Raw genomic sequence first — 144179 nt, 5'->3', positions numbered from 1 at the left:
ATTTGCGATTCCAAATTTAATTTCTAAATAACACAATAGGTTGTTAGGAAAGGTTCAGGACTTGTACAAAATTTTTGTACAGGGGACCGGTATGATATTCCGAGTAGCAACCAACATAGACAGACCCCATCAACAAGATAGGGATTTGAGAGATTAGCCCCATATGCATCTGCCCATCATTGAGGGGAAGGTAAACACCAACACTGGGGGGCTTAACCCTGACTGTGTCCAAGTTAGGGGATGTGTTCAACCCTTGTATGAAGAGGGGCATCTCGTTGAGCTCTAGATCTTGACCCCGACTGTGTCCTAGTCGGGAGAGTTAGGGCCCTGAGAGGGATATTGGCGATACGATATGTGCTCGACTCTTGTGTGAAGGGGAGGTTGATAATATAGCCTGGATCTCGAACCCGACTATGCCCGAGTCTGGAGAGTTTGGGCCCTAAAATGGATATGGACGATACAATATGCACTTACCCTTGCACATATCACAGCCTTGATCTCGACACCAACTATGTCTGAGGGGCATTGGTGATACAATATGTGTTTTACCCTTGTATGAAGTGGAGGTTGATATCGGACCTGGATCTCAACTTTTACTATGACCGAGTTAGGGGATTTTGGGTTATGAAAAGGACACGAATGATATGATATGCGTTCAACCCTTGTGCAAAGGAGAGATTGATATTGTAGCCTGGATCTCGAGTGGGGGGGGGGGGGGGAGGGGGGTTGAGCCCTGAAAAGGACACGGACGATACAATATGCGCTCGACTCTCTTGCAAAGGGAGATTGATATCACAGCCCTGACTATGTCCAAGTCGAGGAAGTTTGATCCTTAAAAGGGACACATATGATACAATATATGCTCGGTCGTCATCTGAAGAGAAGGTTGATATAGCAGACTGAATTTTGACCCCGACTATGTCCAACTTAGGAGAGTTTAGACCCTAAAAAGGACATTGGCGATACAATATGCACTTGACCTTTGTGTGAAGGAGAGGTTGATATTACAGCCTGGATCTCGATCCCGACTATGTTCAAGTTGCAAATATGATGGAAATGTTGTTTCATTACTAAAAAGGAGAATTACAAAGCATAGCTAATGCGTGAAAAATAATCGTAAGATACATAAATCATCTAAAAATGATATGACTTTAAGTGATTGACGCTTCATGGTTGATCAAGTTCTTTGCCGCTAGAGTCCTACAGGTAGACCTTGAACTAAGCTTTTTAATCACCCAAAATGGTTCTCCATATTATGGTTCCATCTTGTCAATGTTCCAGACTAGCTTGACTTTCTTCCAAACCAAGTCCCTGACTTGAAAAGCGCAAGAATGACTCCTTTGTTATAATTCCAGCATATCTTCTATCGATACATGAAGTGTTGAGCTTCTATTGTTTCTTTGGTCTTAGTGATCAAGTTGAGGTTGAGGAGTCACAGAGTTGTCTTGCCCATAGGTGCTCCTCCTAGTGGACTCTTCGCTAATTTTTGCTAGACAACTGTTTCTCCACCATAGATGAGGTGAAATGGAGTCATTCTTGTTCTTTCCTGAGGAGTGGTCTAATAGGCCCAGAGAATGGCAAACATTTCTATTGTGTGTGTGTGTGGGGGTGAATAGCACGCATCACTTTTGTAGGATTGTTGTGGATCGGCTAGAGTGAGTGAATAGCCTCCAATCAAATTTAACACTTCTCTTGCTATCAAACTTAGCAAGGATACATAATTAATTCGAAATAAAAATAACTTGCATAAAATAAAGTAAGAGATAGAGATTTACTTGGTTATCACTTAGATAGTTGTTAATTTAAGGTAAATGTAAGCTCACTAAAATGACTCCTTTGGTGAAGGCGAGGTAGTCTCTTAAAGAAGTTTGAAAGCACAGAAAGAAATTACAGAATATAGAAGTTAAGAACAAGTGTGTTGTTTATGAAACTCAAGCACCAGGGCTTTATTTATAATTTACTGGTAAAATCTACCCATTTGCTAACACGACACTTCTCGAGTGCCTAGACTCGGTCTGGACGCCTGGACTCGGTCGACTCGATCCATGCAGTAACGGCTTTCTCCAACGGTTCTAGACTTCCCGGGCATCTAGATCCAGTCTGGGCACTTGGAGTCTGCTGACGTGGACTCTGTGGTGATCCTCTTTAACAATAGCCATGCTGATGTGGCCTTCCTTCCTGGGCACCTAGAAAAGATCCAGGCACCTAGAGTCTGGGTGTCTGAACTCGGTCCAAGCGCCTAAAAATGGTCAACTCAGAAGTTAACTATTTTCTCATCCGGTCGCTTGGGTGATACTTCGGTCATCTAGAGTTGAGATCACTCGAACCAAACCCCACCCTTCTCCTCGAGCATACTTCCTCCCGGCTTCTTGTCCCTTGGATGTGCCACACACAATCTTCCTATTTACAAGTGTCCTCTTCCGCAGCTCTTCGTCCTTTGGATGCATCGAACTCGTCGACTCCATTCCCATGACATCCTTCACGCTTGCTGCATCTTCCACTAGACTTTTTGTGATCCTAAGTCCTTGCACACTTAGACATAAGGTATCAAATCTGCATAGTCTAATTTAACTCTGTTGATCACATCAAAACTAACCCGGGATATTTATAATCTCTCTCTTTTTTATGTGTATCAACCTAAGTTAAGTTAGGGTTAACAAAAAAAAAAATAGTTAAATTGTAAAAATTATAACATTAAATTTTACAATAAGGTACATGTTTGCAAAAAATAAAGTTACAAACTCCCCCTCAACCTAACCCCTCTAATTTTCTCCCCATTTGATCACATCAAAAAATATAAAGAAAAATATGAAAAAAATAGAAAAATATTTAAAATTTTTTATAGGGTCTGTAAAGAGAATATTCAAGAATATGTATTTTTACCAAAATTATTTTTCAAGGAAAATAATTTTTCACAATTAATCCTCAGTTTTATTAAAAATAATTTAAAAATTAGTTTTATTTGTCAAAAAAAATCCTAAATTTTTTTGTCAATGTTACACAGAAACATATGGATCAAAATAAAAATTTTAAATGAAAATACTATTTTCTTTATTATCCAAATAAATATTTTGAGATAGAAATATAAACTTTTAAAATTCAATGATTAAAAATATATTTTGAGGTCAAAGAATCTTCGGCAATTTACCAAAAGGCGTACTAGGTTTAATGTATTTACCAAAAAGTGCATCACAGTTTTGTATTTACGAAAAGGCACAGGTAAGTGATGTGTATTACCGAATATAACCCTCCCGCCAACTCCTCTGATCAGTCATCATTTCCCAGGCATCCGAACCACATTTTTAAAAAACTTTGATTTTTAAAAAAATAAAATCGATCATTAGGGTACCTCCCTCCTTCGTGACATGCGAGTGCAGCTCCGTCTTGTGAAACCCTAGTTTAGTGTTCGTGAGCCATCAGTTCGAGTTTTTCTCAAGCGGTATCTAGCATTTCAGTTTAATTAAAAACCAGGAGTGTTCGTGAGCCATCAGTGAAGGATTCTAGGGTTTACATTAATCAGCTAGTATCATAATGGCGCAAAGACGTCGATCGGGTGTATCATCATCCTCTCCACATCAATTAGCTGTAAAGGTTATCATTTTACAAACTCTGTGATATTGAGAAGCTGAACTAGTATGATTTAAATTTTTTTATTTTTATAAAGTATAGGGTTCAGTTGATGTTGGACACAAACTGTATTGGAACAGTGTCCTCGGTCACTTTAAAAGTTTTTTTCAACCATCCACGAAGAAAGGAACGCATGAAGGCCCTGTTATTTTACATGACCGACACATAGTGCTGATCAAACAGTCACCCTTTCGTATTTTTTTGGACATAGAAGATATGCAGCACATCCGTGAGATTTTGGTAAATATATTTCAAAATTGGGATTCAAGTAGTCAAACCTTTAGATTCTCAGGTACAATTTATAATTTTGTATTTTAATTACAAAGTAGTTGTATGGTAAAATTTAATCCTTTGCTAAACGTGGGCCTGATACGATGCCGTATCAGTGCTTGATATGACATCGTATCATGTCCACGGTGTTCCTAATACTTTTGTATGTGTTGGTAGAAGTCTAATAATAATTTAACTTGGTCAGGTGTTCCGGTTTGCTTCACAAGAGGAGACGTTTCATTGCTGCTTGGTATTGCAGACCGAGGAGCTTCAATTCCGATGAATTCATCTAAAGCATCCAGTGACCTCTTTCTAACTTACTTCTCAAACAAAAAAGAAGCTACTAGATCAAGAATTGAGGAGTTGCTTAAATTTTATGGCAATCGCGTTGAAGTCGAAGATGATGTTTTATTATTTTGCAAATTCTATATTTTGTATATATTTGTTTGTGTCTTATTTTCTTCTAGTACATATAAGGTCCCGTTAAGTCTTATAGATATAGTAGATGATTTTGAGAATCTTGATATATTCAACTGGGTTAAAGCAATCCATGAATTTATGGCTCCACAATTACCTAAGATTGGGGACATATTTTCATCAACTGAGACAAAACATGTTAACACCAACCTCCCTTACCTAAAGGGATTTGCTGGTCTTTTGGCAGTAAGTGTATAATTTGTGTGAAATTTTTTAATATTTTGCGAACAATTTTAAAATAGTTAACCCTTGTCATGGTGAATCAGGCATGGTTTTTGGAGTATGTTCCAATCCAAAAACCATACAAAATAAAAGGAGCCAGAATAAATAAGTGGAGGAATATTCCTTCATATATTAGTAAGGTGAGAGAATTGATTAACCAAGTTTCATCTGAAGAGGTAAATTTAGAATACTTTGACTATAGTTTGGTTAAAAAGTATGATTTTAACATGTGGTTTAATATTCTTACAGGTTGTGATTGACCTAATCCCTAATCAAGATGAAAGATCATTGGTTGAGAACCTTGCTGGCGTTGATGACAGTCCACATGCAATGGAGGCATCACAAATTGAAGTCACTGTAGGAGGAAGGCAGATTAATAAGGATTGTTGTAATTGCATTATTCAAGCAAACATAATTAAAGAGCTAACAATGGAGAACATGCAATTGAAGGAGAGGGTGAAAGAGTTACTTAAAATAGTTGAAAAAAAAGGCATGGAATCTTAATATAGCGAGCCTGTAGACGATCCTCAAATTGAACCTGTAGGTGTTACAACAAGAAGTAGGAGAGGACGTGACAGAAGTCGCTATGATTACAGGGATACTCCAATTGATAGTCCATTGTGGCTCAAAACTTTACCTAAGAGGCAGCGTAGAAATATACATATAAGTGAGCCTGCGGAGAAAGTTACAAGTATAGGAAAAGGAAAAAAAGTTGTCAAAGAATATGTTGTTGTAGGCAAGGGGAAAGGAAAAATTGGTTTGGATGAAATGGAAGAAGAAATTAATATTGTACAATTGATGGAAGACAAATCTGATGAAGAGGCAAACAAGGATGTAGATATGTTTGCCAAATATGACAAAATGAGGAAACAAGCAATTGCTGTAAGACGATATATGCAAATTTCATTGCAATTTGTTAGATATAATGGATTATCTAATTGCCTTTTTTGTTTGTATGCATAGTATGTGAAGAAGTAATTTAAGTCTTCCAAGAAAAAAAACAAGACGAAGAGGTGACGTACTTGTTAAAAGTCTTGGAGGAAATAAAGTATGTAAATTAAATAGTTGAATAGTAAAGTATATTATATGCTTATCTGATTACATAGTTGGGCTAAGATTATCAAAAATAAATTTGCAAAAATAATCTGTGATTTGTTTACTTTGTAGGTTTACAAATGATATAGTTTGGGAGGAACCACCCTTTTGTTTAAATTTGTATTCCTTTTTATCTGGTGTGAATGGAGAAATGTTGACAAGAGGGGATGTAATCGACACGTATTGTAAAATTTTATTTAGGGGGGCATTCCCGTCTAGAAGCACATACAACAAGTCAATATATTGTTCAACATTCTTCACAGTAAGGAATTGATTTGATTATAGTAAAAAAATAGAATTCTTTTTATTATTTGGTTATGTATGTATGACTTTGCATATTTGTAGTCATTAATGAAATCGTCAAGTAAGTTTGCCTTCCAACACATGATAAAGACGGATAGACGAGATGAAGAGATAAGGTATATATTTATATATTTGTGCAGTGATAATGCACACTTCCACTTGCTGGTGGTGGACACCAAATCAATGATGTTCAATCAGTACAATTCTCTAGCAAGTGGAAGTAAATACAAATATGAATTTGAAGCAGCGGTGAGCATCTAATAATAATGTGTAGGTTTGTATTTTAATATAAATGCTAGTTGATGGAAAATGAAAATTTCCTCTTCAATCTTCAGGTATCAGATTTAAAATTATATAGTCGTGAGCACGTTGCTGCTATTCATCCAAACTTGGAAAGGCATTATCCGTTTGATAGATGGGTCTCTTGCACAATTGAATGTCCACAACAACAAGCAAGGTAAATCGAGCACAACGTATGAATATAAATAATTGATAAAAAATATTGACCATAAAAATGTTGTTGTTCTTTACAACGTTGACTGTGGCTTCTTTGTGATGCAATACATTCGATGTCTCCTATATGATATGAAGATGGACTTCAAATAAGGAGACATGAAAAAGATTAGAATTGATGTAATGGTAGCTGATCCTGTCCGAACCAGAAGTCAACAGACGCTGGGCATGTGGCGCTCTTCGGCTCGCTGATGTAGATCTCCCACTGGTGGCGCGATGCTCCGGCTAACCTGCACAGAAGTCGAGCCGGGAAGGGGTTCCCGGCGGCGACCCTCCGACGCTCAAGTCAGGTAAGCTACGATGAACAAAGTGGCTTCCAAAGTCTCTGAATACGTACCCCCCGGCGAAACCTGAGGTTCTTTATATAGAGCTGGTGAAGGGTTTGGGCACGCGTACCTAGATGCATACGTGTCCTCTGTCCTTTCCTAGGTATGCGGCTGTCAGAAAGCTTACCTGACCCATATCGCTACAGTCAAAGCATGCCCTCGATGGGACAGCAGAATCCCCTGTCACAAGATTTGGAGCATGGCACACACGTGAAACCTACCGGTTGTCAGAGAAGAAATCCTCGGGTCTTTTCCCTTGCTCCAAACTTGTCGTCCGAGCGGACAGCTCCCTCAACATCCGACCGGACATCCGCAGTGGTTTACTTGTGCTTTGTGGAGACTAATAAACAGGGGTGCTTTATGACTGTGGTCGGTCAAAAGGTCAGCTCGGTCCATGACCTTTTTAACTGAGCGTCGGAACCCCGATTTGACAGGGTGCCTTCCAACCATAAGTGTGAGCCGGCCAGACCCATCCGGGTATTCGATTCCATCGGCCCGGCCGGCAATCCGGTCGGACCGGCCGTCTATGGTCGTCCGTCCGGTCGGACCACATTCCTCCCGGATGGGCGGCTACTCCGATGACTTCCACTTGGCGTTGACATTGCAAGAGGGGGGGGCCCGCTCTTACCACCGGATCACTTGCCTCCCCTTCAAGTCTAGTCGAAGGAGGCGAATAGTCCGACTGACTGGACTGTGAGTCTAGCCAAACGGCTCCTCCAGGCTAATACTCTCCGCTCGGTCAGCCGCGGAAATATCCTTGAATGAATCAACGATGGCCTTCACCGGATCTCCTCGCGTTCTGCGCCAATCTTCGACATCAAGGTCGATCATACCTTCATTAAATGCTCCGAATGATTGACTGCCACGTGGAGCAATGCCACCAGAGTACGGAGGCGGTTGCATGATATTTTGATGTGATCGAAGCAATTCGAAATAAACGGCTAGATGTATGCTTTGATTCCCGTGACCTGGATCCGACGGTGGAGGCCGCCCGACCCTCACCCTAAAAATTCTTCGTTTCCTTCTCACCTTCCCACGCCTCCATTACCTCTACTGCTGCTCTCTGCGCTTCGGAGCTCCGGCGATCTTGTTGCTGCCCCCTGACGCTCTCCTGCGCCTTTCCCCGATCCATCTCCCCTCAGTAAGGTTTTAGGTCTTTCCTCCTTCCTTTCCGGTATCTAATTCGCCTTTCTTCCCCTAGCTCCAGTCTTTGAAATTCCCTTTCTTCATCTTTGGAACTTCCTTTTTTGATTTCTCCTATCCGGATCATGGCCAGTTCCTCTCATCCCGAAGAACAATCCCTAGGCCCATGGTATACTACCATGCGATCCCGTTTCGAACAACGGGATTTTGATATTCTGGCTGACAATTTCGAAATCCCCGAGGATATTGAAGTTCGTCTAGCTGGTCCCGCCGCTCGGCCACACAGACCGCCGCGCGGTGGTTTCTGTGTCTTTCGCGACCAATTTACCGCCGGTCTGCGGTTCCCCGTGCATCCCTTTATAGCAGACGTCTGTAATTATTTTGGCGTGCCGCTCGGAAGTTTAGTACCAAATACCTTCCGTCTCCTCTGCGGCGTTGTCGTTTTGTTTAAGATTCACAACATTCCCCTCCGACCGGAGGTCTTCTTTTATTTCTATTATCCTAAGCAAGCCGAGCCTGGCACCTTTATGTTCCAAGCTCGGCCCGGTCTGGTCTTCTTCAATAAACTACCCACTTCCAATAAACATTGGAAGGACTATTATTTCTACATTCGCATGCCCGGTCAACCCAACTTTCCGACCCAGTGGCAGGTCAGTCTACCTCCTACTCCCGAGTTGAAGAAATTCAAGACCCGACCGGATTATCTTCACGCCGCAAATGTACTAGCCGGTCTGCGGCTTGACATCAACAAACTTCTTCACGAGGGAGTGATGTACATTTTTGGGCTGAGTCCTATACGGACCCCACTTCCGACCGACTTCGGTAAGAATTTTGCTTGATTGCTTCTTTTCATGCAGGTGACATCGTCATGGACTCGGTGATGGCCGGCGTTCTGAAGAGGAAGGCCGCGGCGGCAAAGGAAATGGAGGCGCTGGGTATTCAGCCGGTCGGTTCTCACGAAGGAGAGAGCGGCACTCAGGCTGAATCAGCCGCTCCGGCCTCTCAACAGCAGGTAGCCAGCGGAGCTACCCCCTCCAGGGAACCAACGACCCCAGAGGAAGGGTCCGTTCGGGAGGAGGAACATCCACTGCAAAAGAGGCGCCAGGTGGAGACTCCGTTGCGCTCGGCTACCTCCGCGGTCCAACCCTCCGACCGGGCCGCCGTGGCTGCTAAAGGCAAGGCGCCTGTGCCCGAGACCATCTCGTCCGACCGGACGCCTTCTGACTGGGACGAGCTGACTACTCCGGTCGAGGCCACTCCGGTCGACACTCTCCCCCCTGCTCGCCGTTCAGTCCAATGCTCGACCATCCATTCACGATTTTCTGCGCCAGCTTCTGATCCCGGTCGGGCTATCCCTGGTCACGGCCGCACGATACGAGTTACTCTTCATCTTCCAACTGAAGAGTTGCTACCAGAAGCCGACCGGCCCACCGCGCCCGAGCACACCATTACTTTGAAAGGGCCCCTCGCCGAGATGTGGGCCGACGCTCGGGCGCGAGTAGCACTGATCCCTCTCCAGAACCTAGCCAACAGTCACATGCAAGCGGCTACGGGGGTAAGTTTGTTGTTTTTTGAAGTTTTGCCTGAATATTTCCGCTCGGCTTTTAACAACTGCGCCTTGCTTCAGAGATGGGTGGAAGAGATAGCAGTTGCCAGCCGCCTGGCTATGGCGGACAAGGAGATAAGGTAACTGCGGGCGGCGGGCGGTCCGAGCGGCTCCCAAGGCCCTTCCTACTCCGAGCTGCAAAAAGAGCTGAAGAAAGCTCAAACTCTGCTGGCTGCTGAGCAGAAGAAAACAGCTGACCAGCCCGGAGACGAGGAAGTGGGCGTGGGCCTGGAAGAGACAGCGGAAGGACCGGCAGAAGAAGAGCGGGCGGAGGGAAGGGTGGAAAGGGAGAGGCGCCATGGGGAGGAGCAAGGCGGCGGAGGGGAGAAGGGGTAGGGTTGGAAGAGAACGTCTGAATGAGACCCTCACAAGCTCCCAGGCGACCTTCAAAGAATACTAGGATGCCGAGCCGGGCCGAGTCGCCGCTCTTCGACAAAGCCACATCCGATCGCCCGAGTTCTCGGAGAAAATTTGCGAGCGGATGTACTCGGCTTTCGACTTGGCCATTAAGGCCACTATGACCTACCTGAAGTCGAAGGGCCTTCTTCCGGATTCCACCAATATTCCGGCCGGCGATCAGGTGGAGCTCCTTAACAACATTCCGAGGGACCTCTACGACTACATCGAGTAATTCTTGTAATATCGCCGTTCGGACGAACATGAACCTTTTTGTACTTAGGCCACTCGGCCTAAGGTTTTAATTTTAAAGAAATGCTTTCCTTTCGTGTACTCTATCTTTTTGCACTGTCCCCTTGCTAATACTTGTGCTGTCCGCTCATCTGCTATCACACCTTTGGCATCCGAGGTGCATTCTTGCAAGTGTTTTCCCCAGCCCTTCCATTCGGCCGCATATCATTCTGTGTTGTTAGTAAGAATCGCTCGTCATAAGCCGATCAGAACCTATATACCTCGAGCCTGAGCGGAACTTAGCGTCGGTCTCTCGATATTTAACGTCGGAGCTCGACGGCATGGATATTTATAGCCGGACGACGCGGCTCTCGATCTTTAACGACGGAGCTCGTCGGTTCGTCCGCTCGGATTATTTATAGACGCCGGCTCGTCTCTCGATCTTTAACGACGGAGCTCGTCGGCGCGGATATTTATAGCCGGACGGCGCGGCTCTCGATCTTTAACGACGGAGCTCGTCGGTTCGTCCGCTCGGATTATTTATAGACGCCGGCTCGTCTCGATCTTTAACGACGGAGCTCGTCGGCGCGGATATTTATAGCCGGACGGCGCGGCTCTCGATCTTTAACGACGGAGCTCGTCGGTTCGTCCGCTCGGATTATTTATAGACGCCGGCTCGTCTCTCGATCTTTAACGACGGAGCTCGTCGGTTCGTCCGCTCGGATTATTTATAGACGCCGGCTCGTCTCTCGATCTTTAACGACGGAGCTCGTCGGCACGGATATTTATAGCCGGACGGCGCGGCTCTCGATCTTTAACGACGGAGCTCGTCGGTTCGTCCGCTCGGATTATTTATAGACGCCGGCTCGTCTCTCGATCTTTAACGACGGAGCTCGTCGGCGCGGATATTTATAGCCGGACGGCGCGGCTCTCGATCTTTAACGACGGAGCTCGTCGGTTCGTCAGCTCGGATTATTTATAGACGCCGGCTCGTCTCTCGATCTTTAACGACGGAGCTCGTCGGTGCGGATATTTATAGCCGGACGGCGCGGCTCTCGATCTTTAACGACGGAGCTCGTCGGCGCGGATATTTATAGCCGGACGGCGCGACTCTCGATCTTTAACGACGGAGCTCGTCGGCGCGGATATTTATAGCCGGACGGCGCGGCTCTACGATTTAACGTCTGGGCTAGACGGCCTTGAAGGCTAACTCCTTACCAGGTCGAGCGACCTTGGCTTTCCTTTCCGCAGAGAATACTCAAAGTGCTTTCATCTTTCTACTTCCTGCATCGCAAGTACATAGGCGACCAAAAAGTATATAAACTTATATTTAGCGCACCTTTCACCCGACTTGGAGAACTTACGCTTAGCCGAACGGCTCAGGATCTGCTTCGTCGAGTACTTTGGCTCGGATAATTTCCCTCCGTCCAGACGGTACGGGGCCTTCGATACTCGCGCGCTTGGTTCGAAAGTGATTTCCGGGCCCGAAAGTGATTTCCGGTCCACTTGCCCGCTCTTGGCTACAGCCGACTACGTGGATCTGCAGCTGTCGGACGCCCGCCTTTCTGGCTCGGTTGGAGTCTCCTCCGGTCGGCCCGCCAGCAATAACGTTGATCTCGCCCCGGGAAGTATTGCTCCTGTTTTCCTCTTCCCGAGTGGACGGTCGTGACCGTTCTCTGGACGCCCGGCGATTCTCCTGTCTCGGAGATCTGTGCCGATCGGGTGTCTGTTGATGTCGCCTTTCGGTGCGGGCCCGGTCGGCTTCATGGGTCCTTTGTCTCCTGTCGATGGGAGGAGACCGTCGTTCGGCTTTCCTGGGAACGGGATTGGCCACGAAGGGAAGACTTCGACAATCCCTCGTGTTGTGCGTATCCGTCTGGTGGAAGGAGCAGAACATAGGGGTCCACCTCTTCTTTGGCTTGGGCCGAGCGGCAGCCACTTCTTGTACGTGCGATCTGGCGTGGGGGGATCGAATTGCTTCGGTCCTCGGTCCTCTGGGTGGCTGCTGAGCGGCGTGCTGTTTCCGCTCGGCATGAACAGGTGCACGCTCGGTTGGAGTTTCCTTTTTCCGAGCGGCTTGCGCTTCTTCCACGTTTATGTATTCGTTGGCCCGATGCAGCATGTGATCATAATCTCGGGGCGGCTTTCGGATGAGCGACCGGAAGAAGTCCCCATCCACAAGGCCTTGTGTGAAGGCATTCATCATCGTCTCCGATGTGGCCGTTGGGATATCCATCGCCACTTGGTTGAATCGCTGGATGTAAGCTCGAAGCGATTCTCTCGGCTCTTGCTTGATGGCAAACAAGCTGACACTTGTCTTCTGATAACGCCGACTGCTGGCGAAGTGGTGGAGGAAGGCCGTTCGGAAGTCCTTGAAGCTAGTGATGGATCCGTCCGGCAACCTCCGAAACCACCGTTGAGCCGATCCCGAGAGAGTGGTAAGAAAGACTCGGCACTTTACTCCATCTGTATACTGATGGAGCGTAGCTGTGTTATCGAACTTACCCAGATGATCATCCGGGTCCGTTGTTCCGTTGTACTCGCCGATCGTCGGAGGCACGTAGTGCTTGGGTAGAGGGTCTCGTAGAATAGCCTCCGAGAATTGGCGATTGATCCGCTCGGGAGATGAGTCCGCCCGGGAAGCTTTCCCTTTTCTGTCATCCCGCCTTGGCATTTCGTCTGAAGAAGAGCCTCTATCTCTCCGAATAAGGCCCGGTGAAATGCGACGGTGGCCTGAGGTGCTTCCGCTCGACCACCCGACGCAGATGTTGCTTGTTGCTCCGGTCGCTCGGCCGCTGCTTTCTGTTTTTGCTCCACCAGTTTGGCGGCCCTCATCTCGACCAGAGCGTCGAGTTCTTCTGTTGAAAGCGCCACCGTGTGTTGTCGTCCAGCCTCGTCCATTGTTCTTGTTCAAATGCAGGAGCGTTCCCACAGGCGGCGCCAAATTGATCCTGTCCGAACCAGAAGTCAATAGACGCTGGGCATGTGGCACTCTTCGGCTCGCTGATGTAGATCTCCCACTGGTGGCGCGATGCTCCGGCTAACCTGCACAGAAGTCGAGCCGGGAAGGGGTTCCCGGCGGCGACCCTCCGACGCTCAAGTCAGGTAAGCTACGATGAACAAAGTGGCTTCCAAAGTCTCAGAATACATACCCCCCGGCGAAACCTGAGGTTCTTTATATAGAGCTGGTGAAGGGTTTGGGCACGCGTACCTAGGTGCATACGTGTCCTCTGTCCTTTCCTAGGTATGCGGCTGTCAGAAAGCTTACCTGACCCATATCGCTACAGTCAAAGCATGCCCTCGATGGGACAACAGAATCCCCTGTCACAAGATTTGGAGCATGGCACACACGTGAAACCTACCGGTTGTCAGAGAAGAAATCCTCGGGTCTTTTTCCTTGCTCCAAACTTGTCGTCCGAGCGGACAGCTCCCTCAACATCCGACCGGACATCCGCAGTGGTTTACTTGTGCTTTGTGGAGACTAATAAACAGGGGTGCTTTATGACTGTGGTCGGTCAAAAGGTCAGCTCGGTCCATGACCTTTTTAACTGAGCGTCGGAACCCCGATTTGACAGGGTGCCTTCCAACCATAAGTGCGAGCCGGCCAGACCCATCCGGGTATTCGATTCCATCGGCCCGGCCGGCAATCCGGTCGGACCGGCCGTCTATGGTCGTCCGTCCGGTCGGACCACATTCCTCCCGGATGGGCGGCTACTCCGGTGACTTCCACTTGGCGTTGACATTGCAAGAGGGGGGGGCCCGCTCTTACCACCGGATCAGTAGCAATTTTGAGGGATAAGTATTTTAAAACATTGGATTAAATATCCAGTCTTGTAAGGCAAAAACTTGTATAGAATGTAAATGCACTTATTACATAGTGTAGGACTTTTAATATCTTTGTATGTAGTCTTTGTTGTATAATACGGTGGTATGTAGTATATGAGAAGATTATAAACTGTCACTGGAATATTAATAATATTGCATAGTGATTAGTCAAATATAACTCACAATATACAAAATGCAATGCTGGTGCTTATCAGTGGAAAGACACAATGTATATAAGTTATAATGCACACCATTTCTATCTATCTTCTCAAAATTGAAAACATGGTAACGGTTGGGATTGTTTAAAAAATCAAATAGGCTCGGACCAACAGTCGGTTTCAAGAGCACAACGTCACTAGGTTCCGTGCCAACTGCCACGGAGCAATACCTTATTAGAAATGGGGTATAAATACGTTTTGACACCAGATATACCATCTTCCCAGTTAGAACTTCACAGGGAACATGATTTCAGGTAAAACCAAGTAGGGGAGGGCCATCAGTGGGTTTTGGTCAAAACCCACTGATGGACCTTGACACCTCTGATTGGACCCATTTCAGCTATAGTGCTATTCTGGAGTTGCAAGGACTCCAACTCTGCTGGCAAATCATTATTTATATATATATATATATGTGTTGGGAAAACAAAATATAAAATCACCATTCGTTGGGCCTGATATGAGTATCATTTAATAAAGCATTATTCTATCTCCCCTTAATATAAACTCCAAGCATTCTAACAGGGGCCTGATCAAAATAATAAAATAAGATCAATTTTAAAAGTCACCTTCCATAGGGTAGAAAAGAAAAGCTGTGCACTGTTCCGTGCCAACTGGCACGGAGCCATACCTTCTAATCCATGGTGTATAAATTATGTTTTACACCATATATACCATCTCCCCACCAAGACCTTCACAGGAGACTTGATTTCATGTAAATCCAAGTAGGGGAGGGCCATCAGTGGGTTTTGGTCAAAACCCACTGATGGACCTAGACACCTCTGATTGGACCCATTTCAGTTCTAGTGGTATTATGGAGTTACAAGGACTCCAAATCTGGTGGCAAATCATTATTTAAATATCTATAGGTGCTGGGAGAAAATTAAAATACAATCAGCCTCCGTTGGGCCTGATATGCTTGGATATCAGGCCCAACGTGGGCCTGATATGAGTGCATATCAGGCCCAACGTGGGCCCGATATAAGTGCATATCAGGCCCAACGTTGGCTCGATATGAGACCATATCAGGCCCAAAGTGGCTTTGGTATGGTATCCTTTCTTATAAATTTATACTATCTCCCCCTTTCTATAAACTCAAAATGTGCTACCATGCTCCTTATGAAAAAAAAATGGCAACTGGCACGGAGTCATACTTCCTAATCCATGGTGTATAAATTATGTTTGACACCATATATACCATCTCCCCACCAAGACCTTCACAAGGGACTTGATTTCATGTAAATCCAAGTAGGGGAGGGCTATCAGTGGATTTTGGTCAAAACCCACTAATGGACCTAGACACCTCTGATTGGACCCATTTCAGCTCTAGTGGTATTATGGAGTTGCAAGGACTCCAAATCTGGTGGCAAATCATTATTTAAATATCTATAGGTGCTGGGAGAAAATTAAAATACAATCAGCCTCCGTTGGGCCTGATATGCTTGGATATCAGGCCCAACGTGGGCCTGATATGAGTGCATATCAGGCCCAACGTTGGCCCGATATGAGTGCATATCAGGCCCAAAGTGGCCTTGGTATGGTATCCTTTCTTATAAATTTATACTATCTCCCCCTTTCTATAAACTCAAAATGAGCTACCATGCTCCTTATGAAAAAATAAAAAAATAAAATAAAATTAGAAGGTGCTACCATAGGGCTTAAGTCTATAACATGGGCATAAGTGGAATAAGTGGCAACTGGCACGGAGCCATACTTCCTAATCAATGGTGTATAAATTATGTTTGACACCATATATACCATCTCCCCACCAAGACCTTCACAGGGGACTTGATTTCATGTAAATCCAAGTAGGGGAGGGCCATCAGTGGGTTTTGGTCAAAACCCACTGATGGACCTTGACACCTCTGATTGGACCCATTTCAGCTCTAGTGGTATTCTGGAGTTGCAAGGACTCCAAATCTACTGATTGTATTTTAATTTTCTCCCAGCACCTATAGATATTTAAATAATGATTTGCCACCAGATTTGGAGTCCTTGCAACTCCAGAATACCACTAGAACTGAAATGGGTCCAATCGGAGGTGTCTAGGTTCATCAGTGGGTTTTGACCAAAACCCACTGATGCCCCTCCCCTACTTGGATTTACATGAAATCAATTCCCCTGTGAAGGTCTTGGTGGGGAGATAGTATATATGGTGTCAAACATAATTTATACACCATGGATTAGGAAGTATGGCTCCGTACCAGTTGACATTTATTTTTGCATAAGGAGCATGGTAGCACATTTTGAGTTTATAGAAAGGGGGAGATCTTATAAATTTATAAGAAAGGATACCATACCAAGGCCACTTTGGGCCTGATATGGTCTCATATCAGGCCCACGTTGGGCCTGATATCCAAGTATATCAGGCCCAACGGATGCTGATTGTACTTTAATTTTCTCCCAGCACCTATAGATATTTAAATAATGATTTGCCACCAGATTTGGAGTCCTTGAAACTCCAGAATACCACTAGAACTGAAATGGGTCCAATCGGAGGTGTCTTGGTCCATCAGTGGGTTTTGACCAAATCCCACTGATGGCCCTCCCCTACTTGGATTTACATGAAATCAAGTCCCCTGTGAAGGTCTTAGTGGGGAGATGGTATATATGGTGTAAAACATAATTTATATACCATGGATTAGAAGGTATGGCTCCGTGCCAGTTGGCACGGAACAGTGCACAGCTTTTCTTTTCTACCCTATGGAAGATGACTTTTAAAATTGATCTTATTTTATTATTTTGATCAAGCCCCTGTTAGAATGCTTGGAGTTTATATTAGGGGGAGATAGAATAATGCTTTATTAAATGATACTCATATCAGGCCCACGTTAGGCCTGATATCCAAGCATATCAGGCCCAACGGAGGCTGATTGTATTTTAATTTTCTCCCAGCACCTATAGATATTTAAATAATGATTTGCCACCAGATTTGGAGTCCTTGAAACTCCAGAATACCACTAAAATTGAAATGAGTCAAATCGAAGGTGTCTAGGTCCATCAGTGGGTTTTGACCAAAACCCACTGATGGTCGTCCCTTACTTGGATTTACATGAAATCAAGTCCCCTGTGAAGATCTTGGTGGGGAGATGGTATATATGGTGTAAAACATAATTTATACACCATGGATTAGAAGGTATGGCTCTGTGCCAGTTGGCACGGAACAATGCACAGCTTTTCTTTTCTACCCTATGGAAGGTGACTTTTAAAATTGATCTTATTTTATTATTTTGATCAGGCCCCTGTTAGAATGCTTGGAGTTTATATTAGGGGGAGATAGAATAATGCTTTATTAAATGATACTCATATCAGGCCCACGTTGGGCCTGATATGCCCTCATATCAGACCTACGTTGCTGGAGGCTGATTGTATTTTAATTCTCTCCCAGCACCTATAGATATTTAAATAATGATTTGCCACCAGATTTGGAGTCCTTGCAACTCCAGAATACCACTAGAACTGAAATGGGTCCAATCAGAGGTGTCTAGGTCCATCAGTGGGTTTTGACCAAAACCCACTGATGACCCTCCCCTACTTGGATTTACATGAAATCAAGTCCCCTGTGAAGGTCTTGGTGGGGACATGGTATATATGGTGTCAAACATAATTTATACACCATTGATTAGGAAGTATGGCTCCGTGCCAATTGCCACTTATTCCACTTATGGCCATACTATAGACTTAAACCCTATGGTAGCACCTTATAATTTTATTTTATTTTTTTATTTTTTCATAAGGAGCATGGTAGCACATTTTGAGTTTATAGAAAGGAGGATATAGTATAAATATATAAGATGGATACCATACCAAGGACACTTTGGGCCTGATATGGTCTCATATCAGGGCCACGTTGGGCCTGATATGCACTCATATCAGGCCCACGTTGGGTCTGCTATCCAAGCATATCAGGCCCAACGGAGGCTGATTGTATTTTAATTTTCTCCCAGCACCTATAGATATTTAAATAATGATTTGCCACCAGATTTGGAGTCCTTGCAACTCCATAATACCACTAGAACTGAAATGAGTCCAATCGGAGGTGTCTAGGACCATCAGTGGGTTTTGACCAAAACCCACTGATGGCCCTCCCCTACTTGGATTTACATGAAATCAATTCCCCTGAGAAGGTCTTGGTGGGGAGATAGTATATATGGTGTCAAACATAATTTATACACCATGGATTAGGAAGTATGGCTCCGTGCCAGTTGCCATTTATTTTTTCATAAGGAGCATGGTAGCACATTTTGAGTTTATAGAAAGGGGGAGATCTTATAAATTTATAAGAAAGGATACAATACCAAGGCCACTTTGGGCCTGATATGGTCTCATATCAGGCCCACGTTGGGCCTGATATGCACTCATATCAGGCCCACGTTTGGCCTGATATCCAATCATATCAGGCCCAACGGAGGCTGATTGTATTTTAATTTTCTCCCAGCACCTATAGATATTTAAATAATGATTTTTCACCAGATTTGGAGTCCTTGCAACTCCATAATACCACTAGAGCTGAAATGAGTCCAATCAGAGGTGTCTTGGTCCATCAGTGGGTTTTGACCAAAACCCACTAATGGCCCTCCCCTACTTGGATTTACATGAAATCAAGTCCCCTGTGAAGGTCTTGGTGGGGAGATGGTATATATGGTGTCAAACATAATTTATACACCATTTATTAGGAAGTATGGCTCTGTGCCAGTTGGAACGGAACAGTGCACATCTTTTCTTTTCTACCCTATGGAAGGTGACTTTTAAAATTGATCTTATTTTATTTTTTTGATCAGGACCCTGTTAGAATGTTTGGAGTTTATATTAGGGGGAGATAGAATAATGCTTTATTAAATGATAGTCTCATATCAGGCCCACGTTGGGCCGTATATCCAAGCATATCAGGCCTAACAAAGCCTGATTTTATATTATTTTTTCCCTGCACCTATAGATATATAAATAATGATTTGCCAGCAGATTTGGAGTCCTTGCAACTCCTGAATACTACTATAGCTGAAATGGGTCCAATCAGAGGTGTCATGGTCCATCAGTGGGTTTTGACCTAAACCCACTGATGGCCTTCCCCTACTTGGATCTACATGAAATCAAGTCCCCTGTGAAGGTCTACATGGGAAGATGGTATATCTGGTGTCAAAACATATTTATACCCCATTTCAATGATCGAGAACTGCTGTCCTATCTTATTTTGCAAGGATTACTACAACCCCTTTGTGCGAGTTTTAACACATCTATATTTCACTATATATTTGCGTGACTTTGAAATTACGAACCTCTTCCTATTGAATTGAAATGTATTGCATTTTTATTTGACACAATGGAGATATGGTGTGAAGTATTATTTCTGCCTTGCAGGTGATGGTTTACACTTCTCATACCTACCATAAAACTGTAACACAAACTAAATACTCCATAAACGTATATAACAGAAACATCACTTTTAACAACTGTTTGTCTTACAAACCTATTTATGTACTTCATACAAAACATATGCCTCAACTCCTCCAATTTACAATTCAGTCAAGATCCAGGGGTTGGCGGCATTCTACAGGTCCTCCGATTATGGCCCAGTTGTTTGCACCTGCTGCATTTGATTTTTACCTTCCCATTATGTTTTGACTCGATCCTTGCCTTCTTTCGCCTACCAGGCTGCACAAGGCTACGGGGACATAGCACTATAATGTTGTTGACTCCCCTAGGCCAAAATTTCTTGCTTCGACAGGGGTAAATACGATCCATGTATGTCGTTTTCCAATTATGTGAATGAAAATAATGATCACAATATGGGAGTGTATCCATGTTCCGGTGAATTATGACGGCATTTGCATGTGAGCAAGGCAATCCTGAAATTTGAAACTCCCCACAGTTACAATATTTCCTCTCCAAATCAACAATGTATGAAGTACCCCATGTCTCTACTTCCATTTCGGATTGAGAGTAGGGGTGGACTTTATATCGTCTAGCTTTCTCCCTCCTTGATTGCATTTCTTTGGTAGCATGAGGTGTCAACGCTACATACCATTTCGACGCTTCCTCCTTACGGTTAAAGAACCATTGAGCTACTTTTCTTCTGGTATTATCAATTAACCTGTTTATCGGAAGTTCATGCGTCTCCTTGAACAAAGCATGTAAACTCTCTACACAATTGGTGGTTAGCATTGTGTACCTTCTGCCACTAAAGTGTGCATTAGCCAATCTTTTAGGATTAATGTTCTGAAGCCACTTATGAGCATCTGGATGTTTTTCAAGCATGGACTGCATTATGAGATCATATTGTAGTGTTGTGTTTGCTCTTGCAGCTGCCCAAAACAACCCAAAACCTGACCTACTGCCAGTATCTGTTACCATATTGCAAGACATGTGGTGGCAACAAAAAGCATGATGGGCAGTAGGGTAGACTTTCCTAACTGCTGCTATAATGCCACGATGTCTATCTGATACTATACTCATTGACTCTGGATCAACATTAAAGAATCTCTTCGTATGATCCATAAACCACTCCCATGCAGACCCACATTCAACTTCAGTGATTCCAAAGGCTACTGGGAGGACATTGTCCTTAGCATCTATTGATGTAGCCATCAACAACACACCCGGATATTTGCCTCTTAGGTGTGTGGCATCAATTCCAATTAATTTACGCAGATAAGACCTGAATACTCTCCTACAAGCTCCAAAACCCCAAAAACATCGTTGGAACTGATTATCCCCATTCCTGTGTAGTGCAACATAGGTTTCAGGATCCCTGACTCTTAACTCACGCAGATATAGTAGAAGATCTCTATATGCTTGATCATAATCTCCAACAACTTTCTTCATCGCTTTCTCTCGAGCTATGTAAGCTTTTCTGTAGGATATGGTCACTCCGAACCTGGCTTTTATATCTGCTATAATCATACTTTGCTTGTATTGTTCATTAGCAAGAAATTGCTCTTCAACAAAAGAATCTACAAAGGATGAAGAGCATGCTTGATGATCAGCACTTTCCCTAATGGTCCCACATTGGTGTTCCTTTATATATTTCGTAACAATGAACTCGACATCCCCCCTGGCAACTACTCTCCACTTACACGGTTGATTGAAGCAGACAGCTTTTACTTTATTTTTTCGAGTGTCAACTGGGTTATATCTCATATGTTTAACTATGGCATGCTTCACAAGTTCATTCTTGAACTCTTGTCGAGACTGAAATATCTGTCCTACAAAAAATTCATGCTGATCTGTTTCCTCTTCAATTGGCCTTTGGAGCAATCGAGAATTTAGAATATATGGATCATCAGCTATTGGGAACTCCTCCTCTAAGTCACTGTACTGCTCTTGAGATATTTCATATTGTTCAATCTGCATATCATCAGCAAAGAATTCTTGTACATCTGTATTGCATTGCATTTCCTCTCCATTTCGGTTATAATACCCTTCCTCCTCACTCCAACTAGGCTCATAGTAATCAACAAGTGTTGCACACGGGTTCAGAACCTCATCTTCTTGAATACTAGCTTCTTCATTTAGATCAAATGTGAAATTACTGCTTGTATTTCTATTTGTGTTATGCACACAACTATACTGTGAAGATGATGGAATATTTGTTCTGGATACTTCTCCTACATTATCTGCATGTCCAATGCTAGAATTTGCATCAAGAGTATTCCATATCTTAGATAGAATTTCGTCAGTTATATGATCATCCCTGATAAATAAATTACAAACTATTTTAGTAAATTTGCAACTACATAATCTTTTTCTGTAGTTAAATTGTAATTTTGCTCAAACTAGGAAGGGTCTGATGTAAAAGCAAAGTTTTAACCACATAACATGTTATCGATATCAGGCCCAAGGTGGGCCTGATATCATAGATATCAGGCCCCTTTTGAAGCAGATACTTCTTGTAAACTAGGACCACCACTGACTAAACCCTAAACCATAAATAAACAATTTTTAGCCAAACTTAACTATGAACGTCAAAAACTAACATGACTTAAATCGATTAAGTCTTCTATTACATCATAATTCAGGTGTTGTTGAATATTATTCCCCACACAACCAAAATTAACCATAAAAATACTTTTTCCTGCCACCCTTCACACCAATAGTGTAATTTTTATTTACCTTCACTACCCTAATTTACAGTAAAAAAATCCATACATACATGTCTAAATCTTTAAATGTGTGCTTCTACTAATTTCCCTCTTGCAAGAAGTTTGTCCTTCTCGACTGACCTTCTTAACTTAATTTGTCCTTGGTCTCCTCTAGCAACTCTTACGCAATTATGCCATAAACCTAACTGGTCTATTGCAATCCCGCCAACCACCATGAGCAGTAATGGCAAGCACAGGGTTCATATTTCTTTTTTCTTTCAAGTTTATAACACCACACAGAGGGATGGAGGGAGAGAGATGGTGAGAAGACGTGCATCCGAACCATAAATTATTTTTCTATTCTAATTTCGGCTTGGATGCTTGGAAAAATGTGTTTGAAAAAGGCGGTTGCCAGGTTAGCCAGAGGGGTAATCTGGGAATTGATTTTGGAAAACTCTGCCTTTTGGTAAATACAAAACCGTGATGCGCTTTTTGGTAAATACATTAAACCTAGTACGCCTTTTGGTAAATTGCCAAAGAATCTTGCTAATTTTTTTGAATATATAAAATAAAAGTTGTATCCACATAAAAATTAATCTCTTCAAAAATAGATCTTCAAGAATTTTTTATTTTAAAAATATGAGTTTTGTTAATAAATTCATTAAAATTAATATAATGGTCAAAAAAAAATTTGAAAATTTTTTTTAGTAGACAATATTTTTGTATATCACAAAAAAATTAAATCATAATTAAATTCAAAGAGAAAGTACATGAAGCAATTAATTTATCCAATGAAAAAAATTAAAATATAAAAAAATTAATTCAGGCATGCATATAAAAATTAATTCAATAGATTAAAATTACTTTTGGGATCCAAAATAAATTATTACCTATTGGATTAATTAAATATTATTTAGGAATATAATTTCTAGATATTTTTATAATTTGACCCCTATGATTTTTTTAATACCAATTAAGTCTATTATAATTTTTAAAATTTGAACTATAAACAAAGTTTGAATTTCCACACCTAGAATTCTTTTTGATAATTTCTTCTTGATCTTTCAATTTTGCATTTATAACCTTAAGTTTATCAAACTCTTTTTATAGGTATGCATATTTCTTCTTTCCATTTATATATTTAGTTCTATTTTTACAAAGGCTTCTAGACAACATCTTAATTGCATCATAAAGTTGATCGAGAGGTAAAAGTCGTACCTCATTTATCGTGTCAAACTCGTAGTTCGACGCTCCCCCTTCATTGTTACTTTCGATACTCATTTTCTATAAGCTTCTATTATCTTCTTCTTGGTGAATAGCCAGTAGTGCTAGTTCGCCATATTGCTCTGTCTCAGATTCAAATGATGATGATTCATCTCACATTACTTTTAGGTTCTTGTGCTTCGACCGTCTTAGTCCTTTGGCTTTGTCCTTTACTTTTCAATTTTGGACAGTTGTCCTTAATATACCCTTCTTCTTGATAGTTGTAGCCCTTCTTTTTTATAGTTGTAGCATCGAACCTTCCTCTTTCCCCGGAGAATCTTGTTGGCCTATTTCTTATCAAAGTTGTTAGATTTAAAGAACTTTGAAAATTTCCTTACCATATATGTTTCTTCATTTTCATCAAGCGATGATTCTGAATTTGGGTCGTTCTTCTTTGCTTTTAGGATGATATTGTCATTTGACTTTTCTATGCCTTTAAGACATGCACATCGAGACTCGTGAAGTTCAAAAGTCAAAAATAAATTTTCTACGTACTTACCTTGAGGTTGGAGATATAGTAAGAGTCTACTATAAATGTCCATGTCGGCTTTCTTGGAAATGCATTTAAGACATGCCTCAATGAATCGAGATTCATTGCCATTTCTCCGAGGTTTATGAGTCCGGTGATTAGCTCATTAATCCTTGCATATAGATGAGCTATTGTTTCTTCCTTTTCCATTCAGAGGTTGCTAAGTTGGATTGGAGTATGTCCCGTGTTGGGTGTTTAGCCTCCGAGGTTCCTTTATGTTGTTTAGGAACTTCTCCCAGAGCTCTTTAGTGGAGTCATAGGTACCGATCTGATTGACTTCTTGAGGTGGAAGTACGTTGAGCAGATGTAACTCTTCTTTGCCATTGGCTACGGAGTCATTCTACTCCTTTTTAGTCTAGAGGTGCTCTTCTTTTTCTTCTCTATGTTAATCCCTGGGTACTTCAAAACTATATTTTATTGTTAGTAAAATATTAAAATCGATTTTAAAGTATACATCCATTTTATGCATCCAAAGAGCTAACTCCCTCTCAAACTTTGGCAGATGAATGCTCGATCCAGTCATCATCTTCTTGCTTTAGCTTGCAGTTAGTTCTTCTAGAGCAATCTAGCTCTGATACTACTTGTAGGATCATTGTGGACTGGTTAGGGGGGAGGGGAGGGGGTTGAATTGTCTACAATCAAATCTAACACTCTTCTTGTTATTGAACTTAGTAAGGACACACAATTAATTTAAAATAAAATAACTTGCACAAAATAAAGTAAGAGGCATAGAATTACTTGGTTACAACCTGGACGATTGTTAATCCAAGGAAAATGTAAACTTACTAAAATGACTCATTCGGTGAAGGCGGAGTAGCCTCTTACAAACGTTTGAAAGCATAGAAAGCAATTACAGAATATAGAAGTTAAGAACGAATGTGTTGTTTTGAAACTTGAGTATCAGAGCTCCATTTATAGCCTATTGGCCGAATCTAGCCATTTGTGTAGAATCATAAAGTGTTAGAGGGGGAGGGGGGGTGGGGGGTGAATAGTGTAAGTCACTTTTTCGGAACACAAAGAATACGCAGTAGAAAAGAAACTTTGGTTCGGAACCTTTGACGACTTCTAATCTAAGGCCCGCACTCACTGGTGCTTTCGTCGAGCACTCCACTACAAGCTCAAATATTACAAAATGATATAGAATTTAAAGTACAAACAAACGAAAACAATTATACCGACGACTTTAGAGTAGGAACTTAGGTATTGTCATCGGACTAGCGTTTTAGCATTGTAGCGAAGTTTCAGAGTAGTACATGTGTATCAAAGTTGTAGTCGATTGATAATCTGATGTTGCTGGTCAAAGCTCTTTTTATAGTCTTTTCTGCTAGATTTTGAGAGATGTCCTAAGACAATCACCTTATGATTTTACTATTTAATTGATAAATATAAGATTCACTATTTGAACGCATATTATATGTTTGAATAGTCATAAACTCATTTACTGAATGTTTGTAATATAATTCATAGCATGATAAAATTTGTTATTAGATCACAACTTGTAATTATCTCTACATGTGCAATTATGAACATATTGAAATTTTCCTAATCGTCAAATTGATGTATTTGGACATCATCAATTCTATAAGACTAGCACAGGTTATACTCCTCGATTCGGCCAAGCAGGTGTTCTCTCACTAGCTAGAGGCATTGAGATGTCGAGAGTTAAATGTAGATGCTAGTTATGGTAACTAGTTCATTGGAGTGATTTTCTGTAAGACTTCATATGTTTTTCTACATATATGGATATGTTTGTGAAGTTTTTACTGCAACCCAAGTATAAATTTCCTTCGACCTGAGATATACAAGTCATCTTGGTCATAAAAAGTTATACTTTGACATCCTAAGTAAACATCTCTTGGAGGTGTGGTCCCGAGATGATTGGGTATAAGTCGAAGTGTCTGAAGGCGTTTGGATAGCCCACAGATGATTCATTGCTTCTTGCGAGAAGACGTATACCCTATGGTCATTCGTTAGGATTATTACTCAAAGTCTTTGGCCAATATATCATATGTTAAGAGTATGAGACTCTTATACATATATATGAGTAATTTGAATTTGTAGGACAAGAAAGTATTAATTGGCTAGGTGTGACATAGTCAGCTTAGTGGAGACATACACATAGACCATGTCCTGAACCAAGTGGGTATAAGACGAGTAAAAGAAATGAGGCACGACTCACTATAGCTGCTGAAGAGTTCAGAATTAGTTCTAAGATTAACTATGATTTTCTAATTAATTGGGGGTCATGATGTACTATTAAGTATCACTCATGATCGTTCCATAATTAAGTGGATAATTATGGATGACCAAGATAAATTGGAAACCTATTGGGTTACATGCACTATGAGTCTCTAAAAGACATAAAACAAGTTAAAGAATAAGATTCTCTGATTAAGAGATAAATATTTGGTTTAACCATACATAAGACAAATATAAAAATATTTATCAGAACGGAAGCACGGATGAGTCATATCTCCTATGAAAGAGTTGGACCTTATTTGGTTTAGCCATAAACAAACTTGATTTAGTTGTGAATCACCATGGGAGTTAATGGGCTAATTTTTTATTAAGTCATAATTGTTAGGACCAAAAGTAGCTAGAGGGGGGTGTGAATAGCTCGTCGCGTTCGCTCGGTGCTCGGCGTTGCTTGTTTCTTCAAAGATATGACAGCGGAAAATACACAAACAATCACACAACGCTAACACGGTTGGTTTACTTGGTATCCACCTCACAAGAGGTGACTAATCCAAGGATCCACACCAACACACACACCCTCCACTAATAAAACTCTCCTTTATGGTAACTACCAAGGGCGGAGAAGCCCTACAAGACTCAATACAAGAAGAGAGGGAAAGGATACAAGAAATACAAGCTTACAAGCTTACAATGAGTATAAACCCTAACCCTAGCTTCTCTTCTTGGCTTTGATCCGCCTCTTGACTTGGAGAACTTCCAAGATCCTTCAAGAACTGGCGATCTGAGCTTTGTGAGTGCTGTGGAGGAGCTGGCGAGAGATCTGGAGTGAATCGGTGAAGAGATGCCGAAGGAATCGTGCGCCTGCGGCCTTTATCGACGCCAACGGTCGGATCCCGATCGATTCGAATGTTCCCAATCGATCGGGGAGGCTTTGGATCGATCCACGGATCGATCCAGAGCGCCTCTGTGCTCTGGGAAAAACGCCTGGATCGATCCATGGATCGATCCAGCGCTTATCGCGCGAAGCAGCCGCGTCCCAATCGATCCACTGATCGATTGGGACATCTGGATCGATCCACGGATCGATCCAGAGGCTCTCTGTTCGCTAGAAAAGGCCTGGATCGATCCAGCTCCTGGATCGATCCACTGATCGATCCAACACTTGGTTTTTGCCCAAAACCAAGTTCCAAGCCTCTCAAACCAACATCCGGTCAACCTTGACCTGTTGGTACATCATGCCTAGCATCTGGTCACTCCTTTGACCTGCTAGGACTTCCCACCAAGTGTCTGGTCAATCCCTTTGACCCACTTGGACTTTTCTATTCATGTCAAGTATCTGGTCACTCCCTTGACCTACTTGGACTTCCACCAGATGTCTGGTTAATCTCTTTGACCTATCTGTATTTCCTCGTGCCAAGTATCCAGTCAATCCTTTGACCTACTTGGACTTCCCAACACCAGATGTCCGATCATCCTTGATCCATCTGGATTTTCCCTTGCCTGGCTTCACTCACCAGGACTTTCACCTAGCTTCACTCACTAGGGCTTTCACCTGGCTTCACTCACCAGGACTTTCACCTAGCTTTACTCACTAGGGTTTTCAATCTGCCTAGCTTCACTCACTAGGACTTTCCTTCTGCCTGACTTCACTCACCAGGACTTCCATTCTACCTAACATCCCAGTTAGGACTTCCCAGTCAAGTATCCGGTCAACCTTGACCTACTTGACTCTTCTTCAATCAATTTCTTATTGTCAAACATCTAAACTCAAACCAAGACTCAGCTTGGTCAACCAGGTCAACCTTGACCTGAGGGATGTTGCACCAACAATAATGGGTTGAATTTGGACTTTCTAATCTAACTCATTAAAGATGACTATATATTGATATGGTTAAGAGAGAATTAATATATAATTCATTATTGGCTTGATTAGATTTTAGAAACCTAATTAAACCCAATACTTCTCTCTCCCTCTCCCTCTCCCTCTCCCTCTCTTTTGCCGCCGACTGCAACAAGAGGTTTTCCTCTTGTTGCCGTGAGCCACACAAAGGAATAAGATCATCCTTTTGCTTCTTCTTCCTTTTCTAGATCCTTCTCATTCAGTCGCGGCTAGTACATTCCAAAGGTGAAGCTTGTTCTCTTGGAGTTGTCTTGAAGAGCTCAGCATGGATATGAATAGAGGTGAAGTTCGATAACATCGTAAAAGGTTGATACCCTTCTCGTTACAGGTCATCCGTGAGGTATACCTAGAATAATTATTATTTGATTTTATTTTATTTTATGATCTTATTTGTGCAATTATATCATGCATGCATGTGGTGTGTGTGATGTAATAAATTTATTTATTTATCATTAAGTCTTCCGTTGTGCATTTTTACGAAATGTGTTTTTAGCACACACCGCATCAGGCATATTCCAATATTTTTCGGGCACCTGGACCACCCTTGGGTACCTAGACAGAGGCCTATCAGATCCTGCTTCATTGTTGGATTATCCACCTCTGGGTGTTTGGACCACCTCCAGACGCCTCGATCGTTGACGTGGTTGTACCTAGGTGAATCTCTATCTGTGAAAGTTGATCCATCTCTGAGTGTTTGGACCGGTCTGGGCATTTAGACCCTGATGTTTGATGGCCAATCAAAGCTCGCTAACTCAACTGGACACACAGCTGAGTCGAGACAATCCAAGTGCTTAGACCCACTCGGGGCGCTCGGACCTCTCGGCGCTTGGACCCTGTTCGGGGGCCTGGAACTCCCTTTTTCTAACTTTCGCTTTCTTGCACCATAGAGTTAGTGTAGGACAATTGCGGCCAGCTAGAAGGGGGTTGTTGAGTAGCCCTGTAAAATAGAAACAAACAACCCTTCCTCGAACTTTTTAAGCTAACACTTGCATAAATAAAGCAAAATAATAATTAAAATCATAAAGAACGAGGCACAAGATATTTACTTGGTTACAACCGATGTGGTTGTTAATCCAAGGAAGTTGAAAGCACTAGAATACTCCTTTAAGCGGAGAAGCCTCGTACAACAATGAAGCGCAGAAACAGAAGCTTAACTCTAAACTAAAGCACACAAGTGTTGGAATTACAATTCGTGAGTTCGTTGAAAAGCTTCTGGACCAAGGCTATATTTATAGCCTTGGTCGGGGCGCCCCGAAGGGTTCCGGGCGCCCTTGAGGGATAAAACTTTATCCCCCAATGTTCAGAACACGATTGACCCATTCTGGTCAAACTTCCTGGTCCGGGCGCCCCGGATCCCCAAGTCAACAGATGTTGACTTTTCTCCGTCGGGACCTTTGCTCCGGTTCGGTCCGCCTCGGTCCGGGTCTTCTACTCCGGATCCGCTCACTTGGGTGATTTCTGCCATCCGGAAAAGGGCTCACCCGAACCCAACTTCCGGTCTTCTCAAGTAGCCTTCCACCCCGACTTCTCGTCCCTCGGAATCGCCGCGTGTTTCCTTCTCGTCCACCAGCATACTCATCCGCAGTCTTCGTCCCTCGGTCGCACCCCGTGACGACCTTCTCGCTAGCTGCGTCTCTTGCTCCCCGAGCAATCTTTCACTCTGGCTTTCGTCCCTCGGAACCACCGCACGCTTCCTTCTCGTCCGCCGGTGTACTCTTCCACAGCACCTCGTCCCTCAGACGCACCGCGTGCCGTCCTTCTCACTAGCTGCATCTTCCGCTCGAGTACCTGTGCTCCTAAACTCCTGCACACTTAGACACAAGGTTATAAACACATAGGACCTAACTTAACTTGTTGATCACACCAAAACAATCTTGGGGGTCCAACAATCTCCTTCTTTTTTATGTGATCAACCCAAGTTAAGCTAGGGTCAAAAAATAGACATAAAATAAAACTAACTTAATTTGCAATTTAAGTGCAAAAAGATAAAAAAAAAGATAGAAAGAATTAAATTTTGCGATTCAGTGCAAAAATTTATCTACCTCCCCCTAGACTTATACTTTCTTCTCCCCCTTTGATCACATAAAAAAAACATAGGGCACAACAAGAATCTAAGGGATAATAACTTAGAAAATTTCTTTCAATAAACTTTAGAATATTTTTAAGTTTTTATCAGAGAACATTTCTAAGTTTTTATAAAAATTATTTTTGAAGAAAAAAATATTTAAATAGAAATTTCTAACTTCAAAAGATCTTTTGACTTAAGAAATAATTTTTTTTAAATAAAAAAAAATGAAAAAATCTTTCTCAAGTTATCGCCGTTTCTTTAACATCATCATGATATCTAAACTTCCATTTTAGTCTACCATAATTTCTTAAATCATAATTTTTCAGATTTAAGGTAAATAATATTAAACATGCAGAAAATTCTTTCGACAAAGTATCTGGTAAAAGATCTTTCAAAAATGTTTCAAGTTTGCAAGATTCGTTTGACAAAGTATTTTGTAACTTGCAAGAATCTTTTGACAATACTTCTAATTGGCAACATTCTTTTAATAAAATAATTGGTAAAAAATCTTTCGGCAATTTTCCTGATTTGCAAGATTCGTTTGACAAAGTATTTTATAACTTGCAAGAATCTTTTGACAATACTTCTAATTGGCAACATTCTTTCAATAAAATAATTGGTAAAAAATCTTTCGACAATTTTTTTGATTTGCAAGATTCATTTGACAAAAGATTTTTTAATCCGAAAAACTTTATCGATGATTCAATTTCTAATTCACAAAAATTTCTAGGCAACTTTTCAATAGATTTATCCAATTGCTCAGAAGGTTGAGACCATACCTGACTTACCCTATCAGATGTTGATCCTTCCCCTGTTGTGTTGCTTTCTTCTGAAGTCTCTCCCCCTTCATCGATGCTTATTTGGGATGAGCGTTCTGTGTCTTCGGGATGGAATTCTGCTATTGGGGTTGTTGTGGCACTTACCTTGATTTCGAACTCTTCAGATGGCGGATCGGTGTTGGATTCATCCTCGACTTCAGCTGGTTCTTCGTAGATCTTCAATAACTTTTCCTAAAGTTCTTTTGCGCCTTCGTACTCTCCGACTCTGTCGAGATCTTCATTTGGTATTACGCTTAGAAGATGGAATTCAGCCCGCGCGTTTGCCATAGTCTCGTTACTTTGCTTGTGGGTCCAGAGGCGTATATCGATTTCTTCTCCGTTCGTGTTCTTTGGTTTTTCATAACCACATTTCAATATTAAAGAAATACCAAAATATAAATTTAAATATACCTCCATTTTTTGTTTCCAAACAGCAAATTCTCCCTCGAATGCAGGTGGATAGACGTTAGTTCCGACCATTACTTTGTTACATCAGTCGACGGTTAGTCCTCCTGAAGCATCTCGATTCTGATACCACTTGTAGGACCATTGCGGCCGGTTAGAAGGGGGTTGTTGAGTAGCCCTGTAAAATAAAAACAAACAACCTTTCCTCGAACTTTTTAAGCTAACACTTGCATAAATAAAGCAAAGCAATAATTAAAATCATAAAGAATGAGGCACAAGATATTTACTTGGTTACAACCGATGTGGTTGTTAATCCAAGGAAGTTGAAAGCACTAGAATACTCCTTCAGGCGGAGAAGCCTTGTACAACAATGAAGCGCAGAAACAGAAGCTTAACTCTAAACTAAAGCACACAAGTGTTGGAATTACAATTCGTGAGTTCGTTGAAAAGCTTCTGGACCAAGGCTATATCTATAGCCTTGGTCGGGGCGCCCCGAAGGGTTCCGGGAGCCCTGGGGGTATAAAATTTTATCCCCCAACGTTCAGAACTCGATTGACGCGTTCTGGTCAAGCTTCCTGGTCCGGGCGCCCCGGTCTGTTCCGGGCGCCCCGGACCCCCAAGTCAACAGATGTTGACTTTTCTCCGTCGGGACCTTTGCTCCGGTTCGGTCCGCCTCGGTCCGAATCTTCTACTACGGATCCGCTCACTTGGGTGATTTCTTCCATCCGAAAAAGGGCTCACCCGAACCCAACTTCCGGTCTTCTCGAGCAGCCTTCCGCCCCTGCTTCTCATCCCTCAAAATCGTCGTGTGTTTCCTTCTCGTCCACCAGCGTACTCATCCGTAGTCTTCGTCCCTCAGTCGCACCCCGTGCCGACCTTCTCGCTAGCTGTGTCTCTTGCTCCCCGAGCAATCTTCCGCTCTAGTTTTCGTCCCTCAGAACCACCGCACGCTTCCTTCTCGTCCGCCGGTGTACTCTTCCGCAGCACCTCGTCCCTCGGACGTACCGCGTGTCATCCTTCTCGCTAGTTGCGTCTTCCGCTCGAGTACCTGTGCTCCTAAGCTCCTGCACACTTAGACACAAGGTTAGAAACACACAGGACCTAACTTAACTTGTTGATCACACCAAAACAACCTTGGGGTTCCAACAGTTAGCACAACAAGTATAATATGAAAAATAAGTATTTTGACAATCTCAGGACTGACCGATCCTAACTTTGGATTTCGTTGAAATCGTAAGTCGAATCAACCCCTACTGTTCCCTCAACCGGTAATGTGTCCTCACTGGATCTCTCCTCTAGGTACTTACATCACTTACCATTTGTTGACTTAGTTGACCTTTATCTTTTGATCCACTAGGTCTTCCTACAAAATGCCTTATCCGGACTTCAACCAATTGTCTAGTCCTCCCTAACCCGACTGGACTTCCTACCAACTACCGAGTCCTCTCTGACTCAATTAGATTTTTTGTCAATCGTCTGGTCCCCCCTGACCTGACTGGACTTCAGCATAGTGTCTAGTTCCTATCAAGTCTTTCAGTCCTACACACTTGGTAATAAGTTAGAACACAAGTCTAACTTTAACTTTTGTCATACATCAAAATTTGAGTTTGATTATTAATGCAACTTACATCAACAGTTTGTTGATGTGACACTTCCTCGGCGCTTGGACCTGGTCAAGGTGCCTAGACTCCATCTACTTGATCCACTCCATAATGGCTTTCTCCAACGGTTCTGGACTTCCTGGACATTCACACCCGGTCCAGGCGCATGGAGTCTATGATGTGGACTTTGTGGTGATCCTCTTTCACAACAGTTATGTTGACGTGGTCACCCGTCTTGGGTGCCTGGAAAGGATCCAGACACCTAGAAATAGTCAACTCGGAAGTTGAACATTTTCTCGTCCAGCCACTTGGATGATACTTCGATTATTTTCTTTTTAATATAATGATAACCTATATTAAAGTCAGAGAAAAAAAAAATACATATATAAGCATAAAGCATGATTTGAAATAATTAGTTTTCATGAGTTCTCTAATCTAACTCATTATCCTCCCTTTTTGACATACATAAAAAAAAAATGCAAGGTATAATGGAATAAATAGAAAGTAATCAACAATAAGTTTTTTATTTTAAAATTACTTAGAATAATATAAGCTAAATCATATGTTTTCAAAACAATGTTTGAAATAAGATAATTTTTAAAATTTGCCTTTCAGAATTTTTACTAGAATTTTACAAAAATGTTTCAATGTATTTTTCAAAAATTTCAAAATGGTTTTTCAAACATTCAAAAATTATTTAAGGATTTGTAAAACTAATTTTGAAAATTAATATTTGATCTTTCAATCAACACTCCTCAATCTGACACACTCTTAGAAATCATTATTAATGACAATGAAGGTATACCTATGTATCTAGAGGTCTTAAAAGTTCATGGTTGAACTAAAAGATCTAAATACTAAGTGTTGGTCAATAATCATTGTCAAACATGTATAGTTTTAAAAACTATATATGTAATTACACTTAATTAATCTTGAATTAATTATACAAATTTTGAAAATAAATTTTTAAAAAATAAACTTATGAATTTTTGAAAATCTTTCCAAGAATATTTTCAATTTACTTTTTTAGCATTTCATCCATTTTAATTTTTTAAACTAACCGTTTGTGTTTATTAGCATAATTTATCTAAGTTAGAAATAGTTTGATTTTAATTTATTTTAGATTAAATTAGATTTATTCAAGTTATTTTTATCTTAAAGATTCTTGGTTAATTAATTTAATTTTAAAATTTTGATTTAAATTTTGAAATTATTGATTTTGAATAAAATTGAATAATTTGAATTGCATAATTCGTATTTAATTAATTTATTAAATTATGTTTATGATTTTAGGTTTTATTTTAATTTAAGTTAAGTGTAATTAATGTTTTAATTTACGTTTGAGTTAACTTTATTTAGTATTTAGTTAAATTTTTAAAATAGAATTAAGATTTTATTTAAAGTTTAATTGAAATTAATTAAAGCTTTAATTTAAGTTTAATTAAGGTTTTAATTTTACTTTAGTTAAGGTTTTAATTCAAGTTTAATTAAATTTTTAATTTAAGTTTCGTTAAGGTTTTGTTGAGGTATAATTAAGATTAATTAAAGTTTTAATTAAATTGAGTTAAATCTTTTAGTTAAATTATTCATCATACCCGGTCTAAGTTTCAACCAAGATAATCTTATAATTTTGTGAGATGTTTAGTTAAATTTTTTGTTTTGTAGATAGTTTGTCCGCCCATGATGACCAGTCATGGCCGGTCCCAAGCCCATGATAAAGGAGGAGGGTTGCGTTAGGTTGCCAGCCAGCGTCAAACTATGGCAAAATTTCATGAATGAATCCATTAAACTATTGTGCTAATGCTAGGTTGTTCCCCGGAAGGAACGCGTTGCAGGGTCCGACTGTAACGTCTCGGCAAGGACTGCTACATCTCCAGAACTCGGGTGTAGTGATAAATATGCAAGAGTTCGCGTTACAGGGTCCGACTGTAACGTCTCAGCAAGGACCGCTACATCTCCATGAGAACTTGGGTGTAGTGTTAAATAGGCAAGAGTTCTCACACCATAGGTTAAATAAGAACAAATATGATAGGAAAACTAATAATCTAAGATTTGGAACATGAAATATAGGAACTCTCACTGGTAAATCAATGGAGGTAGTAGATATAATGATTAGGAGAAAAATTAATATTTTATGTGTACAAGAGACAAAATGGACAGGTGAGAAGGCAAAGATGATAGAGAACTCGGGTTTTAAGTTATGGTACACTGGAAAAAGTAAAACAAGAAATGGAGTGGGTATTATTGTAGATAGTTTGTTAAAGGATGAAGTTGTAGGAGTAGTTAGAAAAGGGGATAGAATTATAACTCTTAAGATAATAGTGGCGAAAGAAACTATGAACATAATTAGCGTATATGCACCACAAGTAGGATTAGATGAAACTACCAAATTAAGGTTTTGGGAGGACTTAGATGAAATATTACAAAATATTCCACCAAATGAAAGGATTTTAATAGGAGGTGATCTAAATGGCCATGTCGGAGTGAAAAATGAGGAATATGAGAGAGTACATGGGAGTTATGGGTTTGGAACGAGAAATGAGGAAGGAAAACTATATTAGATTTTGCGATAGCATATGACCTTATATTAGCTAATACATTTTTTAAGAAAAGAGAAGAACACTTAGTCACATTCAAAAGTGGGAATAATAAATCGCAAATTGACTTTCTTATGGTTAGGAAGAAGGATAGAAAGATTTGTAAAGATTGCAAAGTCATCCCTGGAGAAAGCTTAACTACCCAACATAGGGTAGTAGTGTTGGATATACGCCTCAAACATAGTATCAATAAAAAGAAAATATATACAATTCCTAGAATTAAGTGGTGGAAGTTAAAGGATGGGAAGCAACATATATTTAAAGAGAAGGTAGAAGTACAAGCATTAGGTGAAATATACGATGACTCTAATACAACATGGGATAAGATGGTATCAAAGTTGAAAATAGTAGCTAAGAGTATCCTCGGTGAGTCAAAGGGGCATGCACCGCTAAGTAAAGAATCTTGGTGGTGGAATGAGAAAGTACAAGAGAAAGTGAGGGAAAAACGAATAGCTTATAAGGAATTATATATTTGTAAGAACGAGGAAAATTTAAAAAATATACAATAGCCAAGAAAGAAGCTAAAAAAGTAGTGAGTAAAGCAAAAAATGAAACTTTTAAACGGTTATATCAAAAATTGGATACAAAAGAAGGGGAAAGAAACATTTATAGAATAGCTAAAGTGAGAGAAAGAAAAACAAGAGATCTTAGCCAAATAAAATATATTAAAGATGAATGTAATAGGGTATTAGTAAACGATGGAGAAATAAAAGAGCGGTGGAAGAGGTATTTTCATCAACTTTTTAATGAAGGTTTAGGTGGCCAACTTAACTTAGGTAATTTAATTAGGTCAAATGAGAATAGAAATTTTAATTTTTATCGTAGAATTCAAACTTCAGAAGTAAAACAAACTTTAAATGAGATGCACAATGGAAAAGCCGTTGGACCAGATGATATTCCAATAGAGGTATGGAAGTGCTTAGGAAACAAGGTATTGAATGGCTTACAAAATTATTTAACTTGATATTGAAAACGAAAAAAATGTCTGATCAATGGAGGATAAGTACTCTAGTTCCCTTATATAAGAATAAGGGAGACGTACAAAATTGTGCAAACTATAGGGGTATTAAACTAATGAGTCATACTATGAAACTTTGGGAAAAAGTAATAGAAAAAAGATTAAGGAAGGAGACCATAGTGACAGAAAATCAATTTGGGTTCATGCCTGGAAGGTCGACAATAGAAGCTATACATCTTCTTAGACAATTAATTGAAAAATATCGAGAGCAAAAACAAGATCTACACATGGTATTCATTGACTTAGAAAAGGCATATGATAGAGTCCCAAGAGAAATTATATGGAGAATTTTAGAAAAGAGAGGTGTTAGCGTAACATATATTGAACTAATTAAGGATATGTATGAGGATGTAACGACCAGAGTAAAGACTTCAGGCGGAGTAACTGAAGCATTTCCAATAAAGATAGGGTTACATCAAGGATCAGCTCTAAGTCCCTATCTTTTTACATTAATTATGGATGAACTCACTGCACACATTCAAGACACAGTACCGTGGTGCATGTTGTTTGCAGATGATATTATTTTGGTAGATGAGACACGTGAAGGAGTAAATGCTAAGCTAGAATCTTGGAGGGAAACACTAGAAGGGAAAGGTTTTAAGCTTAGTAGATTAAAGACGGAATATATGGAATTTAAGTTTAGCAATATTAGAAGTAATGAAACAATTGTTAAGATAGGAGAGGACGAGTTGCCTGGAACCGAGAAATTTAAATATTTAGGATCATTTTTACAAAATGATGGAGGGATTGAGAGAGATGTCTTACATAGAATACAAGCAGGATGGGTGAAATGGAGGGGAGCGTCGAGTGTTTTATGTGACCGTAAAGTACCTCTTAAACTTAAAGGTAAGTTCTATAAAACAGCAGTTAGACCTGCTATGTTATATGGAGCTGAATGTTGGGCTATGACTCGAGCACATGAGTAGAAGATGAGAGTTGCAGAGATGAGGATGTTAAGGTGGATGTGTGGACATACGAGGATGGACAAAATAAGAAATGAGAGCATTAGAGAGAAAGTAGGAGTTGCATCTATTGAGGAAAAACTCAGAGAGACACGTTTAAGATGGTACAGACATGTACTTAGACGACCAATAAATGCTCCAGTTAGGCGATGTGAAACTATGATAAACATGCATATAAAACGAGGAAGAGGAAGACCAAAAAAGACTTGGTTAGCAACAATAAAACAAGATAAAATTTATTTAAATATAGATGATGATATAATAGGAGATAAAGCTCAATGGCGTAAAAGGATTCATACAGCCGACCCCACCTAGTGGGAAAAGGCTTGGTTGTTGTTGTTGTTGTAGATAGTTTAACTTGATGTTAAATTCAGATTTATATTTTAAAAATTAGCTTCTAAGCTATGACGACAAATAAGTTAATTCTTGGGTATCAGAGCTATGGCTACAAATTAGCTTCTAAGCTTTTTAAGAAATTGTATATTTAACTTTCATATTGAAAAACCTTGATCTAACTAGTTTAGGATATGAGGAGGTAACTTCGGTTAATTCTACTTATCTAAATAAATCAAGTAGGATACACCTTAATTGACTTGACTTTCTAGACCAAAATTCTTTAATGTACTATTATCTCGCCCAACCTAATATTATGATGGATAAAAATTAAATTATTTTTTTCTTATGTAGCCCTAATTACTCAAATTGATAGGTTATGTTCCTAAGTTTCTAACTAATTTTATGTTGCCCCCCTAAATAACATATTTAAGCTTGCAGAAGTCGTGTTCCAGTTTATCTTAATCAGAAACAGGTATGAATAAAGTTTTAATTTTAATTAAATTTTAATTCAATCTGAATACTGTTAAAATGTTTAATTTAATTAATTATAATCTGATTAGTTAATCATTTGAATATTTAATTAATTTTCATATTAATTTATTAATTGATTCTATATCAAAATAATTTTTAGACTTATTTAATTAAATAACTTCGAGTTAATTAATCTTCGAGTTAATTTTCAGTTAATTAACTTTAATGTATTCGATATTTACTAATTCAATTATAAATTAATTTTAATTTATTAATTTAAGTTTTTAATTTCTAAATTAAGTAAGTTGGTTTAATTATCTCTATTTAAAAAGTGTAGGTAAGATTTAAATTTTCTTTTAATTTTAAATAGGTTGAATTTGTTAAATTATTTTTATTTAAAATAGTATTGTTAATATTTAAATTTTTATTAATTTTAAATTTACTAAATTATCTCTGTTTAAAATATTATTTTTAATATTTAATTTTTTGTTAATTTTTAATTTAGATTTTGTTAAATTATCTTTCTGTAAAATATTATTTTCAATAAAATTAAAAATGTACTTTGAGTGGAAATTTATAAATTGATTTTATATAGATTATCTAAGTTAAATATTTTTATCCAAAAATATATTGATTTTATCTAGATCTGTGTTAACTTGGTCATTTTTATCATTTAATTTTTTAAAATTTATTAGATATAAATTGTTTGATATGTTTATGAGGATATTTTTGCTAAATTATGATACAAATTTACAGAAAAAATATCTAAGCTATTATGCATATCTCTTAAGCTACTACTTAGGGGTGTAAATGAGCTAAGCTGCTCATAAGTTATTCAAAGCTCAATTCGATAAAAACTCGTTTGAACTCGTTTAATAAGGCTCATTAAGATAAACAAACTAAGCTCAAGTTTCACAATATTCGGCTCGTTAACTTTCGTTAGTAAACTCATGAATAAACTTTTAAATGAAAAATAATAGTTTTAATATTAAATTTATAGATTTTACACTCTAATTATGAAAAATATAGATAAATATATTAAATTTATTTATTAGAATAAAATTATAAATTTTAATAAGAGTATTATAATTTTCTTTAAATATATAATTTAATTTTTAATGAATATTTAAATTTATAATTTATATTTATTAAGCTCGTTTAAGCTCGATAAATGCTCGAATAAGCTTGTGGGCCATGAATATATTCATTAAATAAAGTTTGAGCTCAGTTCGATTATAAACGAGTCAAACTCAAACATTCAAGAGTTCGACTCGGCTCGGCTCGGCTCGATTACACCCCCAGTGGGGGATTTACAAGGGGGCTTGGGGGGGCCACGACCCCCCCCCCCCCAAGTTTCCATGTAAATCCTCCTTTTATATATATATATATATATATGCATGGTTATATTATATATACTAGGATATATATATAGTATATAGATATAATTAGAATGGTGAAGAAGTACAAGATGATGAAATTAATCTTCCTTTTTAATATATTTTAATATAATTGATGATATAAGGAAACTACTAATCATTAATTATATACAAATATTATTAGTAATAATATTATTAGTTTATTACTATATAGAAATCTTTTCTAATTTATGATATAGACATTTTCTGCTAGACATCTCGATATCATTATTGTTGCTTTCATTGTCAATTGTAACATCGTCAATCGCCAGAATTCAAAATTGATTACATATTTAGAAAGTCCGCAACTTAAATTTTCTATCGGTAGTTTGATACCAAAATCTTGAAGTAATATCGCAACTTGAGAAGGGTCGTTGGCCCTTGTTTCGTGTCGGAGCTACATTTGAACTTGTTCGTTATTATTGTCTTGTCAACCACGGTAACCTAGGACGGTGATTTCTAGGTAAAATTTAACCTCGATTTCAGTGATAAATTGAGAATTCGGAGGCTGTTCAAGGGTGTACAAATTTCTGACGATAATTATTTTTGTCACTTAGCATGCGGCCCCCCTAAATTTAAAATTCTAGATCCGCCCCTGTACACCCCTACTACTACTGACAGAGATATTTTGGTAAATGTCATTTACCTTAAACACAACCCCTAATTCTGTGGACTTTTATATTAGTTTGGACTCATGTTTGAGTTCTATTTTGAATTGATCCTTCAACTTTGATAGATCCTCATGAAGCTTGGTTAGTTGAGTCTAGAACTTGCAGACATCTTGGTGCTCTTCAATTTTGCACATAATTTCGTTAGATAATAAACTTAAAATTAAACGTATTGTCTTTGTGTTCTCTTTTATGTTTTGAGTGGATTGCCTTAGTGTCATGCCACAGTCAAAGTCACACATCATTATGAAGCATTCCATATGATGCTTTCATATTTTGAAGTAGTCCATTTCGTATGATGAAGGTGCATGGATGTTTCGCCCAAACATTTCTTTGTGCATCATTTTCTTGCACAGCACAATGTCAAAGAAATATTTCAAGACTCCATCTTGGGATAAGTAGTGTTGTATAAGGAAAATAATAAACGTGAAAACAGCTCAAATGGTATTGCACCAATTTCAAACAAATATGAGAAAATGAGAAATTTGTCAGAAGAGATGATTACACCAATTCCAACTTAAGGTGAAAATCTAAACATATAAATCTAGAAAAAAGACATAAAAAAAATTCCGCTCGAATGGTGGTTTCACTAATTCAAAGCGACTCTGCTCTAATATCAATTGTAGGATCAAAAAGTGCGAGGGGTGAATAGCATGCATCGCTTTTTTTACTTTTTCATAAAACAAGAGTTAAATTAAAGTAGCAGAAATAAGATAAAGAAAACAAAGCTAACACAAGTTGGCTTTACTTGATTTGAAGTCTTCGACGACTTCTACTCCAAAGTTCGCACTCGCTTAGTGCTTTCATTGGGCAATCCACTAAGAACTCAAATAGTTACAAAGATTTAAGTACAAGAAAATAAACAAATTATATCAACAACAAAGTAGAGTAGTAGCTTGAGCATTAGTTGTGGGAGCATTTCAGTGTCGTAGAGAGTTTCTCGGAATAACGCATAAGTATGAAAGTCATAGATAAAGATTGTATTGAGTTACTAGTCGAACCCTTCTTTTATAGGGTATTTCGAGTCACTAGATCCCTTCTAGGCGCCTAGACTGTTGATATGGATGCACCTCGACGAAGCTTTATTTGAGTCACCTTTATCCCTTCCGCAACTCCTGGACCACTCCCGAATGCCTAGACATTGATGTAGGCTAGGAAACTGGTGTATGCCAACTCATTTGCTCATGAATCTAGATTCGGGCCATTTTGGGCGCATAGATCCTCTCTGGTTGCCTGAATGTCCGGGAGCCTAGATCCCTTCAGGACGCCTAGAATGCTCTAACTCCAACTAATATAGGGAAAAGATAAAGCCTCCATGTGTCCTTCCAAGTCAAGATATTTTGCTTGCGTGGATGGAAAAGCCAAATCTAGAATGATCGAAATAAAGCCTATCTGACCAACCGGGATAAATATCACTCGGCTTGGGTTGGATGTCCAAATAGAAACCCAAGTACACGGCTGACCAGGCCAGCTGTCCATGTTAGTTGTCCAAGTACCTGACCGACCGGGTAGCTATCTCAGTTAGTTGTCCAAGTACCCGACCGACCGGGATGAAGGTAGCTCCGATTGGGGTTTAAAAACTCAAGTACTCTACCAATCGGGGTTGCCTATGGAGGCTAAGAGGACTGTTAGATATACCTTAACATTGACGGGTTTAGGATAAACAAATAGGGGGTGTTAATAATTAACATACGTTGAAAATAACCGTTGTGTGTATTGATAACAAGTCAAAACAAAGGGAGAGGAAAACAAAAGTGATTTCATCTATATTTGTTGTAACACCATTAAAGATAAAGAAGTCAACATAAAGACATTCACCATTAAAGATAAAGAAGCCAATATAAAGACATTTTATATCGTAATTAATGCTCCTCAATTAATATTGGCTCCATTGAAGATAAAGAAGCCCAAGCAAAGATATATTCTATCGGTAATTAATGCTCCTAAATAAGGGAAGATGGAAGGTCCCCGTGAAAAGTATAAAAGTGTATGTTGGGGGTAAGGTTAGGTATCATCTCTAATTCTCTATTTCTTCAATTCCTCTTCCTGTTATTGTATCTGACTTGAGCATCATAGTGCTAATGCCAGGTCATTCCTCGGCGTCTTTGTTTGTAGATACTTCTGGAGAAAGTGATCCTTTCTCTAGTTGTCAATCATGGTCAACATACGTGCCATATCACAGGCAAGTCATCCTAAGGAGTCTCGGAGCAGGAACACCAACTTTGATTTTCTACATCACAGAGTTAGAAAAATAGATATAATATGAAATATAAGTATTAAAACATTTATATAATCTCGAGATTGCCCGGTTATAACTTTGGATTTCACTAAAACCCTAGGTTGAATCGACGCGTCATGTTCCCTCAATAGGGAACGCATCCTCACTAGATCTCTCACCTCCAATGCTTACCTCCATTTACCAATTACATACTTAACTTTGATCTCTTAACCCACTAGATCTTCCTGCTAGATGTAACATCTGAACTTCAGTCAGTTGTCAGGTCCTGCAGACCTAATTGGACTTCTTGCTAGATATTAACATATCTGGGCTTTCTACTAGTTATCATGTTCTTCATACCTAACTAGACTTCAGCCTAGTGTCAAGTCATCTAGATTCGTCAAGTCTTTCATTCCTACACACTTGGGTAACTAGACTAGAATACATAAAATCTAACTTTAACCATTTATCATACATTTAAACTCAAGTTTGATTATTAGTGCTAATTGTACTAACAAGTTCATCCATCCAGCTGCCCTTAACGTAGTCCAATTTAATTTGAGCCCATGAACTATTTCTTGATTGACCATCTCCGTTTGCTCATTGCTCTGTGTGTAAGTCACCGAGGTGAAGACTTGCTAGATATTGAATCCTTTACACCATTCTCTTAGTCGGCAGTCTTGAAATTGCCGGCCATTATCCGAGATGATCTTGTGAGGCAGGACATACCAGTAGACAATATTCTTCCACAGGAATATTTTTACAACGTCTTTCATTATTCAAGCCAAGACTTCAGCCTCCACCCATTTGGAGAAGTTGTCGACGACCACTAGAAGATACTTCTTTTATTGAGGTCCAGTTGAGAAAGGGCATACAATATCATGTCCCATTGATCGAAGGGGTAAGAGATGGTTTAAGTCTTCATAAACTCAATCAGACGATCATAGAGGTTCTCATGTTTTTGATAGTGGACGCAAGCAATGACAAATTGAGTGGTACTTTCCTATAAAGTTGGCCAACAATGTCTAGCCAGTAGTAGCTTCAGAGTGAGCATCCGTCCCCTAATGTGATCTCCGCAAATGCCTTCATGGATTTCTCTCATAACATACTCTATGTCATATGTACCAAGACATTTGAGGAAGGGATGCGAGAAGACTCGCTGATACAATATATCCTTGATCAGAGTGAAATGGGCAGCTCGTCTCTTGAGTAGTCAAGCCTGCTCTGGATCGGTGGGAAGAGTTCCATGCTGGAGGAAAGTAATGAGAGGTGTTCTCCAGTCGACGAGCAGATCCAAGCCCAGTGTTTGATCAATTTGTGAAACCAGCATAACTTGAGATACTGAGTCCGCTAGGTTCTAAGTTGCCAGTGCGCTCGCTAGTTTATCCAACTCGTCCTCCTTCTCATTCTCCATGCGGGTAATCTTTTGTAAAGTAACCTCTTGGAAGTTGGCTTTCAACTTCTCAAATACGCCCGCGTAGCATCACAATCAATAATTCCTTGTCTCAAAGTTTCCTTTTAGTTGCTCAGCAACCAATTGGTAGTCTGAGTAGTTGATAACTCGAAAGGGCTTGACTTGCTTGACTACTTGAAGTCCAGTGAGCAAGGCTTCATACTTGGCCTCATTATTGGATGCTCAAAAGTTGAGCCAGACTGAGAATTAGATTATATCCTCTCGAGGGGATATTAATAATATCCCAATACCACTATCTCGCAGGGTGGAGGAGTCATCCATATAAAATTTTCATGTTCCATTGGCTTCTTGGTCAGGAACTTTAGTTAGAAAATCTACTAAGCCCTAAGCTTTGATGGATGTCCTCGACTGATACTAAATATCATGTTCACTCAATTCGGTGGTCCACTTGATCAACCATCTGGAAGTTTTCGGATTCGTTAACACCCGACCCAAAGTGCTATTTGTGTGTATAGTGATGGGATGAGCCAGGAAATACAACCTTAATCGTCGTATGATGAAAGCCAATATGAGAGCCAATTTCTTTAAATTAGTATACTGGCTCTCAGCATCCTTCAACATGTGACTCAGAAAATAGATGAGATGTTGTATACCCCCTTTCTCTTGGTAAAACAAGACTGTGATGACTGCTCTCTCTGATGCTGACAAATAAATTCATAACATTTCTCTCACTATCAGCTTGGAGAGTAGCGGTAAATAGGACACATACTCCTTCAACTCTGCGAAAGTCTCATCGCACTTTGTGTCTCACTCAAATTTGGAAGCTCTCTTTAACACCTTAAAAAAGGGTAAACTCTGGTCGACCGAGCAGAAGATGAATTAGGAGAACGTCGTGATGTGATCGATCGGCCACTGTGGTTCTTTGAGATTACATGGAGACGACATATTTTATAGCGCATAGACCTTCTCGGGGTTGACTTCAATTCCCTACTCGATGACGATGTATCCAAGAATTTTTTTTTACTCCTGACTCCAAAGAGACACTTATTAGGATTAAGCTTGAGCATGTATTGCCTCAACATACATATGACATATCTCCTCTATATCTAAGATCAGAGTCTCAGATTAGATAGTTTTATTTTTTTTCCGACTTAGTTGTTGAAGATCCAATTTATAAATCATTGATAATTTGTCCCGACATTCTTTAGGATGAACGGTATGATAGTATAGCAAAAGATCTCATTAACGGTGATAAAACTGACCTGTTCTTGATCCTTAGAAGTTAGAGGAATTTGGTGATAGCCTTGGTAGGTGTCCAACATGCATATGAGTTTATAGCCAAAGATTGAATCTACCAGCTGATTGATGAGAGGGAGAGGATAGTAATCCTTCGGACAAGCCTTGTTGAGCTCTCGGAAGTTGATGCAAACACTCAACTTGCCCCTGGCTTGGAAATAGCACCACGTTGGCTAACCAAGTCTGGAATTGAACCTCCTGTACATATCCAACTTCAATTAACTTGCAAATTTTTGCCTTAATCACTTGGTTCTACTATGGCGAGAAATTCTTCTTCTTTTGTCGGATGGGTCACACATCTGGAAGCATGTTTAGCCGATGAACCATCAAGGTCAGGAAAACACCTGTAACATCCTTCGATGACTAGATGAAGACGTTGTGGTTACGCGAGAGATGTGCAATTAATTCATGTTTGAGCTCTAAGGAAGATCTGTAGCTACACTGGTGACTATATCCAACAGATTGAAATAAATTCACACATTTTCATGGTCCTCCATCGGTCAGGATATCGACGCCTCCTGGACAACTTGGACTGCAATATCTTAAGTCTGACGATCCTTACACGAGTCAGTCCGGATTACATAAACGTAGTGTTTTCTTACCACCGGTTGGTCACCTTTCACCTCCCCAACCTGACTTCCCAATGGGAACTTGATTTTCTAATAGAAAGTGGAGAGTGCCACCTGAAAGGCACTTAGGGTCAGTATCCCCAGTATGACGTTATTAAGTTATGTTCAGGATAATGACCGACATACGTGGAGTACACATCTATGGCTCCATCCCTAAGAAAAGGGAGAGGTCAATCGAGCAAAGTAGTTGCACCTCATGCCTTGTGAACCCATACAGGGGGTATGCATAGGATGAAGTTTCTCCTTGTCTAATTGCATTTATCAAAAGCCATTTTGAAGATGATGTTGATAGAACTGTTTGTATTTATAAACACTCTTTTCACTCAATAGTGTTGGTGCAATCGACCTTCAAGGTTTTAATGTCCGACAAATATGTTTAAGTATGTTTAATGGAGCTTAGTCTTGGCAAGTCCTAGTTATAGGCTAGGCAAGGGAAATCTCGATAGATCGTGGAAGCCAAGTGGATTCGATAGGTCTGGAGGACTTGATCCCCGGATAGTCGAATACTGAGTCCTAGTTGTAGGCTAGGGAAGGGAAATCTCGGTAGATCATGGAAGTCAGGTAGATAGGTCTGAAGGACCTGATCCTTGGGTAGTCGAATATTGAGTCTTGGTGAGTGAAGACAGGTGGAGAAAACCCTAGGGGGTGGTAACCTTAGGTTCTGGTAAGTGAAGCCAGATAGAGAAAATCCTAGGAGGACCTAACCCTAGGTAACAAAAAGTCTTAGAGGAGTGAACTCCAAGCAAAGTTGATCGAATGGTTTCCAGTCGACCGCTCGTGATCGATCGAACCAGTGGATCTTAGTGATTCTAAGTTTAGTTTTACCATAACATCCTGTATTACTATTATTGCTACTGGCTAATGTAGTATTACAGGAAAGAGCTTAGTGGATCAAGTGATCAGACACTGAGCAGAGAAAGTTCAAACAAGTCTGGAGGACCAATGTTTGACAGGTAAGTTGAGGTAAGCAACTGGAGGAGCGACAGTGAGGTCATGTTCCTGAAAGGAACAACCTAAGGTCGCTGATCCAATTGAAGAAATCGGGAAGGTTTCCAAGTTGAGATCAAGACAGTTGAACTGTCTATTATTATTACTCATGCATTTATTATTATTGTGCTAATATATATTTTGCAGGATTATTGTCTAACACTGTTTTGTAGGTTTGGCCTGATTGGTCAATCGAACTAGATGATCGGTCAATCGAACCAGATGATCGGTCGATCGAACAAGGCTAACTCGGAGCAGATATTTGTTCAGACCAAAACAGTGCAGGGTCCGATCAAAGTTTGATCGGTTGCTCGAACCTTGATGACTCAGCACAGTTCAGATTGAGCAGAAATAAACAAGGAAAGCTTGTTGATCGGTCGACCAAACATATGGATCAGTCGATCGAACGATCATCACATTAAAGGCACAGTAAGTGCGAATATCGGTAAATCTCGACTAACAGGGAATGATCCTGTTCGGTCGACTGAAAATAAGGATCGGTTGGCCAAACCCTTAATGGTCATTAAATGCCAAAGATTGAATCAACATCAGATCTCAGTAAAGATGGAAAGGAGCTGGTTCCGTCGACCGAACGCAAGGATTGGTCAATCGAACGTCGATGACTCCTATAAAAGTGAGATCGAGGTCCAAGGTTGTGTAACAAAGCAATGAAGCAAGAAATATGTTCGAAGTTCATCTCTGTGCAAGCTGTGATTCATGCTACGACTGCTCATCTACTGCTCCAAGAAGTGCCGACCAAGCCTCAACTTTTATATATTGTCGGTATAACTTTCTTTTACTTGCATTGTACTTAATTCAAGTAAGATAGTAGGTTGTTACTATCTTACTCATCTTCTTGTACGTACTGCTTCTTTCCGAAGTTTTTGGAAAGAAGAGTTTTAGTGAATTGCCTAACGATGCGATCAAGGATCGCGAGTCTTGGAGTAGGAGTCGACCTAGGCTCCGAACGAAGTAACCAAACGAGTCATTTACTTTCCGGTGCATATTCTGATTGTCTTTAAAATGCTAAAAAGAAAAGTTTTTAGAGAGAGATATTCACCCCCCCCCCCCCTATATCACACTCTTTCGATCCTACAGATAGTTGTCAATAAAAGTCTTGATCACTAAAGTGTCATCATGGAGAGTTTCTGTTGGAACCCCAAGGTTATTTTGGTGTGGTCAACAAGTTAAGTTAGGTCCTGTTTGTTTCTAACCTAGTATCTAAGTGTGCAGGAACTTAGGAGAATAGGTAGTCGAGCGGAAGACGCAGCTAGCGAGAAGGACGACAGTCTGAGGGATGAGGTGCTGCGGAAGAGTACACCGGCGGACGAGAAAGAAGCGTGCGGTGGTTCCGAGGGACGAAAGCTGGAGCAGAAGATTGCTCGGAGAGCAAGAGACGTAGCTAGCGAGAAGGACGGCAAGCGGTGCGTCCGAGGGACGAAGACTGCGGATGAGTACGCCGGCGGACGAGAAGGAAACACGCGGCGATTCCGAGGGACGAGAAGCCAGAGGGAAGCCCGCTCGAGAAGACCGGAAGTTGGGTTCGGGTGAGCCCTATTCCGGATGGCAGAGATCACCCAAGCGAACGGATCCGGAGTAAAAAACCCGGACCGAGCCGAACCGGAGCAGAGGTCCCGAACGAAAAAGTCAACCATTGTTGACTTTTAGGCTCCGGGGCGCCCGGAGCAGCCCGGGGCGCCCGGAGCAGCCCGGGGCGCCTGGAACCCTTCCGGGCGCCCGTACCTGGTTTTTTGACCAGATCGCGTCAAATGCGATCTGAACGTTGGGGATAAAGTTTTATCCTCCCCCAGGGCATCCGGAACCCCTTCCAGGCGCCCCGACCAAGGCTATAAATATAGTCTTGGTCCAGAAGCTCTTCATCAATTCAGAAATTATAAACAAACCTTGTGCGCTTCCACTGTTTAGATAAGCTTCTGTCTTTTTGTGCCTATACTGCTGTAAACGAGGCTTCTCCGCCTGAAGGAGTTCTTAGTGTGATCATCTTCCTTGGATTAACAACCTCCCCGATTGTAACCAAGTCAAATCCGATGCCTCGTCTTTATGCTTTATTTTCTGCTTAATCTAATTTTCAAGTGTTAGCTTAATCGTTCGAGAAAGGATTGTGTTTTATTCAGGGTTATTCAACCCCCCCTTCTAGCCGGCCCAACAGTCCTACAAGTGATATCAGAGTCGAGACGCCTCAGAAGGACTAACCGCCGTCTGAAGCAACAAAGAGATGGCCGGACCAAGCATCCACCCGCCGAAATTCGAAGGGGATTTTGCCACGTGGAAAAAGCATATGCAGGTATTCTTTACCACCGATATTGAATTAACTTTAACAATGAAACTTGGCTTTGAAGCTCCAGAGAACAAGGAAATATATCAATGGACAAAAAAGGAGCAGGCCGACTTCGTGGCGAACGGTAAGGCAGAATACCATCTGCTAAGCGTCCTTCCGCCTCAAGAAGTCAACCGGATCGGGAACTATAACTCTGCAAAGGAACTTTGGGAGAAGTTCCTCGAGCTGCACGAAGGAACGTCCAAAGCCAAGCTCGCTAGATGAGATCTGCTTCGCAATCAGCTCACCAGCTTGCGACTTGGGGAAGACGAGACAGTCTCACATCTGCACTCCAGAATAAAAGAAATCATCACCGGACTCACGAATCTCAGAAAAAAGGTAAGTAACCGAGATTCACTCAGGTACGCGTTAAATTCATTTCCGAGAAATTCAAAATGGGCATCACTAGTAGATGCTTTTTACATTTCGAAGGACTTAGAAAAAATTTCATTAGAAGAATTTTTGTTTAACATTTGAAGTGCATGAGTCAAGATGTGCAGGAATGAAGGAGCCCAAGAACAACGTCGCCCTCAAAGCTTCGAGAGACGAACCTGAGTCGGAATCTTCTCTCAACGACGAGGAAATGGTAATGATGGTAAGAAGATTCAAGAAACTTTGTAAATCTAGATCTACTAACCATCTGCAGGGGAAAAAGAAAAGGGCAATCCGCTGCTACCACTGCGATGAAGAAGGGCATGTCAAGGACAACTGCCCCAAGCTGAAGAACAAAAAACAAGGAGAAGGGTAAGAAGCCTATCCAAAAATGAAAGGCCCTGAAGGTGACGTGGGACGATACATCGTCCGAATCAGAAGTCGAAGCATTCTCCGGACTCGCACTGATGGCGAGTCATCAAGACGACGACTGCGACTCAAGCTCTTCCGAAATGAGCATCTAGAGCATCGATGAAGGGGGAGACACGTCGGAAGAAAGCAGTAGCTCAGGGGGAGAAACGGACAACTAGATCGACAAGGTAAGTCAGGTACGATCTCTTCCTCCCGATAAAATGTTTAATTTCATTAAACTTTTAACAAAAGATTGCTGCAAATTAGAAAGTGAAAATAAAAATTTAAAAGTAATTCTAGCTAAGTCTTGTCCCTTAGAAGAATTAGATAAATTAAAACTAGCAAATGAAAAATTGAAACATGAAAATGATGATTTGAAAATTCAAGTAGATAACTTGAAAAACTATGCATGTTCATCTAAAACCAATTTTAGAAGATTTAATAATTTAAATTGATATTTTAAATATCACCCGGGATAAATTAAGAACATTTCAAGAAAATATGTCCCTAAAATTTTTTTGGTTAATCCAGTAGGCTAGAACCTATATTGGGTTCCGAAGTCATGCTTAAATTAATTTTAAAATTAAAATTAGCGCTTTAAGTGAGAAAATTAAACAAAGAATTTCTTTATGAGGCTTTGTCAAGGAAGTGGTTGTTACTCCATAACCAAGAAGGCCTAGTGTCTCGCCACGACCTGGAAGCCAAAATATTGAAATAAATATTTAATTAACTTACTAATAAATCATTAATACAAGAATTAATTAATTCTTTAAAAAGGTTATTCAAAACATTTTTTTTCAATTTAGAAATTTACTTACTTAAATTTTTTTTTAAATTGACTAAGTTATTTTTTTTGCTTAGAAAAATTTTCTTAAAAATTGTCAAATGATTAAGTTAGAAAAATTTATTTCAAAAATAATCTTTACTTAGAAATTTTTTTTTAAGTTAAAAGATTTTCTGAAATTAGAAATTTATGCTCAAATTACTTAGAATTTTTTTTTAAATTGCCTAAGTCAGATTTTTAAAACCTTACTTAGAAACTTTACTTAGAATTGATTTACTAAATTTTTAACCCTTAGATTGTTTTTCTTGGAACCCCAATTTTTGTGATCAAAGGGGGAGAAGGGAAAGTATAAGTCTAGGGAGAGGTAGATAGAAATTTAATTTTTTTTATCTTATCTATCTTTTTGCCCTTAAATTTCAAATTAAGTTAATTTACTTAATTTTGTTTAATGTCTATTTTAACCCTAGCTTAACTTGGATTGATCATACCAAAAATGGGGAGATTGTTAGAACCCTAAGGTTGTTTTGGTGTGATCAACAAGTTAAATTAGGTCATGTTTGTTGTAACTTAGTGTCTAAATGTGCAGGAGCTTAGGAGCACAGGTAGTCGAGCGGAAGACGCAGCTAGCGAGAAGGACGGCAGTCCGAGGGACGAGGTGCTGCGGAAGAGTACACCGGCGGACGAGAAAGAAGCGTGCGGTGGTTCCAAGGGAAGAAAGCCGGAGCGGAAGATTGATCGGGGAGCAAGAGACGCGGCTAGCGAGAAGGAAGGCAAGCGGTGCGTCCGAGGGACGAAGACTGTGGATGAGTACGTCGGCGGACGAGAAGGAAACACGCGGCGATTCCGAGGGACGAGAAGCCGGAGGGAAGCCCGCTCGAGAAGACCGGAAGTTGGGTTCGGGTGAGCCCTTTTTCGGATGGCAGAGATCACCCAAGCGAACAGATCCAGAGTAGAAGACCCGGACCAAGCTGAACCGAACCGGAGCAGAGGTCCCGAATGAAAAAATCAACCGCTGTTGACTTTTAGGCTCGGGGCGCTCGGAGCTGTCCGGGGCACCCGGAGCAGCCCGGGGCGCCCGGACCTGGTTTTTTGACCAGATCGCGTCAAACGCGATCTGAACGTTGGGGATAAAGTTTTATCCCCCCAGGGCGTCCGAAACCCCTTCCAGGCTCCCCGACTAAGGCTATAAATATAGCCTTGGTATAGAAACTCTTCATCAATTCAGAAATTGTAAACAACACTTGTGCGCTTCCACTGTTTAGATAAGCTTCTGTCTTTCTGTGCCTACATTGCTGTAAACGAGGCTTCTCCGCCTGAAGGAGTTCTTAGTGAGACCATCTTCCTTGGATTAACAACCTCCCCGGTTGTAACCAAGTCAAATCCGATGCCTCGTCTTTATGCTTTATTTTCTGCTTAATCTAATTTTCAAGTGTTAGCTTAATCGTTCGAGAAAGGGTTGTGTTTTATTCAGGGCTATTCAACTCCCCCCCTTCTAGCCGACCCAACGGTCCTACAGTTTCTATCTTTACCAAATTCTTAGGCCCGAAGCTAGTTTAAGGACTTTTCCCTTTTCCCGGACTGGTATTGGCTACATAACTCTCCAGCCTTGATCATGAGCCTTTTGGGCGCGAATAGAATCTCCATCTGTTTAGCCTCCCAAAATCATGTTTATAATCCCTCGAAGATCTATCTTGCCTTTGTTCTTTTTGTCTTTGTCCTTCCCCTCATCTGCCTCTTGATGAGATTAAGTGGAACCTTAGGGCTCCCAAAGAGGAGAGTGAGATTACTAATCTGACTGGTAATTAGTATCAAGCATCTCGATTGGGATGACGATGATGTTTGTATGGCTCGAGGAAGATTCTCTTACTTGGCCGACTCCTATTGACTTTCTGTTGATCAGTCATTCATCTTATTTACCTTGCATATTAGTGGTAGTCTCAAGTGGAGTGAGTATCCGACTAATGGTAGGCACAATTGTGATCTTCCTCAAGGATCCCTTAACCAGACTCCATATTAGGAGTCGGGGCCATATCCACCATTTGCACCACCTTTTTTCCTTTTCGGTGTGCGACCTCCCGATTCCATAAAGGAAAAGGGGGAGCTTTGTTATTTAGCTGAGAAGGAGCAGGGGTCGGAGTCGGTACTTCCTTTCTTTTTGTTAACTGAGCTTCCACCACTTGAACATATTTGAGTGCTCTGCAGCCCGTGAAAGTTGACTAGGGATTTTTTTTACCAAAGACCTAAATAAACCCTCATTTGCTAGGCCTTGTGGGAAGGCACAGACTTGCACCTCCGTGGTAACCAAAAGAGTATCCATGGTTACTTAATTGAACCATTACAGATATTCCTTCAATGGTTCTTTAGGCTTATGCTTGAGGGCAAATAGGTCATGTGGAGTTTTCTAGTACCTTTGACTGGTGGTGAAATGCTGCATGAATACAGTCTTGAAGTCCTCGAAGGTCCGAATGGAGGAGATGGTGAGACGAATGAACCATCTTTATGTCAAGCCCGATAGAGTTGTCAGGAAGACTCAACATTTACACCATCTATATATTGATGTAATAGATAGACACTTTTGAATTTGCATAGATGGTCCTTGGGGTCGGTCATTCCACTATATTCATCGATCTATAGTGCTCAAAAATATCATGATAATTCATCTTGAAAGATATTGATGTAACAGATAGACAGTTTGAATTTGCATAGATGGTCCTTGGGGTCGGTCATTCCACTATATTCATCGATCTATAGTGCTAAAAAATATGATGATAATTCATCCAAAAAGATGCTCTTCAAATATGAAGGACCTCAGGGGGTCTTCGCTTTACTAAACGCGGAGGCTTTTTCTTTCACTGGATTCCAATGCGGGGTCTCCCCTGAGAATTCTAATGACTCTTCCATCATAACCGACATATTGACTTGAGTGGGGAACATTGCATAAGCGTTCTTGCAAGTTAAGTCGACTTTTAATGAGGTGCTTACGGTGCTTCAACCTATTGGGGCGGTATCTCCATTGAGGGATTAGGCATAAGTGGTGTCGACTGCTAGGGTTATCCCCGCATCATTACCTGCACTGTTGTAGCAACCAACTTTTTGAAATCGTCCGTTGTCATGGCGATGACGTTAGGTATTTTGGTATCATCCATCTTAACATCTCAGTTCGGTTCTTAACTCAGAATTTTTATAGACGATGTCAATTTAATCCTGCATGAGAAAGCTAATAAATGAGCGGCTAGTGAATAGGAATAAATGTTGACTAGGTCATCGAGTGCCAAGCAACGATGAGGACTTATGGATAGGTTCACTAGGCATGGGGAGAGCAAATAGGGAAAGAAGATTAAAATGATGGTCATGGGGTTCCTAATGAAACCACTATTGAGACCTTGACGTCGGCTAGGGGGGTGAATAGCGTCTCACCCCAAATCGATCGATTCCTCTAACACGTTTATGTAACATGGTTCGGAGATCACTTACTCTTACTCCACGATTGTCTGTAAGGTAGACGATCTCGATCCGTCGGTGGATGACTCCCCGGAAAACCTCCAGCTAGCTCAAGCTCCTTGTCGGTGGAGAAACCTCACCACAAATACCTGAATACAAGCATACTGATCACACAAGGGCTTGTGAGACTCTAATAGGTTTTAACCAAGTCTATTTCGTCAGTCTTAACCAAGCTTCCAATGCTTGGTTATATAGGCCACGAGTTGAAAAACTCAGCCTACCAGTCGACTTCCAAAACCATCAATCGACTGCCCTCTGTGGAGATTCGATCGTTACAACCCAACGGCTCGATACCAGTCGACTGATACTTCCATCAGTCAACTGCTCCACACTAACTGAACGAACAGAAGCATTCTGTTCGCTCCTAGTCGACTGCTTAGTTGACCACACCAGACGACTGATGAAAACACCAGTCGACTGCTACAATACTGCTACAGTAATAATACAGTGGTGCTGCAGTAAACCCCTAATCCTGAGATTTAACCCCCGAGTACATTCACTTAACACTCATCTGTTGGAACCCCAATGTTGTTTTGGTGTGATCAATAAGTTAAGTTAGGTCTTGTGTGTTGTTAACCTTGTGTCTAAGTGTGCAGGAGCTTAGGAGCACAGGTAGTCGAGCGGAAGACGCAGCAAGTGAGAAGGACGGCACGCGGTGTGTTCGAGGGACGAGACGCTGCGGAAGAGTACACCGGCGGACGAGAAGCCGGAGCGGAAGACTGCTCGGGGAGTAAGAGACTCAACTAGCGAGAAGGTCGGCATGGGGTGTGACCGAGGGACGAAGACTGCGGATGAGTATGCTGGCGGACGAGAAGGAAGCACGCGACGATTCTGAGGGACAAGAAGCCAAAGCGGAAGCCTGCTCGAGAAGACCGGAAGTTTGGTTCGGGTGAGCCCTATTCATGATGGCAGAGATCACCCAAGCAAGTGGAGCCGGAGCAGAAGATCCGGACCGAGGCGAGCAGCACTGGAGCAGAAGGCCTGGACCAGAAAGTCAACTTGGTTGACTTAGTGGTCCGGGCGCTCGGATCCATTTCGAGCGCCCGGAACCATTCTGGCGCCCGGAGGTTGATTTTTTATCAGATCGCGTCAAGCGCGATCCGTTACGTTGGGGATAAAGTTTATCCCCCTCAGGGCGCCTCGACCAAGGCTATAAATACAGCCTTGGTCTAGAAGCTTTTCAACAACTCAAGCAATTCATTTCCAACACTTGTAAGCTTTCATTTAGAGTTTAGCTTCTTTCTTTGTGCGCTTCATTGTTGTAAGCGGCTTCTCCGCCTGAAGGAGATAGTTAGTGTGATACTTTCCTTGGATTAACAATCTCCTTGCTTGTAACCAAGTAAATCCCTGTGTACCTCTTTCTTTTCTATTTTATTTCTTCAATTATTTTATGCAAGTGTTATTCTGTTGAAAAGTCGAGAAGGGTTGCCTTTTTAATTTTGTAGGCTATTCAACCCCCCTTCTAGCCGGCCCCAGCGGTCCAACAAGTGGTATCAGAGCCAAGGCGCTTCAGGAGGACTAACCGCCGATCGAAGCAAAGACGATGGCCGGACCGAGTATCTACCCGCCGAAGTTCGAAGGGGAATTCGCTAGCCAGAAAAAGCGAATACAGGTATTTTTTAAGACTGATTTTGATTTAATGTTAATTATGGAATTCAGTTTTACAGCACCAGAAGGTAATGAAAAATACCACTGGACGAAAAAGGAGTAGGCCGACTACGTGGCAAATGGAAAAGCTAAGTACCATCTACTAACCGTTCTTCCACCACAAGAAGTCAACCAGATCGGCAACTACGACTCCATGAAGGAACTCTGGGAGAAGTTCCTCGAGCTGCATGAAGGAACGTCCGAAGCCAAGCTCGCAAAATGAGATTTACTCCGCAACCAGCTCACCAGCTTGTGACTTGGGGAAGACAAGATAGTTGCGCATCTGCACTCAAGAATAAAGGAAATCATCACCGGACTTTCGAATATCGGAGAGACGGTAAGTAACCGAGATTCGCTAAGGTACGCATTAAATTCCTTTCCTAGAAATTCAAAATGGGCGTCACTAGTAGATGCATTTTATATTTCAAAATATTTAGAAAAAATTACATTAGAAGAATTATTTTCTACAATTGAAGTGTATGAATCAAGATGTGCAGGTACGAAGGAGCCGAAGAATAACGTCGCCCTCAAAGCATCAAGAGATGAACCTGAGGCGGAGTCTTCTCTCGACGACGAGAAAATAGTAATGATGGTAAGACGATTCAAGAATCTTTGTAAGTCTAGAAAAACTAACCATCCGCAGGATAAAAAGAAAAGGACCATGCGCTGCTACCACTGCGACGAAGAAGGGCACGTCAAGGACAACTGCCCCAAGCTAAAGAACAAGGACAAGGATCAAAGCAAGAAGTCTGTCCAAAAGCGCAAGGCATTAAAAGCGACGTGGGACGACATGTCGTCCGAATCGGAAGTCGAAGCTTTCTCCGGACTTGCATTAATGGCGAGTCATCAAGACGACGACTACGATTCAAGCTCTTCCGAAATGAGCATCGAGAGCATTGATGAAGGGGGAGCTACGTCGGAAGAAAGCAGCAGTTCAGGGGGAGACACGGACAACGAGATCAACAAGGTAAGTCAGGTACGATCTCTTCCTCCTGATAAACTCTTTAAGTTTGTTAAATTTAAAACTAAAGACTGTTGTAAATTAGAAAAAAAAAAGTTAAGAATTTAAAAATAATATTAGCTAAATCTTGTCCTATAGAAGAATTCGACAAGATTAAATTAGAAAATGAAAAATTAAAAGTAGAAAATGATAATTTGAAAACCCATGCATGCTCATCTAATACCAATGTTAGAAAATTTAACAATTTAAATTGATATTTTAGATATCATAAGGGACAAATTAGGAACATTTCAAAAAGATATGTCTCTAAGAAGTTTTTAGTTAATCCAGTTGGCTGGAACCTATATTGGGTTCTTAAGTCTTGCTTAATCTAAATTTTAATTGGATTTAGCGTTTTCTGTGAGAAAATTAAATAGTGAGTTTTTTTATAAGGCTTTGTCTAAGGAAGTGGTTGTTGCTCTAATAAGCAAGAAGGCCTAGTGCCTTGCCACGACCTGAAAGCCAAAATATTGAAATAAAATGTTTAATTAACTTTCTGATAAAGCATTAAAGTTTGAAATTTAATAATGATTTAAAAAGACTTTTAAACATTTTTTTTTACTTAGAATTTTTTTTCGTAAAACTTTTACTTAGAAAAAAAATAATAAGTTAAAAAGTTCTTCTGAAATTAGAAATTTCTGCTTAAATTTTTACTTAAAATTTTTTTCAAAAATATTTTTACAAAATTTTCTAAATCAGAATTTTTTTTTACTTAAAGTTGTACTTAGAAAATTTTCTTACTTAAAGTTTTAGTTAGAAATCTTTTAACTTAGAACATTTCTTTCTTTTATTGCAAAATTTTTCAAAGTTACAAATTTTTCCCTTAGAGTTTTTTCTTTGAACCTAATTTTTTTTGTGATCAAAGGGGGAGAAGGAAAAGTATAAGTCTAGAGGGAGGAGGTAGACCACCAAAAATTTAAATTTTCTATCTTTTTACACTTTATTACAAAATTAGTTAGTTTATTTTTATGTCTATATACCCTACCTTAAATTGGGTTGCTCACATCAAAAAGGGGGAGATTGTTGGAACCCCAATGTTGTTTTGGTGTGATCAACAAGTTAAGTTAAGTCCTGTGTATTTTTAACCTTGTGTCTAAGTGTGCAAGAGCTTAGGAGCACAGGTAGTCGAGCGGAAGATGCAGCTAGCGAGAAGGACGGCATGCGGTGCGTCTGAGGGACGAGGCGCTGCGGAAGAGTACACCGACGGACGAGAAGGAAGCATGTGGTGGTTCCGAGGGACGAGAAGCTGGAGCGGAAGGCTGCTCGAGGAGCAAGAGACACAGTTAGCGAGAAGGTCGGCACGAGGTGCGACTGAGGGACAAAGACTGCAGCTGAGTACGCTGGCGGACGAGAAGTAAGCACACGACGATTCCGAGGGACGAGAAGCCGGAGCGGAAGCCTGCTCGAGAAGACCGGAAGTTGGGTTCGGGTGAGCCCTATTCCGGATGACAGAGATCACCCAAGCAAGCAGAACCGGAGCAGAAGACCCGGACCGAGGCGAGCAGCACCAGAGCAGAAGACCCGGACCAGAAAGTCAACTTGGTTGACTTAATAGTCCGGGCGCTCGGATCCATTCCGGGTGCACGGACCGTCCGAGCGCCCGGAGGCTGATTTTTTACCGGATCGCGTCAAGTGTGATCCGTTGCATTGGAGATAAAGTTTTATCCCCCCCCCCCCCCCCCCCCCCCCAGGGAGCCCGGAACTCCTTCGGGGTGCCCCAACAAAGGCTATAAATACAGCCTTGGTCTAGAAGCTTTTCAGCAACTCAAGCAATTCATTTCTAACACTTGTAAGCTTTCATTTAGAGTTTAGCTTCTTTCTTTGTGCGTTTCATTGCTGTAAGAGGTTTCTCCGCCTGAAGGAGATAGTTAGTGTGATACTTTCCTTAGATTAACAACCTCTCCGGTTGTAACCAAGTAAATCCCTGTGTGCCTCTTTCTTTTCTATTTTATTTGTTCAATTATTTTATGCAAGTGTTATTCTGTTGAAAAGTCGAGAAGGGTTGCCTTTTTAATTTTGCAGGCTATTCAACCCCCCTTCTAATCGACCCCAGCTGTCCAACATCATCCTCGCCCGACCAACCTAGACCTAGCATTCTAGACTTCTCCATCAGCTTTGGGTCTCTCGGATGTCTCCCCATCCTTCACGTCTTGCCTTCTGGAGCTTCCATCGGCCTTGTTATTATTGTCGAGTCTTCCTTTGCCAAGAGGTCGCGCCTCCGAGACTTCATCCATTGCCAAGTCACACTTGAACTTACATTGTCAAGACTACATGCTTGGACTTACACCGCCAAGACTCATCCTTGGACTTTCCTCCTTAGCCAAGATCACACTTAGACTTTCCTTGTTGTACCTGTATCCTGCACACTCACAATGCATATCAAATATAACAATAAACCTAACTTAATCCTTTGCCCAAATATCAAAACCTATGGCACCTAGATTGCTCCAACAATCACTTCATGTCTAAGTGAATTTTCGGTGGGGGTGGAGGAAAGAGAATGAAGAACAATAGTTAGAGTTTGGATGCATGTGTGTGCATATCTGTGCTCATAGGATCGGGTTAACTTTTATAATATGGTAGTTGTATTCCCATGTTCTTCACATGTTCTGAGATTCTCAATAACGTTATCTATGTCTCCTAAAATAAATGAAGGAGTTAACCATAACTTTCGAGCTAAACGATGACACTGCCCCATCTTCCATGAGCGATGGCTAACGTTTGCCTCTAAGTGGGTTGTCTTTAGAGTCGAGGAATCTTTCAGGGAGTATGAGACCCCTTTGGAGTCGAGGAACCTTTCAGAGAGTCTAAGAGTCTGGGATCCATTTAGAGTTAGGGATCCCTTCGAAGTCGGGGAATCTTGCAAGGAGTTTGGGTTGCTTAGAGCTAGGGTCATTCCTGAAGTCGAGAAACCTTACAAGGAGTCTGGGTTACTTGGAGCCGAGATCAGGGCGCTACAGAATTAAGAAATAACTCTCCATTAACTTTGACCACTACTCAATAGGACTATTAACTTCCAATGCCATGTAACCCCCTCTGATCACCTCTGCATTATTAGAAATACTCATGCCCAAATTCACATAGGATGAGTTTGTCATGGAACTTGTTACCAAAGACTTGTTTCTTTTGCGTATTTTTTTAATAAATATTTTGAAGTAAAGGAAAAACCCTTCCAACAATAATTAATTTTCTAACTCTATAAAACACAAATAATTTTTGAGAGTGACAATACACCAGAAAACCCATAGTGTAATCCAGGAATATTTTTCATGATGTGAATGTGTGTTTCATTTCAAGTGTTGTCTAAGTGATGAATTTTAGTCTGCTTTGTTTGATGAATTTTAGTCTGCTTTGTTTGATGAATTTTAGTCTGCTTTGCCAACACAAAAAATGAGGAAAATTTATCTCAACTTTAATTTGGCAAAACCATGTTGATTGCAATGGATAAAAGTGGTTTTAAAATACATATAAAGGAAGGTCTCCTATGACAACTTCAACAGCTGTAAAGTTTACAGGTGACCTCCTACCAAAGATGAGATTTTAAATTAGAAAATATTATTTGATTTTTTTTAAAAAAGAAAATCTTAATTTGAAACATAAACATTCATAAAGGGGGTGTTTATCACTAATACCTTTTCATTTAAGATAATGACAAAGAAAATCTTTGATAGAAGTCAACAAGTTTGGATTGGTCTAGAACTTAATTAAGTGATTCTGCAAAGAATAACACAGTCATGATTAACCTAATGAGTTCCCTCAGATATCTAAATTAAATACTCAAAAGGCGCCTGGAGAGAATCCCAAGAGATGCATCTTCCGAAAGAGTTCCATTGCAAATCAACAAACCAAAAAGGTTGGAAAGTCGGATCAGCTCGAATCAAGTCAGACCGACTCGACTAGGGCCAATTAGTACCGATGTATCAATAATATAATTGGTAAAATAATTATAATAAAAATATTAATATATCACATGTTTATATAATTCTAAGTAGCATGGAGATCGAGAGCATTCAGTTTGGGATCGCCGGGGTCACGTCACGTGAGTCGGGCCCCAATATTTTCAGATGCGGACGCGCCCCCCACACACCGTCTCGTACGGACACTCAGCCCACCACCACCGTGCTACGGTCAACCGCGCTCGTGCCCGTTCTTGCCGCCGCAGCGGGGTCCACGCGCCATCCCTTGCCCGTCGCCGTGGCAACTGCTACGGGAGTATTACTACAAACTCTCGCATATATCGCGATATACGACAAACGCAACTCCTTCCCTCTCTCCCTTTCTCCATCGAACTGAACTGGAAGCCAGTGAAGCACATCGCCGAAATTAAATAAAATAAAACAAAACAAAATAATTCCAGCTGTCTTCACGTACCTCCTAAAATTAATAGCCCCCTCTCTTATTTGTTAATTAATTAATTAATGGTATGTGACAAGAGACCTTATCCGTAGCAAACACATCACTTTCTCCTCTCCTGAGTCCTGATGCATTGCATGCATTAAAAACCACACATCTCCATATCATCTTATGCAATCATTTAGCTTGATCTTGTCCCCTTACGTGCGCATAGATTCAACACTATTCACATCTTGTTTTTATATTTTACTTTATAGTTCAAGTATTTGAATCCATGCAAGAGAAGATGCAGTTCGCGGAACCAACCTCACAATTGACCTCTCTCGGTTGCCTATATATAGTTAATTAAGGCAGAGTGTTGGAACACGAACGCATCGACCATTGAGGCATTTTGACAAACAGTTGCTGCTGCTGCTGCGTGTCGATGGAGGGGATGAGGGCGGAGGCGGCGGCGGCGCACTATCGCGGGGTGAGGAAGAGGAAGTGGGGGAAGTGGGTGTCGGAGATCCGGGAGCCCGGGAAGAAGACGAGGATCTGGCTAGGGAGCTTCGAGTCGGCGGAGATGGCGGCGGTGGCGCACGACGTGGCGGCGCTGCGCCTCAAGGGGCGCGAGGCGCAGCTCAACTTCCCCGATTCGGCCGACCAGCTGCCGCTCCCCCGGACCTCCGATCCCAAGGACATCCGCTCGGCGGCGCTCGAGGCCGCCGCGCGGCTCCGGTGCAAGACGGCCGGGCCGCCGCCGGCGATGGAGCGCCTGGGAAACGACGAGCTCGGGCTGGACTCGCCCAAGATGTGGGCGGAGCTGGCGGAGGCGCTCCTGCTCAGCCCGCCCGCGTGGGGAGGGGAGGTCGTCGGCGAGGTGGAGGAGTACTGGGAGCACCACGCCTCTCTGTGGGATCCAATATTCCTTTAAGCAGGCGGTGCGTGCTCCAAATGTGCGTGCGCGCTCGCCGCCATTGATTCAGGTGGCCGGCAAAGTGAACACAGTCACACAGAGTTCTTCCTATTGGTTTGATGGCATTGCAGGAAGTCTGCAGTTTTTGCATTGCAGAGAAATAAATTAGAGAGAGGGAGAGAGAGAGAGAGGGGAATCCAACTTCGATCGGTTAATTCTCACAGTCATCTAGCTGATCAATTCAGTCTAATTAAGTACTGGAGCAGTGCAAACACCTCCATTAATCTCCTCTCTTAATCCAAGTCTGTATAGGTTCGATCTGCTTAATCTCTTGATGTATGCTAACAAGTGAAGTGTGTATTAATTGTCCAGTAACAGAATATAATGCAAGGCCGCTTTTTTCGAATGTGCGTGTACTCCCAATGCAAAAGGAATTTGTTGAACTGAACTGAGACAGCTGCTTGTTTCAGTGTGATACGAGCAAGTTTTCCCCCATTGTTGAAGAAGGTAATTAGGAAGAGGAAGGAGGGGACGGTGACTGTATGACTGTGTCATAGGATTAAGTTTCAACTTTCTGTGACATTGACGCAACACTCGAAGGTCCCCAAGTGGTGGGAAAAGGAGAAATGGAGGATGGAGCAAACAGGCACAGCTGCACTCGGTCATTGTAGGGCCGCGAGCTTTTAAGTGAAAGATTTCGGCATCTTCAATTTTGGATCTTATTGCGGGTGAAGCAGCGCGAGCATGCTGGCAACGGTCGCCGAGTCGAGTTTTGGGGGTAAAACACAGCACGGGGTTGGCCGCGTAGGACCCCGTAACATCATCATATAATGCTAATATTAAATGATAACTAACAATAATAAAAATTATATTATTTAATTTAACTTTCACATATAAAATAGTAGAAGATTTTATCCTCTTAAAAGTTTGATATATACACCATATTGATTAAACCCATAGTCCAACTAACCCAGACCGGCCCATGGGCCGGATGAGGAAGCAAATACCTACCGGTTGGTACTTGGGTTCGGGTCCAATAAGTTTCGATTCAACGACATCTTCCTCCTCGGTCCATTCCAGTTCTCGTTTCATTTCGACGACATCTTCCTCCTCGATCCCTACGACTCGCCGCCTCCCTTTCCCTCGCGTCATTGCGGCGGCGGTCGGTGAAAATCCCTCTGGAGATACTGTAGCGACGGAGCCCTCTTCTCGAGGTTGGATCTGGCCGGGAGATCGCTTTCCTCTTCTCGAGGTTGGCTCCTTTCCTACTCTTTACCGTCTCATCGTGACGATGTTCTCTGCGAGCGGCGACAGTTCTTTCGGCCGGGCTTGGTCCTCTGTTCTTTATAATTCCGGCGCAGAGAACGGGGGAAGATGGGTGCGAGGCGATGAGTGTGAGTTCGGGTTTTGGCGACCGATCTTCTCTCGGTTCTGACGAATTCCTCCTCTTCTCCAATCTGATGCAGGTAGGATCCTTCAACATTGTTTGAGTGGTATCCGTTGTAAAAAGTTTCAGGCTGCGTGCATTCCCCTCGATGATAGGCTTTGTTATGGCTGGTCTGGTGGGAATTTAAGAATTAATCAAACTCTTTATTGCGTGTACCTGAGATAATTTGGCTAGTTGATTGACAAATTGGTTTCAAAAAACCCTAGGCATAATAAACGGGGGGATGGTACAATCATATTATCTTTCGAATTGTTTGTGAACTAGAAGTCTTGTAGGAGTTACAAAAAGTGGAGAGGCAAATGTGGTGGATGCAAGAGATATCTGCAAATGTAAAAGTTGTGAATGGTTTGCTATGAGAAGTGAGGTGTACTGCTTTTACAGCTTCCATTAGAGAACAATAACGCACATTTTTAAGAAAAAGAAAAAGGATTGCTTTGTTAGTGGTTTGTTAAGAGGAAGAATCTTTATATAGTTGCACAATAAACCTTGAAATCTAGTACACATTTCTCTTATATACTATGCAGTGAATTTTCCCCTGGTCTCTTTTGCCTTTACTTTGCTAATATATATGTTTGTATAAAAATTAGCAAAAGAAAAAGAAATGCTTAATCGTACTACAGTAAAAAACTATTACATAAACACACTAAGCTGGTGAATGACAAGAAGCGTTTTTGGTCTTTGTTAGAGAAGGGTATTAGGCAGACTGCAGTGTTCACTTGGAGTTTGCAGTTGAAGACCAGTGGCTTATTTCTTTTGGAATAAGCATGAACACCCGGTGGCTTATTTCTTTTGGAATAAGCATGAGCAAGAGTTCTTAAGTGAGTCAACATCAAAGCAGCAACCTGGCGGTGACAAATCTAGATAGAATATACTCTCTAGAGTTTTTTTTAGCTTTAACCTAAGTTTAAATATCTTCATACCAAATTCTCATCTAAGAACATTTTTTTCCTTATGGATCAGCATCATAAATTACCTGGTGGTGCCTAATGTAGATATGATGATATAGTATTTTTTTTAAAAAAATATTCAAAGTTCAAATACCCCAGATATAAATTTTATGATTATGTCGAGGAATTATTTTAATCTTTTTTGCTTGTATTTGCTGCTATTTTCTTCTGTTATTATGGAATATCTTACCTTAATCAGTCTTTTGGTTTGTTAGCTTATGATATGTTAACTGACATGCCAAACCTTATGCATTTGCATTTTCTACCATTTCCTTGATCCAGGTTTGATATGGTGCTTTTTATTTTTTATCAAGCAGGTCAATGTCTAATTAATTCTTCTGATGCTAAAACATTAATGAAGAATCTAGAGCCATGTTAAATGATTATAATGATCCATCAGAACGAAGGTCCTTGTCTCTGGACGACACAAGCAGCACTGAAGAGTCACAAGATGACACAAGACTTTCATTGGAACCATCTACTGATGTCATTCCTTATATCGGCCAAAAGTTTGAGACTCATGACACTGCATATGAATTTTACAGTAAGTTTGCAAAGCGATGTGGTTTCTCTATTCGCCGTCATCGGACAGAAGGGAAAGATGGTATTGGGAAGGGACTTACAAGGCGGTATTTTGTATGTCACCGTGCTGGCAATACTCCTGTTAAGGCAACTAGCGATACTAAATCACAAAGGAACCGTAAGTCCTCCCGATGTGGATGTCAAGCATATATGCGAATAAGCAGAAACATAGACATGGGTGTTTCTGAGTGGAGAGTCACAGGCTTTGCAAATCACCACAACCATGAGCTGTTAGAACCTAATCAAGTCCGATTCCTCCCTGCCTATCGGACTATTTCTGATGCTGATAAATTGCGCATCCAGATGTTTGCAAAAAGTGGTATATCCGTGCAGCAAATGATGAGACTTATGGAACTGGAAAAGCATGTTGAGCCAGGGTATCTGCCATTTACAGAAAAGGATGTGAGAAACCTCATTCAATCTTTCAGAAAGGTAAGTCAGAATGAGGAGGGAATTGACCTCCTTAGAATGTGCAAGAGCATCAAGGAGAAAGAACCCAATTTTAAGTATGATTTCACACTTGATCAAAATAACATGCTTACTGGGATAGCTTGGTCATATGCTTCGTCAGTCCAGTCATATGAGATTTTCGGCGATGCAGTTGTATTTGACACAACTCATCGGTTGGCTGCTTTTGATTTGCCACTTGGAATTTGGGTTGGCATGAACAACTATGGAATGCCCTGCTTCTTTGGTTGTGTGCTTTTACAGGAGGAGAATGTTCAATCTTTCACTTGGGCATTAAAGGTGCTAACACAAAATCTTGATTTTGTTTCTCTTCATGCTATTAACACTGTTGTTTGGAACAGGTATTTCTAAACTTCATGAATGGTAAAGCTCCACGAACAATTTTGACTGACCAGAATACGTGTCTTAGAGAAGCAATATCTGTTGAGATGCCAAAAACAAAACATGCGCTTTGTGTGTGGCTAACTATGGCAAAGTTCCCATCATGGTTCAATTCAGTTCTTGGAGAGCGGTATAATGAGTGGAAGGTTGAATTCTATCGACTATATAACTTGGAAAGACCAGATGATTTTGAGCACGGATGGAGGGAAATGGTTAGCTCCTTTGGACTTCATAGCAATAGACATATTGCAAACTTGTTCACTCTCCGAACACAATGGGCATTGCCATACCTCAGAAGTCATTTCCTTGCAGGATTGACTTTAAAAACCACATCAAAGTCAGTAAATGCATTCATTCAGAGGTTTTTGAGTGCACAGTCACGTCTTGCTCATTTTGTTGAACAAGTATGACTCTTTACAGGCTCGTTTATTTTGTTTGATATGTTGCATTTTTCGAATGCTTGTTTTGAATTTGCATGAAGAATGAGGCAGACTTAGTTATTTCTGATGACATTGTGTGAAGAAGAATATCTGTTCCATTAAAATCACTGAATCCAATCCACTAGGATCATTTATTTATTATGTTTTATAAAAAATTAATATTGTTTCTATTCAGGTTGCAGTAGCTGTTGACTTCAGAGATCAAATGGGGGAGCAACAGATCATGCAACAGAACTTGCAGAATATCTGTCTCAAAACAGGTACTCCAATGGAAGCTCATGCAGCCTCAGTTCTCACCCCATTTGCCTTCAGTAAGCTTCAAGATGAGCTTGTCTTGGCTGCACATTATGCCTCAGTTCCCATGGGAGAAGGTGTTTTTCTTGTTAGACACCACACAAAGATGGACGGTGGGCAGAAAGTGCTGTGGATCCCACATGAAGAGCTTCTTTCTTGCAATTGCAACTCATTTGAATTTTCAGGAATTCTCTGCAGACATGCTCTTCGAGTTCTATCAACGTTAAACTTCTTTCAGATCCCAGAACGCTATTTACTCATCCGATGGCGCCGTGTTAATTTTGTGCCATCAAACCTGGTGCAAGGAATTGGTTCCAGTTCGAATGAGCAGGCTGAACAGGTGCAGGCGCTGCAGTCTATGGTCTCAACTCTGGTATCCGAAGCATCAAAGTCCAAAGAGAGGATGGATTTTGCATCCAGAGAGATATCGGTTCTCTTATCTCGCATAAAGGACCTATCAGTTTCATTTAGTGATTCAACAAACTGCAGTCATAGGGGTTGATAATTTTGCTAGTGCATAGTACTTCTAAATAGCTAACTCGTAGAGGTTCCATTTTGTCTAGCGAAATGAGAGCACTAGAAGCACCTGCAATCTACATTCCTACTCTCGGTGGAACATGTGTGTTTTCCGAAATTTTGTACATTTCGAAGATTGCAATTCTTCTTACTGATCTGGTTTCAATATTTTTTTCAAGCAAGCTAGATGGATAAGTTAAAAGTGTAGATAATTTGCAGAAAGAGAGATGGATTTATTATTATTATTATTATTATTGTTATTATTATTATTATTATTATTATTATTCTTCAGGTATTGATTTTTTTTTTCAAAAAACATATATGAAGGTGCAGATGATTTAAAAGAATAAATTTGATTCCGTACAGGATTGTCCTTTTTATTTTTTTTCAATATTATTCATTTACACATGTTTATAATCTCATCATTTTTCATCTTTCAAACGTGAATAAACTCTCAATGCAGAGTATGACAAAATACGTTATAATAATTAAACTGGTTTGTGTTGTAATTAAATATAATAGGACATGATAATTTAATTAGGATTATGAATGACAAAATATCAAATTTGGTATATTATTGTAAATTATTTGGCAAAATGACACCGACAATATTAGACCGATATCATATTTTTACTCTAATATATAGTAACTAATAAATTTATTATTTTTCAAACGCTTAAGAGTTCCTTGTTAAATTGAGAACTACGACATCATTTCCAACGGTGGACTCCAGAAAGCAAAGTTAACTACGTTAATTTGAATGTAAAAACTAGCTCAATAAAACACTAAGGTTTTAAGAAAAATCATAAGCTTTTGGAAAAATATGAATAGACAAGTTATACCTAAAACATTGCAGTGGAGAATATGAAGTCCCCTGGTCACATTGGCAAGCGAGAAAATCCACTTCAGGAATGAATTAACATTACAACAGACGATAAAAGATTGACATTTGGGGACTTTGATCAAGTGAAAGAATGATGGCTGGTTAAAAGAGAAAACCAAAGGAAACGGTTTCTTTGACATGAAGTTCCAATTTCTCATATTTCTCCTTGACATCGATGCAATCAATGAGTATCGATGTGTAAAAAAAGATTGACAGAGAAGCTACAGTTTGTGAAACGTAAATAAGATAACGAAGGAGCTACAATTTGGCTTAAGGCAACTAGTAGTGAAAGATAAATGGATGTGCTATTATGAACCAAATCTTCTGCTGTTGGACGGAGAGGGAAGATCAAACCTGTTTCTGGACTTCCCAGTCACATTCAGATTACTGACTGCCTCTTCCACGTGCTTCTGGGTGAAAAAATTGGCCAGAATTTTAAATTAACAAAGAAATTAATTAAAAAATAAGATCAACCATATTTCTCGATCAGAAAATTAGAAACACTGGTGAAAAAATCAGTGAGATGAGCAAAGGATGCAAAAGGTACCACATGATTGCTATTGCCATAAAACTCTCTATCAGAATTCATCCTTGCAGATCGTCGTCTCCTAATAGCCTGCAGTGACTTCTCTCTTTGTTCATAGAACTCAAAATCATCAAGCAGCATAGTTCTTGGAATGTAGTTTTTGAAAATTTGCAGCATTTGGAGACCTTGTGGAAGCCCTATCTACAAGAACCAATGTGCAAAAAAGGTCATGTAGAAATATCTTGATATTTCTAACATAAAAGTCTGAAGCAAAGAAATTTTGAATGTCAAGAATCATAAAATGTTCCCCAAACAATTAGCATTTAAATATGAAAATGAGAATATATAGAATGATGAGCCGGCAGAACACAACCTGTCATGAAAGAGATTATCTTTGATCGAGTTTGAGCACGATGATGGAGATTTAAAACTGATACTGAGCAAAAATCAAACAAATGTTCAGATCCGTAATGAGTTTATGCCGCAAGTGTATGTTTATAGCATAGGCTGCTATGTAAGTTTCTTGGAGTCAAGTCATATGATATGGGTTTAGTCTGACAATTGACGTTAGTGACTAGTAATCAGATGTCATGGCTGACTCGACTCCCATGCAATATAATATTGCTTTTCTATTAAAAAGTAAATAAAAACAATCTACTGGATATCAGAGTAAGTGCTCTCTAAGGTTTTCTTCAATAATCTACTGGGCATCCCCCACTCATGTAGACTATCAACGGGCGAAGTTGATCGTATTTCTTCTTCTTCCCCAACCTCACTTCTCTCCCATTCAACACTGAGTGCGACTTCCTAGTCATGTTGCCAACTCAGCCACCAACATAAAAGATATGCTAGTTCAGAACCTGCATCAAGAACCTAGCCCAATGCAGATTGTTCTTTTGATCTCAATTGTGCAATGATATTTGTTAGGATGATTAGTTTCGATCGCTTCGTTGATGATTTGTTTCAACGAAAACTTGAAGCAATCTTAACTCGTTGAATTTTACTTAGTCTCCACCTCTTTGAGGTGACTAATTCAAAGGTCCACTCTTCTTATTCACAGATGCACTATGAAAGCTCCTTCCCAGAGGTGGATAGGGCTGTAAATGAACCAAACGTTAGTGAACAAGCTTGGTGTTCGACTTGGTAAGAGCTTGCTTATGTTCATTCAATATACACAAGTTTGAATAGTTTGTCAAACTAAACAAACAAGCTTGAACACATATGTATTCAACTCGTTAACGTTCATGAACAACGTTCGTGAACAATGTTCGTGAACAACGTTCGTGAACAATGTTCACGAACTATATTCATTAATAAAACTTTTTCTAATATGCTAAATAAATAATAAAATAAAATAAACAAATAAGTTTAAATTATCAAACCCAATAATTAATCAAACAACTAAAAGTTTCAAACAATCAAATAAGCTTGAATTGAGAGCTCGAAAACATCTAAACGATCCAAACTCGAATCAAGCTCAAGCCAAGTTTGAATTAAGAGCGTGATAACATTTAAATAAACCAAACTCAAGTCAAGCTTCAAACAAGCTCAAAAAAAAGGACAGCTCGGTGCACGAAGCTCCCGCCATGCGGGGTCCCGAGGAAGGATCCATTATACGTAGTCTTACCCTACTTTTTGCAAGAGGCTGTTTCCAGAATTCGAACCCATGACCTTTTGGTCACATGGCAACAACTTTACCGTTGCGCCAAGGCTCCCCTCTTCAAACAAGCTCAAGCTTATAAAAAATAAACCAAGCCAAGCTTAAATAATCATTTCAAAAATTTGGTTCATTTTAAGCTCAGCTTAGCTCGGCTCGGTTACCTTATCAAACAAACTTGAACACCCCAAAGCTCGGCTCAGCTTAGCTCATTTATAGCACTAAAGATGGAGAAGTCTTGTACAAGCTAGAATACAAAAAATGCAATCTAGGTTACACAAGAAATCAAAAACAATTACAACAATGAACCTTACTTTAATTGTTGTTTTCTTGCTTGGAATAGTCTCTTGATGCTTGGAAAGTACAGCAACACTTTTCTTCCAAACGCTAAAAAATTAGCGTGAACAGTGATTTCGAGCCTTGCCTTCAAACCTTCATAAAAATCCTTTTCTAAGGTTCACTTGACGCCGTCAATCGATTCAGCTTTTCCCAATCGATTGTCACATCAGCTGACCGTTCGAACATTGCAGAACGACCTTTTTTTTCAAATCTTGAATCGATTGATAAGTCATACCAATCGATTCGACAATTTCTAATTGATTGACCAATCGATTCAAAAGTCTACTGTTCGCTCGCGAACTCTTATCAATCGATTAGGCAAACTCCCAATCGATTCGGCCTCTTCGCGAACAACTCAATCGATTGGGCACCTTCCAAATCGATTCAGCACACTGTGCTTTGCAAAAATCACACTCCAATCAATTGGAGATAATCTTGATTGATTACTCAATCGATCTAGAACCTTTCTCTTTCGTAGGGAAACACTCCCACCTGATCGATTGGCTTTGGCCTTGATTAATTATCCAATCGATCCAGAACCCTTCTATTTCGCAAGGAAAAGCTCGCACTTGATCGATTGATTTTGGCCTTGATCGATAACCTAATCGACTGCATAACCCTAATCCCCTAATATAGTTTTAGGGTTCCTTTGCCCAACCCGAAGTCTTTCATGACTTGTTGGGACTTTCTGTTGTCTAGCATACAGTCAAACTTGATTTGCCAAGACTTTTTTTACCAAGTGTTCGATAAACCCTTAACCAACTTGGACTTTCTCTTGCCTAGTTCTCAACTAGAACTTCTCTCGTGCCAAGTGTTTAGCTCCTTGCTAATCAACCTTGGACTTAATCTAATTTCCAACTAGGTTTGCCTAGTCCCACTAGGACTTTACTTGTGACAAGTGTTTAGTTCCCAGCTAACCCACATTAGACTTAACCTAGTTCCCAATTAGGTTTGCCTAGTCCTACTAGGACTTTACTTGTGCCAAGTGTTTAGCTCCCAGCAAACCCACCTTGGACTTAACCTAGTTGCCAACTAGGTTTGCCCAGCCCTACTAAGACTTCCATTTGCCTAACCTCGAGTTAGGTCTTCTCGTTTGCCTAACTTCTAATTAGGACTTTGTAGTCAAGTCTCCAGTCAACCTTAACCTACTTGACTTTTCATTCACACATATTATCCAAACATCAAACATCAAAACTCAAGCTCGAGTCAACCTGAGCTTAGTCAACCTTAACCCAAGGAAGATTACATCAATCATCTTCCCCTTTTTAATATTTGACAATATGTTTAAGTTAGGCTAACCCATCAGCCCAACTTTCATCTTCATCCCATGCCAAAGCATGAATGAGAGTTTCTAACCTAAACCCCATATTTCTCCTCCTTTGACACATAAAAAACTCTCCCCGATAGTCAATTTGTTCAAAGAGACCCAATGAAAATCTCATGCCTTTCATTGTCTCATATGCTCAACCTTGAGCATTCATCACAATGAAAGTTTCCAACCTTCCATTGTCTCCTCATCCATATCATAAAAAAATTATGCTTTTTAGCCAAACCTCCCCCTCAAAGCATGCTCCAATTTCTATCATTGCACCAACAATGATTTTAATTTCCTAAATCTTTAGGAAAACTCAAGATGAAGTCATGAGGTTAGAGATTCAATCTTAAATCTAATCTCCCCTTAACTCCACATTTTTCACCATAAACCACCCCCTTTTCATTTTCACCAAGAAAATTAGCCTGTACTTATACAAGTATTTCAGAGGGTTAACGATTGTTAGGTTAACTAAGCGTGGGTTAATGGACTAAAATCAAGCTATTCCAGTCGAAAACAACATCGTCAATCGATTGGTTTTAGATACTAATTGATTATGGCCATGCTAATCGATTACGCCACTCTCAATCGATCACTTGATCGATCCAACGAGCTTCTGCTCGTTAAAAATTCACTATCAATTGATCACCCGATCAATTATGCCATGTCACCTGATCGATTGACGTTTTTAATTTCTGAATTCAATTTCATAAACTCATAAATAATTCTACAATTATTGAAAAATCATGAAATTTTATGTAGACATTACTTATATCCTATACTATCAAGGAAAAATAGTTTTCCATGAAAATATATGTCATTTTTAAAGATTGACACAAAGTTAGAAATCATTAAAAATCTCAATGCTTCAATCTTAGTGTCTAACTAATCAATAGCGACTCCCATCAATAAATAAACTTCACCCAGGTTTTCCAAAATGATTTTGAAATGATTTTATAAAACAATTTCCAACCATGATCTTTGGGCTACGTGCACATGACTTGTACATTTGTTTTCCCCCTAATTGGACTTCACATAATCATTTGTTTTGATGATACTAAAACTCAAAAAGATGCACTAAATCAACATCTTGAGTTTTATTCATTTTCCTAACATATCATTTGTATTTAATGTGTCTCAATACACATACAAGTCAACCTTATGATTTTTTGTGAGATGTAAATTAGGTTTTCCCTAAACTAAGAGATCATGCATTTTTAACTAGGCATTTAAACTTTGATCATCCAACATAGGATGTCAATTAACGTCATTGTCCTTAATTACAATAAATTATTAATTTATGCATGATAATGATCATAACATACATCAAATGCATACTTTTAAAAGAAAGACTATCATAAATAATGATGCATGTATGATATGACATGTATTAAATATCACGGCAAGATGTAATTTCAATGTGTATATCATGATGTCATGACATATGATGGGGCACCCAATCATGGTAATTTTAGCATAAAGAAAATACCTAAATTTTCTATCTAAGTATCATCAACTAACCACTAAGTTGAAAATAAACCTAAGTTACCCTCATCTCTCTAGAAAATGCCACACAACTTGACATTTCTTTGAATTCTATTATATTTGAGTCAATTTAATCAAGCTCAATTCTTAGAAATTTTGATTGACACACTTTTACTCTTCAAGAGTAAAGATCAATTTCTCATTTTTAAGGTATCGCAATACCATGAAAAGGCCCTAAAGCGTCAACTTCACCATTGTTGGGTTAATTACCCTTCCCATTATAGTTGACACACTCTAACCCGCCTAGGGTGTAGCGAACACACTCATAGGAACTCAAAATCTATTGGTACTCCTTGGATGTTCTAGGTCTTTACTAAGGATAACTTCCTAGACACCTTTTTGATGAATTTCCTAGACTTCTTAGAGGTCTTAGTCACTTTAAAGTCAACTCTAGGGATAACCTCTCTTGTAAACTTTTTAATGACTTTCTTAGATTTCTTAGAAGTCTTAGTCATGTTAGTCTTCTCAAGGTTAACTTTAGGGATAACTTCTCTTGAAACCTTGACTTGACTTTTAGATCTAAAGCTAGTTCCATAACTATGTGAAACTCTATGGTAAAATGACACATTCTTTTTGGCCTTTGATTTGTATCCCAAACCTCTCTTAACATTGAATGAATCTTGTCTAACCCTAGGTTTTGTTTTTTTGACCCTATAACTTCATTTGTCATTTTCTTAAGGGGCTTCTCTAATTTATCAAATCTTTGCCTCAAGTCTTGATTTTCCATCCTTAAATCCTCAAACTTGGATTTTTCCTTATTGCCTTTGATGTTTGCTTTTTAGACATATGTCTAATTTTCTTAGAATTTTTGCCTAAATGGTTTTCTACCTTACTATACTTAGGTAAGGTAGTTCTAGTATGAAATGATTTATAATTTTCCTTAGAATTATCATAATTTCTATTTTCATGATAACTAATATTAAGATGATAAAAATTATTTCTAACATGCTTGTTATCATAAAATAAAGAAGTACCATTAACTACGGATTGAGATCTTGTGCCGAGCCAGTTGAAACGGGCGAAACCTTTCGTTCCGCCGGCCGACAAGCATAGGCACAAATCCAGCACCAGTCCCAGTGGAAGCCACGGAGGCGTCGCAACACCCGTGGCCGCGTCGAACGGGCATCGCGACGCTCACAGCCGCGTAAGAGGGGTGTCGCAACGCTCGCGGCTACGCTCAAGAGGGTCGTCACACCGCCCGCAGCCACGCAAGAGGGGCGTCACGACGCCCAAAGTCACACAGGAGGGGCGTCGCAACCATCGTGGTCGCGCCAGAGGGGTCCTGCGACCCCCGCAACCGCGCCAGAGGGGTTGCGCAACCCTCGCAGCTACGTTGAAGGGGCCACGCGACCCCGCGACCGCGTCAGAGGGACGCAAGACCCCGCAGTTGCGCCTGGGGTCGCGATCGATTTTATGTTTTTAATTAAATATTTTTTAAATTAAAACAATTCACAAGGTGGACGAGGATAATTCAAAAAGGCTTAATGAAAGACTAATAACATTATCTAATTAATTAAATATTTTATTTATTTAAATTTTAAAATATATAATAAATTATTTATTTATTTATTAGTTATGCTATCATTTTTTTAATGATCTAATTATCTTTAATTTAAATAAATAATCAAATATATTTTTTAAAATATATAAAAACTAATTTAAAATTTTAATAAAATATTATATATTCCTAAAACCCTCCACAAGGATCGCGTGTAGCGATGGTCTCCGTGGATCACCGCAACCACGATTTTTTTAGTTTTTTTATTTAGTTAATTTTTAATTTTTTTATAAATAAACTATTATTAATAATAATTATAAAATATTAAAAATTATTTCAAAAATTTTAAATAATTTTAAATTTTAATAAATATTTTATAACATAATTTAATTTTTTTTTAAATAATTTACAAATTAAACATAAATTTAAAAAATCTAAAAAAAAATTTAAAAAAATATAATTCTTAATCATTTTTAAAATATAAAATTTACAAATACATTAAAAAATAATTTAAAATTTTCAAATAATTTTATAATTATTTTTATAATTTTAAATTGTTTTGAATTTTAAGAATTACTTATTTTTAAAAATATTTTTTATAAAAATTTATTAGGCATCATCTTATGAGAAAATATTAAAATATAAATTCAACATCTCAAAATATAAAATATATTTAATAATCAAATATTAATATATATATTTATATTTATATTTAAAAACTATTGAAACTATATCGGCACGACACGATATGATACCAAAACTGTATCGTTCTAGTCCGGGACATAAACCACGGCATGGGTCGAGATTTTAAACCTTGCCATTAACTAGTGGTACTGTTGTTTTGCCCTTGGAGGTTCCCCTTTGACTTGAGCTTCTTCTTTTATTCTTGGTCGGATTCCTTCCCTTTGGACATTATTGCAAGAGAAACACACAATGTGCTCCTTGTCCTTTCGTATCATGGGGTTGACCTCTTTTGGCTTCTCTTTCATCTTGAGTCATTTGAGTCTTCTTCTTCATCAAATTGGGACACTTACTCTGGTAATGTTCACTCTCCCTACACTCAAAGAATATGATGTGACTTAGTTTTGTAAATTGAAGCTGATATACCTTCGCAATTTTTACTCCCTTGACTTGTAGAAGTTGAGCACAATTCTTCTCCATTGGTTCTGGATGTCGAGACTTCTTCTCGTTCCCGTGTCAATGGTCTCTCTCCCTCAATACTTAAGGTGAATGCTTCTTCAATTTCCTCCTCGGATGTTGAACATCTCTCAACCTCCGAATCCTCTTGTATATGAAACAAAGACTTTCCCTCTTTGCCTCTCTCGTTACATTCCGTTGAGGATAAATCTTCATGGAGCTTAGCCAATTTGCTCCATAATCATTTACACTCTTGTAATCCCCTAATTTACACAAGATGTAGTTAAGGATTAAATTAACCAAAATTTTGGTTACCTTGTTGTTTGTCTCGGATTTTAGGAGTTGCTCCTTGGTCCACTTCTTTTTCTTCAGGAGTCTTCCTTGACCATCAACTGGGGCTTCAAATCCCTCCATTAAGATGAACCATTCTTCAATGTTCATCAAGAAGAAATTCTCAACCCTAGCCTTCCATTGGTCGAAGCCTCCCAATCCGAAAGGTGGAAGTGCTCGGATGTCATATCTAAATCTATCTCAGAATTCTATTTCCAAGTTGAGCTCCTTTGATGAATAGCCTTTTGACTTGTTGAAATTTAGGGCTCAAAACTTCAACTTCCTCTTCTTCTCCTCTAGCCCTTGCTTCTTTCAACGATTAGTCCAATGAAGAGTAGTCTCACTCTGATACCACTTGTTAAGACATGTAGAGAGCTAGAGGGGGGTGATTAGTTACAATCACTTCGTTGATAATTTGCTACAACGGAAACTTGAAGCAAATGCTAATTCGTTGGATTTTACTTGGTCTTCACCTCCTTGAAATGACTAATCCAAGGGTCCACTCTTCACTTACAGATGCACTATGAAACCTCCTTCCCGAAGGTGGAGAAGCCTTGTACAAACTTGAATACAAGAAATGCAACCTAGGTTACATAAGAAATCGAAAACAATTACAACAATGAACTTTGCTTTGCTTGCCCATTTCTTGCTTGGAATAGCCTCTTGATGCTTAGAAAGTGTAGCAACACTTTTCTTCCAAACCCTCAAGAATTGGCGTGAATAGTGATTTCAAGCCGTGCCTTCAAACCTTTGCGAAAACCCTTTTCTAGGGTTCACTTGACGCCGCCAATTGATTCAACTTTTCCCCAATCGATTGTTATGTCAGCCGACCATTCGAACACCTGCAAAACAACTCTTTTTTCAAACCTCAAATCGATTGGTGAATCATATCAATCAATTCAGCAACTTCTAATCGATTGACCAATTGCTTCAAAAGCCTACTGTTCGCTTGCGAACTCTTACCAATCGATTAGGCAAACTCTCAATCGATTCGGCCTCTTTGCGAACAACTCAATCTATTGGGCACCTTCCTAATCGATTCAGCACACTATGTTTCACGAAAATCACACTCCAATCAATTGGAGATAATCGTGATCGATTACCCAATTGATCCAGAACCTTTCTGTTTTTATGAAAAAATACTCTCAATCGATCACTTGATCGATTGACTTTGTCCTTGATCAATTACCCAATTGATCTAGAATATTTCTGTTTCGTGAGGAAAAACTCTCAATCGATCAGGTATCTTTCTGTTTCGTGAGGAAAAACTCTCAATCGATCACCTGATCGATTGACTTTGGCTTGATCGATTACCCAATCGATTGCCCAGCCCTAATCCCCTAAACCTGGTTTTAGGGTTCCTTTGCCCAAACTTGAAGCCTTCCATGAGTTGTTGGGACTTCCCATTGCCTAGCATACAGTCATCCTTGACCTACCAGGACTTCTTTACCAAGTGTTAGATCAACCCTTAACCAACTTGAACTTTCCCTTACCTAGTTCCCAACTAGGACTTCTCTCGTGCCAAGTGTTTAGCTCCCTGCTAATCCACCTTAGACCCACTAGGTCTTCCATTTGCCTAACCTCTAATTAGGACTTCTCGTTTGTCTAACTTTTAGTTATGACTTTGCCAGTCAAGTCTCCGGTCAACCTTGACCTACTTGACTTCTCATTCACACATTGTCCAAACATTGAAACTCAAGCTCGAGTCAACCCGAGCTTAGTTAACCTGATTAACCTTGACCCAAGGAAGCTTGCACCAACAATATTGACAAGGCATTCCATGCCTACTCTAAAGCTTGCATCCTCTGCCTCAACATGTTCACTTTAATTATCGGATCTGTCATGATCTACCTCTCTCTTAATCATCCTCCATGGTCAAGCATCATCCAGATTCACTTAAGTTTGTTCTTTTGCAATATCCAAACCACCTTATGCGCCATCACCAGTTCTGTAATTACTCTAGTCTCCACCATCCTTATAATCCATACCATCTTCAAAGGTTTCACCCACTCAAACACGATCAACTCTTTGACTGACGGCAAGGACAAGCAAAAGACGATGTTTGTCAACTTTGATTGAACTAAAAAATTTGAATTCAAAGATGGTTCTTCGCTGCCTTCAGTTGGATCAGATTTGGCAACGAAAAAGGAAGAAATTCTCTGTTTCAAAAAGAGCATATTCCTATTTAAAGAAATAAAAGAAGGGGCAATTTTAAGAGAAGCACAAAATCCATAAAGGCAGAGGCACATCTGGATAAAAAGAAAAGTTGCAGTAACAAGGAAAATCCTTTCCTCTTCACCTCAAATTAAATGTTCAAATTTCACCATCAATTAACATCTTGAGTTTGTCTTTTTCGTTATTTCATATGCATGATCTTTTACATTCTTAAACTTCAAACTCTCAGTCTTCAGTTTCAATGAGCTAAGGGTGAAGATTGTTTCAATTATTTGAAGAGCTGATCAACTTGCATGTTCAAAAGGTCCAACTGTCAACTTTTTCTCATTGAAGATCATTTGAGAGCATAATCAACCATCAAATTTCTCAACCACTACAACAATATTTCAGTTTTCATCTAAGTCGAGTATTTTTATCAGTTATTTATTACTTTCGCAATAGCTTTTATTTGATGTAACAAGTTGGGCATCCAATATTATGCTCCAACTCCAAGGAATGTGTTGGAATTATTAGAGCTAACAATTATATGTGTTACGAATTTAATTTCACGTGAGTATTTAGTAATCAAATGTTATGACCCAATCTTTTATATTATACAATATAGTGCAACAATTATCTCTTAATAAATACGATACAATATAATATTTCTATTTTGCCCTCACTAACTTAAAAAGGGTTCTCTCGAGGAAATCTCTAATAACCAAAACCACTTGTGCAGATTACCGTTGGCATCTTAAATACATATTATAATTCATTTTGCAATTAACGTTCTCTATTAACCTTCTCAACCTGAAATAACCTGTTCCAAATGGAGACTGTAAATTAGAAATGGTAAAATCCAATGTTACAGTTTATACAAGTATTAAAAAGTTTCTACATGCAGTTCTAGATTAAGTTGTTTAATTAATCAGATGCTTCTCATATCTGAAAGGGTTTCAAAACAAGGACATTTATTTTTATGTTTATAAAATTTGGGGAAAGTAATACCTCCTGAGTGTCCTTGCTAAAAACTACAGGATAGTTTCCATTGTTTTCAAGTGTAATATTCTGAAACATTTGGTTTGGTATGTCTTTTACAATGTGCCATTTGAGTGGCAAAAATCCCTTCCATTTTTCCTGCTGCCAGAAATCCATGTTCTTGTTAAAATCAACAGGTCCAAGCATCTCAGCCAACCCAACAAACTGGCCACTGGAATTAACCTGTAATCAATGACAAGAATGAACCATGAGTACTCAATCAGAGAATCATCTAAGCAATACCGATAACCTTTATCTGAACCCTATAAGCTTTGTTTAAACTAAAAAGAAGAAATGGAGTCTCATTAATGAAAAAGATAATTCTGAGACAAGTTATATGCAATTCATATAGAAAAAGAATCAAGACAGAAATCAGGTAATGGAAATGTGGTTGCAGAAGCAAAATTATTCAAACAATATACAAAATTAATTATGGCAGGATTAATAATAGAACAAGATGCAATACAATATAATAATTATTAGCAAAGTGTTCTAAGTTATGCCCTGTGGCATGTCTAATCCCTAAGGATGTATGAAGGGAAATTGTTTTTAGTTGAAAAACATTACAGAATCTAAATGTAAATGTTTTTCAAAAAAATATTGGTCTAGTTACTCACAGAGAAGAACAGGAAAATTGGGCACTTTGAACCCTTCTCCATTAATCCCTGTGCATCCCAAAATGCAGCATCCAACTTTTCATTACCTAGTGGAGTACTTGTCCACACATTATATTTGATGCTTTTGTGAATATCATCTTCATTAAATGACTTTATCATGAAGAATTTGGCCTTGTCATGTTTACTCTGAAAATCTGGCTTATTATATTTATTTCTGCACACAAGCTGATTTGCATACAATTTTCCATTCGTTGAGCCAAAAGACCTCTTGTATGTGTCTCTGTTAGCCCGTGGACCCCAAACATTCTCACTTGAATCTCGAGTGTTTCTGTATGATCCATAATTACTACTCCTTCCAAACTTTTGATAGCCAAAGACAGTCTCTTTGGTCCCTATTGGTTTAGTATGATTTTGTTTAATAAGAAGCCCAACCTGTCGCTCATGAGAAATTGAAGTGATTGTTTGTGAGTTATAATGACCTTGAATGGCTTCAATGGACTGAGAACGAGAAGTCAGATTTTGAGCCTGAGACAAATATGAAATGTTTTAGCTTCAAAGAAGAGATTGAAACACCAAGAGCTTTGATTAGAAGGCAAAATGCATAAGACACAAAAGCCAAACTGTATAAACAATCTTGATTTGAAAAACTGAATGTCAACTAATGTACAACCTTTACTTATTAAACTGGGATACGCTGAATAGTTGTCTGTACTAATAGATGAATGTGCCTAATATGTACAATATGTACATCAACTAGAACATTATTAGATAAACCAGTTGTGCACATCAAAGACACAGAAGATACGTACAATATTCTAAATTTTAATATAACCACTTATTCAACTGTTTAGCTCTGTGGGCAAATAATCAACTGTTTGCCTTGCATACTACTCAACATTGTATTATGTGAAGCACTATAAGCAAATACAGCAGCATAATGATGAGTGACAGAAACTAAAATTAAATTTGTCAAACTGTAGAAACACAATTTATACCTTGTGAACATGTCGGTTAGCTTCACCAGAAAAGTTACATCGGGAAGAAGAATTTGGTTTCAGATTCAATATGTTCGCAGAATCTGCTAAATCACCTCTGCTATTTCCTTTTGTAGATTTTGGGCCTGTAGAATGCAATAAGGATATTGAAGACCCAATCATGGTTGTTATTGTGCCAGGAGATCCAGTTCTGCTCAGTTGTTCTACAGGCCCAGTATGCTGAAGATGGGATGACAAATCCCCCTTTGGCTGAGAAAGACTGTCTAATTCTGAAGGGATTTCTTGCCCTGGCTTCACATGGTATCCAGAAATATATTCAGCATGATCATCGCGGTCCATCTGAAAAAGGAAGAGAATTGTCACCAAGTAAACAATAAGGCTTCATCGTTATACAACATATTTTTAAGCATAAGTGAGGCATGCTTGCTTCCAAATCCTCACTTACTGACAATAAAATATTTACATCCAAGTCTATCTTTTGAACAGCCTCAGTGCGTCATAAGGTATCCTACATAACTGTTGAATTAATGCAAATGCTACTGAGTATAAAAAGTAAACTTGAGGCAATGCCATACACACGGGACCATCCATGGGTGAGCAGTACTTCGCAGGCAATTATAATAGATCCACCAATCTCTAGCGTCCTTGAGAGAAGAGAACATGATCTTCTCTATAAACGGCAATACTGAATAGGCTAGTAAACTCACGCCTTGATTACTTATTCAACATTGATATAAAATATTATTTTACTCTTAAGTTTTCTCCAACTGTATCAACTCTGGAAGCACACTTAATCTTAATTTGATTCCATTATTCATTTAGTTGGCAGAGAGAAAATTATATTGTTATTCCTAAAAGTGGACTATTACATATATCGGATAAAAACATAACATGCTATAAAATAATACCTCATGTGTGATCAAATCCATACTAGTGACTCTTAGTAACTCAAATAATTATTAACTCTTAGTAACTCAAATAACCCTCAAGCTGATCATAGATATTTGATCGCAATCTCTTAAGCATTTGGATGTCAGACGGTTGCAACTGAGCTCTTTTCACACTTTTCCAAGAAGAGGGCTCGACTATTCTTGTCAGAGATCATTTGGAAGATCCACGAAAGTATACCGGATCCGTGGACTAGCTGGCTAAGGAAGGTCAAGTCAAGGTACGCAACCAAAAGAACTTGAATTAATTGACTAGTCAAGGGGCTTTCTAGTTCTCTTATCTGCCCATGCACGTTCCTTAAGGCGGGCTTTCCAAGTATCAATGGGAAGAGGCTTTTTAGGCAATAAAGACATGGGATCAATGTCAATTCTATCTGACACAGGTTATCTTCATTCTAGAATCAGTATCCAAGTTCGTCCAACCTTCATATAGATAGAGGCCCGCGCATATCAATCTCATATACAGAAGAAGACGATTGTATTTTATTGAGTCTCTCTCTTATACAGATAGAAGAGGTTTGAACAGACTTCAAACAACTATTAGATAGAATGAATCCTTCCTTGTTAAAGCGAAAACTATATCCATTCCATTCTGCTATAGAAATCCTGAGTTGAGGAGATATTCCTTCCTGAGAGCAGACAGACTCTAGACTCTACTCTTTCCCCATTCCCTAACAAGTGATTCTGGATCCTCCATCTTCTTCCGTCGCGTGAATGGTTAGAGTGAATGGCTATCCGCTACAGTCGAATATCTTCATGGACTGGAATGAACAACTGCATCTTCTTATGAGCAGAGTTCATGGTCTTTAGGGTTATTCATAAGCTAGAGTCGTGAATGAAAAGAGTAAATGGTACACCATTTACGACGATGGTATGTGTGGCATTTAGATATTCGACCTGTTGCTGCAGGGCCCTTTAAAAGTAAGTAACATTTTCTTTCTACGTTTTGAATCTCTACCCATTCATGACTTGCTTGAGGGAAAAGAATCCCGTCAAAATAAGCACAAGCGAAACGATACCTAGATCCGGCTGGGAAACTACAATGTTGCTTAGAACTGCTTTAGGTTCGGTAGTTTACCCCGTCTCAACGTTGCAGTAGATAGTAGGATTGCTCGTCCCTCGGGCCTCGATTCTTCGCTGCCTGTCTACATCGCTGTCGCAGCAAATTACAGTATTGCATGAATGGATGGCCATGAACTCTACAGTTCCTCCCATTTGAGACTATGCTATATCTAGCACGTTGCATCAATAAACAATTTCACAAAAAAAAAACTAGACATGTGAGGAACATGACGATGATTAAAGTAGAAACAAAGAAACTTCAACAACATGACACTCTAGACTAAGGTATGTGATAATCCTAAAGAGACATCTTAAAAAATGGCAGCAGTGACAATCTTCAACAGACTCGATATATTTTTTTTACTAAGCACCCCTTTAGTTGTTATTGTGTCACCTAGAGGTCATAAGTTTGAGTCACAAAAACAATCTCTTGCAAAGCAAGGTAAGGTTGTGAACCCTTCTCCGAGACCCGCATTAGCAAGAGTTTCATGCACCGGACTGCCCTTAGCACCTAATGCAGGAGGGGTCGAGCTTCAATGGATCATAACTTTTGATTCGGTATCAGAATAAGATGTTCTACAAGCTAAATCGAAGATTGTTTAGAGATTCATAGTTATTACCGAGTGGAACCCGTAACCAACCAATTTCGGGTAAAAAAAAATGTCATTTAGAGCCTTTTCGAAGGCTCCGGACATTTTTATTACTATTTTTAATAAGTTTCATTCTAGGGTTCAAGGATATTTCCGTCTTTTGCAAGTTAGGATTTTGGGTCTATTTAAACGTTTGTTTAGTTGTTTTAAACATTATCTTTATTATTCAATCAAACTCTTTTTTCGATAAAACCTACAAACAATGATTTCTCTTCGTTAGTCAATTTCTCGTGTCTTGTTTTCTCTACAATTTCTCTCTAACTTCCGCCTCCAGAATAATCGCTATTATGTCTGGCATCAATTAATATTAGAGCTTAGTAGATCAAATGAATGGTCGGTATGGTCGTGGGCATGGTCGCAACAGGCAGGATCCAATTGAGAAAGGATTCGATTGCCCTACACCATGATCATAGCGTATAGGATGAAATACAAGTCGCAAATTAACTCAACATCTGGCAGCGCAAGACCTTGAAGGTCGTAAGTTCCCTTATCTTAATTCTAATTCCATTTTTGAAAACCCTATCACAATCGCGAAAGCCATGGTTGAAAAGAATGGTACGAAGATCTCGGATTTCTAGTTGATCTTCCCTAGTTTTCTTGTACGTTGTGGAGATGATTTTTTATTATGAGGAAGTACCTGTTGTGTGAAAATGAAATTGGTTGTTGTCAAACTTAGGGGCCAAGCATCAGCATGGTGGGACAGTTGCGGCGTTCACGAGAGAAACAAGGCAAGGCCAAGATCACAGATTGGGAGAAGATGAAAGAGTCACTTCCTTCCCTTTGATTACATTCAACCCTTACTTCAGTGACTTTATGCATTGGGGACTAGGGTGAGACCCAGCATATCTTGTAGAAGATAAGGACTCTACGGATATTGTGAGTTTAGCCGGCGTAGGTGGCATAGTTCCTTCTTCAGTTGAGGGAGATAGGAAATCTATCTCGGCTCATGATGTATCGAACCTTATCCAGGTTGATGACGACGGCGTGTTGTAGGTTTTGAGCACTAATAATTTCCCTGACAAAGGTGTCATTGACGGAAAAGTTGAAGAGTAAGAACCTTCATCCTTGGTCATGTCCAAGACAAGGAGAAAGGTAAGATTCCGGATGGTGGGTTGTTTGAGGATGCAATTCATGCCATATAGGAGGATAGTGCGAACAAGAAGGCTCTTGAAGTAGAGGAAAATTCTAAACTTGTGGTTTTTCAATCTACGGATGCAAAGGACTAGAAGATTAAAGGTACCGAAGAAATTGGCGAAGTAGGAAACCTTGAGGTGACAGAGAAACCTTTGGATACTGGTGCAGAAGCTATGAAAATTTGTGTTGTTCCTAACAATCAAATTTATGATTGATATGGTGTATAATGGAGGACCCTAGGAATATGAGGAGGTCAATAGTCAAGTTGATGTGGCGGTCAAGAGTAGGTGGTAGTCGCAGGCAGGTTCCCTGGAACTTGGTCCCCCACACCGCATAACTAATCCCAATCCAGTCCCGGCCAACCTAGGCCCTAGTGTGTTAGAATTTGAGGAATGTCCTAAGGCAATCGCCTTAAGATTTTTTTTCTATTTATTTGATAAGTATATATTCACTATTTGAGTGCATATTATATGTTCGATTGTCTTAAACTCATTTACTGAATATCCATAATATAATTCATAGCATGAGAGAATTTGTGATGGGATCGCAACTAGTGATTATCTCTACATGTGCAATTATGAATATATTGAAATTTCCCTAGTAGTCAAATTGATGCATTCGGATATCATCAATTCTGTAAGATTAGCACGGGTTATACTCCTTGGTTCGACCAATCAGCTGTTTTCTCACTGGCTGGAGGCATTGGGATGTCGAGAGTTAAATGTGGATGCTAATTATGGTAACTAGTTTATTGGAGTGACTCGCTGTAAGATTTCATATGGTTCTCTACATATATATAAATATGTCTGTGAAGTTCTTAATGCAGCACAAGTGCAAGTTTCCTTCGACTTAAGGTATACAAGTCATCTTGGTCATAGAAACTTACACTTTGACATCTTAAGCAAGCATCTCATTGAGGTGTGGACCCGGAATGATTGAGTATAAGTTGAAGTGCCCAAATATCTTTGGATAGCCCACAGAGGATTTACCGCTCCTTGCGAGGAGAAGTATACCCTATGGCCACTCGTTAGGATTATTACTCAAAGTTTTTGGCCAAAACATCATATGTTAAGAGTGTGAGACTCTTGTACACATGTACAAGTAATTTGAATCCGCAGAACGAAGAAGTATTACTTGGACTAGGTGTGACGTAGTCAGCCTAGTGAGAACAAGACACGAAGGTCATGTCCTGAACCAAGTGGGTATAAGACGAGTGAAAGAAACGAGACACGACTCACTGCTGAAGGGTTTAGAATTAATTCTAAGATCAAATATAATTTTACGACTAATTGGGGATCATAATATACTACTAGGTGTCACTCATGATTGTTCTGTAATTAAGTAATTAATTATGGACGGCCAAGATAAACCGGGAACCTATTGGGTCACACGCACTAACGAGTCTCTAAAAGACGTAAAACAAGTCAAAGAATAAGATTCTTAGATTAAAAGATAAATGTTTGGTTGAACCATACATAAGACAAATATGGAAATATTTGTCGCAATAGAAGCGCGGATAGGTCACATCTCTTATGGAAGAGTGGACCATATTTTGTTTAATTATCAATTAGTCATGAACCAACTTGGTTTAGTTGTGAACCAAACCAAGGGATTAATAGGCTAATTTTTTGTTAAGAGATAATGGGTTCGATTTGAGCTTTCTAATCCAACTCATTAATGAGAGCTATATATATTGATATGGTTGAGAGAAAATATACACATGAGATCATTAATTGGCTTGTAAGGTTTTTGAAAAATCTTAACCCAACTTCTCTTCTCCTCTCCCTCTCCCCTCTCTCTTTATCGCCGCCAACAAGGGGAAGCCCTTCCCCTTGTTGTCGTGACCACCACAAGGAAGAAATCTCTTTCTTGTGTGCTTCTCTTCCTCTTCCTCTTCCTCTTCCTCTTGATCCCTCTTCTTCGCTAGTGGCTAGTAACTTCCGAAGGAGAGGCTTGTACTCAAGGAGTTGTCTTGAGGAGCTCGGCGTGGATATGAATAGAGGCGAGGTTCAACAGCGTCGCTACGGTTGATGTCCTTCTCGTTATAGGTCATCCGTAAAGTACACCTAGCGTAAATTTACTTTCCGTAAAAATTTAATTATACGATCATGTTTGGCACATTGTATCCTTGTATGTGTCACACGGAAGAAATCTCTTTCTTGTGTGCTTCTCTTCCTCTTCCTCTTCCTCTTCCTCTTCCTCTTGATCCCTCTTCTTCGCTCGTGGCTAGTAACTTCCGAAGGAGAGGCTTGTACTCAAGGAGTTGTCTTAAGGAGCTCGGCGTGGATATGAATAGAGGCGAGGTTCAACAGCGTCGCTACGGTTGATGTCCTTCTCGTTACAGGTCATCCGTAAAGTACACCTAGCGTAAATTTACTTTCCGTAAAAATTTAATTATACGATCATGTTTGGCACATTGTATCCTTGTATGTGTGTAGTGCGAGTGATGTAATAATTTAGGAATTATTATTGTTTTATTTTTCGCTGCGCATGTTTACGAAACATGTTTTAGCACGCACCACATCAGGCATATCCCAACAGTCAGGACACAGGGTTCAGTCCCCCACTTCTCCTTAGGGATGTAAACGAGCCGAACCGAGTTGAACAGTATTAGGCTCGAGCTCGGCTCATTTAAGTTATATTCGGGCTCGAGCTCGGCTCGAGCTCGAATCGAGTTTTTATCACGAGGCTCGAGCTCGGCTCATTTTAGAATTATCAAGCTCGCGAACAGTTCGAGCTCGGCTCGTTATTAGCTCGATTATCAAAGTTAATGAGCCTAACTCGTTAAGCGAGCTCGGGCTCATTTAGAGCTTGTTTTTTGCTCGTTTTAGAGCTCTTTTTTTTTTGGCTTATTTTAAGGCTCGTTTTAGAGCTCGCTTTTTTGGCTCGTTTTAGAGCTCATTTTTTGGCTCGGTTTAAGGCTCGTGTTTTTTAGCTCGCGAGCCTATAAACGAACATGTTCGCGAGCTCACGAGCCAAATATCCTTGAGCTCGAGCTCGGCTCGATAAAACTGTCGAGCTCGAAATCGAGCTCGAGCTCGACTCGATAAGATAAACGAACGAACTCGAACGAGCTTTTTACCTAATCGAGCTCCGAATAGCTCGCGAACCGTTTGGTTCATTTACATCCCTACTTCTCCTAGACACAGCTCCCAGTCTACTCCCAGCCAGCTACATGTCGGTCGGACATGTTGGTCGGACTGAGGGCTCAGTCCTCCTCCACTTCTCTTGGGCACAACTCCCAGTCTACTCCCGGCCAGCTACATGTCGGTCAGACCCAGGGCTCAATCCCCCCACTTCTCTTGGGCACAACTCCCAGTCTACTCCCGGTCGATTACATGTCAGTCAAACCTAGGGCTCAATCCCTCCACTTCTCCTGGACACAGTTCCCAGTCTACTCCCGACCGGCTACATACCGGTGGGACCCCAGGGCTCAGTCCCCCTACTCCTAGGCACAACTCTCAGTCTACTCCCAGCCGACTACATACCGGTCGAACCCCAAGGCTCAGTCCCCCCACTTCTCTTGGGCACAACTCCCAGTCGGCTCCATGTCGGTCGGACCCTAGGGCTCAGTCCCCCACTCCCAATCTACTCTTGGCTGGCACTACGTTGTTCGGATCCTAGGGCACAGTCCCCTCATTTCTCATGGGCACAGCTCCTAATCTACTACCGGTCGGTTCCACACCTGTCAGACTATTGCTAGGAGACAATATTGACAAGGAATCACAACTACTTGTCAAAGAATAATAGCTATTCGTTAGAGAATATTCCGATGTTTTGCCACATGCATAAAGCGGAACCTTCCCCTACCTAATGGGAGTCCGCTGTACATCCTCTTTCATCCAATATACCCTGACATTCGACATTCTCTGATACCTCATAATTACGGAGGTTATAAGGGAGTATAAAAGGGAGGTCCTCTTTCAAGTACACGCGCGCACACGTATCTACTACAGTACTACTGTTCATCTTCTTCCTGCATTTTTCGCTGGGTATTGCTCATGACTTGAGTGTTGAAGTGTCTGCGCCTAGAACCTCTTCCTTGATTCTCGCACTAACACTCCCGGGTTCTTGGTCTGTGGTGTCCGCAGGTTCATGGTCCTAGCTCCGATCGTCCCCCTTTGTGGGAAGGCGAAAAACCTGTGGCATACCCTCAAGTCCCAGGCCCAGGTCTTCTCCCTGTTAACGTTCTTGCCCTCGTCATCGACACCCACACCTGACTCAGCTTCCGGACGGGATCAATGACTATGCAACATCATGCAATGTCATTGAAGACTTCAGGAGTGCCTACCTCGAAGCTAACACTCTTGATCCATTAATTGATGAAAACAATGGCGAATCATTACTTGCTCTCGATGAAGAAAAGGAATTTGTTGATACTACTACTCCTACTAATAGCATTGCGGGGATTTATCAGTTAGAGGCTGGTGAACAAGAAGCAATGGGTTTACTCTGCAACTGACAAATCTCATATTCTAATGGCCTATTTTGTAGCTTCCAGGAAGACTATAGATGTTGTCTAGATTGTTCATCTTTACTTCGAGGAGAACGTGCATTTACAAGGACTTCTTTGATCCATCACTTCATATTGTGATACCCAGATTATCAATCAATTCTGAAAGAGCTTAGGGGAAAATTGGAAACACAAATCAATTTTTACAACACCAAGTTCAAGACAAGGGTAGACAATCATCGTCGTTTGATTGATGAGGTAGCTCTAGATTATCAATGGCAGATATTATGGCCTATCAAATATGGAATTTACTTTGCCATAATTGTGCTAATTAGCTGTGTATATATTATTACCTAGAGTAGATTATTTGTAATTAGTACATACTTAAATTAGATTATCAGTAATTAATATGGTAGCTATATTTACTTTGTTACTAAAGATAAATTGTAAAGCAATTCTATTTAATGAGAAAGCTCCGGAGAAGAAAGGGACACTTTTTTCTGGAATTTCAAAGCTGTTTTGTCATGGTATCAGAGCCAAAGGAAGGCTGAAATTTCTTCTGCCCTTAAAGCTCTCTGGTTTGTTTCTTTTGGGTTGATTTCCAATCAACAATTTTTTTTTCTCTCGGTTGATTGACTTGAGATTGAGAGTTTGGATTAAGATTTCTGTTTTTCTGGATTGACTTGTTTTTCGGATGGCTAATGAGAATTTTTCTGGAAGAATACCTACGGAGACTTTGGCAATCAAATTTACCGGAAAGAATTATGCAACATGGGAATTTCAGTTCCGGATGTTTCTGAAAGGGAAGGAGCTTTGGGGTCACATTGATGGGTCTTTAATGGCTCCTGAAAACGCTAAGGACCTTGGTCAATGGGAGACAAAGGATGCCCGAATTATCTCTTGGCTTCTCGGATCCATCGAAGCTCATATGGTGAACAATTTACGTCCTTTTAATACGGCTAAGGGGATGTGGGATTACCTGAAACGAATATATCACCAAGATAATACTGCAAGGCGATTCCAACTAGAGCTTGAGATTGGTAATCTCAGTCAAGGTGATCTTTCTATTGAGCAATATTATTCTGGATTTCTTAATCTTTGGGGTGAATATTCTAATATTATATATTCAAAAGTACCAAAGGAGGCCTTAGCTAGTATTCAGGCAATTCATGAAGTTAGTAAACACGATCAATTTTTAATGAAATTGAGATCAGACTTTGATGTTGCTCGGGCTGGATTGCTAAATAGAAATCCAGTTCCTTCTTTGGATATATGTCTTGGAGAATTGTTGCGTGAAGAACAAAGATTGGCTACCCAAGCTGTTCTAGGTGCATCACTAGAAAAATCTACAGTTATCAATGTTGCTTATGCTGCTCAAGGGAGGAACCGTGGTAAGAATCAACTGCAGTGCTATAGTTGTAAGGAGTTTGGGCATATTGCTCGCAACTGCAGTAAGAAATTCTGCAACTATTGTAAGCAACATGGGCACATTATTAAGGAGTGTCCTACACGTCCGGAAAATCGACGAACCCAAGCTTTTCAAGCTACTATTCCAAATCTGAATGTTATTGGGCCTACATCTACAGTCACGGGCACCAATCAATCTGTTCTTACGCCAGAGATGGTCCAACAGATGATTCTCACAGCCTTTTCTACTCTTACTCTTTAGGGCCAAGGTATGAATATTTCTTCTTCATGGATTGTTGATTCTGGGGCGTCCAATCATATGACTGGGTCACCTGATCTGTTGCATAATGTACGACAGTATAATGACTCACAAAATATTCAAATTGCTAATGGCAGTAATCTTCCAATTACGGTCATTGGTGATATAGGGTCTTCTTTTAGTCATGTATTTATCTCTCCTGGGTTGTCTACAAACCTAATTTCTGTTGGTCAGATGGTTGATAATCACTGTGATGTACATTTCTCTCGTGATGGTTGTATTGTACAGGATCAGGTGTCGGGTCAGGTGATCGCGAAGGGGCCTAAAGTGGGAAGATTATTTCCGTTGCAGTTTTCTGTTCCTAGAAATTTGTCCTTCTCTTCTATTGTTACTGCAAATAAGGCTGATATTTGGCATAAACGATTGGGCCATCCGAATAATGTGATTTTATCTAATTTAATGAAGAATGGCTTTCTTGGTGACAACATTCAGTCTTTTAAACATCTATTACCTCTTGCCTGCACTACTTGTAAACTTGGGAAAAATAAAGTTCTACCTTTTCCTACTCATGGTGGTCGTGCTAAAACATGCTTTGAGATAATACATAGTGATGTTTGGGGCATTACTCCAGTTACTTCCCATGCACAATATAGATATTTTGTGACGTTTATTGATGACTATAGTCGATTCACGTGGATATATTTTCTACGTAGTAAAGCTGATGTGTTCACTGTTTTTCAAAAATTTCTGGCTTTTATTGAGACACAATTCTCTACGTGCATTAAGATTTTACGGTCTGATAATGGTGGTGAATATCTATCACATGAATTTCAAGCCCTTTTGCAAAACAAAGGTATTTTATCACAACGGTCATGTCCTTATACTCCCCAGCAAAATGGGGTGGCTGAACGAAAACATCGTCACTTATTGGATATGGTACGCACACTCCTCCCAGAGTCCTCAGTTCCGCCTACATTTTGGGTGGAAGTCTTGTCTACTGCTGTGTATTTGATTAATCGGTTGCCCTCTCAACAACTGAATTTTGATTCTCCTTACTATCGTCTTTTCAGTATGCATCCTGATTATCACATGTTGCACACATTTGGGTGTGTTTGTTTTGTCCACTTGCCGTCTCATGAGCGTCACAAGCTTACAGCTCAATCTGTACGGTGTGCTTTTATGGGTTACAACAATGTTCAAAAAGGTTTTCTATGTTATGATGCGATTGCTATCGTTTGCGTATTTCCCGAAATGTGATTTTCTTTGAGCATGAGTATTATTTTCCGCAACATGTTTCCCCTTCTGGAAGTATTCTTCTTCCTCATTTTGAAGATACCTCTCCATCAACTGATCGTTTTATACCTGGCGTTATATATCAACGACGAAAAACCTCACCATCACAAACTCTTCCCGATCCTAATCCAATGGTTCTTCGAAAATCCTCTCGCACTCGTCATCCTCCTGATAAATATGGTTTTTCTGCCACTTTAGCTGATACTACAGTTCCTACCTCTTATTCGCATGCGACTAAGCAGACATGTTGGGTTAAAGCTATGCAGGATGAACTTCAGGCTCTTCAGGAGAATCACACTTGGGATATTGTTCCTTGCCCAAGTGGTGTTAAGCCCATTGGTTGTAAATGGGTATATTCTATTAAGCTACGATCTGATGGCTCAATTGATAGATATAAAGCAAGGCTGGTGGCACTTGGTAATTGCCAGGAGTATGGAGTGGATTATGAGGAGACATTTGCTCCTGTAGCTAAGATGACGACAGTGCGACTTATCCTTGCTATTGCTGCTTGCAAGGGATGGTCATTACGACAAATGGATGTGAAAAATGCCTTTTTGCATGGAGATCTTAAGGAAGAAATTTATATGACTCCACCATCAGGATTATTTTCTACACCCTCTTCTGATGTTTGCAAACTAAAACGTTCACTCTATGGTTTAAAGCAGGCTCCACGTGCTTGGTTTGACAAGTTCCGCTCTATGCTTATTAACTTCTCTTTTGTCCAAAGTCAGTATGATTCTTCTTTATTCCTGTGTAAAACCGCAAAAGGAATCGTCTTGCTCCTGGTATATGTTGATGATATTGTTATTACAGGGTCCGACTCTGTCTTAATTTCTCAGCTTCAAGAGCATCTTCAGGGGTCTTTCCATATGAAAGACTTGGGATCTTTACACTATTTTTTGGGGCTTGAAGTACACTCTACTCGAATTTTCTTACACCAACATAAATATCTTCAGGGGATAGTGGCTTTGGCTGGTCTACAGGATGGTCGTTCTGTTGATCATCCTTTAGAGGTGAACGTTAAATATCGCCGTGATGAGGGTGATTTTCTCCTAGATCCATCTTTATATAGACAACTAGTGGGGAGCTTGAACTATCTGACTATTACCCAGCCTGATATTGCCTTTTCTGTTCAACAAGTTAGTCAATTTCTACAAGCACCTACACATCTTCATTTGGCTGCAGTTCGACGCATTATTCGCTATTTGCATGGCACTTCTTCCCGGGGACTTTTCTTCTATACGGGCTCTCCTATTCGTTTGGTTGCATATAGTGATGCTGATTGGGCTGGTTGTTCTGATACTCAACGCTCAGTTACAGGTTGGTGCATGTTTTTGGGTACCTCTCTTATTGCGTGGAAAAGTAAGAAGCAAGATCGGGTGTCTAAGTCTTCCACAGAATCAGAGTATCGCGCTATGTCCTCTGCTTGTTCTGAAATAGTTTGGCTTCGGGGACTGTTGGGTGAACTTGGGTTTTCCCAACTTGAACCTACTCCACTTCATGCAGATAATACTAGTGTTATTCAAATTGCTGCTAATCCAGTATTTCACGAACGCACCAAACACATCGAAGTAGATTGTCATTCTATTCGTGAGGCATATGATGCTTGTGTCATCACTCTTCCACATATAACCACTGAATTCCAAATTGCTGATGTGTTTACTAAAGCTCTCTCCCGACATCGTCATCACTTTCTTATTGACAAATTGATGCTTGTTGATCATCCAGCATCAATTTGAGGGGGGATATCAATGGCAGATATTATGGCCTATCAAATATGGAATTTACTTTGCCATAATTGTGCTAATTAGCTGTGTATATATTATTACCTAGAGTAGATTATTTGTAATTAGTACATACTTAAATTAGATTATCAGTAATTAATATGGTAGCTATATTTACTTTGTTACTAAAGATAAATTGTAAAGCAATTCTATTTAATGAGAAAGCTCCGGAGAAGAAAGGGACACTTTTTTCTGGAATTTCAAAGCTGTTTTGTCATAGATGAGGTGCCAAATGTTATCCATAGATACCACATATGCATGGTCGGAATCCAACGTCTGGATGTACCAACAATTGCCAAAGTTATTCAAATGAAACTAATAATGCAGCTTGGTTGGCACCCCTTCAGTTAAAGTCCCCTTAATTTTAAAGACAATGCAAGATCTGAAGTTAGCAAAGATCACGAATTTGCAAAGGTTATGGAGTGAAAGATATGGATTATGATTCAACATCTATCTCTATTCTTGAGATGAGGAATTAATATGGAAGAAAGTTGTATAAAGTCCGATATTTGATGTAGCACAGTAATGAACCGCACACAAAAGAAATTCTCACAGAGAAAATCAAGTGAAATTATTATTCACTATTACAATTTTAGGGACTTCTTTTTTAATAAATCCAACTCTAAAAAACTAGGAAATACATATCCCAATATAGGAAATCACGTTAGACCATAGTTGTGAATAATTAATTATCAAAGGAGAAAAATGTGATAACTTTAAATTACCAAATTAATGTGACAATTTGCCAAATGATAAAAATCAAATTTAAAATCTCAATCCCCAATTATTCTCCAATTTGCTTCCTTTAAATGTAGATGTGTCAATCTAGAATTACTCGCCAATTTATTTATCTAATTCTATTTCCTTTGCATTGATATTACTTCAAAAGACGAGGCAACTAGTTAATGCCCTAGTATATACTCATCAACATGCAACCAGTAAAGCCATAAGTAAGATCAAAAGTTGCAATCATCTATTTTATGAAAGAAATGTCAAGATGAGACTGTAGTCCATCATTTCATCCAAGACAAGGAGAAGGCATCAGGTTCTTGAGAGGCGAAATATTGGGAAAAAAAAAAACAATAATAAATCTCATAATAAGCATAATCATAATCATTAAAAGATGAAAAGATATAATATGAACGTACAAGAAACAAAAGAAGAAAAATTAAAGAAGATTATAAAAAATAAAAACATTGGATCTATCACATTTTAATCCTTTTCTGTCATCTCTCTTTTTTAAATTATATAATTGTATATATATTTTTTTAAATTTGTCAAATCACCTTTGTTTTATTCGCTACCGTCAGTTTTATAAATCTAACTGCTTCTCGTTTTTTCCCTGTTTAATTTTTAATCCTTCCCCTTTTTTATTCTTGATTACTTTTTGGTGTACTAATATATCTAATATTCCTGTTTTACCCCTCCTGACATCTCCACTCATGGAAAGCAATTAAATCTCTTTCTTCTTTTCTCTCACCTATTGAATTATACGAATTAAATGTTTTTAAAATCTCTAGGCCGCCACTAGTGAAGCCGAAAATAAATGGAAAGCGTATTTAGGTTCTTTACAATTTTAGAAATCCACATGACCTGAAATGATTACAATATGGTGTTTCTAGGTCGATTAATGGGTTTCGACCGAAACTCACAGACGTCAGATTGTAACTATTTCAGGTCCTGTGAATTTCTAAAATTACAAGGAATCTAAATATGCTCTCCATTATTATTTTTGGCATTCATAGTGGTGATTCAAAGTTTTGAAAAAAAAAATAAATTCATTTTTTTTAATTTAACCCTTAGACCTGTGATGGAAGAATAGGCTCACGTTAGGTCCGATACTTCCCCATATCAGGCCATGAAAAAAAAATTATCTTTTTAAAACCTCTGGATCACCCCTAGTAAAGTCAAAAATAGTAATGGTGAGAATAGATTCTTTGTAATTTTAAAAATCTACATGACCTAAAATTGTCAGGAGAGGTAAAAAAAGATTAGATATATTAGTGCACCATTTGATAATTACAAAAGTGTGATACACCTTTTAATTAATTTAGAAAGTTAGGTGTTCCTTTTAGTAAATTGCAGTATAGATATATTCATACGAACTATGATCCATATAGTTAATGATTGATTGATAGTTGCCTCAACCTCGAAAGAAGTTTTTTATTTTTAGGTTTGGTATATTCATTTTTTTAACATTCATTTCACAGCAAACACACTATATTAACAACCAACCCCTGAATTTTCAATATATAACAAAGCCAACATCAATAATATCGCTATTTCAATTCTAAAATATAAATAAAAGGGTATACACTCTCACCCAATAATTTCCACAACCAAGGAGGCCATAGATGTACAATTACATCCAATCCCTAAATACCCAATTTAACAAAGCCAACATCAATAATCTCACCATTCCAAGCCTAAAATAGAAATAAAAGCGAGAGATACTACCTAATACTTTTCTTAACAAGAAAACAATAGATAAGATTACGATGATGGAGAAACATTGAACCAATCAGATATGAATAAATAACAGGTATTAGATCGTAAATAATCGTTCAACGATACAAGGGAGGAAAACGCTCACCGCATCCTTAGTCCTTACCCCCAAGCTGATTGTGATCGTTTGCACTGCGATCCAAAAGGCCAACGGATCAGTTCCAAATGTGGAAATGGGAGTAGCAAAGGGGGCTTCGCCGACGTCGGGATCCCACCCGCTCGAGAGGAGGTGGGTCGGAGTGACGAGGAGACAGGAGTGAGAGAGAAAAAGTGGGAACAAAAGACTAGGGTTTCCGTAGGGAAATAACGATTCCTCCGTCCTGCGGCGGTGGCTTGGGCAGCTCACCGTGCAGTGCCGCTCCGGAGGGGAACGTCACGAGACGAGGAAGAGGGGATAAGTGAGGGAGAGGAAGAGTAAGGGAGAAGGGGAGGGCAAAGGATGCACCGGAGAGAGGAGAAGAGGTTCTCCGGTTACCAGCGGCCCTGATGGGCGTCTCGCGCGTGCGGAGGCCGGGGCGGGGGCATCGGGAAGTGAGGAGTGGAAGAGGGGGCAGGCTCGGGGGTGGGCAGAGGACGGGGAAACTGGAAAGGTTTAAATGATCTCATGAAATTTTACTAATCTAAATAAACCACACGACTTAAATAAGTCCATCCCAAATTCACGGAGAATATAATATTTTGAAGATGGTATTTGCTGTTTTTTTTTTTAAAGATCCGATTAAATAATTAATCTATTTTTTATTTTATCTATATCTATATATAATATGAAGAAAAATTATTGTTTAGAGAATATAATAGGTATAAATATGGGGATGGATATACAATCCAATGCATATAAGAATGAGAATGAAAATGAAAAATCTAATGGGGAGGAGGATGAGATGGATACTAAAATGGCAATCAGAAATTTAGTCAAAATTATTGTGAGTTTGGAGTTGGAGAATAGAATAGAAATTGCTTCCCTTCTATTAAATTTGTAGGGGTGTAATCGAGTCGAGCTGAGCCGAATTCTTAAATGTTTGAGCTTGATTTGTTTATAATCAAATCGAGCTCGAGCTTTATTTAGCAATTATATTCATAGCTCACGAGCTTTTATCGAGACTAAACGAGTTTAATAAATATAAATTATAAATTTAAATATTCATTAAAAACTAAATTATATATTTAGAGAAAACTATAATATTCATATTAAAATTTATAATTTTATTCTAATAAATAAATTAAATATATTTGTTTATATTTTTCATAAGTAGAGTGTATCAAAACTATTATTATTTTTATTTAAAAATTGATTCATGAGCTTAACGAACGTGTTCACGAGCTAATGAACCGAGTATTGTGAAGCTTGAGCTTGACTTGTTTATCTTAATGAGCCTAATTAAACGAACTCAAACGAGCTTTTATCGAATCGAACTTTAAATAGCTCACTAACAGTTTGGTTCATTTACCTCCCTATAAATTTGAATGGACAAAAAGATCTTTAAAATTGATTTGCAGATAAATAAATTCTAAATTTATATTAAGATTTATTTTTTACACTCTCCATTCTTGTGCATTATCCTTTCTTGCGTAGCTTCCAAAGAAAACGGGCAGTAAAGTCCGGGGTTGATTTGGAGCCCCAAAACTGTCGCATGGCAGCCGCCGCTTTCATCGCCTGGCCCTCTTCTCCGGTCGCCGCCGTCTCTTTTTCTTTCTCTCTACGCTTGCTCAGATAGCAGTCAAACGAGCCTTCGCCACTGAACCCAATCTGTTCTCCCTTCTCCAGAATTATACGCGGTCGTTCCCAGGAATCAGGGCGCGAATTTCCCGAGGGGGTGCTAGCGGACCGATCACGGCGGCGATGTCCACCATGTGCAGCGGAGGCGGGCGGAGAATGCCCCACGTGCTCACTGTCGCCGGATCCGATTCTGGTGCTGGAGCCGGGATCCAGGCAGACATCAAGGCCTGCGGGGCGCTCGGCGCCTACTGTTCATCAGTCGTTACCGCCGTCACCGCGCAGAACACTGTCGGCGTTCAGGTCTGAGATCTTATGAGTGTGTTTACTTGAACGGAAATAGGAGGGGAAAGAAATGGATTGGAACGAATTGTCAATTTTTCCAATTTAGTTTTGTTGGAAGGAACTAAGACGAGAACCGGAGGAAATTTAATTCAATCTAATTCTTTTCCTGTCCAAATCAGACGAAAGTAGTGGGAAAAGAAGTTTACGACGTTTCTAATACCTAGAAAATTTACTATTTTCTCCAGGTAAACAATAGAAATGAATAGAAAGTAGGCCCTGTTTTTCCTCAGTTGAGCCACTTGCTTTCCTATATCCACCCTTTCAATTTTTTTTTCCCATTAGGTATTAGATTTTTGTCAATTGATTTATGGCTGATGATTCTGCTATAGTGTGGCCTAGCGCTAGTGGACCCATTTAGTCTTGTTAGTTTGCTTCTTTGATCATCCCTTATGATGAATAAATAAATCCTAATTTTAAGGGGTTTAGCCACACTTTGAAGCAATTACTTTATATCTTGTATCAATATTTGCACATTTAAATCAATTCCACCTCAAAACTACCAAAGCTAGAGCCAAGCTACGATGAAAAAGGCGGGTTATGCTATGACTATCCAATTAACGGTAAAAAATGTCTAAAACCTCATGGTCTTATATAATGGATCTTGATCATATTTTTTGCAAGACTAGGTTGTTATTCTAGTGGTATGCCCTTACATAAAGGTCAACGAAGGAGGACTAAGATCCATCTATCCAACCCCAAATAGTTGCTACAAACATGGCTTGATGACAGTAAATAGGTTGCACCGAAAATAGTGGGGCTTTGTTCATTGTTGCTATTCTTGCAATAAGTGGCGAGTTTCATTTTTTTTTAATGCAATTAACGTCTGTATGCATTGAGCTAGATAAATATCAAATCTTGATAAGATTGACATGAATTTTATTGGGTTAATTCTGGAAACTTATTTCTTCTCCTATAGACTTTGCGTGTTCCTATCAGTTTTATATTACTGTCAACGATTATGGTTTTGTATAATTCTTGTGCTTCATTAGTTGCATATCAACTATTCACCTCTGCTCAAGAACCTTATTGGCTGTGTCACTAATTAGGGTGTCCATCCCATACCTGAGGAGTTTGTTGAGGAACAGTTGAGATCCGTACTTGAGGACATGGGGGTTGATGTGGTATGATATCGAGATGACTTTAGCTCCTAATTTATATATTGGATTAGACTATGTGATATTGATTTACATTAATATGATACAGTTATGGCTAATCTCCTATGACCAGATGTATAAGATATTTCTTTCAGGCTGATGTTTATCTACTACCTATGTTGCAATTTCATCAATTTGTTCTCACAAGTGCATTCAAGTGTTTTTGAGTTTCCTTTTTTATTATATTTATTTCTAAGGGACTGTAAAGATGTGTACTCAGATACTCACTTTCAGAAAGTATATGTTGGCTGATATAGAAGATTAATATTTCGATGTCAATGGAGATCATCTAGACTTCTCACTTCAGAGAAAGTTTACTTATACAATATGGCATTTTCATTAAGTTGGACCCATTCGAGTTCTAACTTAAATGGGTTCAGAAGCATGAATTGTAAAAACAAAAATTAAATGTCAAGTTTCAATATGTGTTTGTGCTTATTTGCTGCATCGAAAGGATTCCACCTTAACGTCATTAGCAGTGAACAAGAATATGTGTAATGTTAATCATATTTTGGATTGCTGTAATTAGTTTAATATGGAGTTGATCCATCATGGATTAAATTATAAGAATTCTTGTTTTATTGTGAGTGTACATTGAAGTGGTCGAAATAGAATGTCTTGTAGATCAAGTTTGTACGAGTTATGTCTATAATTTTTTATCATCAGTAGTTGGTAGTATCAGAAATTTGGAAAAATGATTGTTGGAAATTTTTTACTTCTGGTTGTTGTTGCTGCTTCATGTTGTGTATACACACTTTTATATGTTTAGAGAAGTAGAGAACTATTGTGTTTTTCTTGACATGATGAATTTATGGCATAGCATGGATCTGCTAATAACACTGCTATTCTTTGTGTTTGGATGTCTAGGTAAAAACAGGCATGCTTCCTTCTGTTGGGGTAGTAAAGGTTTTATGTCAGAGTCTCAAGAAGTTTCCAGTTCGAGGTAATGGCTAATAAGAAAACTGAACCTGCTTTATTGTACCATTGTTGACGTTGTTATGTTTTAGAAAAACAGCTTTAGTTGTTGATCCAGTCATGGTATCTACAAGTGGTGATGTGCTTGCAGAATCTTCTACACTGTCAGGATATCGGTATGTCATGCGATTCATTAGTTTATTAGTTTATCTGTATCTTGGGTTTTGCTGATCAATCAAATGCTTGTGTTTTTGAATTCAGGGATGAACTTTTTGCGATGGCTGATATTGTTACTCCTAATGTGAAAGAAGCATCAGCTTTACTTGGAGGTGTGCCTTTGAGAACAGTAGCTGATATGTATTCTGCAGCAAAATCAATACATAACTTAGGTCCTAAGTAAGTTTTTGATTCCATTTTAAGTACTTGATGTAAGCATAAATGACATTTGTTTCTCCATCCCCTGTTTATTTTGACCGTTGAACCTTTCATTTGCATGCTGGTGGTCTCTCAAGCATTATATTTTCCTTTTTTTTTAATTTGTTATACCTTGTGATCAAAATAAAGGGAACATTCTTGTGGTTTTTGTCAAATATTGGTTTTTGTTGATCTACCATATTGCTTTAGTCTTCATTGCATCGTCCATTATGCCTGAAACCTGATTCACGAATTATGGCCTACACTTTAGTTGGTACCTACAATTCACAGTCAGTAACCAGTGTAGCATTGGTAAATCATTGAAGGTGCTCCAAACACAGCAAAAGTAGATATTTATACAGCAGTTGGTTGCATTGCCTTCAAGTTATCTTTTAGGAAGTTATGGAGCTTTCAACAGGAAATTCTGCTGGCCAAAAAACAGAAACCTAGTAATATTGCTAATTGGTTTCTATATCATTGATCAATTAGTGTATAACTACTGTAGTATCATGTTTAGGGTATTAGAGTCTCCTCGGATGGGTCTAGTGGTTAGCGCATGAGGTGTTGCCACCATGAGGTCTGGGGTTCGAATCTCGACAAAGCCTAGGTAAATGTCTCCCTTATGTGCTAGTCACTATTCCAAAGGCTAATAGCCGTCCGTGATTTACCTCCTCCGTGTTGGCCCTGGGACGGGTTGGCGGGGGCGCTGGAGGGAGCATATTCGCCTTTTGCCACCATGTTTAGGGTATTAGAAGATTTCTTTTTCTTGACTGTACCTCCTAGTTGACTTGTGCGCTTATTCTACAAGTAATTGCTTGGATATAAGAGCTTTTTTTGTATGGGTGCTTGGCTAATTTTGAGCTTTTGCATTTTGAGGAAGTACAATTCTATCTCTGAGAATTTCTATAATTTATTCTCGTTCTTTGAAAAGAAATAAAAAAGTGCACAACTCTTCTTTATGATCCTTATAATGTATGACAAAGAAGAACCAACATTCCTAGAAATTGTCATTTTTCTCTCTCGTTTTGCTTATGTCTCAAGGACAAGTTGCTATTTGCAGAAATGTTCTTGTGAAAGGTGGTGATCTTCCAGGGTCTTCAGATGCAATTGACATATTCTTTGATGGTATTTGCCAACTTCATTTTGTCCTGACAACTTTTGTATTTTTTTTTTCAAGTTATTAATTTAGGGAGTTTTTCTTATGTTCTTCTAGGCAAAAAATACCATGAATTGCTCGGATCACGTGTGAAGACTCGTAACACCCATGGAACTGGATGCACACTTGCTTCATGCATAGCAGCAGAATTAGCTAAAGGTCTTCCAATGCTACGAGCTGTTCAGGTTTTTTTTTTTCAAAAATATATATTTACTGAAAAAACTTTTTTTTTCAGTTGATTGAAGTGTCACTCACCTTTAGGTTTATCTCATACTATCATAACATCACATGAATATTTGTTGTTGCTTTTCAGAATGCGAAGACCTTTGTTCAGTATGCACTGGATTATAGCAAAGATATTATAATTGGAAATGGACCTCAAGGACCATTGGATCACTTATTTAGTCTTGAGACTCATTCCTGCAATGCACGAGCAAGATCATTCAACGCAAGTGATTTGTTCTTATACGCAGTCACAGATTCTACAATGAATAGGAAATGGAACCGTTCCATTGTAGCTGCAGTAAAAGCATCCATCGAAGGGGGTGCCACAATTATTCAATTGAGGTATGATTTTTCCTTGAATTGAAAGCATGGTCTCTTACAGACTCCGTGAATTGTGTATCATCTTGTTTTGGGCAGTTTCTCAGCTTGATACTGCTAACTCATGTTTCAGAGAAAAGGAGGCTGAAACCTGTGAATTCGTTGAAGCAGCAACTGCTTGCATCCAGATATGCCGGTCTAGTGGTGTGCCACTATTGATCAATGACCGTATTGATGTTGCACTTGCTTGTGATGCTGATGGTGTCCATGTGGGGCAATCTGATATGCCAGCACGAATTGCTCGTAAAATTCTAGGGCCTGGGAAAATCATTGGTGTATCATGCAAGACCCCTGCCCAGGCAGAGCAGGCATGGGCTGATGGTGCCGATTATATTGGCTGTGGGGGGGTGTTTCCAACTGCAACCAAACAAAACAATACTACTGTGGGTTTGGATGGCTTGAAGTCTGTTTGTTTGGCTTCCAAGTTGCCAGTGGTTGCCATCGGTGGTATTGGAGTTGTGAATGCTCGTTCAGTGATGGAGATTGGTGCCCCGAACTTGAAAGGTGTAGCAGTTGTCTCTGCTCTATTTGATCGTGAGTGCATTTTGACTGAAGCTCGAAAACTCAGGTCGGTCTTGACTGATTCGGTATCTGAGGTTAAGACATTGGTTTGAGCCTTTCAAGATATATGTTCTCCCTCTACAGACGAAGTCACATGTTAATGTCAACGTCTGGTTGCTCTTTAGCTGATCCTTAATAACTAGGGTATACAGCTTCATGTTGTATGATTTTTAGTTACTTTTTCAGTTTCTTTCTCAGGTAATTAGAATATATTTTGGAGGCAGATATCAGAAAACTGCAGATAGCAACTGCAAAGCTTGAATTGAAATTGGATGGGGAGAAGAGATGGATTATACCCCTTTCAAACTTGGGTGTTTATATATTTCTGTGTTCATTAGGACACTTAACATCTATAGCGGTTGTGTACATGTGAGAGTGGAGATTAAACAAATCACTGAATGTTTATTTTGAAGTTCCGCTTTATAAACAGGAGACATAATTAAGGCACCTCATGATCTTGTTTGTCATTTGTTTTTTTTTGTAGTTGTGTTCCTACTTTCACCTTTATTTATCAGAATGTGCCTAAACGCTTAGGGCATCTCCAAATAAAAATAAAAATCTCTCTCTTCTCTCAACTATAGAAAAAAAAAACTCCCAACAATTGCCTTTTTACAAGATCCTACACTTAACAATTCATATATTTAAAAAAAAAAGTCTCCAACTACTTTTTAATAAGTCCAACTGTTATAAAATTATATTGTATTACAGTAAAGGATGATTGCTAGTCTGTCTCATGTTTATGTAAATTGAGGTAGTTTATAGTTAATTATCAAGTGGTCCAGGAGAATTTTTTTTAAAAAGATATATATCCGTTTAAAATTAATCCATGCTCTATTATAATAAATCTCATCCTTTAACCAAAATAATGGTGTAGCAGGAAAGGCCCGTCTTAATGAAAAACCTAAGTCAATATTTGAAACAACAACGATTTAAAAAAAAAAAAAAACTTATCCTCACCGTTGGTCACAAATTTTGATACGTTTTCGATTAAAAACACTTTTGAAAAAACTTGCACGTGTCCTTAGTTCTTATTATCCTGGGGGCATCTACGCTGTTTCAAAAGTTTTTTGTATGGAGAATTGTGCTAACAATATGTGACCCCTATGAGGATAGATTTTTTTTTTAAACCATTGTTTAGATTTCAAATATTGAACCAGATTTTTCATAAAGACAGCGGACCCTGAAGCCCCAAGTTTTTCCTTAAAACATAATATACCTGTCTGTTACAATACAATTTTATAGTAGTTAGATCCTGAATTGTTGAGTGTGAGACTATAAACAAATTATGGAGAGATTTTTTTATAATAGAGAAAAAGGTGAGATTTTTTATTTTGATATGGCGCTTACAAAAACACAGAAATTGTTCTGGCATTGAACATGCCCTTAATTACAACATCTTTCATGTGCTGTCGAGAGATACGGTGAACCGTGAGAGTTCAATTCTTATCATGGTTCATCGAAACGGACGTGAATCCGCATTACGGACGCTCCAACATGGGAACACCTCACGTCATTCTAAAATTCCAATAAATAATGTGGTTTACTTTGAAATGTCATTCTAGGAGATATAACGGCAAAAGAACGGATCAAAATAATCGGAACATGAAATAATTACCTCTAGATGAATCGAATAATAACATCGGAGGCGCTCTGATGTGGCCTAATCGAGTAACTCACGAGGCGGGCCGACAACACGAGAAGAAGACGGCAACGGTGGTTTAGGATTTAAGTGAGTGAGAGAAGACATATGATGCTAATAAAAATTTATAGCTTAGCACTGTGATTTTGATAAATAAAATTTAGTTTCTAAAAATATAATTATTTTAAAATATAATATAATAAAAGTTCATTTTAAAATTTGCACGTGGATGCTTCTTTGCATGGGAGACCCTCTAATTATTGAAAGTGTTTCTATGACGATTGGAGGCTCCTCCCATACAGAAAGGCGCTCACACGCGACATTGGAGACACCTCCCATACATAGAGACACCCACACAAATCACGCACGATATATTTATTAGAACCGGAACGATAGAGTTCACAACGATTAGCGTGACCATTCTGACGAACTATGATTCCTATACAATATATTCTTAAACATGTACTTGAACTATTAATAATATTGGCCGTTGAGTCATGAACATCTACGATTCCTAAATTTACCTTAGTGATTAATGAAAATTTATGTAAAATAAAATCGATCATCTTCAGAATTAATGAAATTGTAAAACATAAATATCTAAGGATGGTGTATTCAATATTAGATTTTTAATTATTTTTAATGACCTTTCTAGATGTTAAAAGTCTAGGTGTATTCAATCTAAACTTCATAAAAATTTAGTGATATCCAAATTAAATTTTTATAAAGTTTTAAAAAGTCATATGAAACTTGACTTTTTAAAACTCTATGAAAATCTTTTATTATAAAAACTTTCAATAGATTTTTATGAATTCTTTTAAAATTTTTTGAGTACAAACTTTAAATCCTTAGTAAACTTTAAAAAATAAAAGAAAAAGTAATTGATTCATCCTTGAGATTTCTATGTACTTTTAATCCAACACGTCTCTCTCTTTTCGCCCGTCGCCGCCTCTATTTTCCTTTCACTCTGTCTCTCGCAAGCAGGTGAACATCTATTGGTATTACACTATTTGACTTTATTGTTTTGATTCGTCTGAAAAAACTCATGACGCCTTGTATTTTTTTAAATCTAATGCTAGAATCATCTACTTTTGTCTGAGCATAAGCTACATTAATTATCATGTGATCACCGATTTGTACGTGTGTATTTTGTATATGAGCATATTTTGTTTGTAAAAATTGATTTTGATCGTGTTTTCGTTTTTTATTTTTCTTCACTTCATGTAGTAGATGCAATCAGTAGTCATTATTTGGTTGGAGTAGAAGTCCTGTAAAATTGGTTTACTGTCTTCTTATAACTCGTTGCACTTTATTATTAGTAATGTGGTTGTTTACATTGTAAAGTTGACAACATGTATTTTAAATCAATGCTAACGTCTTAAAAAGTTTTTTTCACCTTTATTTATCCAAAATAACTAAATCTATTGATGCAACGTTTATCTCAGTAAACTCACTTGTTTTGTAAGCTTTCTCTTCTCCGTTGTCTTATATAATATATGTAATGACATGTGATTTTAAATGATACATAACTTATTGCCTACTTGTTTTGTTGTCTATTACTTTTTTAGATTCTTATGTTTATGTATATATTTATAGTTGAACTAGATAATGAAACTACATCATCTTACCAAAATAATTTCATGATAATGATTACTTTGATTAATGATTTAATACTCTAGAACAACAATAAACAAATGTTAATACATGTTGAAATACAATAGTCGAAATAAATATCTCCATTATATGTAAATCACTATTTTAAAAGTTAATAATCATCCATAATTTACCTCCTCCGTGCTGGTCCTCGAAAAAGTTGACGAGGACGTTGAGGGATGAGCATAGTTATCTTTTGTCATCATGTTAAGATACAATAACAAATCGAATATGATGTGATGTTCATCATATTAACAATAATGAAACTTAAATTTTTTTTTCTTTTCTATAAAAAACTATTAAAAACATATCACAAATTCTCAATATTTTTTTATTATCTAGATATTTGATATTAATATAATGTATCATCAAAAAATATTGATTAATTAATATTTATGTTTAATTAAAATTTTAATTTCTATAAATTGAATATAATTCATTTGTATTTATTTATGCCTCCAAAAGAATATTAAAATATGTGAAATAAAAAAAAGACAAAAATGGTCAAAAATTTTACTTTTATTTCTTTTTTTTCCAATTTTTTTTTTTATAATTTTCAAATTAAAAAAACACATAAGAATATATTTGATGAAAGTGTTAGATAAAAATATTATTAAATTATAAAATCCATAAAATTAATAAAAAAACTATCAACTCTATAAAAATCCATCATTAAAAAAATCAATTAAATACCCCTAAATTATTTTAAAAACAAACAAAATCATTCTATAACAAAATTAAAACATCAATTATTAGGAACACCAATTATTAGGAGAACATCATCCATCTCCAAAATTAATTATGTATACATGAATTATTTTAAAAAAAATCTAAAGTCATTTTGTTGATACTAGATAAGTTATTTAGAGGTGCTCAAGAAATGAATATTTTCAAAAGGGCAATTGGTGTTAGCAACGAGCGGAAATTTTGCTAGAATAGTCGAGCTTAAAGTGGTTCAATCACCGGACCTCCAGGACCTTGGGCAAGCAACATATTACTTAATGAACATCCAAAACTCTCAAAATTTTTCAATTCGATCTAAAATCATTTATTACTGATTGAAATCTAACATTTTATTTATTTTCGAAGAGATATTTTCAAACTTTATTTAAAAAAAAATATTGATTAAATTTCATTTTCTTTTTTCCTTAAAATTAATGCTTGATCATAGAAATATATATATAATTCTTTTTGAAATGAACAGATGAACTATTATTAAATTTATAATTGGACAAAATCGAAATTATTTTTTGACAAAATAGTTCTCTTGATAGATCTAAAAACAATAAGAATTTAGACAAACAAAATGATACTTACCTACGTTGTATGCGTAAAGATTTTTTTTTTTCAAAGCAAAATAGGATCTTCATATTTTTATTAAAAGATTCATTGCACGAAACCCTTATCGTTTGATCTGTCCTCTTCTACAAAGAAATAAACACAAACAAACAAAAGAAAACGAGTTCAATCTCATCAAAGAGTGGCAATAAATCTAAATCGATGATAAAGGCGTAAAATCAAAAGGACGAGAAATCGGATGAGGCTCAGATAACAATGGGTAGAATATCTGGTGTCAGCACATGAGACTCTAAGTCTCATCGGCGTGGTGCATGACTTCATTCTTCATCATCGCCTGTTTGCGAAATGAAAATCACCCAATACAAGAAAGCATACGAACCTGATGAAAGAGAGTCGCCAAAGGAGGATGCACATGGGTAGGTACTCTTCAAGTTCCGCTCGACTACCGTATATATATAGAGGAATGAAGAGCTAAAACCCTAATTTACTTGGTAAAAATCAACGGGCTGGGCCGAGAGAGCTGGTAAAGCCCACAGAAAATTAAGGTACGAAATTAATCATTTTTTTAGAAAAATTGAGATTTTGTCTTTTATATTCTTTTTTTTAAATGCTCTTAAAATTTTAGATAGTACCTTTTAAAATTTACATTTTATCGCTAGATTAACTCCTTCCTACTCATATTGTTGTGATAATTTATAAATAAAATATTTTCGAAAAATAATGAAATTTATTTTTTTATTTATAGATATAGAAAAATAGTAGAAAGTAATTTTTTTTCCAAATATTAATTTATTTTTAAAATGGAAAGTGTATTTTCGTAATGCGTTGATAAATAAAAGCCTTGGGATAGTATTGAAGTCTTTTAAACCGACAAAAAGCCTTCAAAGATGTGAAAGCATATCAAAGAAAATAGAAGTTATGGGAACAATTTCACTTTGCCCTGAGAGTTTATCACCCGAATTGATACTGGATATTTACTTTTTCACATAATATCTGACAATTTTAATATCATAAGAATGCTATAGAAACTTCAATAAATCTTGCATTGTACAAACAATTGTTGAAACAAATAGTGTTCGAATTCGTAGATGAATAAAGAAACTCCTCTGAGAAAATAGCTCGCGGGTTATAACTAGAAGAGAGGAATATCAACTCATTCACGACATCCCTGATCCAGTATTATTGTAATTACAAAGGGACTTTATGATTGTAACATAAGGCCAGATTCAAAGATACCGAAAGGTCAGCTATGAACTATTGAAGGATCCTCAAACCAAAATCACTGCACGTCCTTGTCCAACCCAGCCGAACCGATACGTCAGGCAAGTTTAGTATAACAACATTTATAGATGAAATAAAATGCAGTAGCACAATAGAAGTTACTCGTGTTAGTGCTGCTAGCTAACTAAAAGTACTAAATGTGCAACAGTTACGACCATCTTGAACCGTTGAACTCGAATGATCCATGTCTGGAGCCCATAGATTTCGCATTCACTTGCCATCTCTTCGTATCCAGTCCACCATCACTGTAACTTCCTTCGACGAGATGGGCATCCAAAAACTCCTCTCTCCATGAATTCAAGGGAACAACAGAACTGTCGTCTTTGGTTTTTCTCCTACCCCTTTCCCGCTGCTTCACGTTTTCTGAAATCTGATGAAGCGTCTTATTGATCTTTGCAATACCTCGCTCTACAGGTTCTACCACGTGAGAAACAGTGAATTTCACATCATCAGCCACCTAACAAGTGAATCCAGGAGAATGAGTCACGCTTCTTAGCCTGTGAACTGAACAAGAAATAACAAAAAGGAGAATACCCACAATTTCACCACTTCCAAACAAAACGTCTCGAACACTCTGAGGGAAACTCAAAAGTGTTTCCTGGTCATCAGGACGAGGGATCCGTACTCTTGTTGATCTTCCACAATCTTTAACCTCTTCCGGATCAGGAGTACCAAGTGAAGCATAATCTGTCATAACGGCAACATTCCGAACACATCTTTCCCCACGGCTATATGGTTTAGCTGGAAATACATAGAGATGAACCACTGCAGCAACCCCCATCTGTTGAGCAAGAGTAGATCAGTGATGACCAATGGAGCTAATAAAACAGTAAACCTTAACTAGGTTGAACTTTTCAAGCCTCTAATGGATGAACGGGTGCGATAAAGTGGTGCTTCTGTGATACATACCATTTCTTTCTTTTTTTTCTTCTTATTTCTTTGTGCATATACAAAATATTTATGCATGTATATATATATGGCCGAGCATAGGTAGTTGAACTATTCAAATATAATATAATATGAATGGAAACACAAACAGCAAAATATGTAGAATCAGAAGGACTAATTCGAGAATTATCATGGATTTCACCTCACAGCACTCGTGAAACTCCAACGGTACCGTGGTCTCTGACCTACTAAGGACACCGTGCTTAAGATTACAATTGGGCAAGTACAATCAAACAAAAAGAGTCCTATGTTGTAGTTGGATACCTGAAACATTTCAATCACTAACATAAGCATTCAAGCTTAATCATTTTGTGATGCTGTGGAGAACCAGCTGTTGCTGGGCATGTGGCTGGGTGATGATTCCATTCCCATTCCCACCCTCTCCACCAACTCCGAAGCCATCACTGGTTACAGACCCTCACTGCTCTGGCCTCTTGCTTCCCACTAATCACAACTTTTCCACTTCATCTTAAACGTTTTGACGATCCTTCCAGCATGCAGGCATTTGCCTCCCTATGCCTGTTCACTGGTTCCATTTTATAATTTTTGTTATAAGTCAGCCAACAAAGTAATCTCTTTCAGCAACACATTTCTAGCACCTATTCACCTACCCTTTTCTTGTTTCTTTTCCTCATGAGATCTCTTCAATGATATCAAACCTTTGATTCCACTGCTCATCTTTGTTGGGTCTCTTAATGTTTTCTGAACCTCCATAGGTCATCAAGGTAATTAAAAAAATGTAGTGAGCATTTCCTCTGGTGTGACATAGAATGCTACCATGAATCAATTGCCTCATCACCTGGGATAGTAACCCTCCAGAATGACAAATGTAGAATGCACATCTTAAATCCAAAATCATACTGTGTGGACGTTGAACATATCTCAATTGGACCCGAATGCCTTTATTTGACAGGGGTGCAGATCCAAGTGTCTAACACAGCTATTTCTAAAACTTTTTACACGTGAACAATAGAAATATTGAGTGTCCACTCTAAGTGTAGGTCTACAACGAGTATGGAAGGGATAGATGAAGAGTCCAACTATGAGAGCATTGGACTATGGTAGTAGCTGATATTCATTAGTGAAAAAGGCTTCTTCGGGTTCTAACCATCTGAGCATGATAGTTCTCAATAAATGGTCATGTTTACAATGCCTTGGAAGTTGTTGAAGTTGGGATAATGTATGATGTTGAGAATGGAAACGCAGTTTCATTTGGGCATGATGATGGCTCCATTGCCACACACCCATAGACCTCTTTTCCTATCTTAAATAAAATGCCATCACAGAGTACATAAACTCATCCTTCTCTTTGTTTGATAATGAAATCAACTGGACAAGCCCCCAGATGAGGTTTGCAACAACATGGTTTTGAGCCCTAAAGAGCATGTCAAACAACGTTATTGTTAGAAACAAACAGTTTTGGCACTTAGTATTTTCCTTCTCATTTACCCTAATGTGCCTCTTAGCTGGCTCATTTAAATCAGATACATATAGATATTGTAGCATGCAGATCATAAGATAAGATACAGCTAATAAAAGTATATTAGCTTTCCTCATTTTTTAAATTTGTATATACTTACTTTCGTTACTATAGTGAAATTGAGGGGGCATCTGTTTTTGCTCAACAGTGAATGCAAGTATGCAGTTTTGGTCCTGTCGACTAATTAGATAGCAGTTAAATGAGGATGACCTGTCACCACCTGTCGCCTAACAAACATAACTTTTACGTCCATTTCTTTCCCTCTACTCTCTTCTTCTCCCTCTTCTCTGTTCTCTGTTCGTTCCCATAACAATAATATTGCTTTGTGCAGATTCACTATAGGGAAGTACCCTCCAAGGACAGCTTTCATGGGGCAGTGGCAATTTTAGACGTCAGGGACAGAAAAGAGAGGGGGAAAAAGAAGAAAATTTTGGGAAGGATAATAATAAAAGAATATTGTTAATCCTATGTTGTTTAGGTCCTGGGCAGCTTTTATGTTAAATTACCATGATAGAAAAACCTAAACTAAACACTTATAAGGTCATGTATTTTCCAACAAAGAAATGGAATTGACAGATAGTAATGCAAGTCATAGTATATGGGTTCTCTAATATATTTACCTGAATTTTAATGCAGTTATCTTATTATGGGTAACATATTAGCTCTAACGCACAAAAATACATGTGCCATAACAGTATTCAAGGACTCCACATAGTATTAATAAATGTTTGAAACTTGAACTAGATCAGTAGATACAGTATTATGCTTAGCTTTAGCAATGCAGCTAAAAGTTGATTTGAAATTTAAAGATGAAAATAAAATAATGGTTTTTAATCAGTAAGAGTTCTCTTAAAAGTTGTGATGTAATTTCATTGTTCAAAGCAAGAATGATAAATAAGGAAATTCTGTGAAGAGGAAAAATTGGAACAGAACACTCTAAGAGTGATGCCTACGTATTGAACAATCTGCACCCAGAAAAGGGTTAACATAAGAGCAGTATCCGATTTGTAAGCAGAAGAAAATTGTTGTTCGATGTGTACTTCAAAAATTACACATGGAAAGAAAGCAAATATAACGGAGCAAAAGCAATGAAACTTTAATTTTAAAGCCATTGTGAATCACCTCAATGCATATGATATAATCCTGAATACGTGTCTTCAGCTGTTGTGCTAAATGGCCTTTCAAAGCTCCAGCTGAAAAGAGAAATGCAATAGCAACACCTTGCCACCAAGTTAAGAATACAATGGACTTAAATACAAGGAATTTTGCCAAGGGCTTGATTGGTTCCAGCTTGTGTTTAGTGACAGAATAGAACTGTACAAGGCAATACAAGGCCCATGTCTGACTAAAATTGAGTATGACCGCCAGATATGGGTACCTGCAGCAGAACACAAACATAGATTGCTCAATTGATTTTCTCATCCCTTATCTTGAGCAAGTGAATGTTGTCACTGAAAGTTCCACCATTTCCCAGGTCATCAATCAGTCTATGAAAACTATGAATTGAGCACGGATAACCTTACCCATATCTCCATTCAAATTTCCCTTCGCCATAAACTCCCAAAAGTCCTAAAATGATTGCTAGCAGAGCGCATACTGTTTTAAGTATCATCTGCAAATAAGCAGCAAATCAATAATCGCAAGTAGTTACCAGCGTAGAATTCTAATAATAACAAGAAGAGTCATACATATTGAACAATTCCGATCTTAACAGACTGGTAGAAGTCAGGACCAAGATACCAGTGCTTCATGAAGCAATTCAATGGAAATGGATGTCTTACAAGTCCATCTGCATACTCAATCTCCAATAGAGGTGTGCTAGAAGATATTTCACTTTGAGTCTCCATAAGTTTTATTGTATTTTCCTCGCCGCCTTAAGTCATAATAGATAGAAACTAAGAATCAGGATAGATAACAACAATATTTGGCAGTGTCCTGTTTGTAACTAAGTCACAACAAAAAAAACGCACAAAATAAATATGACTATATAAATGTGAAAAAGAAACTAGATTTTTTTAACCACAGAAGACAGATGATAAAGAGATTTGATGCGAGTTATCTAAAGTCTTTCTTCAAATTATTCCATTTCGAAACTTCAAATTCTTGGATACTTGGACATATATGCATATCCATTTCAGAAAGAGGGAAAACTGATGATAACAGCTATATATTATCAATTCAAGACACCACACCACAAGATTCTCTTATCAATCAAAAATCTGAGATTCTAAGGACATAAAATGCTTTTTTAATACACATGCAGGTGGGTGGAGTAACTGTATTTCTTTGCAAGAACAATTGCAAGGCATACTAACTATAGTTCGTCAAGAATAAATCTTCCTGCATGAGTGGCACAAGTCTAAATAAATTAAACAAATAAAGCATAAATTGCTTACTATAAATAACTAGTAGCACGACTGATCTGTAGTAATACAAGGGATTGTAACAGCTAATGTGAAGTATGGACAAAAGGATTTATTAACTATTACATAAACTCTGAACCATGAGATCATGAGTAAGTTCACATAAAACTTTTTCGGTCACCTTATTCATCACTTTGGGACAAAGGTAATTGAAAGGTTATAGAAAATATCCACCAATTGGTAAAAAAAGACATCAAAATACCAAAGATAAATAATTTGGATCACTGATCTAAAGACATCATTCTCCTAAGATACTTTTTTTCAATGTACGGAAGCTCTACTACCAAACTTCTCAACTGAATATAAAACACGTAGTCAACAAAAAAGTGAATAGGAACTAGAAAGAACCAAGTATAATACTCAGTATAGTACCTAAGCTGAACATCAAAAAAAAAAAGAAGCAAGCATTAGGGAACTTACCTAAACAAGCAATCAAGTACCTCTCGAAACAATACATAGCAAAAGCTTCATAACAGTCCCGCAACACTTCAAAGATGAATGCAATTTTTGTGTATGACAAAGACAAGAACTGCAAGACAAGGTGAGACAGAGAATACTGTATATTAGCCTCAACAAGTGAATGAAGATCAGGCATCATGGTGAAGCTAATTTCAAGGAAAAAAATTAATAATGAGAGAATACAGAACAATTCATCATAAATGGATTGGCAAATGCGAATAATAACATAGGGCAACAAAGACATTCAAGTGGTGAAGTTGCACAATACTAAAATTCGATTGATAAACTTGTGCTGTCCCGAGTCCAAAGTTCTTGAAACCAAATAATAAATTTTCTAGATACACATTAAGCTCATGTTGCACAAGAACAACAACCATAAAATAAATGTAAAATGCAATGTAACAGAAAGACATACCGATGAAATTGCATATACAGGAACCATCAGAATGAGACCTATCAAGAATTTCTGCTCCTGAGATGGGTTGAAAAAAGCAACGTAATTAACAACAGCAAGAAACATTCTGGATCACACAACTTTAAGCATAATGGAGAAAAAAATAAACAACTCACACTTCAGCAGAACATTTGGCTGAGAAATCAAGAAAGAATGAAAAAAGTGAAAACTGAAATACCTCAGGCAGCTTATAGACTGCAAGGTGCTGGATAATAAGAAACACAGACATCATTGATGCCATGAGTGCAAATATTCCTGCACTGAAAATAGTCCAGCTACGTAACAAGTTTGACGCCCCTCCTGAGTTCATGATCAGCATCTTCCATGGTCTTGATGAATCAACTAGGGGGAGAAGCATTAATAAAATGAAGAAAGATATATTTCGACCCATAGATTTTTCTAATTTGGATAACTTGAATTCTATGACAATCAGTGGATCCTTTGTGCCTGCATTACTTGAAGTATTGAGTTATGTGACTTTTCTGATTAGGCTATGTACATTTGGAATTGCTGGTCTTGGGGATTGCTCCACAAAACCATTAGGTAGATGGAAACACCATGTCATGTGAAGCAGAAATTTAAGCCAATAGACGATTAGCTTCTTAAGCTAACCATGATTGCATGCACAGCATCACCTGAATACCACCACAAGTTTGCATGTGCAATGAGCCAAAGGAAAACAAAGATATCCGCACAACAAAGAAACATAAAATGAAATGGAGCAATTAACTGGAAGCAATAGATGCTACTTTTCACAGAATGTAGTGTGCATAAGTAGAACAATTTGTCTGAGGCAAAGATTTTTTTTAATTTTCCCAATAGATACAGGACCAACCACAGCACAGCATTTTAATGCAAAAGTTAAAGCTACAACACTAGCCTATAGAAACATAAATTATATAATTACAGATGATAGCTCAACAAGAGGCGGTTAAAGCATGAGAACAATTGGCATTATAAAATTCTACGGAAGAGACTTATAAGCCAGTAAGACGCTAAACAAAACATCTAATGCAGCAGTTAAGTTTGAAAGAGTAGATAATTGTTTGACATAGTTTAGCCACATTACACGATTGACTTATATTAAAGAAAAAAAATGACTAGAATTCTTTGAACGGTATAAGATTGCTACTATCATGAACAAAAAAAAGACTAAATTAGATCAGAAATTTGAATCAGTGACAAATTCTGACAGCGACAGTAATCCAAATTATGCTGAAGTAGTTGGCAGTTGGCAATCAAAACCAATATACTCAAATGTAACAGATGCATTTAGTGGCGAAATGCAGTCAATTAAATTAATTTTGAATTGACGCAGAAGTCTAATAGCACACGCTGCAGTCAATCAATTTTATTTTAACTTAGTGCAAGGTCGAACATCAAACTGGTTCATGACTTCCTAAATTACATTTTTTTTGTCAGCCGCCAATGTAGTCAATTCGGTGGTATATATATATATTTTTTACAAATCTAAATCCAATCCCACAACCGGAAAGTGATGAAGCTATGCAACATTATCTCACGAATCGAGCATTCAAGCATGCTCGGTGGTGCCTCTGGCTCATAACAAATGAACCCTAATTAGCCCACCGAATACTCGAACCTCTTCTTCCACAACGACATTAAGCATCCTTTACGTCTTTCTTCCTTCGCAAGCACATACCAACCTAATTCTCATACAACAAACAATCGAGCAGCTTGCTTGATGAAGGGGAAATCAAAAAACCAGCTAAACTGGAACAGAAAAGATAATGGAAAGGCGGCGGAGCTCACCTCCGAGGCTTGGGACGCCGGAAAGGGGCGCGTGAACCTTTATCCTCGTCCTCCTCCTGCTTCTTCTCGGATCGAAGAGGAGCGGAGGGGTTTGTCAGCGAGTTACGACGTCTTTTCTTTTCGATTCCTTTTTTTTTTAATTAATTAATAAACCTCGTTTCAAAAGGCAACAGGACCTGGCCACCGTAAGACTTGCCAACAGTTCGCCGTTACACGACGTGATCCGAGACTAACCGACCATGCCTAATTTATAATGGGTAGTTCAACAAATAAGTTTTAGGGTTTAGGAAAACTTAAAATGGAAAAATCCATAAATCTAGTAAAATTTTCGATTTTTTTTTTTCAAATAGATTAGTAAATAAAACAATATAAATTTTTAATATTCATGTTAAATTAACACAGCCTTACATTTTTTTTTAAAGTCTAGTATATCCATATTTTTATTAAAATAAAGATGTGAAATCCATATAATATATTATTACATTCGATGTAGAGGCCTTTTTTTTGGCGAGGGTAGATCCTCTGGACTACTTTTTGCGGTCCAAGAGATGGTCCCTAAGCATATATTGGTGGAATACATGACCCCCACTTATAAAATAGGTGGGGACCATTCATCTCCACCAATGCATATCTAGAGATCATCCCCTAGACCATAGAAAGCGGTCCAGAGGATCCGGGCTCCTTTTTAGCACGCACATATCCTTTGAGTTAATATCTGGACTGATTTATCAGTCAAAATCAAGATAGATTAGACCTAATCAAGAAGATAGTCAACTTAGCTTAAATAATATCCAACATGTTCATCCCTACCAATTAAGTTTGACCCATGAACAAATCTTAGATTTCATCTCAGTCTCATATATCATCTCAGTCTCAGATCTCATCTCAGTCTTAGAATTCATCTCAATCTCGGACTTTCATCATGGTCTCATATCTCATCTCGATCTCGGATTCCATCTCGGTCTCAAATCTCATCTCGATCTCAGATCTCATCTCGGTCTCAGATTCTATCTCGATCCTAGACTTCATCTCGATCTCAAATCCCATCTTGGCATCAGACACTACCCCAGTCTTCTCGTGATCCTTGATAACACCCTCATTTTAGTTCTAGTCACCGGTACAGCCCTCCTAAGGTGAAATTCCGACTATAGTATTCTAAATGCATGAAATTAAAACATATATTGTAAACACTTACAGCGATCTCCCGCAGATCTGCAATCAACGACGGCAAAATGTGATCTTCGGACTTGCTGTCGGAAGAGCAATTACAAAAATCAAAAAACTCTCCGCAATTTCACAAACCAAATCCCGCAGCCTCGGATGTTCTTCTTCCTCTTGTTCTTCCACACCCCTCTTCGATGAAAGACTTGGACGCATTATATAATGTGAATACCAAGGAGTATATCTGTAAATTGCCCTGTGGAAATATGGACAACATGGGCAACATGGGTAGCCCACATTCCCACGTTCTCATTACCAACATCTTCCACTCGTCCAAGTCAAGCCACAAAGACCAGTTCATTCAGGTAAGTCACTAAGACCAATTAATCACAAAGACTAAATAAGTCACATAGACTATATAAGAGTTTAGTTACAAAGACTATATCAGAACATCCAATTCATACTTAGAGAAAATGGCTCGTGCGATAGTAAGCACATTGAGCGATAGATGCTAAGAAGATGGTTACACCTTACATAGCCGCTCTTTGAGCAATCAGTGCTAATAAAGTTATTACACTTTACTTAGTCGCTCTTTCAAACAAATCAGAGACACTCTCATGATGACACATAGTCACTCTCTTGGCGGTACATATTCGTTATCCAGGAAACATCCAATCTCCAACTGGCACACAACAATTATCTTGGAGATATCCATGTCTTGCTATTTATCCAGATTAAATAATCTTCATTTACATCAATATGAGCATCTCTAATCCCTTATAATGACTATTATATCAAGAGCATGTTCCATATTTAAATATTCACAATCATTTCCATACATAACAAAAATGGGTCAACTAGTGAATAACATTAAAAGATGTAAATCTATTTAATCTTCCTTTTTAGCTAGAATCTATTCATTCTAATCAGTTGCTTTCCTAGTTATGTTCTATAGACCGAATCCTCCATAGTCATATGATACATGCTAAAGTAGTAGACATTGATTAAAATTTCAAGTAAATAGCTAAATAGTCACTAAGAGCAAAACTGATATTAGCTCATAATCTCAAAGTGTTAGTTAGAGCCCTAGAGCCAATCATTTGATGATTGTTGTATGGACTCGTTGTATCATATTCTTGTATATAAATAAAGGCATTTGTTTTGGTTATTATACTTACTTGTATTGGTGTCAAATAACTAAGTATAATAGCGTCCTTGAATAGAAGGTTCTTACCTATATCAATTGATTGGTTGAATAGATAGTGAGATGATATAGGGAACACTACTCTTAATCATTCCTAGTCAAGTATTAACATTCAGGGACAATGTTAATGCGACGAGACTAGCATGTAGGTCAACTCGATGACTTGATCTCACAAGTCATGGATATGGAGATATCAAGTTGACACATGAGCATGCATTAGAGAATGTATACTGAATGACCCGCGATGAGAAAGTATCATGGATCATTATATGAGTGTCATATACTTTCTCATGTGGCTATTAGTATGACTTTTAGTCCTTGGACCTGAAGTCACCATGGTTCCCTACATACGGAGTTACATACTTTGGCTTCGTCAAACGTCACCCGTAACTGGGTGGACTATAAAGGCGATTACTGGGTATGTAACAAATTATGCAGAGGGATGTGAGTGATGTAGATGGGATCTATCCCTCTCATATGACGGGAGTGATATCATTATTCTTGATAGAGTGAGACCACTAAGTGCATGACCATGCCCAAATGAGTCAATATGAGATGTTGAGCTCATTTGATTGAGTGAGTCTACTCGGGATTCAAGATTTAGATTGATTAGAGGATGGCACGGTCTATGCCTCACATTAATCAATCTAGATGTCTAAGATAGAAGGACACTTGTCATATATTGTGAGGAGTCACAATTAGTAGTCACAAGGTGATGTTGGATCTCAACATTCTTGTAACTTGGGTAGTAATGATGTGTTGCTAGATACCACTCATTACTTATGCTTCTAAATGAGTTTAGGAGCATTGCCAACGTTACAAGAACCTATAGGGTCACACACAAAGGGCAATTAGATGCAGATTAGGTTCATTTGATGAACTTAAAGGATTAGGTTCATGTGATGAACCAAATTGGATTAAGAGTAATCTAGCTCTTAATCCAAATTGAGCTAATTGAGTTGGACTCAATTTGGTTCATGTGTTAAGTGAGTCTAATTTGGACTTAGACTCATTTAATTAATTTAATTCAATGAATAGAGATTCATTAAATTAAAATTGACTTGAACTAATGGTTAGATTTGATCAACCATAGGAGAGAAGTGGTCAAGTTTGACTTGACTTGAGAGGAAGATGAAGGGTCAAGTTTGACTTGACCATTTACCATCTCATTGGTGAGTTGACATTAAGTGGACTAATGATAATACTCCACATCATCATGGTTGCTTAAGTGGGATGCCACCTCATTGGAGTTACCAAGAGTTGTGACTCTTGGTATCCCATGGAGTTAAAACTCCTCCATGAAGTGGTCGGCCACATTCATTCTTGTGTGGGAGTTTTCATTTTGTGAAGTAACTCCTTCTTCTTCCTCAAGCTCTCAACCTCTCTCCCTCTCCTCCTCTTTGGCCGAACCATTCAAAGGTGCTAGCACACCTTTCTTGTTTGGTTTCTCCATCTCTTGCTTGTGTGGATATACATAGAGAAGTATCTACTTTGATACTCTCGAGATCTGGCGAACCTTGGACGAGCAGGATTAAGCGAAGGGCTTCGCATCAAGGGTAAATTCTTATCTTGTAGATCTAAAGTAGATCTAGGCTTAGAAAACTCGTACGTGAAAGTTTTACGAAATTTTAATCTTCGCACGGATCCGGTGGCGGGGTTTCGGGGTTTCCGCAATGCAAAAAGCGGTTTTTGCGGCCCGAAAAATCCAACACAAATGTCTCACATAGCAGAGAAACATGGATCCATTCTCCTACTACCTTTATTATCGCAATAGTACATGTGGTATGAATCATATACTATGATATTATTCTCTTTATTAAAAAAAAGAGCGCATGTTTTCCTCAATATTTAACATCATACAGATTTTGATCTAGACATACCTAATGTCTAATCCTAAATTTAACATATGAATTCCAATCTGATTTTCAACAGGCTTAGTAAATGGTGGATTTATTTACTTCGATCATTATTCCACATAAATGATCTCATCTTGATACAATTATCAATGCGACCTTAACTTATGGATTTATCTCTGTTCATGGCTACATAAGTTGTCCCATAAATAATGGTCTTACCTCTATTTGTAGTTAACAAACAGAGATGATTGTCCATGTGAGTTGACCAATCTCTACCTGTCAACATGCTCACCGAGATCTTATATGAATGTAACAAAATCATATACATTAAATAAAGTATGGAAAATTATACAATCAAATCAAAATATCTGATTGTTTTTACAATATTATTATATTTTACGAAGTCCCAAAGACTTTACATATTTTTTTAAATGACTCTCTAGTCATTGGCTTAGTAAAAGGATATGCAAACATAGCATGTGTAGGGACATACTCAAAAACTACTTATCTTTGTTGTGATATTTGGGATCCTTGAAAAAAGCTATTGAAGATTGACTGTCACAGTAGACAGTTACTGGACTCCCACTGTCCTCAACAATCTTCAGATGCTTTAGGAACCTTCTCAACAAAACTGCTTCTTGCACAACTGCTGAACATGCCACATATTCAACTTCCATAGTTGACAAAGCTACACAAGCTTATTTCTTGTTGTTCCATGAGATGGTGCCACCATTCAGCAAAAACGCATAGCCTGATGTGAATTTTCTATCATCCAGGTCCCTAACCCAATCTGCATCTGAATAACCTTTCAGACTCATATATAATCCTTAGAAATAAAGACAATAATCTATTATTGTCTTCAGATATTTGAATATCCTTTTACCATTTTCTAGTGTCTCGGTCCTGGGTTTGACTGGAAGTGACTGACTAAGTTAACAACACAGCTGATATCGGGATGTGTACACAACATAGTATACATCAAACTACCAATAACACTGACATATGATTTTTATTCATCTCAGCTATTTCCTCTAAAGTTTTGGGACACATACTCGTTTTCAAAATAGTACCTTTTACAATAGGTGTATGATCTATGTTGCAATTAGACATACTGAAAGATGTAACATCTTATTTATATAAGACTCTTGTGACATACCCAAAAGTCTTTTAGGACGACCTCTAATGATCTTCACCTCTAAGATGTACTCAGCTTCTCTCATATCCGTTGTATCAAATTGTGATGACAACCACTTCTTGACTTCATTCACATACTCTATGTCATTTCCAACTTTCAGTATACCATCAACATATAATGATAAAATGACATACTTTTCTTTTTCTCTTTTTAAGAAAATGCAATGATCTTCATTGATCATCTCGAAACCATAAGATAAAATGTCTTCATTAAATCTTATATTTCATTGTCTTAATGCTTGTTATAGCTCATATATAGACTTTTTAAGTCTACATACTTTCTCCTCTTGGCCTTTAGCAATGAAATGTTCTAGTTGAACCATATAAATTTTCTCGTCAAACTCACCATTAAGGAAAGCGGTTTTTACATCTATTTGATGTAATTCCAAATCATAATGTGCTGCAAAGGCCAAAATAACTCGTATTGATACAAATTTCATTATCGGAGAAAATGGTTTTCATAGTCAATGCTCTCCATTTAGGTATATCCTTTTGTAACTAAATGAGCTTTGTATCTATTAATTGATCCATCAGCTTTCCTCTTTATTTTAAAAATCTACTTATTCCCAATAGCCTTTCAGCCCGGAGGAAGATCGACTAAGTCTCAAACATGATTCTGATTCTTAGACTCCATCTCTTCAACCATTGCAGCTTTCCATTTTTCTCTAACTCTACATCACAATGCTTCTTCAATAGATTGAGGTTCGTCATCGACAACTTGAAGTGTTATCAATGCCTCGTTCTTAATATCAAACCTCTTCTTATGTTTGATTTTACTAACACTTCTTTGTAAGTTGGGCTATTGAGAAGTCAACTCATGACTTGGCATATCACTCCCACTCGGTTGACTAGACTCAGACATCCCTTTTGACACATCTCTTGTTGATAATATCTCATCCTCCTCAAATAGAGGAATTCATTTATCAGCGTCACCTTTGGTTGGGAACTCTATTTCAATAAAAGTCACATCTCTCAAATATATTTCGGAGATGGTTCCATCTAGTTGCTCATCTATAAAAATATAACCTTTAGAGGTCTTATAATATTTAATAAAGATACATTTCTTACCCCTATGCCCCAATTTTTCATACTTATGAAAACTATCATGAACATAAGCGGCTGACTCCCAGGGTCTCAGATTACTCAAATCTATTTTTTTACTTGTCTAACGTTTATATGGGGTAGATGGAACTGACTTTGAAGACACCTTGTTAAGTATATAGGCCACAGTTAATAATGCATCTCCCCAATATGAGATGGGCAAATTAGCATGCGTCATCATAGACCTAACCATTTCAAGAAGAGTCATATTTCTTCTTTCAGCTACCCCATTTTGCTGTGGAGTTCCAAGGATTGTTAGCTGTCTAATAATCCCTCTATCATTATATATTATCTTGAACATATTAGATAAATATTCCCCTCCATGGTTAGTACGTAAAGCCTTAACTTTGCATTTTGTTTGATTCTCAACTTCGTTTATATGATGAATGAGGCAATCTAATGCTTCAGATTTGTGAGAAATAAAATACACATGACCGAAACGAGAGAAATCATCAATAAATGTAATAAAATAGGAAACTCCATATCTAGCCTCCACATTCATTAGATCACAAATATCTGAATGAATTAATTGCAATGGTGACTTAGCTCTAATAGTCTTACCAAATTATTTTCTAGTTATTTTTCTAGTAAGATAATACTCACATATAGACAAGTAAATCTTAGCCCGAGTGCCCAATAAACCCTCTCTAGTTAACTGATTCATATATTCTTGTCCTATGTGCCCTAATCTAGCATATCAAACCTCATCAGTTATACCTGCATCACTAGTTAGAGCAATACTTGAAAAATAACTTTCAATATCATAATTGATATTTGGTTCTATATCAAGAACCATAAAATTATTTATTAAAAAACTATATCCGATTGATACTGAGTCAACCTTAAGTTCAACACATTAACTGTAAAAATTAATACAATATCCTAAATCAAGAAGACATGTAACGGAAATAAGATTTCGTCGAATTTCAGGATCATACAAGACATCATGTAGAAATAAAACACTACCACTATGGAGGTTGAGTTTGCAAGTGCCGACTCCTTGGACTTAAACTCTTGCCAGTACCCGATGGTACTCTACAAATGTAACTCGCTCCCGAGCTACATGGTTAGTTGCTCCCGAATCTATAATCCACAAAGGATAAAAATCAGCTAACAACACTGAACTAGCAATAAAATGCTCAGGAAAAGAAGACACATTTGGATTTACTTTTTTTTGGCTCAGTGCACTCCCGAGCGAAGTGACCCTTCTTGCCACAGTTAAAACAAGTCAACTTATTTTTATGTTTCTTTCCAGTCATATTTTCTATCTTCTTGATTGGGCATTGCCCCACTATAGCAGCTTTTTTCTTCTTTCCCTTCCCTTTCTTAAATCATTTCTATTTTATAGATCTAGATGATCCAACAGAACCGACAACCACATAGGCTAGTCCAGAAATTCTTACAGATTTAACTCTCTCCGCCTCTAATTCTACATGGCATGAGACATCAATGAAAGTCTTGATACTCTCAATGTGAGTTGGGGTCTACTTCATGGTCTCCCAAGCATCTGGAAGAAAATGAATAATTTATTGAACCTGTTATTCATCGGTTAACTCATGACTAGCAATTTTAAGCTCCCAAATCATGTTTGACATCTCCCTTAGGTCTTGAACCATCAAAATATTAGGACGCTTCTTGTAGCTGTAAAACTTGATAGTCAGCTGTCGAAGCTTGCTCAAACTTACTCTATTGTATTTTTCCTTAAGGGCTACCAAAACTGCATGAGCCAAAAGATATGACTCATACTCAAAAGATAGGTCATCTACCATTGAACTAATTAATATGCCCTTTGAGTGGAGTCTTTTTTCTTTCATGCCTTATAGGCATCAATATCTCATCTGTGCTGTGCAGTGGGACCATCTATAGGTTCTGTCATAACTTGATTTACAACCTCTAGAACTTCTTGTTCCTTAAGTACATATTGTACCCTGAGGTACCAGATCTTATAGTTATCCCCATTAAGTTTTCACCTTTGTTGAGTTCAGTTATAATATTTTTGTTGTCATAATCTATCATAAATAAATATATTATTTAGTATTCTGTATAATTCGTATGCATGCAATTTATGATTGCCTCAATATTAATTTGAGTTGGTTTACAAAATCAAGTGATAACTATGTTTTCACTCATCATTTGTATGACCAATCAAATTAATATTGATCAATTCTATTACACACATTCCAACAAATGAACTAATCATTTATTATATCATGATTTATTTAATTAAATAAACTAATCATTTAATTAAATCAATCAATCAATTAATTAAATAAACTAATCATTTATTATACATCATGTAGAGTAAATAGCATAAATAAACATATCAATGAGCATATCATTAACATAAAAATATGATGCATATAGTTAACACATAACAAGCTGATATAAATTAAATGGACTAATACTGTTCATATATAATGACAGTAATAATAGAAAAACTCTAATAAATTAGATAGGATAACACCACTTTCACTAGGACAGATACTAGTGTAGTGGGCAACATTATCCCTTTCAACCTGGACTCATTTGGGGTAATCACAGGTGTGACAGCTTCAGAATTCTCCATTAGATCCTCTTCTGGATCCTCCACACACTCTTCCAGATCCTCCTCTAATTCTCCAGGATCCCGATCCTCCTCTGATTCTTCAGGATCTCTTTCTAAACCTCATCAGATTCATCTGGATCCTCTTCTGATTCTTCAGGACCCTAAGATAAATGAAGTAAATGTCTCCATATCTCTGAATATGAGACGTGCCCTTCAGAATCATCCCAAAGTTGTAGTGTTATTTGTCTAAGATGTTCCGGTAACGAATAAATCAGAGTCCATCTTTTGTGTCTTAGACTGGAAACTCTTCTCGTTCGAGTTTCAAGAATAAAAGATCGAGCCGACCAATAAGCCATCCAACTCTGTGAACCTGGTCATAATCAAGCTCCTTAATCTCCTCTCAAAGCTCATGTTATCGTATATTGCGACTAATCATCTGAAAAATTAAAATTAAATAAGTCAGTAGAAAACCGACTAACCAGTATAAAACTAGCTTAATTCAATTTATATAGGCATAGAACCAACATAATAAATCAAGAAAAAAATCTTCTCGATTTTTAGAAGTCTATCGAGCTGGTCAATCGGAAATCCAGATCCTAAGCTTGGTCAATTGTCCTCGTTAGAACTAATTTAATTGAACAAGGATTTTTTGTACCTATATTTTGTTATTGTTTAATCTAAGTCCATTTTAGCCAATTTTAGACTTATCGATCAAACTCGGATTCATTTGATCAAACTAATGTCCATTGGTTTAAATCTAGCCTATTAGAACAAATCTAATTATTTTGATCAAATTTGACCCAATTAAATCAACCCAAATCGATTCTAATTTGGATTAAACTAGTTCGATTAAACCAACTAATAGTTTAATCTAAATCGGGTCTAATTGGACCAAAATTGGTCTAGTTAAATTAACCTGGTCAGTCTAATTCAATTAGCCAGATCCAAGTTCAAGTCTGACTAGAAAGGTTTAAATCCATTCCAACTAAGAACCAACAACAACAAGGCCAAATCTAACATGCATGTACACATTTAAACAAGCATCGATTTAATGAGAAACTTTAAATTGTTTCATCAACAACCTTTTTTTTTAATAAAATAATCTATAAACCCTATTTATTGCAACCTTATCTCTGCGAACATATCACAACTCCGCCATGATTTTTTTATTTTTCTTCGCTGCACAATCCCCATGCCACATGCCGCCTCACCGTGACGAACGTTGGTCGCCGACCCCTACTTGTGCAGAAATTGCAAGAGGCAGCCATGAGCACTTCGCCGACCAACCTGGATGTCGTCATCGGACTTGGAACGTTGCCACCAGCGTCCTCCAATGATGCAAGGCTAGCATCGGTCTATGAGAGGTGGCCATGAGCACATCCGCCGACCACGATCGGAGACAAGCTCCGTGGGTGTTCCCTCAAAGCCTAATTACAACCGTTGATCGCGGCTGCTCTCAGTGTTAGCGACTATGGTAGATCATGACATGGACGCGATCTCGCCCTGTGTTGGCAGCAGGCGACAGAGCACACTCCATCAGAGAATTTGTTTTTTTTCTTAGTAACAAACAGGAGCAAAGGGGCAATCATTTTACTAAGAGATTTATCAATCCAGAGGTAAATTTTAGGTATTTATCATGCATTAAGAACTAACACCGCTCTTATACCATTTTAGTATTCTAAATGCATGAAATTAAAACATAAACTATAAACACTTACAACTATCTCCCGTAGATCTGCAATCGGCGACGGCAGAACGTGATCTTCAGACTTACTGTCTGAAGTGCAATTACAAAAATTGAAAAGCTGTCCGTAATGCATAAACCAAATCCCGCAGTCTCTGATGTTTTTCTTCCTCTCGTTCTTCCACACCCTTCTTCGATGAAAGACTTAGACGTATTATATAATGGGAATACCAAGGGGTATATCTATAAATTACTCCATGGAAATATGGACAACATGGGCATAATGGATAGCCCATATTCCCATGTTTCCATTACCAACACCAGCTTCATATCCTTCAAGGCCACTCCAACTGATGTCATCTCCTTTATCCTTGAAATAGGTTTGTACCCCATGCAAGCTCGTAGATGATATCAACAAATATTCCAGGACACATGGTATCTTAAGAATGGTGGGGTGGTTATGAGGTTGTCAGGTCTAGTTCCCTAGATTCTCCTCCTATTGACATGTGGCACTAGATGAGTAGGAAGGCAACCAACGACTGACAAATCTGGTTTCCTCTTCATCCCTTGAGATGATGATATTCCTACTGACTGAAGATGTTTTTCAGAGAATCATATAAGCAATTGCGAAGAGAGAAGAAGGGATTCTGATTCTTTTTTCACAAAATGCACCAGGTTCTATCCTTGAACTCCTTCTTCTTAGTGGTTTCCACATATTATCTTGAGAAAAACCCTAACTTGGGTGTTGGAGTGGCCACAGAATACGTCCCATGGCCAATCTAATCTTCTCTCTAAGTGTGTTCCAGGTTCTTCCACCTCCTTCACCAACAATCGTCGAAGGGTGCGCACCTTAGCTTGTTCATTGACTAGTGGCTTGACCATCCAAGGTATTTTGATTGGAACAAATTGGTGTCATCTACAATGGTTAACACTAAAAGGACCACTGACAACCATGACTCTGGTGGGGAAAGAAGTTGTGGTGGAGAGGCAGTCATTACACAAAAGAATGTTAATGGAATGATCTCTAAGGTGCTACAAGGATTCTTGTAGCAATACCCTTTTGCACAACCTCCAGTAGCAGTAGCAGTAGCGTGGGAGAGGGGCTCCCTCCCTCCATCGGAGTGCTCCCTCAAGCAGCGTAAATGCCTCTGTCGTTTGTAGGGATCCAACCCATATAGCCCCTATTAAATGAGGTGGTGCACTCTCCAGCGAGGCCCTCCATGAATCACAAGCAGGAGAGACATTACCTTGGAATCACAAGGGAAAGGCTCCTACCTCTAACGAAATAAATACTCAAGGAACATCCTTTTCTAAGGAGGTCCTTGAAGAAGAATTACCTTGGCACTTCTGACAACCACCGTTGGCTGAGTATACAAGATCATCAGACCCCCGAAGATCATTTATGTCATTTCGAGAATGCTTACCCAAATGGTGTTAAGTGTCAAGTTTTCCTAACTACCCTGTCGGGATCCTCTCAGCAATGCTTCAGTAGGCTTTCTGATTCTTCTATTTGTTCCTTCGTCGATTTCAAAGCTACCTTTCTACATTAGTTCGCTAGCTAGCTTCAAGAAGTATTAGAAGATGACTCTCAACTTATTCACCATAAAACAGATGTCTCGGGAAACCCTATGAGAATATCTGTAGAGATTTAATCAAATCGCCTGGGAAGTCCTTTCAACTCCCTCAGAAATACTAACTAGTGTCTTTACCAAGGTCTAGTAGATGGAGATTTTTTTAGATCACTAGTGAAGAAACCCCTAGAGAGCTACTAGAAGCTGTTCAAACAAGCTGAAAAATATATCTAGTTGGAAGAAACCTAACTGATACGTAGAGGAGACACCACTGACTCTCTCTTGTTGGATAAAAAGCTTCTTCCGCCTCCAATAAAAAACGAGGTCTTTCATTAACCTCTCCCTTATATTCCACTCCACATAGAAATAAGGCCCATGCAGGCCGTAAATACAACCCTCACAATCACAGTAGAGAAAAATCAAGAGGTGCGATTCATTTCTACAACTATCACCAATTGTACTCACAAGACACACAAGAATGTCGATGATTCGCTTAAGAAGTCGAGCGTGTCCTAGATGAATGACGTCAAAGTATGAGGACTTCACCCGACGGGGAGAGGATCTCACCTATCATATACGCTCGATGCAAGGGCTTAGGGAATCGACCCAACTGTCTGGAGTCAAGACCTCCTCGACACCACTAGCCAAGACACCAAGACAATCTTTGGGAAGACAACCGCCAATACAACCGCGAGGATCATCATCGCAAAGACCGTCGAGATGGCTGTTGGAACCATCTCCAATATGATCACTAAGACCATCACCAAGATAATCACTGAGACCGTAGCCAAGATGGCCAGGCAAATATCCCCCCGACGGGTATCATTGGTATGATTTCAAGTGGCTCCACTAATGGTGACTATCACCATGCAAGGAAAGATCATGGACATAGACTGGAGAATTATAGTGTCAATACTGGCAGAAGCTAGAACAAGGGCCCTCTCTTAAGCTTCGGGCCCCGTAACTTAGAAGGAGTTGATACTCTGCATGATAATGCTTTGGTAATCCATGCCCTCATAACCAACTACAATGTTGTTACGGTATTCGTGGATATGGAGAGTTTAGTAATTATGATATACAAGGAAGCTTTAATTGATCGGGATGAATTACAATCCATTAAAATCACCCTGTTCAAGTTTACAGGCCACAAACTGTAACTAATTGAACATATCAATCTATCTCTGTCACTTGGTGAAGGACCCCTGAAGTGAACCCGAAGCACTCTCTTCATGGTAGTTGATGCCCCATCCTCTTAGAATGTCATTCTTAAAAGGCCAACTCTCAACATATTAGGTGCTGTGTGTTAATGCAGTTAACACTGATAGTTAAACTCAGGTTTTGATGAATGATAAATAGTTTAAAGTTAGATGTTATGTATTTTAACCTGTTTACCAAGTATACAGGATTGAAAGACTTGATAAGACCTAACACCAAGTTGAAGTCTGGTTAGATTTGGAGGACCTGACAACTGACACAGGAAGACCAGATAGGTTGATATATGGCAGAAGGTCCAGTTGAGTCTGTGAGACCTGACAACTAGCTGAAGTCAAAATAAGGAATCTGGTAGGAAGACCTGGAAGATCAATAATTAGTAAGTCTGCAATGGTAAGTGAGGTAGGCACTAGAAAAAAGTGATCCAATGAGGACGAACTTCGGTGGGGTTGCAGGTGCTCGTCCAACTTAAATCTATTTTGGAAGTCTAAGTTCAGATCATGACTAGATCATAGTCTTAGGAAGACAAGATCTAATTTATATATCTTATTTTTAATGTGCTAACTTTATTTTGAATGTTACCTTTTATTGTTTGGACTAATATGTCTTATAAGAAATTGAAGCTGCAAGTCGGTTGGAAAAAGGATTTCCAGGTGCTCCGGAAGGGTCTAGACTTTCGGAGGTCCGAGTGCCCGAAGTGGATCCAGGTGCCTAGATTGGGTCGAACCCAACCATGCGTGCAGTTGAGTTGATGCACTCCGATTGGTCAGCACACATCAGAGTCCTGACGCCCAAGATTGGATAGAGGCAATAAGGATAAAGCTTTGTTGAGGTGCAACCATATCAGCAGTCCAAGCGCCCAAAGTTGGATAACTCAACCTCGAAGCAGGATCGGATAGGTTCCAGTGGAGACGCCTTGGGTGGTCCTGGTGCTTGGAAATGCCTGTATAAGAAGTTTCGACCAGTAGCTCCAGAACATTGATTCAGACAATAGTTTACGTACTTCCTTGATCGTCTGACTGCTCTGACTTCATACTACTAATGTGTTGCGACACTGATACAATCGACTACTGCAGATAGACCGACACTAATACACGAGCTCACTAAATTCTTCATCTTTATGTTGATAACATTACCTTTTGTTGTCATTTAATTTACTGCATAGAGGAAATATAGATTGTTAAATTTCTTTCTTGTTTCTTATTTACTCGATTACTCTACTAGGAGTTTGCCGGTAGAGAATTTTAGCGGATTACCTATTGGAAAAGGTCCAAAGGACTTGAGTCTTGGAGTAAGAGTCACCGAAGTCTTTGAACCAAGTAAATTGTTTATTTTTTTCTTTCTTAGTTAACTATTTTTTCACTATGCACTCATTTTTAAAATTCAAAAAAGAAATATTTTTAAAATCATATGATTCACTCTCCTCTTATCACGTGTACATCGATCTTACACAGTGGTCTTTACTTATTGTCAAAAGTTAAAATTTGAAATGCTATGTGGACATGGTTCACATTGACCTCAAGAAAGCACGAAGAACTCAAGAGAAAGGGGTGCATTCCTTACAAGAGGTGCATATATACCGACAACAAAAGAAAAAGAGGAAATTACTATAGGACCGTTGGGTCGGTTAGGAGGGGTTTGTTGGATAGCCCTGCAAACACAAAAACAAACAACCCTTCCTCGAACTCTTTAAGCTAACACTTGCACAAATAAAGTAAAGCAGTAAATTAAAATCATAAAGAACGAGGCACAAGATATTTACTTGGTTATAACCGATGTGGTTGTTAATCAAAAGAAGATTAAGCACTAAAAACTCCTTCAGGCGGAGAAGCCTCTTACAACGTTGAAGGGCAGAAACAGAAGCTTTAACTACAACTCTAAAGCCCACAAGCATTGGAATTACAAGTAATGAGTTCGTTAAAAAGCTTCTGGACCAATGCTATATTTATAGCCTTGGTCGGGCCCCCCCCGAAGGGTTCTGGACGCCCTGGGGGGATAAACTTTATCCCCCAACGATCAGATCGAGTCAAATCTTGATCCTGGTCAAAAGTCAGGTTCGGGCGCCCTGAAGCATTCCGGGCGCCCAGAATGGTTCCGGGCGCTCTGGACCAAAAAGTCAACAATAGTTGACTTTTCAAGATAGCGAGAAGACCGGAAGTTGGGTTCGGGTGAGCCCTTTTCTGAATGGCAGAGATCACCCAAGCGAACTGATCCGGAATAGAAGACCTGGACCAAGCCGAACCCAACTTCCGGTCTTCTCGAGCGGGCTTCCATCCGGCTTCTCGTCCCTTGGAATCGCCGCATGTTTCCTTCTCGTCCGCCGGCATACTCATCCGCAGTCTTCGTCCCTCGGACGCACTGTGTGCCGTCCTTCTCGCTAGCTGCGTCTCTTGCTCCCCGAGCAATCTTTCGCTCCGGCTTTCGTCCCTCGGAACCACCGCACGCTTCCTTCTCGTCCGCCGGTGTACTCTTCCGCAGCACCTCGTCCCTCGGGCTGTCGTCCTTCTCGCTAGCTGCGTCTTCCGCTCGACTACCTATGCTCCTAAGCTCTTGCTTACTTAGACACAAGGTTAGAAACACACAGGATCTAACTTAACTTGTTGATCACACCAAAACAACCATGGGATTCCAACAATTGTTTTTCAAAAAATATTTTGAAAAAAAAATGTTTGAAAAACTTTGAAAGCATTAATTAATTCTAATTTTAATGTTTTGACAGAAAGTTAATTAAACATTTATTTCAATATTTTGGCTTCCAGGTCATGGCGAGGCACTAGGCCTTCTTAGTTATTGGAGCAACAACCACTTCCTTAGACAAAACCTCATAGAGAAATTCATTGTTTAATTTTCTCACTGAAAAGCGCTAATTTTAATTTTAAAACTTAGACTAAGCAAGATTTAGGAACCCAATAAAGGTTCCACCCTACTGGATTGATTAAAAATTTGTTAGGGACATACTTTCTTGAAATGTTCCTAATTTGTCTTGGGTGATGTCTAAAGTACCAATTTAAATTATTAGATCTTCTAAAATTGATTTTAGATGAACATGCATAGTTTTTCAAGTTGTCTATTTGATGTTTCAAATTTTGATTTTCTAATTTCAATTTTTCACTTTCTAATTTTAATTTTTTCTATCTTGTTGCATGTTATTGCAATTTAAATTATTTCATTATTCATGTCTATTTTTTACCCTAGCTTAACTTGGGTTGATCACATCAAAAAAGGGGAGATTGTTGGAACCCCAAGATTATTTTGGTGTGATCAACAAGTTAAGTTAGGTCCTGTGTGTTTTAACCTTGTGTCTAAGTGTGCATGAGCTTAGGAACACAGGTACTCGAGCGGAAGACGCAGCTAGCACGAAGGACGGCACGCGGTGCATCCAAGGGACAAGGTGCTGCAGAAGAGTACACCGGCGGACGAGAATGAAGCGTGCGGTGGTTCCGAGGGACGAAAGCCGGAGCGGAAGATTGCTCGGGGAGCAAGAGACGCAGCTAGCGAGAAGGTCGGCACGGGGTGCGACTGAGGGACGAAGACTACGGATAAGTATGTTGGTGGACAAGAAGGAAGCACGCGGCGATTCCGAGGGACAAGAAGCCGGAGGGAAGCCTGCTCGAGAAGACCGGAACTTGGGTTCAGGTGAGCCCTATTCTGGATGGCTGAGATCACCCAAGCGAACGGATCTGGAGCAAAAGACCCGGACCGAGGCGGGACTGAACCAGAGAAGAGGTCCCGGACAAAAAGTCAACTGCTGTTGACTTTTTGCTCCGGGGCGCCCAGAATGCTTCGGGGTGCCCGGACCTGACTTTTAACCAGGATCGAGATTTGGCTCGATCTGATCATTGGGGGATAAAGTTTATCCCCCCAGGGCGCCTGGAACCCTTCGGAGCGCCCCGACCAAGGCTATAAATATAGCTTTAGTCCAGAAGCTGTTTAACGAACTCATTACTTGTAATTCCAACGCTTGTAGGCTTTAGAGTTGTAGTTAAAGCTTCTGTTTCTGCGCTTCAACGTTGTAAGAGGCTTCTCCGCATGGAGGAGTTTTTAGTGCTTAATCTTCCTTGGATTAACAACCACATCGGTTGTAACCAAGTAAATATCTTGTGCCTCGTTCTTTATGATTTTAATTTACTGCTTTACTTTATTTATGCAAGTGTTAGCTTAAAGAGTTCGAGGAATGGTTGTTTGTTTTTGTGTTTGCAGGGCTATCCAACAAACCCCTCCTAGCCGGCCCAACGGTCCTACAAGTGGTATCAGAGCCAAGACACCTCAGAAGGACTAACCGTCGTCTGAAGCAATAAAACAATGACCGGAGCTAGCGACTACCCACCAGCATTCGAGGGGGAGTTTTCTTCCTGGAAGCAACAAATTGAGGTATATTTAAATTCATATTTTGGTATTTCCTTAATATTGAAATGTGGTTATGAAGCACCAAAGACAACAAATGGAGAAAAACTCGATCTACTTCTCTGGAACAAGAAGCAACATGACGAGTCAATGGCAAACGGTCGGACAGAGTTTCACATTCTAACCGTAATACCAAATGAAGATCTTGATAGAGTTGGCAAATATAAAACCGTAAAAGAACTTTGGGAGAAGTTCTTGAAGCTCTACGAAGAACCTTCGGAAGCCGACAACTTAATAGACACCAAGCTGCCGACAGAATAGTCCGAGAATGAAGAAATTGGCGAAACTGCCGAAGTTCATCCCAAGGACACAAAAAGCCCTTCTTCAATGAGCATCGATGAAGGGAGAGAATCTTCAGAAGAAAGTAATTCAACAGGGGGAGAACCAACAACCGATGAGGTAAGTAAGGTATGACCTCTACCCTTTGAACAATTGGTTAATTCAATAGAAAAGTTGTCTGAAGATTTTTGCGATTTAAAAATTGAATTATCGAAAGAGTGCTTCGGTTTACCAATCATTTTGAGAGAATTTTGCAAATTAAAAATATTATCAAAAGAATTCTTCGAATTGCAAAATATTTCGACGAAAGATTCTTATGAATTACAAAATATTTTGATAAAAGAATTTTGCAAGTTAGAAATATTGCCGAAAATTTTCTTCGAATATTCTTTTGAATTACAAATTATGTTATCGAAAGAATTTTATGAAGTAAAGTCTATAAAGTTAAAAGAAATAGCTTGTCGATTAAAGTATCTTGACAAACTATTAATAGAAATTAATATGATACAATTTGTTGCATGTTTAATATTTGTTACTTTAAATCTGAAAAAATATAATTTAAAAAGTTATGATATATTAAAATGAAAATTTAAAATTTTCTGATAAAAGCATTAGAACAAAATAAATGCATAGAAATTTTCCGTTAATGTTATCAATTTCCTTAAATTTTCTTGCATAAAGTTTTGGCCTTTGAAAGATTTTTTCTTGATGGCGAAAACTTAGGGAGCGTTTGGTTCTCTCCTAGGAATCGGAATCGGAATGTGTATCATAGTATTATGGAATGGGAATGGGTATGAGCTTGGGTATCATTCTTAAAAATGATGTTTGGTTAGTTAAATATTTTCAATCGGAATGGACATAAATTCCCTTTTTTACCCTTACAGAAAATAAGAGGAAAAATTAGATGGGAGAGAAAGTTGAATGTGAGAGAAACATATGATGAGAGAAAATGATGAGAGAGAAAGTGTGTTAAAAAAATGAAGAGAGATAAAGTATTATGAGAGAAAAATGAAAAAGTGAGAAGAGAGAAAATGTGATGAGAGAGAAAGTGGGTTGAGAGAAAAAGAGCGATGGGAAAAAAATCAAGAGAGAGAAAGTGTAATGAGAGAAAATGAGAGACTGAAGAAAGAGAAAGTATGTCGAGAGAGAAAGAGCGATGGGAAAAATGAAGAGAGAGAAAGTATTATGAGAGGAAATGAAAAAGTGAGGAGAGAGAAAGTATGATGAGAGAGAAAGTGGATTGAGAGAGAAAGTGTGATGAGAGAAAATGAGAGACTAGGGAGAGAGAAAGTATGATGAGAGAAAAAGTGTGCTGAGAAAAAAAGTGTGATTAGAGAAAATAAAGAGAGAGTGTGTGATGAGAGAGAATGAAAAGAGCGAAAGTGTGATGAGAGAAAATGAGGAGAGAGAGTATGCTAAGAGATATTGAGGAGAGATAAATTACGATGAGAGAGAAAGTATAATGAAAAAATAAGGAGAAAGTGTGTAATGGGAGAGAAAGTGTGATGGAAGAGAATGAAGAGAGAGAAAATGAGGAGAGAGAGTGTATGATGGGAGAGAATATAGAGAGAAAATGGTAGAGAATGTGTTATGAGAGAGAAAGTATGTTGAGAGAGAAAGTGTGATGATAAAATAAGGAGAGAGAAAATATGATGAGAGAGAATAAGGAGAGAGAGTGTGAAATTAAAAAAAAAAAGGAACAAATATACTAAGAGTATTTTTGTGTAAAATTTAATTCACATTCCTATTCCATCAAAACCCAAGGGAGGGGGTGAGTTTCATCCATACCCAAGTTTTTGGGTTTCATTCCAAAATCTTGATTTCATTCCCATCAACCAAACACAAGGTTTGGGAATGAATCCATTCCCTCATTCTCAAACCCATAAACCAAACGCCACCTTAGAAACTTTTTCAAAAGTCATTTTTGACTTTGAAATTTTTCCTTGACCATGAAATATTTTCCAGAAAATCATTGAAATAGATTGTTATAATTTTTCTAAGTGTCAACCCTTAGATTTTTCTTGCAACCCCAATTTTTTATGTGATCAATTTTCAATGTCTACCTCCCCTAGACTTATACTTTTTATTCTCCCCTTTTGATCACATAAAAAATTGGGGTTGCAAGAAAAATCCAAGGGTTGACACTTAGAAATTTTGAATTTCTTTAAAAAATTTGCAATAATAAGCAGTCTCTAAAAGAAATTTTAAGTGAAATTATAAGAAAAACTTCTAACTTAGACAGTTTTGCAAAAAAAAAAATGTTCTAAAAACTTTAAGTAGAAAATTTTCAATTTCATAATAACCTTTAACTTAAAACATATCTCCTAAGTATTTTTCTAAGTATTAAAGAAAATTTTCTAAGTCAATGTAAAAGTATTTTTAAAAAAATATTTTGAAAAAAAATGTTTGAAAAACTTTGAAAGCATTAATTAATTCTAATTTTAATGCTTTGACAAAAAGTTAATTAAACATTTATTTCAATATTTTGGCTTCGAGGTCGTGGCGAGGCACTAGGTCTTCTTGGTTATTGGAGCAACAACCACTTCCTTAGACAAAGACTCATAGAGAAATTCATTGTTTAATTTTCTCACTGAAAAGCGCTAATTTTAATTTTAAAACTTAGACTAAGCAAGATTTAGGAACCCAATAAAGGTTCCAACCTACTGGATTGATTAAAAATTTCTTAGGGACATACTTTCTTGAAATGTTCCTAATTTGTCCCGGGTGATGTCTAAAGTATCAATTTAAATTATTAGATATTCTAAAATTGGTTTTAGATGAACATGCACGCTTCCTTCTCGTCCATCAGTGTATTCTTCCGCAGCACCTCATCCCTCGGACGCACCGCGTGCCGTCCTTCTCGCTAGCTGCGTCTTCCGCTCGAGTACCTGTGCTCCTAAGCTCCTGCACACTTTGACACAAGGTTAAAACAAACATGACCTAACTTAACTTGTTGATCACATCAAAACAACCTTGGGGTTCCAACATTTACCATTGTACCAAGTCATCCTGATCGTTACTCAAATAGCAACGGATCTAGCACCCAACTTAAAGGGAAAACTATTGTCTTGTCTCGTCCGAAACAACGATATTTTTGTTTGGTCACTACATGAAGTTACAGGGGTGGTGCCTACAGTAATGGAGCATCGACTTAAATCCTCCCATAGTCTCTGTCTATCTAAAAAAGAAACGAAACTTCCCTTTTGAGCAAAATAAAGTAATTCGTGCAGAGATCACCAAGCTCCTGGAAACAAGTGGAGCAAAAACATTCAAGAAGTTCAATTCCCTTCTTGGTTGCCAATATAGTTCTGGTATCCAAATCAGGAGGCAAGTGGAGGATATACATTGACTTTCGGAGTCTCAACAAATCTTGCACTAAAAACTGTTATCCCTTCCCTAGATTCTTCAACTCGTGGATTCAACTACCGGTTATGAGTTCATCTGTATACTGGATGTGTATCAAGGGTATTATCAGATCCCTCTGAAGGTAGGGGGATCAAGAAAAAGTTAGTTTCATTATCTCTGATGGGACTTTTTGTTATACTGTTATGCCTTTCGAATTGAAGAATATAGGAAAAACTTATCAATGATTAATGGATCAAGTCTTCATATATTACATCAGTGGTAACGTTGAGGTCTACGTCAATGACATCTTGATCAAGTTAACCCAAGTTGAAACTTTAATCAGTGACATAGAAGAGATGTGCGACACTTTGTGGAGGTTTAGTCTCAAGTTAAATCCGACTAAATGCCAATCAGACTCAAGATCCATCCCTTCCTCGGTTACATGGTTACTGAGTAAGAGATAGAAGCCAACTCGGAGAAGGTTCAAGCCTTGCAAAACATTGCATCCCTAAAAAAATGCCGAAGAAGTGCAAATCTTGATCAAACGAATCATTATATTATCTCGATTTATTTCCCAATTAGCTAAGAAGAATCTCCCATTCTTCAAAGTGTTTTGCAAATCCTCATGGTTTTCATGAGACAAGAAGTGTGAACAAGCTTTCATAGAATTGAAGGTCTATTTGGCTAATCTACCTATCTTATCCAAGTTTATGGTAGAAGAACCCCTCTGATTATACTTATTGGTTTCAGAAGAGGCTCTCAGTTCTGTCTTAGTGCGACATGGAGGGTAACACCCAATAACTCATCTACTTCTCTAGTTATTTATTAAAAGATGTCATGATTCACTACACGACGTTGGAAAAATTAGCCTTCACACTAGTACTGACTGTTTATCGACTCCGACCTTATTTTCTATCTTATCTTTTCATGGTGCTCACCAAGAACATCCTGGGTTATGTGTTAACCAACCCAGAATCTTTTAGATGCCTGGTCAAATAGATCACTAAGCTCAGTAAATATGATGTCCAATATCAGCCACATACAGTCATCAATGCCCAAGCCTTAACAAATTTCTTGACTAAGACACCTGGCCAAGAGTTGCAAGAAACATGGAAGGTCTTCGTGGATGGATCAACCACTAGAAATGAAAGCAGAGTTGGGATCTTGATGTGTTCACCTCAGGGAGACACTCTATAGTTGGTCGTAAGACTTCACTTCAAAGCTTCAAACAATAAAGGTGTTAGCCAACTAAACATATGGGAGCCACCCAAGTTTTCATTCATTCAGATTTACAGCTAGCAGATCAACAATTGGAAGACACATTCAAAATCCACAACGACCAGCTCCGGAGATATACTAAAGCTTTTGAGAAATTAAAGAAGGATTTTCAAGCAGTTGTATTGCAAAAAGTGCCTCAGGTCGAGAACCATAAGGTGGATGAACTTGCTAAGATGGCCAATACCATAGCCACTTGGGATATGGAAGGATCCATAGTGCAAGATCAAGTGGTCTCTCACATTGATCATGAGTTTCATCCGAATAATCAGAAAGACTGGAGAACTCCCCTCATCTCATTCTTGAAACGCATAATTTTATCGGATGACTCCAAGCATACCGAACTTATGAAGAGGAGGGTTTCACGATTCACTATAATAGGAGATGTCTTGTAAAAGCGAGCTTTCTCTCACCCTCTTCTCAAATGTCTACATTCCAAAGATGCTAATTATGTTATGAAAGAAACTCACTAAGGCAGCTACGACAATCATATTGGAGGGCAAACCTTGGCGCGGAAGATTCTCGTAGCATGATATTTTTGGCCTACATTACAAACAGATACAATCTGATTGGTGGTTATCTGCCTCGGCTATCAAAAACACCAACCTATGCCTGGTTGACATGTAGAGTTATTAAAGATCTCCATGGTGTCTTGCCCTTTTGATCAATAAAGAATGGATATCGTGGGTCCTTTCCTGAAAGGGCTTCATCAAAAGAAATACCTTTTGGTTGCAGTAAATTATTTCTCAAAATATGTAGAGGTTGAACTCTTGGTGCAGATTATGGAGAAATCTATTCTTAAATTCTTATGGCATCATATAGTATGCTAGTTTGGTATCCCCGTAAGATAGTGGTGGATAATGATCGGCAATTCCAATGTCACAAGCTCAAGGATTGGTGTCAAGGCTTTGAAATCCAACAAACTTTAACCTCTATTAATTACCCCCAAAGTAATGGGTAGAAAGAAGTGATCGATCGGGAATTAATTCGTGGGTTGAAGATTAAGCTCGGCCATATTGGAGGTAGCTAGGTAGAAGACCTTCCTAACATCCTCTGGGTTTATCGGACCACTACGTATGATAGCATAAGTATGACTCCTTTCCATTTAGTCTATGGTGGGGAGGCAATCATTCCTATTGATATTGTTCTTGAATCAACCCAAGTTAGTGCATACGGAAATGGTGACGACAATTCTGACAAAAGACTTCTCAAGTTGGACCTTGTCATAGAAACCCGGGAGAGGGGTGAAAACCCGACTTCAAGCTTATCGACAATGCATGTGTCGAGCATACAATAAGCGCATCATCTCTCGTTCTTTCAAGGTTGGCAATTTTGTCTGGAAGAAAATAAAGTCTATAGGAGATGTCGACAAGCTAGAGCAAGGCTGGGAGGGACCATACCGCGTCACTCACCAACTCGAAAGTGGGTCATATTACTTGGATGATCCACAAGGAAAGGAGCTTAAGCGATCGTGGCATGCCACGCACCTAAGGCCTTATCGGGTCTAGTCTCGGGTGCTACTGTTCTGTGTTTCTTCCTTTTTTGCCACTTATCGTCGCACACATTTATGCTTGGTCTAGTAAAATTATAGCTTTGCACTCACCTATCTTTCTTCTTGCATGACAATTTGACTCATCAATAGTCTCAACACTGGACTCTCTTACAATCTCGATCATAGACTCACCAATAGTCTCAATGCTAGACTCTTTACAATCGCGACCACACACTCACAATAGTCTGTTATATTTAAGAGGTATCCTAAGGCAATCACCTTAAATATTGTATTATTTATTGGATAATAAATTCGCTATTCAAGTGCACACTATATGTGTATATAATATTGATTCTAAACTCAATTAATGAAGTCCACAATACAATGCATAACATGAGAGAAATTTTGTTTGGATCATAATTAGTGGGAATTTCTTCATATTTACTATATACATATTGAAAGATTCCCTAGTCGATAAATTGATGAGATTGAACATTATCAATTATGTAATACTAGCATATGTTATGATCCTTGGTTTATCCAAGTAGTCGAAAAATATTGGGATGTTGAGTGCTAACATATGGATGTTGGTTAAGGGTAACTAGTTTATTGGATGTGACCTACTACAAGATTTTATGTGGTTCTATACATGTCTATGAAGATCTTATTACAGCTCGAGTATAAGTTTCCTTTGACTTGAGATATTTAAGTCATTTTTGTCATAAAGACTTATGCTTTGACATATTTGTTGGTCTCGGTAGGGTTGGCAAGAGGGAGTGAATTACCTACAAAAATTAAATAAGTCCTTTCATGATCTTTTATATTTAATTAGCTATGCACAATTAATTAAACAAAATAAGAATGCATGCAATTAACAACTTCTAAGAAAATAGTAAGAAGGCTAGATTTATACTTGATTACAACCTAGGTGACTGTTAATTCAAGGAGTTGAAGAAGATCCAGTAGAAATCTCTTTTATTGATGGTAGAGTAGCATCTTACACGTTGACAACTTAGAAAAAGACTAGGAAGTGATTACAAAAGTTATAGTTGAGTTGTTGTTTAATTCTTAGCTCCAGGGATCTTTTTATAGACCTTGAAAAATCGTATCCATTGCTCGGAGGCACCTCCAAGTAGGTCAAAGGTGTCTTCTATAAGACAAGTTTTATCCACTGAAAATAAAACTTTATCTTCAGCTAACGAGTATTGAAGGTGCCTTCAACATGCTTGAAGGCGCCTTCCATGAGGACTCAAAGGCATCTTCCATATCCTTGAAGGCGCCTTTAGTAGCTGTTGGCAGACTCCAACAACTTCGTGTGGGTGATTTTGGTTATCTAGAATTGGGCTCGTCTGAACCCATCTTCCAGTCTTCTCCTCGAGTAGACCTCTGCTCCGGCTTCTCGTCCCTCAGAACTACCTCACGTGTCTTTTTTATCCGCCGGTGTACTATTCCGCAACTTCTCGTCGCTCGGATGCACCGGGCCCATCGACTTGCTGATAGATCGTTTGAAGCGATAGAGGGGGGGGGTGAATATCGCGCTTTTTAAAACTATTCTTTTCTTTTATATCAAAGTCGTGCACAGTGGAAAGTAAAAATAGACAGATTGTTTACTTCGTTCGGAGCCTAGCTCGACTCCTACTCGAAGGCTCGCGGTCCTTGACCGCACCGGTGAGCAAACCACTATAACTCTTCTTTCCGAAATTCTTCGGAAAGAAGCAGAACGTACAATGGAGCAAGATATTAACACCCTACTATCTTGCTTAAATGAATTACAAATGCAAGCTTTAAAATAAATTTTACCGACAAATAAATGGAGATGTAGCTTAGGTTGGCACATCCGGATGATGTAGCTTGCTGCACAGATGAAGATGAGACGATTGCAGAGCAGGAATTTTGATCAGAAAAGTTGTTTTGGCCTCTGACTTCGAGCCTCAATTTATAGGTATGATGGATGTTCGGTCGACTGATCCCTCTGTTCGGTCGACCGAACCAGCTCCGATCCCTTCCAGCTGGAGTCTGATGCTGGCTCAATATTCTACATTAACTAGACTTCAATGGTTTTGTAATGCCCAAAAATTCTCAAATTAATTTTAAAAATATTCTATGATTTTTTTGGAATTTTAGAATATTTTTATAGAATTTTTGGAGTAGCAGAAGTAGCAAAAATTTAATAAAACATAAAACGGCCTAAGCGGGAATTGAACCCGCGACCTATGGACCCTACGACTTATAGATGACTCTAGTAACCAAGGGGGCCCCAGCAGGGGTGTGCTGAAAGGAAAGGAGAGCAATTATATTTAAGGTTTAGTTGGGGTGTATTAATCACTTAATATAAATATGGAAAATAAGTGGAGAGTTATTATTTTGGATCGGCAACTCTCTTTTCCCTCACCCTCACACGCCGCCCTCTCTCTTCTCCCGCATCCTCTTGGCACGCCAACCTCAAGAAGACCTAGGGTTCAATCCCTAGGGTCGTAGGTGCACCTTCCGGCGATAACTCCGGCACGAGGACGCTCCCCTCCGCGAGAAGAACGCTTAGACGTAAGAGGATCGCCGAGGAGATCTT

The 144179-nt window shown here is 38.9% G+C and overlaps 5 protein-coding genes and 1 non-coding gene across 11 annotated transcripts; 3 read left to right on the top strand and 3 right to left on the bottom strand.

Annotated features, from left to right (window-relative positions):
- Positions 1-61879: 61879 nt before the first annotated feature.
- Positions 61880-62746, top strand: LOC122024840 (ethylene-responsive transcription factor ERF022-like). Its single transcript, XM_042583560.1, has one exon. It carries the CDS (start codon positions 61949-61951, stop codon positions 62435-62437), a length of 489 nt encoding a protein of 162 aa, XP_042439494.1. The 5' UTR covers positions 61880-61948; the 3' UTR covers positions 62438-62746.
- Positions 62747-63477: 731 nt separating this feature from the next.
- Positions 63478-67700, top strand: LOC122024041 (protein FAR1-RELATED SEQUENCE 11-like). 2 transcript variants are annotated; one of them, XM_042582546.1, is made up of 4 exons: positions 63478-63885; positions 65131-66142; positions 66205-66456; positions 66860-67700. In XM_042582546.1, exons 2-4 carry the CDS (start codon positions 65186-65188, stop codon positions 67478-67480), a joined length of 1830 nt encoding a protein of 609 aa, XP_042438480.1. In that variant the 5' UTR covers positions 63478-63885; positions 65131-65185; the 3' UTR covers positions 67481-67700. The 2 variants fall into 2 exon arrangements, with proteins under 2 accessions (XP_042438480.1, XP_042438478.1); XM_042582544.1 differs by having other exon boundaries at positions 66205-66648.
- Positions 67701-68469: 769 nt separating this feature from the next.
- Positions 68470-97590, bottom strand: LOC122024266 (YTH domain-containing protein ECT4-like). Of its 3 annotated transcripts, none has more exons than XM_042582845.1 (6): positions 97108-97590; positions 81526-81864; positions 80531-81055; positions 79884-80096; positions 68925-69104; positions 68470-68787 (listed from the first exon to the last, which is right to left on the bottom strand). In XM_042582845.1, the coding sequence occupies exons 2-6, from the start codon at positions 81862-81864 to the stop codon at positions 68686-68688; spliced, it is 1359 nt and encodes a 452-aa protein (XP_042438779.1). In that variant the 5' UTR covers positions 97108-97590; the 3' UTR covers positions 68470-68685. The 3 variants fall into 3 exon arrangements, with proteins under 3 accessions (XP_042438779.1, XP_042438781.1, XP_042438780.1); XM_042582847.1 differs by having other exon boundaries at positions 68470-68784; XM_042582846.1 differs by having other exon boundaries at positions 97126-97590.
- Positions 97591-98565: 975 nt separating this feature from the next.
- Positions 98566-104328, top strand: LOC122024293 (thiamine biosynthetic bifunctional enzyme TH1, chloroplastic-like). 2 transcript variants are annotated; one of them, XM_042582888.1, is made up of 10 exons: positions 98566-98689; positions 98785-99036; positions 100125-100199; positions 101100-101175; positions 101248-101323; positions 101409-101543; positions 102622-102686; positions 102775-102902; positions 103031-103284; positions 103394-104328. In XM_042582888.1, exons 1-10 carry the CDS (start codon positions 98651-98653, stop codon positions 103932-103934), a joined length of 1641 nt encoding a protein of 546 aa, XP_042438822.1. In that variant the 5' UTR covers positions 98566-98650; the 3' UTR covers positions 103935-104328. The 2 variants fall into 2 exon arrangements, with proteins under 2 accessions (XP_042438822.1, XP_042438823.1); XM_042582889.1 differs by lacking the exon at positions 100125-100199.
- A 4385-nt stretch (positions 104329-108713) lies between these two features.
- Positions 108714-108808, bottom strand: LOC122025983. Its single transcript, XR_006123971.1, has one exon. It is a non-coding gene; the product is annotated as a small nucleolar RNA Z221/R21b (small nucleolar RNA).
- An 820-nt stretch (positions 108809-109628) lies between these two features.
- Positions 109629-117442, bottom strand: LOC122025081 (protein LAZ1 homolog 1-like). Of its 2 annotated transcripts, XM_042583841.1 has the most exons (10): positions 117291-117442; positions 116017-116152; positions 115696-115859; positions 115479-115535; positions 115025-115133; positions 113870-114054; positions 113705-113793; positions 113304-113559; positions 110292-110534; positions 109629-110210 (listed from the first exon to the last, which is right to left on the bottom strand). In XM_042583841.1, exons 3-10 carry the CDS (start codon positions 115834-115836, stop codon positions 109902-109904), a joined length of 1389 nt encoding a protein of 462 aa, XP_042439775.1. In that variant the 5' UTR covers positions 115837-115859; positions 116017-116152; positions 117291-117442; the 3' UTR covers positions 109629-109901. The 2 variants fall into 2 exon arrangements, with proteins under 2 accessions (XP_042439775.1, XP_042439774.1); XM_042583840.1 differs by having other exon boundaries at positions 115696-116152.
- Between the last annotated feature and the right edge of the window lie 26737 nt (positions 117443-144179).

This window comes from Zingiber officinale, chromosome 9B, assembly GCF_018446385.1.
Source record: "Zingiber officinale cultivar Zhangliang chromosome 9B, Zo_v1.1, whole genome shotgun sequence".
Taxonomy (NCBI): Eukaryota; Viridiplantae; Streptophyta; class Magnoliopsida; order Zingiberales; family Zingiberaceae; genus Zingiber; species Zingiber officinale.
This window is presented reverse-complemented; position numbering and strand designations above follow the sequence as displayed.

Coding starts and splice junctions, on each gene's coding strand:
- LOC122024266 (XM_042582845.1), bottom strand. CDS start 81,864: ATGGACCGCGATGATCATGCTGAATATATTTCTGGATACCATGTGAAG. Junction 80,097..80,530: donor CAATTTTCCTGTTCTTCTCT/GTGAGTAACTAG, acceptor CATTGATTACAG/GTTAATTCCAGTGGCCAGTT. Junction 69,105..79,883: donor TTAGCAAGGACACTCAGGAG/GTATTACTTTCC, acceptor TGGTTCTTGTAG/ATAGGGCTTCCACAAGGTCT.
- LOC122025081 (XM_042583840.1), bottom strand. CDS start 115,908: ATGGGTCGAAATATATCTTTCTTCATTTTATTAATGCTTCTCCCCCTA. Junction 113,794..113,869: donor AGATCGGAATTGTTCAATAT/GTATGACTCTTC, acceptor GCTTATTTGCAG/ATGATACTTAAAACAGTATG. Junction 110,535..113,303: donor ATTATATCATATGCATTGAG/GTGATTCACAAT, acceptor CTTGCTCAACAG/ATGGGGGTTGCTGCAGTGGT.
- LOC122024293 (XM_042582888.1), top strand. CDS start 98,651: ATGGCAGCCGCCGCTTTCATCGCCTGGCCCTCTTCTCCG. Junction 101,324..101,408: donor TCTACACTGTCAGGATATCG/GTATGTCATGCG, acceptor TTTTGAATTCAG/GGATGAACTTTTTGCGATGG. Junction 101,544..102,621: donor ATACATAACTTAGGTCCTAA/GTAAGTTTTTGA, acceptor TGCTATTTGCAG/AAATGTTCTTGTGAAAGGTG.
- LOC122024840 (XM_042583560.1), top strand. CDS start 61,949: ATGGAGGGGATGAGGGCGGAGGCGGCGGCGGCGCACTATCGCGGGGTG.
- LOC122024041 (XM_042582544.1), top strand. CDS start 65,186: ATGTTAAATGATTATAATGATCCATCAGAACGAAGGTCCTTGTCTCTG. Junction 66,143..66,204: donor CTTTCACTTGGGCATTAAAG/GTGCTAACACAA, acceptor TGTTTGGAACAG/GTATTTCTAAACTTCATGAA. Junction 66,649..66,859: donor TTGCTCATTTTGTTGAACAA/GTATGACTCTTT, acceptor GTTTCTATTCAG/GTTGCAGTAGCTGTTGACTT.